Source organism: Zootoca vivipara, chromosome 2 (assembly GCF_965207765.1).
Source record: "Zootoca vivipara chromosome 2, rZooViv2.hap1.1, whole genome shotgun sequence".
Classification (NCBI taxonomy): domain Eukaryota; kingdom Metazoa; phylum Chordata; class Lepidosauria; order Squamata; family Lacertidae; genus Zootoca; species Zootoca vivipara.
Genome location: NC_142584.1, coordinates 34,905,667 through 35,027,562, shown reverse-complemented (window position 1 = coordinate 35,027,562; position 121,896 = coordinate 34,905,667). Strand labels below are relative to the sequence as shown.

Below are 121,896 nucleotides of genomic sequence, written 5' to 3'. Positions count from 1 at the left end.
TCAGACACAATTCTGTCAAGCAAAAAATGTAGAAGCCTACACTAGAGGCTCCCCCTTTATTTCTGACTATTCATTCTCTTCCTTCTTTCCTCATGACCTTCCTGGCCAGATGTTTTGCAAGAGGTATTGCACAGAAAGCCCGTATTGGTAGGGTCTGGTGCTGAGAGACAGGGAGCAGCTAGTAAACTTCAGCCAAGTGTCTCCATAGACATACACAGAACAGGGCTGTCCCTCGAGCAAAAGTACTTTAAGCCCACTTTTAGTAAAAGCCTAAGCAGAAAAGCTCTGAAGAAGACTTCCCAAGTTCCTCTAACCTATCAATAAAATGTTAAAGCTATATAAGAAGATACTGCTAGAGTGGCTTTGGCTTTTGACTCAGAGTAGATTTTGTGTGTGAGAGTGCAAGAGAGGCATGGAAATGGAAGCCTGTAGTGAGAGTCATGTCGTGGACGAGAATGTTTTCCTACTCAACAATTTTTTCAAAGCACCCTTCACCTCCTTGTTTCGAAGGCTGTAGATGAGAGGATTCATCATGGGTGTTACCACAGTGTAGAAAACAGACACTGCCTTATCCTGGCCTGTGGCTGAGCTGACAGAACTGGGCCTCATGTAAGCAAAGAGAGCTGTGCCATAGAAAAGGCTCACCACCACAAGATGTGAGGCGCAGGTTGAAGCAGCCCGGCGCCGGCCCTCAGCCGAACGAATGCACAAAATGGCCACTCCGATGCGGGCATAAGAGGCGGCAATGAGGACGAAGGGCAGGAGGAGCAGGAGGGAGCCAAAGACAAACACAACCACCTCTGCTTCTGTGTAGTCGGCAGATGCCAACTTGATGACCGCAGGCACCTCACAGAAGAACTGGTTGATACGGTTTTGCCCGCGGTAAGGCAGACGCAGAGCAAAGGCATTGACTATCAGGGAGTTGATGAAGCCGCTAGCCCAGGCAGCCCCTGCCGTCCAGCTGCAGAATTGCCAGCTCATGATGGAGGTGTAGTGCAAAGGGTGGCAGATGGCCATGTAGCGGTCATAGGCCATGATGCCCAACAGCACACACTCTGCCATGCCGAAAACCAGGAAGATGTACATCTGAAAGGCACATCGGGCAAAGGGCATGGCCTTCTGCCTGGAGAGGAGGTGGGCCAACATCTGTGGGACAGTGACTGAAGAGTAGCACAGGTCCAGCAGAGACAAATGGAGAAGGAAGAAGTACATGGGGGTGTGCAGGCGAGGCTCAGTTGCGATCAGCACGACCATCATGCAGTTCCCCACCAGGGTCACCAAGTAAGTGGCCAAGAAGAGAACAAAAAGTGCAGTTTCTGCCTGCACCCCCTCTGCAAGGCCCAGGAGGATAAACTCAGCCACTGAGCTCTGGTTCCACTGCTCCATCCAACATGCTAGCCAGGCGGCACCTGTAGCACTAAGGGAGGGAGGGCGGGTGAATGGACATGATAAGAGGTTGGCAATATCAATGCTCACAGAGGCAACGGTAGCTTTCTACAATTAAATGTCATTTCACTCTGACAGTATTGTTCTCAATAACTTTAGAGGGCCATCTGTATATTATTGAATACATTATCTGGTTATTTTTGGAAATGGCAACCATCCAAATAAAGATGCATGAAATGAAATAGGGAAATAGGGAAACATCTTCTCATGGGCAATAAAAAGCTAGGGATGCTTCTGAAATGCTCTTACGTTCAAATTCCCCTTGGATTTCAGATTTCTTAATTGCCTGATCTTGTTTCTGAAGTTGGTCCTGTAAGCTTAAATATTATAATTGTTGGGGGGACAATAAACAATTCACGTTATTGTTGTTGTTGTTGTTGTTACAATCTACTACATGTGCATTCTGCTGTATTCTATATTCTATACTTCAGCACAGCAGCTTGCAACAGTCTGAATGCTGAAAGAAATTTGCTGAGAGACATTTGGATGAACTCCCACTGAACTGTGAACTGAATGTGAAGCTAACTGGCTCAATCTGTAAATGGATGAATGTGCCTTTTGGACGTGTTGAGCTTGAGCTAGAACATGTTCCCTTTAAAAATGAATTTTCAAGCTCTGGACCATAGCTATGATAGTTATTATTTGGTGATTTACCAATACAGATGAGCACAGAAACAATATTGATGTGATCATACATATAACGCTCCCATTGTGAAAAGCAGGCATTAAGTTTGTAGCAGGGCGTCACTCTGATCAGCAACAAGACAGGAGCAAAAGGTTAATGTTCCACTCCCCTATGTAGAGTCCCAGTCCAGCTCAGCGTCACCTTCCCTAACCTATTTATTTTTTAAAATTGTGCATATCATGTCCAAAGATGGGAATGATTACACATCCACTCAGGTACTTGAGCACTCAGTCATAATGGCCCTCTCTTTAGCCCTTGTGCTATTGTCTGCCTTCTTGACCATTGGCCTTCTTGACCATTGGCCTTGTCTGTTCAATCCACTGGAGCCTGTCTTTGCATGCAGGAGAAGTCCCTAATTCACTGAGGGCTTGAGAGCCATCGGCTACCCTCACCTGGTTTAGCCGGCCAGTCAACACTGTTTCCAGGGTTTGGCCACTGTTGCATGCTGACAGCTTCTAGGAGCCACAGATGAGAACTGAGTTCAGGGTAGGGACCAAAGGTGGACAAACTACCCCAGAAGCAACAAGACATGTCCCCCACCAAAGGTATCGCCCTCCCCTAACACTCCATACCCCACAAGTTAACATGTAGATTTTTAAGTACATGAGAGGATGGGTGATATTATATTTTATTATAAAATAAAATAAGCCTAAGGCTTTCCCAGAAATTTCAACCATTAAGAACACTTCCTTCCTTTTGGAGAGTGATTGACCAGAACAGTCGTTGCTTATAATTCTTTTATGGTAAATCTCCTTATTGCACTGACTGAGGGCAAATGCTACCATTGGGGGAAAGTAGTGAACCAACCTTTCTCCACATCTGGGGGCACTTCATCACCATGAACTTCCTAAAATTTTCAAACTACCCCAACGGAGTCAGGAATAGCACAATGGCAGCTCCCTCTGCCTTGGGTATGCCACCTTTTTGCTTGGTCATCCTGTAGCAGAGAAGCCTGTGGACTGGACTGCTTGTGGCTTATTGATTTCTGTCACTACCTGAGTAACAAGGTTGTTTACTTAAGGAAACAGCTGCAGGCAGGCAAAACAACCCCTTCCAGAACTGAAGCTTAGCTGACAGTTTGGCACAGAAGAATGTACATGGAGAGACATCTAAAGGTGTGTCAATGTACTGCAATGTATTGCAAAAAAACAAGTACTGTATTGGTGATTTTAAATTTTCATCCAAGGGAATGCAAGAACCTGCAGCTGCATTGTTTGTTGCACTAATGGTCAATGGGAAAGATGCACAGTATATTCTGATTTCTGCATGGCCTTAATTAAATGTAGTATGTGCTTGCCAAGAATTGGAAGACACAGGAAATACCAACTATAGATGAATGGCAGATGAAAATGATGGACTTTATGGAACTTGCCGAATTGACTGGGGGGAATCCGCGACCAAGAGGAGGAGACGGTGGAGGAAGATTGGAAGAAATTTAAACTATATTTGAAAAAACACTGTAATATTTAGAAATTTATATTCCTTAGGGAAGTAGAAATAGGCTTTCAGTATAGAATTAGGATTTAGGTATATCATGTATTTTCATTGATTCAGATGGGGGAGGGACTGGGGGAAGTCACCCAATGATGTCAAGAAAAGTTAAGTCTCTATAAGTAGTATTTCTGTTTTGTTTGTTTATATGTCTGTTCGTTTGTTTATGTTTTCTTATTATAAAATGAATAAAAATTATTATAAAAAATAAAAATAAATGTAGTATGCGCATACAGATACATATGTGAGATAGGTCTAGATGACTGTAATGCTATGACCACATTGGAGTTTGTTGCATTAGTCCCCATAGTTCATCAGTGCTGTTAGCTTAGGTTGTACTAGGCCATATTGTTCCGGATTCCCAGGGCACATGGACCAGTCATTTTGCTTGCCCCTTTCTATAGCTTCTTTAGGTCTGCCATAGATTTTTTTGAGATGGGGTGCCCCAAATAGTGAGAAGTATATTTCGAAGGCAGATGCACTATAGCAGGCATGTCCAGCAGGTAGATCGTGATCTACTGGTAGATCACTGGACATCTGTGGTAGATCACTGGTAGATCACTGGCTCTCCCCAAAGCAGCTCAGCAACTTTGGCTCCCCTAAAAAACCTCTACATCTTTGTCCCGAAGCCCCCAAAACAGGGCTTTCCTTCCTAAAAAAACACTCAACTTTAACCCGAACCCGCCAAAACATGGATGGCTTTCCTTCCTAAAAAAAAGCTCAACAACCTCAACCTGAACCCCCCAAAAGGGGTGCCAGTTTTTAACTCTGTGAGTAGATCACAGTCTCTTGGAAGTTGGCCACCCCTGCACTATAGCTTCATATAAAGATGTGGTGATATTTTCCATGATATTTGCAACCCCATTCCTAGTAATTCCTAGAATGCTAAACTAGCTGAGTGTCGTCTTGTCATTATTGCTATGCTCCTATTAACTGCCTAGGGGGTGGGGGAACTAAAATTATGCCTGTACATTTCTTCCTTCTGTGATTTATAAAAGCTACTTCAGGGGGTGATTTGAGTCAGGGATTTAATGGTGGAGGAGGAAAAGCTTAGACTCCCTATCCTGTCATGTAGCCCTGATCCAAATTGCCCATCCCTCATTTTTAAGAGGGAGGCGAACAGTTGAATGAATTCCAATGAAAAAAGGAATTTTTGACCCATAACCTGTACCACTTTAGCCCTTATCTGTGTGTAAACAGAGATATAGTTGTGGCCAGAATAATTTCTTTTTAGATGCATTGAAATTAGGATTGTTGAGGTCCCAATCCATCTCATTTCTGGATCTATTGAGTAGCCTTGGTAAGCGAATATATGTGATCCAAAGTTCTGTGGGTGCTCCAATATGGACAAGCAGATATATACAAGCAGATGCCCCACATTCATCTCAAAGTCAGAGCAGCTGAGATGGAGATTTACATATGGAGCTGAACCGGCTATGAACAGAGATGCTGTTAATGGTAGCAGAGAATGCCTGATTTTGAACAAGGAATTCTCAGGCAGCCCAGTTCAGTTCAGCCTGACTAGTAGGGAAAGAAGGATCTGACCATTTTTGTTTTTTGTTTTTCATTTTGTCGTGCTTCACATTCTGCATCAATTTTGGGATTTATTCATTTGTAATCCTCATGAAAATTCTTCAGAATCTTCTTTTTTTTGCAAACCTTTCCTAATTAGAACCTTTTCGTATGCAGATTTTACTAATGTACTCATTTTTTGCAAGCATTTTCACTAGTATATGCATTCTATGCACACTTTCCCCTAATATATGCATTCTTGTAAACATTGTTTGCTTGGAAAACTGCATTGCAGGTAAGGGTGAACTTTGAAGGAAGTCTGTCTTCCGGTTCTCATATTGCTTTGGAAAATGAGAGTTTGATAGATTGGGCTTTATATGTGAACTGAATTTTGTCCCCACCCCCACCCCGCTGATAAGCTTTGTCTGTGACAGTAGGCTTAGGCCAGAAAATGATAATCCTTTCTATTCCAATAATAGGGTTTTCCCCACCACCACCCAAGTATCTCCCTTCCATTTAATAGATGCAATGGAGCACTGCACACGATTGATCATTGGTAAATTCAACACATGGGCAACTAACTGTACACCCAATCTATGCTCTGCATTTCTCAGGAGTTTAATCCATGCATTTACTTTTAAATTCACCATGTGTACAATTGTTCACACAAACATCTGTACATGTATACAAACTCCTTGTACCTGTGTGCAGCATCACATGTGAACAGCCCTCACAACTCCCTGGCATCCCTTATTTTTCAAATATTACCAACATAACCAGTATATACAGAATGAAAGGAGAAACATTAACAGAGCAAAGGGTGTCCTCCATAAACAAAAACAACTGTTGTTTACCTGCTGTTTTGTCACCTTCCGGGTGCACTGCCTTGCTGAAACCAAATGATTTTCCTGTCAAAGAAGTTTAATCTGCCGTGCATTAAAAGCGGATGGAGTGGCAAAGGCTTCCATGTAGCAGGGAGTCTCCCAATGTCAGGCGTAGCCTGTTAAAAGCTAAAGTGCTAAGCAGGAGGTCCCAAAGCGCAGTGAAAGGAAGGGCTGACAAATCTCTAGGGAGCCGTAGACACAAACAACTTTTGAATTTTGTCCTGCCGGGGAGGCAACAAAAGCTAAAGAGGGATTTGCATCTATTTTGAACTCAATAACAGGAAAGTGTGATTGGTGTATATGGACTTTGGGACTGTGGTGCAGGTGCTAATGGAAACATGTGCAGAACTTTTGTGGGCTATTCCCATTTCCTGGAGATGTATATACTGTAGTGGGAAAGAGAGACTGCTGCTGTTGGCAACTGACCATTTCCTTGATGGAATCATTCCGCATGACTTCTGGGGAAGGATTCCACTCCATTGTTTTGTCGTAACCTCCTTTCATGTTGATGCACACAAATGGTGGGACTGTTTGCTTGCAGACAACTTGCAACCACGAAAATAAGCAATTTAAAGCAAATCAATTACGTAACCAGCAAAACACCAAGACAAGTCGGAGCACCATGCTGTCACTACTGCACATAAAAATAGTTTTCACCTGGAACCTAGATGATAATAGTGCAGGTGCCAAAGAGGCATATCTGGGGAGGGTGTTACAAAGATGGAGTCCACCACAGAAAAAAAAACCCTTTCCTCAGTTGTCACCATCCTAGTCTCTGAAGGTGAGGTGCCTTGGACAGGTTCTAAGAAGTTCAAAGAATTTATTGTAGTAAATTTCTATCCTGTCTTTCTTCCATAATAGAACTCAGGGCAGTGCATATAGGTTTTCTGGGTGATCTTCCCTCCAGGCATCAACCATAGATAACTACTCCAGGAACAAACGGAAAGCTGTTTCAGGACTGGTGATATGCATTTGTTGGGTGGCTCCCTTTTAGCAACCTGACTGCTGAATTAGTTGAAGGTTTTGAATGAACTTCAATGACAGTCTCACATATAATGTGTTACACAGTCCCTGGAAGCAAAGCATGGAAGTAACAGAAATGACAAGTCAGGAGAGGTAGCAAAACATCGTCCTCTAGCGGTGTTTATACTGTTACTGCAGCTAAAAAAAGCTTCCTTGTGTGTTTGATGACCCTATATAATGTTGTATATATGTGACTCTAAAGCTTGGGTTCAATTTTATATCTGCTTACAGTGACTTCAAAAGTGGTCACACACCCAAAATTCTGGGGGGAGGGGGGAGCCCTGCATATAAGAATAAAGCACATACACAGTAGCTGGTAAATTGTAACTGAAATCATACCAGTATTTTTAAAAGAAACAATCTTATCACATATAGAAATGCTATTGACCATTTAGACTGCATTTCCATCACTAAGGCTGCAATCCTGTATCCACACTTATCTGAGAATCATGTTCAACTTATTGAAACTTCTGAGCAGAGCTGCAAGGGTCGCTCTCTTGGTGACTGCAGAAGTCGCTACACATTGGGAAAAAGAAACAGATCAATTCAATCTTGTAACATCTAGAGCATTTTCAGAGCAAAGTGAGCTGTTACCTACATTTACCCATAAAAAATTAAAAAAATGAGCAATGTCTCTTTATCACTGAGTTTGTCCACTCATGCGGGCAGTAGAAGGACTTTGAAGCCCTGTGAAACTAAATAGGTCAGGTATGTGGCTGGGGCCATGGATACTATATTTACTTTTAAAAACTCTGTCATGCAGCTGAGCTCTATACATAGCTGCCTTTGCTCAAGGCAAAAGGCTTCGGCGGATGGAGTGCTTTTTCCTTTCCAAAAATGCCTATGAGTTTAATTAAACTTCAAGTATAAACCAGCTGGCAGGCGATACCACCTTATCAACTTGTTGACGGCTTGCAATTCCAAGTAAGTTATTGTCTTTATTACAGAACTTCTGTTGGGTGTTAAATCGGCACTATTTCCTCAGAAGCTTTGCTTTAGTCTCTTTCCTTTCAAAAAGAAATATGTCACGGGTCATTCCCCCCCCCTTTCTTCTTCTTCTTCTTCTTCTTCTTCTTCTTCTTCTTCTTCTTCTTCTTCTTCTTCTTCTTCTTCTTCTTCTTCTTGCATCAGGGAAATAGAATTGACTGTTGCAAACATTGGTGTGGAACAGCACTGCCCACAAATTTGTCCATAATATCTAACAGTCAGTAAAGAAATGAACCCCCCAAACAATTCTTAATGGGTTTTGTCATATTATGTTTGATTTTGCAATTCAAAATTGCTTTGTGTGGAGTTATTTAAAAGCAGAAAAATGCTTTGTGTGCACTTTGGTAAATCTCTCTGTGCATTGACAGATGCTGAATAAATAATAATATAATTCAAATAATGGCTGGGAACACCTTACATGCTACAAGTTCTGCTTGATTGCATTTTGTTAATGGAGGGGGACCTTTGATCATGTTTGCTGCAAAACAATCTCCTCTGTTGCCTAAATTTGTTCTCCTTCCTGCCAGGTGAAGATGGGTGTCCTAGCTGTGCTAATTCTCCCATTGCTGGTGGTTGGAATCAGCGGGATTGTGTATATTTATCGGACAGTTACTCATCTGATGTCAAAATCTACCGTGCGGAGCAAAGTTGTAGTGATCACTGATGCTCTCTCCGGTGTGGGCAAGGGTAAGCAGGTGCCGGTGTGGGCAAGGGTAAGCAGGTCAGCAAATGACTAAGGGCCTTTTGTGTCACACACACACACACACACACACACACACACAAAGACAGAACTCTGGGTTGCTGTGATTGCATTGTGCCATCCAGTTCTCTGGCACATGCACCTTGAGGAACATTTGGAGTCTTAAAGAATCCAGCTGCCATTAAAAAGAAGCATAATTTCTAGACCTTGTGCTTGTCAATGAAAGCTTGAAAATATGGCAAGCAATTGGTTCAGAAACCAATTGGACAAGAGTCAGGGCTTCAGCACTGCGAGAGACATAAAATTTATGTGTATTTGAACAGAATGGAACCTCTCAGTGGTGATATTAATGGAGGGAATTCTTCAAATGGCCCAGTTCATTCCCATCATGGATGTTTTAGCTGAGATTCCTGCATTGTTGGACTAGATGACCCTTAGGGCACCTTCCAACTCTACAACTCTACAATTCTATTATTCTATGATCCATCTGTGTCCACATTCTTTCCTAAACTGCATGATCCATTTTCTGCTGCCTTAGATAAAGCAATAGTCTCTGTAGTCTTTGCATTCTTTCCCCTCCATTGCACCCTGAAACAAATTCAAAATTCTGCAGAAATCAAAACGTTGCAATTGAACCAATTTAGCAAAGCTAAGTAAGAGAGCTAATTTTGTGATTGTCTGCATTGTACTAACCCTTGTGGTGTGGAGCAGGGCAAAAAAGTGCACAAATGATAGGTATTGATAGGTAGATCATCACCACATTTTGCCTAATTGGTTCTGCAACAGAAACTGGGTCTTTTTTCCTTGCAAAACTTAGGTTTGCTTTTGGTGCCGACCTCTGGAATCCCCAGCTGATGGCTTTATATACACCAAAATGAATTAGCAATAAAAGCAGCTGCCCTGTATTTATTTAGGGAATCAATGTCCACACAGCATCCTCAGCATAATACTAGAGAAATGTGGGCTAGGAAGAATGACAGTCAGGTGGATCCAGAATTAGTTGAAAAGCTGCTTTCCCACAAACACTAAGTCTTAGATGAAATAAATGGGTCTATTTATAGCCGGGTGGCTGTGCTGTTGCAGTGAGATCTAATTGCACATACAGTAACTATCAGGTGGCAGCAGGGTGGTATAAATAGATTATTTCTATAATCCATAAGTTATGCACCAGTGCTGAGCTTTAAGGTTTGAGACCAGTAAGAAGGCATGCAGAATGGCTCTCTTGAAGTGAAATTGCTTACAGGCCTTGGGGCCTTGAGCAGGCAGCCACCACAGCAGCCGTCCAGTTAATGGATGGGCTCATAGCAAAAGAAGGTATAAGAGGGCTGGAAAGTGATCCATTTCAGCTGCATGGGGTTCTCTGATAGGCTTGCTGCTCTGCTGCCTGCCAGGCTGTGGAAACAGGATATGTCAGTTGAGAAATCATCAGGGGCTCATGTGCACCATTTGGCAGATGCACTTGGGGAAGTTCACAAAGATGTTGCTGGAGTCTGGACTCTTAACTCCCATCATCTCTGACCATTAGCCATGTTAGCAGGGGCTGCTCAGCTCTATCTGGAAGGCCACAGCTTCTCGATCCTTGTTTAAGATGGTGCATAGGTGAATTCTCTCACCTGGCAGTTTGTTCCATAGCATGCATCCAGTGTGTCCATTTCTGTCTGACATTAACAGCTTCTACTGCAGTGGGAGATGGAGGGTTTGCTAATTGAAACACCATGATTTTCTTACATCTTCAGAACAGCTTCACCACTGGTGAGACTGCATTGGCTGACCAGTTCATTTTTATAAGAAAACTTGGGTGCATTTCTGTCTGTTTGCACAGTTTATGGGTTTCAGACAATATACATGGTGCAATTTCTCAACTCTCTGAAAATCCAGTATTTAAAATACAGTATAACCAATGCCCTGTGTATGTGTGTGCTGCAGTGTTAAGAGAACATCTCCCTCTTGTTTATTTCAAATTAACAAGAATACAGGTACATGGTTTATATATGCTTTAAGCCAGGCATAGGAAAACTTGGCCCACCAGATGTCTTGGGACTACAACTCCCATCATCCCTAGCTAACAGAACCAATGGTCAGGGATGATGGGAGTTGTAATCCCAAAACATCTGGAGGGCCGAGTTTGCTTATGCCTGCTTTAAGCCACCCAGAGTGGCTGGGGAAACCCAGCCAGGTGGCCAGGGTATAAATAAATTATTATTATTATTATTATCATCATCATCATCATCATCTAACCTGCATTATTCACTGGTTTATCTTTCAGAATGCTCACGAGTATTTCACTCAGGTGGAGCAAGGCTAGTTCTGTGTGGTAAACACCTGGATAAGTTGGAAGCTCTCTATGATGCTTTAAACAGTGTGGCTGATCCTACAGCAGTAAGTACCCTGTAAGGGACTGTGTAACGACAGCAGGATTTTTCCCTATGAAACAAGAGAAGCAGAATATATAAGCTTGTACCCTTTTCTCATTACTTTTGAATTAGGCATTGCTGTCTGCTATGCAGGGCCAAGGTGAAGCAATGATCTCAGGTGGTGGATTAGCTTCTGTAAATGCAATTGTGCAGCAAAATTGGCTACACCTAGCAGGAAGTTGAGGAATCTAGCTCACTTTGAGATGACACATGTAATTCCCATTAAGAAACTGATTACTGAAGACTTGTAGATGAGAAGAAGAGGTATTATGGTCAACAAGGCAAACCCACCACACTGAAGGCAGCAGCGAGCCTACCCTGCCCCCCAAATAAAACCCATATGTAAACAAATATATTTAAATAGAGCTTATTACCTTTCAGGTCATACGGTGTGCCATAAGCAGAAAGCATGCATGAGATCAAAGGTGCGACTAGAAAAGCATTAGCTTCAGTTGAACGATCCTTGGTGGTTAAAGCATGTTGATGTACTATACATTATGGAGCAGAGGGTTAAGCAATGTTTGGTATGGCTATCACATTGCAATTGAAAACAAGTTTTCTATGACAACAGTGTACATATGTTCTCCCCCACTGTCTTCTAATGGGCCCATTTTGACCATGCAAGCAATCCCAGTCATCTGGGTATCAGCTCAGGTAGATATACAAAGTGGCTACTGGACAATCAGCCAGTAGCAATACCAACAACCTCTGAAGTGGATAAAGCTCCACTTTGAATGAATTGCTACTAATTATATTCATAATTCCTTGACTCATCCAGTAGCATCCACAGGAGTGAATCCCTCAGTTTGGGGGTCAGTTTCCACAGCAATAATCTTCAGTTTGCTTTGCATTCATATCATCTGGTGAACTCTACTTCTTCGGTTGTGTATAAGGATATCAAACTGGATGCTGCTATCTGTTTCCCTAAATGATCTGTGAACTAATCCTACCATCTAAAGCTTATGGAAGTTGTCCCATATTTCTATATTTAAAAAATGCCCTTCAAGAAAGGGCAGTAACAATCGTTTGCTTCTTTTCAGACATTTACACCGAAGCTTGTCCTCCTAGATCTTTCTGATGTAAACTGCATCCAAGACGTAGCTAAAGAAATCCTGGATTGCTATGGATGTGTGGATATACTTATCAACAACGCTAGCACAAAGGTGAAGGGAACAGTGCAGAACATATCACTGGAAATTGACAAAAAGGTTATGGATGCCAACTATTTTGGGCCTATAACACTCACCAAAGGTATTTGGAACTGTGCCTCCTTACGACCCTTGTATCTCCCTTTAGAGGTGGGGCATCGGGTGGGACACACTTTGGAAGCATTTCTCTTCTTGGAGAGGCTGATCACACTCATGACATCTCCACATTACAAACTTGCATCAGTTTTGTGCTGCCTTCAAAGCACCCGGGAACTTGATGATACTGTGGAATATTACCTGTTCAAGAGCTGTAGCCTCCTTGAACACTACCATTCCCAAGATTCCCTGGGGAAAGCTAATGATATCTGTAGTGCAATACTGTATAACCTTAATGTCTAATGACTCCCACTAGTATCCCTGGACATGATCTGACCAAATGTAAGCACATATAATCCCATTCGTGCACATATACTTACCTCTCGCTGAAATGCTTAATATTTCCTGTACTCGTTCATACTAAGCTGTCTTAAAAGTTACAACAGTCCGCTACCCACTGTATAGACACAATTGCAACTAACATGATCATCCCAGTAGATGAATAAGGTTGCATTCACAGAGCACAATGACATCTGAGTTTGATGTTGGTGACTACTAGTTCTCCATATATGGGCTCACTTGTGGAATGATGATGTTGACTACAGTTCCCATTGTACTCGGCCAATGTCACACTAGCTGGGGCTGATGGGATCCGGAGTCCAAAAATACTGGGAGAGCACCATGTTGGCTACCTGTACTGCAGGGCATGGGAACTAGGTGGCTGCGCCTTAGTTGTGCCATTTAAGAGCTTTATTTTTTTAAGAGATTGGGAACGAGCAGCAGGAATTTTCTCTTTCTATATTGGCTGCCAAGAGTAGGAACTGTTCATGGTGTTGGGATATCGTTCTTTGAACTTGTTTTTCACTGATTCATAAAGCCTTAACTGTTACACAGGCAAGGAAAAGAAATGTTGGGTATGTGTTTAGATAAGGATCACTCCCCTGGTAATTGCATTTCTCTAAAATCATTCATTTTCTGCCATCTTTTCACCCTTGCAGCCCTTATTCCCAACATGATCTCCAGAAGAACTGGGCAAGTCGTGCTAGTCAATAACATCCAGGGGAAAGTAGGAGTCCCTTTTCGTGGAGCCTGTAAGTTTACAGATTGAGAAAATAACCATTTGTTGCAATGGTGCTGAATCACTGCCCTGCAGGCCTGATCCAGCAAGTTGAGCATCTCCAAGTGGCCCATCAGTTCCTAACCTAATTTTCTGATGGCAGCAGCAGCAGCACTGTCCGTGGGGGAGGAATAAGTTCAGAACACCATCAGAGACTGAACAGTTTTAATCCTCATCATAGTGCTGGGCTAGACAGAGATATTTCAAGCTCTCTGTCCAGCCCAGTACCATGATGAAGAATCAAATTACCCATTCTTTGCTCATCAGATAATTGATCTGATGAACAGAAAGGGGCAATTTTAAGAGAGGTTTCAAGCTCTCCACTCAGCCCACCACTGTGCAAATTGCTCACTGACCACACATCAGTTCAATTAACAGGGATGAACAGGGATTTTAATTCTTATTGCATGGACTGTTAAATATGTTACTATCAAGCTTCCAGCTGACCACTAACCCCGAGAGTTTTTAACGCATTGAGAAAAAGCAGGTGTCAAATTTGCCCGGTGCCATTCCATTTCTCCATATTCTACAGAAGTAAGAAACTGACCTGAGGATCCCACCCATAAGCCCAACGACAACTCTGAGTATTTCAGCAAAAACTGTCCTTTCAGCCAACACAATTTGCTTCTTCTTTGGGTTTCTGGAAGAGTTGAAAAGCCAATATTTAAAATAAAAGGCCCGCTGAGAAACTGGATCTGTGCTATTGGTTTGGTGCTGAAATGATCAGGATCTGGGCTTCTAGGAACCCAAGTTTCTGTATATTAGAACTGAGACGATAATATACTGTGGGGATTGGGGTTAGATAGTTTATTTGTTTCTTATATGAGGTCATCTCTTTTTCCCTCCTAGATGCTGCTTCCAAGCATGCTGCTCTGGGCTTCTTTGATTGCCTGAGGGCAGAACTGCAGGAATTTGGTGTTTGTGTCAGTACTGTGACTCCAAGTTTCATACGTGCATCCCATGTTCAAGCACAGGCTAGCAACTGGGAAGCCTCCGTGTGGAAATGTAAGATTAACCTAAATTGGGGTGGGGATGGGAGAGCCGGAATAAAAGGTGGAAGAAGAGAATAGTGGAGCAGGCCAGTGTGGTGGGAACCTGAAATGAGATGCAATATGAATTGCATACTAGTAGTGGGTGAAATGGGGCATGGAGGGAGTTTAGACAAATTTAGGGGAATACATATATATCCACATTTCAGCAAAGGGGACTGAGGCATGCATCTTCTTGCTGTCAACATTTTTTAAACACTCGCTTTCTAGGAAGAGCAAGAGATTGAGGAGGAGTATTCCAGTAGGAATCTTGAACTTGTTTAAGCATTCTGTATCATCTAACTGTGATGTGACAGTGGTATGAGATGGTTTGTGGTCTGAATCTAGGAAATCATTTCTGAGCCCACCTACCAGATGCTTACAGGATCTGCTGGCCCTGATCTGAAATAATATGCGGGCTAGACAATGCTACCATTCAGTGGATTTGTAACTGGCTTACTGACCGAACCCAAATGGCTCCTCTTCATCCTGGAGAGTAGTGACTAGTGGGGTGCCACAGAGTTCTGTCTTGGGCCCAGTCTTATTCAACATCTTTATCAATGACTTGGATGATGGTGATGCAGCAGCTAAAAAAGCCAATGCAATTCTGGGCTGCATCAATAGGAGTATAGCATCTAGATCAAGGGAAGTAATAGTACCACTGTATTCTGCTATGGTCAGACCTCACCTGGAGTACTGTGTCCAGTTCTGGGCACCACAGTTCAAGAAGGATACTGACAAGCTGGAACGTGTCCAGAGGAGGGCAACCAAAATGGTCAAAGGCCTGGAAACGATGCCTTATGAGGAATGGCTTAGGGAGCTGGGTATGTTTAGCCTGGAGAAGAGAAGGTTAAGGGGTGATATGATAGCCATGTTCAAATATATAAAAGGATGCCATATAGAGGAGGGAGAAAGGTTGTTTTCTGCTGCTCCAGATAAGTGGACATGGAGCAATGGAATCAAACCACAAGAAGATTCCACCTAAAGATTAGGAAGAACTTCCTGACAGTAAGAGCTGTTCGGCAGTGGAATTTGCTGCCAAGGAGTGTGGTGGAGTCTCCTTCTTTGGAGGTCTTTAAGCAGAGGCTTGACAGGCATATGTCAAGAATGCTTTGATGGTATTTCCTGCTTTTGGCAGGGGGTTGGACTCGATGGCCCTTGTGGTCTCTTCCAACTCTATGATTCTATGGTTCTAATAGGTAAATGATTTCAGAGCAGAGTGTGTCTCGTTTTGCCACTTGAAGAGAAACATTGTTTCCCTCTTTCAGTCTTTTTCAGAAAACTGGCCAATGGTGTCCACCCCGTGGAAGTAGCGGATGAAATTCTCCGGACAGTGAGCAGGAAGAAGCAAGAAGTGTTCATGGCAAATCCCCTTGCAAAGGCAGCTGTTTACATTCGCACGTTCTTCCCAGACTTGTTTTTTGCTGTTGTGGCCGCTGGAGTGAAAGAAAAACAGAAAATAGAAGATGAAAAATGATTTGTATCCTGCTCATCTAAGTTGGCCGTAGGGTTGCCAGAAGCTCTCTATTATATGGGCTGATCCATTGGGAAGCTAAAAGCAGGGATGTTAGCAGAAGATCATACAACTCAAAAATGAAACAATGCAATGTTTCTGGTTTGAGGATTTGGAGGCAGTGGAGTTGGGAATGGTAGTCTTTTCAACTACTACCAGTATTAAAGGTGCACTCCTGGGCTCTGGAACTACAATCCCCAGGGTGCTTTGTGAGCCATCGGAAACACCTGTGCTTTGTCTCCTGGGAATTGCAGTTACACAAGAAAGTTAATAAAATGGAGGAAGAGGCTATGCTCTGCATGTTGGCTCTTGTACTCAGAGAGGAGTTGTGGAAGTAGGGAGACCTAAATAAACACAAAGAGAGAAAATGAGGATGTTCAGGCACCAGGGATAACCAGAGAAATAGTTGGGGCGAGTTTATGTGTTTGTTAACAAAGTGTTGAGCTGGTAGGAAGCAAACTTGATTTAGTGAAGAGGAAATCCTCAGGAAGCAAAAGTGAAGTGCCTTGCCAATATTTGCACCAGAATTTTCCCTCTTCCAACTTAAAAACCCAAAGATTATTTCGATAGCTTCAAGTAGGGTTGATTCTGATAACTTGTAACTGTAAAGAATTATGGAAATACTGGGTAAGCAGGGGAGCATTCTTTGTTTCAAAATATAGAAATCTGTACATCTCCAGGTTTTAGGGCAAGCAGATGATTTTTGAAGCCCAAAATAGGGATGAGGGAGAAATTCAATTTTGTTTGCAATTTAACGAGAAACTACCTAATTTGTAAAGGATAAAATGGGAAGGGGGGGGAACCATTTACACAACCTTGAGCTCTTTGGAGGAAAGGTGGGATACTAATGTAATAATAACTTTAATGGATAGTAAATATTTTAAAATGAGCATAGGGAGGCCAAAAACACGTTAGGTTATGTTTTGTGTTAGCCTGTGATGCATTTGAAAAGATGAGACTTTTTGTAAAGTTCAGCTGAAGCAGAGCTGGGGTAATTATTAGAGGACAATGTTGGAAGGAAAAACGAGAGGCGGTCAGTTACAAGCATGGTAGCACTAGAACTAATTTTGGGCTTAGGTCTGTATATGCAATATCTCCTGCAGTACATGCACTTGTGCTACATCCTGGCCCTAGCCCTGCCTGCCCTGCAGGAAAGCATGTTTGCAATGCCGGCAGAGCAAACACTATCTGTATACAGTAGTTGCAAGAGCAATGTCTGGAACAGGGGGGATAATATCATTGCATTTGTATTGGTTGTAGCGGGAGCGTGTGGAGGTTTTTAGATTGTTTGAGCAACAGGCATGCCTCACGTACTGCTTGAAGGAAACTGAGGTGAATGCATCCATTCTGAAAACATAGTGTGTGCATGTGAACGAGGGGAGGGGGCCGAAGTGAAAAATGGCTGCTGTTAGGCTTGCATTTGCTGTAGAACTTTCAGCTGTTGGGGCCCAAACAGTGCACATAATGAAGGTGTGCTTGTCTCCTTTTCCCTGTCCCAGTGTAGGGATGGGAGGCAAGCCCTGCAAGGTCTTCCCTGACTCCACTGCCTCTTCCTTTATTTCTTCTTGGCCCACCAGCTTAAATTTATAGCACATGTGCTCCCTTCAAAAAGAGAATCCACTTCCTCGAAACACCTTCGTAGGTGTACAAAATAGGAAAAGCATATGACGAATACAATTAGGAATATTTGAAAAGGATATGTACCAGTATTTGCATTTCCCAAATTTCTAGGTTTCAGATCAAGCAACCCTACCCAGAAGTGATATAAATAAAGTCCTTGTTTCAACTTTGTTCATGGATTTCTTGTTTACCTTTTGCTAATGGTTGGAAATAATGATTACTAAGGAAAGAAAAAGCTATAGCAATGACAAAATATTAGGATTAAATTCCAAAATGGAACCATCCTTTCATGAGATTTGCATTCCAGTGCTACACCATCAGAGGGAGAAGTTGCCAGCATGAGACCCAGGTGAAACAAAGACAAAAGGGGAGCTTGCTGGGGTGTGGTGCTGCCCAGTGGTCCATTGCTCAATTGCTGTTACTGCTTTCCTCCTAACTGCAGGGTGAAATATGTTTGGGCCTTTCCAATCGGTCATTTGAATCCTTCCTCTTTTTTTGTGACCTAGCATGCTGACATCCTTTAGGAAATGAACAAGAAACTTCAGAGTGGATAAGAAAGGCCCTGGAGCAGTAGGAGGCCCTATGGTTTAAGCAGACGAGGTGGCTGAGTGGTGAAGGCGATGGATTAGAAATCCATTGTGCTCTGCATGTGCGGGGTTCAAATCCCACCCTCGTCGGCCTTTTGGCCTCCGATAGAAGATTCCAGGAGAACATAGCTGGCATAATACAGAGGCGTCAGATCCTACTCCATGCTCTACTCCATGCAAATTCCATCCATCATCATTTGTTTTGACTTGCTGTGTGGTGCCATGCTTGGGGGGGTGGGAATTACTGACATGGGGTCCAGATGAAATAGATGAAGAGAGCAGGGGCCTGGAAGAAACCTGGTAAAATGGGTCTTGGCTATAGTTGCTGCCCATTTTCCTCCTCATTGTGAGGTGAAATGTCCTTGGGTAGCTTCCCATTTAAACTCTCCCAAGAGGGCTGGTTGTTGTGTGGAGTTCAGTGACAAAAAGGATGAAAATGGAATGAAATGGAGATTAGCATGGCCCCTGCTGAAGGATGATACTGAACTTTGTGAAGTGTTCCATTTACACACATTTTATCTTTCCATGAAGCTGTTTTGCCACGTGAGACAAAGCTGTTGGGTGAAGGGGAGCTGAGAAAGCTGCTTCATGGTTTCTGCCTAAGCTGCCTATTAGGTGGTCATGGGGTCTGGAGTTTGTCTCTCCTGGAGCTCCATGGTGCTAGGGAAAGGTGACCCTTTAGAAATTCCATAAACTTTTGGGGGAGAAAATGTTCTGCAATTTGGCCTATCCTATCACAAGGCTTGTGATGCAGAACACAACCACTCTATCATCCTTCAGGTAATGAACAAGCAGGTGCTGACTGGAATATGAATGCCCTATAAGAGTGACAGGTCCTGCCATTATTACAGGTGAGGTGGCCGAGTGGTGATGGCTATGGACTAGAAATCCATTATGTTCTGTACGTGTGGGTTCAAATCCTATCCTTATTGGCCTTTTGGCCTCACACAGCAGAGTCCTGGGGAAGAACATGGCTGGCCCATTAGAAAGGCCTAGTCCCTGGCCTCAGAATCAGAGGCTGGAGAAGAGGCAGTTATGGGGACCGAAGTTCCCCAGTTCCCTAAGTCTGTTCTTCCCCTGGAAGGAGGGTCACTGAAGGCACAACTCCCTGTTGACATTAGTTGTGCTTCTGGCCCAAGGGAAACCACTAATAGTGCTCTCCCTGATTATCTCATTGATCACCTTGTGGTGTACAGGGCATACAATATTAGGGTGGTTCCTGTGCAAGGATGACAAAGAATATCCATATTTCTTTGAAGTCTCATTACAATGCATGATGAGGTGGCCGAGAGGTGAAGGCGATGGACTTGAAATCCATTGTGCTCTGCACGCGTGGGTTCAAATCCCACCCTCATCGGTCTTTTGGCTCTATAGAATAGAATCGGGGGGAGGACTTAGCCATCGGAGCACTGACACCTCCACTGCTGCTCTGTGCAGTGCACCTCTCCCCCATCATCCTTTGCTGTAACTTGTATTCCAATGTTATACTATCAAAGGAAGGAATTACTGGCATGTGGGCCAAATGAAACAAAGGCAATGGAAGAAGGGGTCTAACAGGAGCCTAGAGATGGGCCCTATCCATAGTTGCAATCTACTTTCTTTTTGTTAGATGAAATACCCTCGAGTAATCTCTCATTTATGCCCTTCCTAGAGGGCTGGTTTTTGTGTTCACTTTGGTAATATACAGGAGTTGGAATGATACAGAGATTAACATGGCCTTGCGCAAGGATAATCCGTGAAATGTACCATATATATGCATGTGCATGTATAACCATTCTTTGAAATCTCACTGCGGGGTTGGACAAACCTGCTGAGCAAATAGGAGCTTGTAAACCTTTTTTCATGGCTGCTGTCATGAAGTGTTGGTCTGCTGTGTTGGATTTGAGTCCCCTGGGGCTCCTCACTGCCAGAGGATAGTGGATCTACGCATCTTTAGAATTTTCCTCAATCTGAATTTTTTTTTTAAAAAAAAAACTTTCTCAAGAAAAGACCAGAAAGGAGTAAGAGGACTTGCTGCTATGGTCACCTGTTGTCTAAGGTGGCCAAATGGTGAACGCAATCAACTAGAAATCCTTTGCACTCTCTCTGATTGCATAGGTTCAAATTCCACCCTCATGGTGTTTTGCTGCCGGCGAGAGAGGGCTGGTAGTCTGCATGTCTGGGACTCCTAGTCCAGCATGGCCTATTTGGAAATAATGAAAAGCATGGACGAAGTGGCTGAAAGGTGAAGGCGATGGACTTGAAATCCATTGTGCTGTGCATGTGTGGGTTCGAATCCCACCCTTCTTGGTCTTTTGGCATCACACAGTAGGTTTTTGTTGGCTATGTGTGGGGAAGGGGAGGGAGAGATTTGGGAGAGGTCAGGTTGTTGTTCCCTTTCCTCATCACAAGGTGAAATTTCTTTGGGTGATTGCCCTACCCAAGAAGGCTTGTTCTTGGGCAGACTTCAGTGATGCATAAAACTGAAAGAACACTCACAAAATGAGCATGGTCCCTGCAAAAGTACAGAGAAAGTTGCACACCACTCCATCTGCTGCTCCCCATTTCTGCAAGTCCTAGCCCAAAACGTCCTATTTGAAACTCATGAAAAGCTGCTGGTGTGGATGAGATGTCCAAGAGGTAAAGGTGATGGACTAGAAATTCTTTGTGCTCTGCATGCATGGGTTTGAATCCCCCCCCATCAGACTTTTGGTCTTATATAACAGATTCCTAAGGGGCAGCTCCTGAACCCCTTCACTGCTGCAGAGAGGTCCTGCCATTGGGCAGACAGTTAGAGGTGGCTGTGAGGTGAATGCCAAGGACTAGAAATCCATTATGCTCGGAGCAAGTTGGTTCAAATTCCAACCTTGTGTTTTTACTGGCAAGGAGGAAGGACTAATTGTCTGTTCTTTCTGGAAGCCCCTGCCCAACGTGGCCTATTGGGGAGTTGTGAAAGGCCACCAGTGTGGACAAGGTGGCTGAGAGGTGAAGGCGATGGACTCGAAATCCATTGTGCTGTGCACGCATGGGTTCGAATCCCATCCTTGTCGACCTTTTGGTTTCACATAAGAGATTCCCGGGTGAGAACTTGACTGGCACATCATGGAGGCCTTGTCCGTGGTCCTGCACTGTACTCTTCTGTGCTGTGCAGCCCCCCCCCCCTCCATCATCCATCAGAGAAAGAATTACAAGTGCAGGGCCCAGATGAAATAAAGATGCAGTCAGGAGCCTAGTGTGAGACAGGGGCAGTCCCCCTCCACAGTTCCTATTTCCCATTCCTTCTCACTGAAAGGGGGAAATATTTGGGTAGCTGCTTATTTAAATTCTTCCAAGGAGCCTTGTTTCTTATATTAGATGAGACACAAATTTGTGAAGCGTTTTATATGTTGAAAAACCTATTTTGCTGCTTTGCTGCTAAGTGGGAAACAACAGCTGAGGGGTAAAGAGCTTATTCAGAGAACTTATTTGTGCCTGGAACCTCTCTGTTGTGTCTCAGGTCTGGAACAGATTCCTCTAGGGCTCCTTGCTGCCAGAGAGCAGGATGTTGTTCCTTAAAATCTGTCCTGTTCTGGGAAAGTGTTTCACAAATCGATCTATCACTGATAGACCACACACTGTCCTGCTTTGTTATGTGCTCCAAAATCCATTAGGAAACACAACACCACCACAGGTAATGGGCTCAATTCGATCCTAATATCGTGGCTGACTGTGGTTATGATGTAGATGAGCAATGAAGGCAAGCGATTTGAAATACTGTACAATGGACTCTGCACAGTGGGTTCCAGTTTCACCCTTGTTTGTGTTTTTGCTGCTGAGAAGGCACTACGAGCCATCTACTGCTCCACATGTCTGGAACTCCTGTCCAGCATGGACTGTTTGGGAAACATGAAAAGCTGCTCTTGGGGTGGCCAAGAGAAGAATGCAATGGAACTGAAATCCGTTGTGCATGTGTGGGTTTGAATCCCACCCGTTGCCTTTTTGGCTTCATATGAGAGTTGTGGGGAGGAACTTGGCCTGCACAGCACAGAGGCTTCTACTCATCAGAGTGGCCATCTTTTGTGGTACCTTTGCTAGGGATTTGTATTCTGATACCATGTAATCATGAGGCCCACATGAAGCAACTGGTGCCCTATCCATGGTTGCTATTTGCCTTTCTTCTCATCATAATGGAAATATCTTTGGTCACCCACCCATATAAACCTTCCTGAGAGCTTCATTTTGTGTCTGTGTATGCCGAAACAGGAGCGTGCCAATGGGGGGGGGAGGAACACAATTCCCCTCCCCATGGTTGAAATAAATCACAGGAAGGGTTGCTGCGTGGAAGGACTGTGACCTCAGGGATACTCAAAGCAAATTCCTGTCCTTAGCACCTGCTCAGAGGACACCCTGTTCTTTAGTTTTAAGTGTTTGCACCTAGATCCAGATGGTGGCTCTTGGGGGTTCCAGGAAAATGCAACTCAGGTCCTGCGATCCTGAAGCCTGCCCTCCCCTGCCCTGTTCGGTTTTCCTGTTTTGCAAAGGAGGGTGGGATTTGTCTTCTGGAATTCTTTGAAACTCCCCTCTATTATGACATGGAGTAGTCTTCCTTGTAAATAAGGTTTGAAAAAAAGGTACAGGACCCCTGGACAGTTAAGTCCAGTCAAAGGCGACTATGGGGTTGCGGTGCTCATCTCACTTTGCAGGCCGAGGGAGTCAGCGTTTGTCCACAGACAGCTTTCCGGGTCATGTGGCCAGCATGACTAAGCTGCTTCTGGAGCAACGTGACAGAAGCCAGGGTGCACGGAAACGCCATCCCCCCCCCCCCGGCAGCAGTACCTATTTACCGTATTTTCCCGTGTATAAGACTATATTTCCCCCTAAATTTTTGAAGTTTACAATAAGGGGTCATCTTATACACAGATAGTGCATAGTGCATTTTCTTAATTTTGGGGTTTTTGGTTTTTTTTAAAGGGGGTCGTCTTATACATGGGGGCATCTTATATACGAAAAAATACCATACTTGCACTTGTGTGCTTTCCAACTGCTAGGTAGGCAGGAGCTGGGAGAGCAACCATAGCAGGGATTCGAACCACAGACCTTCTAACCAGCAAGCTCAGAAACAGGCTGGAGTCCAGTGCTTCTCAGAGGCACAATGGGCTACCACCCTCCCTCCCGATGGGCGTTAATGGAGGCTGGCATATAATTAAGAAGGCCTCGGTGCAGGAAGAGCTTTTGCAGTACTAAATATGTAATGTCGAGAGTCTTTCTCATGCAAGGAGGCTGCTAATCATCATCATCATCATTATTGTTGTTGTTGTTGCAGCAAACAAAGGGGAGGGAGAGAAAGCCTCTCTCTCTCTCTCTCTCGCTGGATGTGTTCCCCCTCCTTTCTATATAGTCTTTTCCTTTATAATCTGCGATTGCTCGATGTGGCCCATTTAGGAATTGAAGCCTGCCAGTCCCGTTTGGGCGGGAAGATGCCTCTGGCTCCTCCCTCAGCGCGAGGTCTCCTTCGCCTCAAGATGGCCGCCGCTCTAATACCGTAAGCTCGTTTCAAAGACGGCGGCGTCCGCTACTGCTCCTGCTCCCTGACGGAGCTCCGGGCTTAGAAGGTTGCTTCAAAGGTCGCCCCTTTCGGGCAAAACGCAAATTTCAAAGAAGTTTTTCCTCTCTCCCAGCGAAACGAGGCGCTCCTCTTGTTTTACACCCCGCCTCCCCTTATCCAAATAACGGCGCCTTTTTCTGCCCAACTGCAGGACGGTCTTCGTAAACGCGAAGGATCTGTCAGCCGAGCGCTCCCTCCAGCGCCCAACCTTTGTATTTATTCTTTCTCTCTCCATACTCTATATATAACGATAAGGGGCTACACAGAATCGATATACAGTACCGGTATGTATCTCGATTCTGTGTAGCCCCTTATCTGGGCAGAAAGCCCCGTGGAAACACCGCGAGGAGGCTGACTTCTGAGGAGACGGTGGATTAAGTGGATAAGAGATAAATGGACGCTAATCGGCTAACATGGTTTTTTCTCGGGGGGGGGGCACAAATCAAGACTATTCGCCGCCGCCGCGGGTTTAAAATGACCGAAGTTATTCTGATACTGGAGCTTTGTTGCTCCCCCCCCCCCTCCTTACAGTAAGACTTATTCCTTCAAATCTTTTCGAAAGAGCAAAACCACTCCGTTGGTTAAGGGAGGGTCTTGGTGTGAATAAGTATTGAACGAGCGCCAATTCGGGACGAATGGTTCCATGGTGTAATGGTTAGCACTCTGGACTCTGAATCCAGCGATCCGAGTTCAAATCTCGGTGGAACCTGCGGATCTCCTAGTTTTTTGTATTTTTGCGGCGGTGATGGGTGGAAGAGACTCAAAGGTTTCTTAAATAAAAAAATATGGAAAACATTTTGGGGGGGGAGGGGGAACGAGGAAGAAAGGAGAATGCGCCATTATTTTCTCTTTATGTTGAGGTTTATGCTTTTACATAATGGTAACGTTTTGCTGGGGGTGAGGGGCTTAAAACGTCTATAATTTCAGAATGTATGATTATCCATTATATACATACATACAGTACCGGTACTGTATATATATGTATATATATGGCTAATCGGAAGCTTGTCGGTCTGACAAAAGGGCATTTAAGAGCTATCTGATGGCAGTTTTACAGCCACTACGGGCGGCTTCCAACAAAATATTAAAATACAGTGGTCTGTTAAACATTGAAAGCGTCCCTAAACATATACAGTACTGTATATGTATAATTATGAAGAGGAAATCAGTACGCATGAATGTGAACCTAAAAGAACCTTGGGAACGTGCTAGTAGAGAACTTTTCAGCCAGCAGGGCTGCCGTGTGGTTCTATGGTGTAATGGTTAGCACTCTGGACTTTGAATCCAGCGATCCGAGTTCAAATCTCGGTAGAACCTGTGTGTGTGTGTCCTAGGTGACATTTTAGAGGCGCTTAGCTTTTTCTTATACTGCACTGTATGTATATTTAAAATCCCCCCTTTTTGCTTCTCTATTGAAATTTTGTTTTGGGAGTGGTTGAAAGGTGCAGTTTGTTTTGAGGAGTGGGGCTGTGGGGAACCACGTTGTTCTTGTAGGATTTAAAAGAGCTGGTCACCGGTTTTGATTAAATGCGCTTTCATTTGTCTTGAGTAAAAATAAAATATACAAAAATCTAAGCTGTCAGACAGAAAATGGGTGTCTCAAAGGAGCAAACTGCCTGCCCCGTATTTCCTCAGGAGTGCATGGATGGGTAGAAGCAGACAGATGGACTCCAAAGGGAAAACAAAATTAATGCCTGTGCGAAACCATTCCTCTTCTTTGCTTCCTGCCCAATCAATCCGACATGGCGTAGTTTCCTTTCACAGGACGCTTCTCTGCAGTGTAGAAGGGGAAATACCCGTCTTGCTGATTCCAAATCCTTTCAGTTTCATATTTATTTCTTCACCTCAAAGGCCACATGGTGAAATGGGACGAGCAAAAGCTATGCAGGAGTCTCTTTCTCTGTTTAATAATCCGAATTATCGGCCTAATAATCCTCAAATGGGGAAGACCATAGAGTTGTAGAGTTGGAAGGAACCTTAAGCATCATCTAGTCCAACCCCCTCTGAGTGTCTCACTTGTATTCAAAAGTTATAAGAATTGTCCCCAAAGGAGGTGGCAACATTAGTACCAGCCCAATTGGCCCGACTGGTGTCTTTTAGTACAATTTAGCCCTTTCAAATGAGTTAGCTGTGGTGCCCTCCAGAAAATGTTGGACTACAGTTCCCATCATCCTTGATCATTGGCTATAGTGGCTGGGGCTGATGGGAGTTTGAGTCCAACGTTTTCTGGTGGGCACTCTGCTACCATCCTACTCCTAGGATGGAATCCTAGACACATTTGCTGAATTTAATGGTACTGCCAGGTCCAGAATTTAATAGTACTGCCAGGTCCAGAGTTGGAGCCTTAGTACCTTTGCAAGTGAAAGAAGAAGAAGAAAAAAAGAGTTTGGATTTGATATCCTGCTTTATCACTATCTGAAGGAGTCTCAAAGCAGCTAAAATTCTCCTTTCCCTTCCTCTCCCACAACAAACACTCTGTGAGGTGAGTGGGGCTGAGAGACTTCAAAGAAGCCCAAGGTCACCCAGCAGCTGCATGTGGAGGAGCGGAGACGCAAACCCGGTCCCCCAGGTTAGGAGTCTACCGCTCTTAACCACTACACCACACTGGCTCTTAAGTGAGGAGGAGCTGAGGAATGAGGCAGCCTAGATGTAACAAGCGATGGGTTGGTCCCACCATTAGTAGCCTTGCACAGGCAGCAAATTTGAGGGCACCATGAAAGTCAGTCATGGGTGCTGAAAGAAGCCTGACTGAAAACACTAGAACTTACTTTTGAATAACTGTTAGGATCAGACTATTTGTTATAGAAGAACGTCTGTCTCTGGTATTCAACAATAAATATTGCCTCACCTACCACTGTGTTCTGCAGGAGAGAGTCTCCTGCAGAAAGCACCTCATCAGGAGGGGCATTAGTTCATTCCATGTAGGAATCTAGCGTTTAGTGTGCCAGCATTTACTCTTTGGGACTACCTTCTGTTACCCATCAGACGCAGGCTACCTCTGGTCTTTTTAGCATCTCATTGGTCACCTTCCTCCTTCAACAAGCTTTTCAGGTGGAGGGTGTTTTTTAATCACAGTTTGTATTTGCACAGGATTTGAAATTGTTTTTATATATGAAATAGCTTTGATTTTAAATATGATTCTACATAAGTTTTTATTGTTGAAGTTTTACTGTTAAATTGTTTCAATATGTTTCACAGGAAGCAACTCACAAAGGGAAACAAACAAACAAATATAATAAGGATACTTAATATAAAATACTGTTGCATTTCATTTTATTTCAGCCATTCAAATTCATACTATATTATATAATTGAATATTGTCCAGGTACAATCATGTTGAAAAGGCAGCGATCAATGCAAACATCTTATGTTAAATTTTTACAATATCCTTTGGCTCAGAGGTCCTATCAGAAAATTTCTGTAACATTTATTGTTCACCTTTTAAAGACCCCAAGCGGATAAATACACAGTCTGGATATTCTCCATACTAAACTTCTAGAATAGGATGCTTGTACCATCATTCGGAGCATATTATTCACTTTATACCAGGCCTCATTCCTAACCTTGTAATAAATTCCTGTAAATCCTGTTGATTTTTATGGATGCATATTTCCCATGAAGTAAATCCCATTAAGTTCAGGGAGATATACCTTGTAACAGCCCTGCAGTCAACACCCATCATACTGGGCAGACACCTTACCTGCTCATTCCACTACCCATTGTTATTGTTATTTGACCTCCCGCTTGGTACACAGGAAGCTGCCTTACACAGAGTCAGATCATTGGGTCATCTAGCTGAAGTCTGTCTACACTGACTGGTAGCAGCTCTCCAGGATTTCTGACAGGGGTCTCTGCATGCAAAGTTGACCACTGAGCTATTGCTGTAGCCACTGCTCTACCACTGGGCTACAGCTGTGGCACTGCTCTGGTGCCATGCTTGTGGCTTACCCAGTGATAATGGGGCAGCAGTAATGTAGCCCCATGCCTGAAGGAGAAGCTGGCAGTTTCTCTACCCTCCTGGGCTTACACAGCAGTGGTGTTACAATGGGCTGGGGAGCTGAGTGGCCCACTTGCCTAATGCACAAGGGAGATTCTGCAGTCCTGCTGTTATCAGGGGGTCAAAGTGGAGTGGGACCATGGACAGACTGAGCAAGGTCCCCCTAAATCTGGAATGGGTTTGTCAAGTGAGCATGCCTAGGATTGGCGTTTACATTACAGCATATTTTAGGGCATCATAGACACCAAAACATCTAGACAGAGTTTTAATCTCTTTGATTTCTAAGAAAACCTCTTTTCTTTAAAAGCTCATGTACACGAGTCCATAAACATACTCTTCACATTCTGTGTGTCCAGAAAGGAACTGTACCAAAACAACATTCAAATGAGAAGCAAATCACTATGGCTGGATTTCCACAATGGCTGTAACAGGATGCGAAACAGCAAGCAGTAGCTACAAGATGAGAAGCGCATTAAGTTACTACAATCACAGGACAACTACTTTCCAAAAAAACCCAGCAGATTATACCTACTTGTGACTGTTGAGCATTCAGCACTTCCATAAACACCCTGTCACATTGAATTGCATCCGTAGCTGGCAAGTGGGAGCCTTCTGCAGTACATTGCAATCACGTAATCAAGTACCTGGTGGTACTATAATGACCACAAAGGGAGCTACTTTCAAGTAAGTGGCTTGGGTCTCACATGGGCCCACCTTCAGATGAGAGTGTGCTTCCCATGCCTCTAACCTAGATGGAGCCTAAGGTTATTCAGGGCTTCAGTCCTTGACAGTCTTCCCCCCGCCCATCTTTTTCATGAGTGCTGATGCCACAAGACACATGGGTCTGTGCAGAATTTGGAGTGTGCCATTGCAAATTTGTTACGTTCTGCAGCTTCATTATTAATATACCCCAAAATGAGGTGTGTATGTGTGTGTGTAATGGAAAAGCTCTTTTTCAGCTCCATGAGACTGTAGATAAGTGAAACTAGTGGCATGGTCCTTCTACATTTAGGTCACCCCCACAGTGTGTGGAGAGAAGGCCAACTAGAGCTTCTACTATCTGCAGAGGGGCTGTCAAATTAGAGTTTCGAGCCTGAAGTTCCTGAAGGATCCTTCTCATTGTTTGGTCTCCAAACAGGGCCATGTTCTGTGTTACCAGCACAAAGGCCACACCAAATGGTTTAAATGGTGAGAAGTGACAAAGTGTGTTAAAAAAAAACTTATCCAATTGTGTTCCACTGTAAGAGTAGAAGAGTGCATTTTTGTAAATTATAATCTTTTACCACCTTGTTCCTGTGACTATTGATCAGCATGGGGACCACTGCCAGAGTGCAGAGTTTTAACCAGTTGCAACAGGTTGCTTGGGAACATAGGTGGAACATTCCTCTAACCACTACATACACACTTGGAAGCTTCCATTTTGGCACAGAAAATTCGCTTCTTTCCTAAAGGGGAGGCAACACAGGGCTTGTAAAAGTAAATTCAAAACCTATACCAAGTAGCACAATATTTCTCAAGGTTTATCACTTATACACATTGCTCACAAACAACTTAAAACCTATATACAAAACTGCCGGGAAAAGAATTTTTTTTTTAAAAAAAAAAGATAAAGGATTTTAACACAAGATATCCTCCATGTGTATCTACAAATAAAAACTATACAGTGGACTTGTAAGGCTCAACACTTGCGCTCAACACATTTTGAGGGCATCCTAATGAATGGAGCAAAATTAAAATAAATTACATTGTCAGCATAACTTGAAGACACTGAAGGCTGTGCTTATGCCTCACTACAGGAATCTGGACATCCACAGGGAAGCTTCTCTTGCTTCTTTTCAGCATGGCAGACCACAACTGGGTATGTAGACAATATCCCAGGAAAGACCACTATCTATCCCCCTCCAGTATACCCTTGTGATGAAACTGGAAGCTAGTTGAGCATCCTGCATGCCCACCCTGATATCACAATAGGCAGAAATTGTGTGTGTGTGTGTGTAGAGCAGGGAACCCCAAACTAAGCCCCAGGGGCCGGATGCGGTCCAATCGCCTTCTAAATCCGGCCCGTGGATGGTCCGGGAATCAGCATGTTTTTACATGAGTAGAATGTATCCTTTTATTTAAAATGCACCTCTGGGTTGTTTGTGGGGTCTGCCTGGTGTTTTTACGTGAGTAGAATGTGTCCTTTTATTTAAAATGCTTCTCTGGGTTATCTGTGGGGCATAGGAATTCATTCATTTCTCCCCCAAAAAATATAGTCCGGCCCCCAACAAGGTCTGAAGGACAGTGGACCGGCCCCCTGCTGAAAAAGTTTGCTGACCTCTGGTGTAGATACTGAAGGGAACAAACTGCAATAAGGCATCTGATGCCCTGAGAATGTGCCATGTAGACGCATCTTTTCTATTTTAATGCAGTAGCATTCCCGGGATCCCTCAGCCATTCTGAGCGTCTTTCTTAGCACAGAGGTAGGTTTCAAGAAGTGTTTAACTTCTGCACCAGTTTTAAGCTTCATTTTATTCTTTTTATACAGACGCAACTATAAGATGATTGAGACATATACAATCTTATTTTATGTACGTATTCAAATCCATGCACACGGAACACAGACTACACTTCTTCTATGCTGCAAAAGGAGATGCGACCCAAATGTCCAAATCATAGGACTGCCCCATGTCAAATATTGAGTCCATTTATTGTGACAACATTATCTCACACCTCTCTACTAGTCAGCTTCTCCCAGGCTCAAGGATTTCATTGCCTTTCCTGGGAGGCAGGCTGAGAATTCAGACACTTTGAGAGGAGTGAAGCACCAATGTCCTCTAATCAGAGGTTTATATTTTTACCATGCACAGATCAGAGCCTTAAGGTCTCATCTTGCTTGTGTGGGTTTTTTGCATGATGGTCATTAAAGATTTGCATTTCTCAGTAAAGATTACAACAAAGCATACCCGTATTTTTGTGTGTTAGGATTGGAAAACTAAACAAAGGAGGAGCTATGGAAGAAGCCAAAGCTATAGCAAAAACCTTTAAAGAGACAGGTGGGGGTATGATCAGTGTCGAGATATTTGATAAAATAAAAGAAATAATGGAAGTACAGACAAAGACCTCATCTTTTGTTTTGTTTTTGAACATTGCAACCAAGTAGGATAATATTGCAGGAAGAGAGGAAATTGTATCCCAGAGCAGGATAAGGATACTGTTTAGAACTACAGTTTTGTGGCATGATCCATCAAGTACTGCTGGTGTACAGCCTCCATATATTTCAGTGATCATGCATTGGTCTCCCCCATTTATTCAGACAAAGGCTGTACATTGGCAGTCCTTGGTAGCTCTGTAGTTACTTACAGCACAGTTCTGTGCACGTCTACTAGGAAGTAAGTCACACTGAGTTCAATGAGAATCCCGAATAAGGGCAGCCTTAGTCACTCATCAAGAAATCTCATGGGTGTAATCCGATTAGTCTTGACAGATATCAGGGTCTAACCGAAGCAGAATCTGCTGTTAAGATTAGGGCCTACCTAGCAAACCCCAGTAAAGTCTAAAACCCAACGAGTGGGTTTAATACCAGTGTAAGAAGTTGCTGAAACATCCTTGCCTTAGGTGTCACATAGGACTTTGCTATTAGGCAGGCTTGAGTGCCAAAAAGTGTATTAACTTCCTGGACTGGACTTGGCTGCCTTTGTGTCTGAAAAACCTAATCTCTAGTTCCACTGGATTAGACTTGCTCACCTCTGCAACTTTGGCCCAGTGATCCTATATGAACCTGCTGCCTTACCTTTCAGCCACCCATGTGCCTTGCTCTTTCTAGATGACCGGGATCCCCATTTTATCTCCAGAGCAGACCAGAAATATCCACAGAATCAAGGCAATTAAACGAGAGAACAGGAAGCAGTTTCTACTTTTTCAAAGGAATCACACAAGATGACATTAAAGCTGATAAAAAGGAAATTAATTGCTGGTAGGGGGCAAAGTTTCTTTCTTTGTACCACCCAATCTGACTAGCATCAAAGTAGTAAATGTGAATAGCGGTGATGCTGTAAGAAATGGCATCACTGGTTAGTTTGTTTTGTCATATTTTGGTAGCATATGATGTTTGGTAATGATAAAAAGCCTTAGATGAACTGTAAACCTAACACAGCACCTTTCTGAGAGCAGTAAAATCCATGGCACTGGATTCCTGGCATAAAGATTTGCGTACTAAGAGTCAGGATCAAAGCACATTGCAACATTCCCTGATTCTGGTAAATTTATTCTATACTGATGTACCTCTGTTGGGAGTTTAGAGACTCGCTGTGCCTCTTAAATGTCCTCAGATAAACACACAGACAGTATCAGGCTTCGATTAAATAAAGACGTTCCTAATATACACAGACTCAAGCAACAATTGAACTCTACACAATTCCAGTGGAGAACAAAGGCAGTTCCAGTTCTTTGTAATGTTCACATATTTAAGCAGTACCTCCGTCTCCAGTTGCATAGAATAGTTGCTGGCGCTCTATGTACAACAAACCTACTGTGAGTCTCGTCTTTTGACTGGTCACCATTTGATATCCAAATTGTTGGCAGCTGGCTTTTCTGTGCTGTATTTTGTATGTAATGATTCCTGGACCTTCATGGAGTCCATCCCATCCAGCCATTCCTGGTAGAGCTTCTGCACCTGCCTATTGGTTTCAGGAAGTCGGACAGGAACTGCAGCGTAGACATCTTCCATCTGCCTGAGCAGGGCTTTGTCTGGTTTTCCATCTTCAGTCTGAGCCTGACCCTTTCCATTTAAGCACCCTAATAATGGAAGGCCAAAGCCGGGAGAGAGGATTGGTTTGTTTAGGTAGAGAAACACATAGGCCAGGATCAGACAACAGCCTTCTCTGGTCTGGCATGGTGGGGAGAAAGAGGGTGCCTTTCTTGGCCAAGCATTAGGTGTACCTGGACTTCTGACATGCCTGGATGTCCACATGAGGGTGTCATGTTCAAAGGGGGTTTGCTCACAAGATCCAATGCGCAGTCTCAGATTGTGCTGCCTAGCCCAAATAAAATTCAGGAATCGATCATACGATCCGAGCCCATGTATATTGGACTTTATGCACATAGGCCTTCATTTGAACATGACACCCTTGGGTGGGTGTCTAATGATGTTGCAGGCAAGGCAGATGTAGTAGGTGGATGCGGAAGGAAGGCAGGGTCTCACTTCCCATCATGTCTACAGACCAGCAACAGACATTGTTCATTCCAGCCTTTTATACCTTTAGCACACTTTTTGGAGAAACTAGGCTTTACTAATTTTGTAATGGCAATGGTGAGGTTCCCCTAAAGCAGTTTCCCTCTTCTCTTTTCCACCTCTTCCCATTTACCGTATTTACTTGAATCTAATGCGCACCTCAGTTTTCAGAACCTTGAAACCAAAAAAGTATTTGCTGGCGAATGTAAATGTGCCATTGAATCTAATGTGCACCTTAATTTTCGCAATGTAATTTGGCCAAAAAAGGTGAGCATTAGATTCAAGTAAATACGGTATTTATTATAAATTTATTTATTTATTCAATACATTTCTGTACCACTCTTCACAATAAATAACCGTCAGGACTGTTCACACACTTAAACTTATTATTATAATGATAAAATCCTACAAAGCACAATGTAAGAAGTCCAGTATTAAAATCATGCCAAACCAGCCACAGCAAGTCATCTCCCATTATAAATGGGGAGCACCGATCAACCACCTTTCTACATTTTCCAACACCAAAACCCAGTGGAAATTTAGCATTGGAGTATATCAGACCCTGTTCTTTTATTGCTTTGCCATAAATGAGGCCACCACACAATGCTGTTTCCACTGAGTGACACTGCGCACAGCAGCCCAAACGCTGAGTAAAATAGAATTCCAGGTATTTTTTAAAAAATGAACATGTAGCAAAGGAATTATACGTGAATAGCAAAATCTGGTCCTCAGTTAAGACTGCTCTATAGCCAAACCAGGGCTACTGAGAAATGCCCAAAAATATTTAGAGGGGAGGAAACCCTAAGGGTGCAAAAAAAAAAAAAGCTGCAAAGCATTCAATCAGGACTGAGCATGCTCAGTGACTATAGAATATTAAGAATTGGAGAGGGGGACATTGGAGTATCTTGAGAAAGGGTTCAGCTGGCTGGCTGGACAGGAACACTCCACCATACTCAACACTTTGTTACAGGTCCCAACTGAAGATACAATGCAGCATTTTGACTTTGAGCAGGGTCTTTGAAAAACCTGCAAGCCATCCAAAACCATCAAAGGACAGAAGCTAGAACCTTAACCTGTCTCTTGTACACCTGCCGGGATGGGGGTGGCGGTAATCTCTTAAGATTTGTTGTTACCTCCAGGACACGCCAAAACTTCTATGAAGTGGTAGGAGCACTTTCCCTTTTTCAACTTCAGGACCATATTCTGAATGTTTCGAAAGCCATACGCAGCTGCAAAGCGTAGCACCGTCTCGCCATCCTTTTCCAATGTGACCTCCTGGAAGTCTTTGTTTCTGAAAAGGCACACAGAGAAGATGTTCAATGCTACTGTCTACAGCATCAGTTTGGGGGACAATTCTGGGCTGGGTCTTCTACACAGAGAGGGGGGTTGCCGCAGGTACGTGGATGAAAAGGTTAGACTTCGCCTAGCTGTGTCTGGCCCTGATGGTCAGGAATACCTTTTATCTGGGGGGAAAGGCCCCCTTTTTCCAGCCTGGAGCATAGCCACGATTGGACTGCAGTGCCCTTGATAACAGGGTTGCCCACTGATGGCTGACCCCATTGATGGTTCAACAGTATATTTAAATGTTAAGTACTATATGTGCATGTATATATCTATATATCATCAGCATTTAAAACGCCTGGGTTAAATAGGAAGGTCTTCACTGACATGTGATACACCCTTAGTGGTCCACGCACCAGGACAGGCCATCATTTTCTGCCGTGTGTAAAAGTGGTAAAAAAAACTACCTTTGCTGCAATGCAATGTGAAGCGGCCAAATGTACCAATTTTCTGAATCAGCTTTTCTGATAAACTTTATTCAGATGTGCAACTTACTTTAACACTTTGTATACGACATCCTTCACTTCAGTATCGAAGAGCTCCTTGGCAGCATATTTAAATATGTGCTCCAGGTAACCATCAGACTTCCTTCCATCGTGACAGATTAACTCGGCCTCCTTTACCCCATCAAACCTCATGAAATAAGGGAGGAAAGCAAGAAGGTGAAGAGCAGGCTCACCTCGAAGAAATGGAGATCCCACAACAGAGCTGAATGGGTGTATATCTGTGCTCTAGTGGATATCAGACAATAACTAAAACCATGTAAGTATATTAGTAAACCACAGAGAGGGAATAGAATTGCTGCAGCACTGTAGGTGGGAAGCCCAAATGACAGGGGATGGTTGGCAGTGGGAGACAGAGTCACCCAAATCAACGTGACCAGGGCCACAAAAAAACCTGGAGCTGGCTCTGCGGATACACAGCCTTTTTACAATAACAGGCTGAAGAAAACCACTTTGCCATTTGTCTTTCTTCCAAGATCACAAAATTATAGCCTGTCAAAAGATGTGATAAGTGGTCATGATTTTATATATGCACATATATATATATTTAACCTAATGTAAAGATGTTTTCAGCAAAACAAAAGCATCTCACAAATGCTACTTACAGGGTATCAAAGGCCACCTCAGCTATTTCTCTCAAAGATACTTTGCTCTGCTCCATTATCTGGAAGACTTCACCTGTAGGGGGGAAAGTAAGTTGATGCTGAAGCCCACAGAGATGCAACCAGGAGTGTGGGGGAGAATCAGTTTTCTAGAGGCAGTACCGGTAAATGTGACACTCCAGACATTCTAGATCTGCTCTGATATATTAGCTGAGGACATAAGAAGAACTCAACTGGATCTGACCAAAAGCCCATCTAGTCCAGCGTCTTGTTTTCGACAAAGACCTACCACATTTTTTCCACAACAGGGGTATTCCTCCCCATACTTCCCCTGGTCCCTCTCAGCTCCCCCCCCCCAAAACACCCTGCTCCAGCTATGGAGGTGGCCCTGTTGCTATGTTTGGTTTTAATTTCATTGTCTGTGTGAAAAAAGAGAAGGGAAAAAACGAATAAAATAGTAACAGGAGCATGTTGGATGGAAGATGCCTACCTGACGTCAAAACACAATCAACATCTTGAGAATTGTACAGAGGGGTGTGGAAATCTTCTCGCAAGGCTTCTAGCTTTTTGTCGTAGCAAGGTGCCACAATTATGTGGAAAATTTTATCAGGGGACAGATTCTGATGGATGAAGAAAACAAACATATTGAAAGAAAAGCAAAAAGCATTTGGGGACACACTAGATTAAAAACTCCTTTCCAGGATGCTTTTCACACAGCTTGGAGATATTAGATTGGAACATTGTGTGCCTTCCCAGAGTACTGTTTCCTCATACAGCTGCATACCACAACTGTCTTTTCTCTCAACCAGCATATCTGTTGTGGAGAAATCACATGTTCCCATTAATAAAACAATTTATCAGTGGGAAAATGCACTAACTTATCTGAGACTCTTGTCATAGAAGAAGACGAAGAAGAAGAGTTTGGATTTGATATCCCGCTTTATCACTACCCGAAGGAGTCTCAAAGCGGCTAACATTCTCCTTTCCCTTCCTCCCCCACAACAAACACTCTGTGAGGTGAGTGGGGCTGAGAGACTTCAAAGAAGTGTGACTAGCCCAAGGTCACCCAGCAGCTGCATGTGGAGGAGCGGAGACGTGAACCCGGTTCACCAGATTACGAGTCTACTGCTCTTAACCACTACACCACACTGGCTCTGCCATAGCCATGTTTCAACTGGCTAAGGGGGTATTCAAAGTGATGGTGCTGACCTTTAATGCCCTAAATGGCCTCGGCCCAGTATACCTCCACCCCATTGTTCTGCCCGGACATTGAGGTCCAGTGCCAAGGGCCTTCTGGCAGTTCCCTCATTATGAGAAGCGAAGTCACAGGGAACCAGGCAGAGGGCCTTCTCAATAGTGGTGCCCACCCTGTGGAATGCTCTCCCATCAGATGTCAGGAAAAAACAACTATCTGAAGGCAGCCCTATTTAGAGAAGTTTTGAATGATTGGGTGTTTTAATGTATTTTAAATCTTTTGTTGGAAGCCACCCAAAGTGGCTGGGGAAACCCAGGCAGATGGGTGGGGTATAAATAATATATTATTATTATTATTATTATTATTATTATTATTATTATTATTCACAGGCACCTGTAGCAGGGCTGTGTGAATATACAGTCGTATGTCACAAGTTGATTGCTGACTTCTTAGTACAAAATTTGGACCACCGTGGTATAGATATTTGGTTTTTGTATCTGTGGCCTCAATGATATAACTGATGAGGATTATTAACACACTCTCCTTTTCCTTATTTTGTAGGTTAACCAAAGGTTATTCTAGATTTTTCTTTATAGTGCAACGTTGCCTTTAAAAAAAGCAGAATCAAGCAAATATCCCATGCATTTCACAGATTAGCACTTCAGAGCACAACTTCCTCAAACTGGATTTTTTAAATAAAAAGCCTGCTTTTGATAGCGGAAGTGAAACTGACAAAACTCTGTATCAAAGCACCTCTAGAAAAGTCAGCTTTTGCCTAAGGTTAGTCATAGGACACTTATAACCCAGTTTTATCTCAGCTCCTTTGCTTTTCCAGTTAGTTTGCAGGCTAAATCCAAGGTGCTGGTTTTGACCTTGAAGGCCGCACATGGTCTGGGATGCCTGAGGGAACACCTTCTCCTATAAGGTTCTCACCTGCTCAACAACAGAGGTCTAGTTCAGAGAACATAGTGTAGGTGCCACAACCAGAGGTGCCAGGAGGCCCCCCCAAGATTGAGGGGGCCTGGAATACGTTGCACAGTTTGGAGGAGGCAAAGCACTCTGGAGGAGCCAGCTGCTGAAGCTGTGACACCCGTCGCATAACACATGCAATGCCACACCTATCAGTCCAGAGAATACCAGGAATAGTTAAGTTACCTGCTGCCTGGCAAAATAACCTTTGACAAGGGAGCCCATAATCTGCTGTGGTGACTTTGCAGTACAAATGTGTGGCGTCACTAGACTGGAGAGGACTCTCTCGGCATACTGGATCCAGCCTAGAATTAAGGGAGCAGAACCAAAAGAAGGAAAGGTTGAGAATCATAGCAGAAACTTCATCATTCAAAGCAGGATAAAGAATGAAAAATGGAGGAATTAGCTCCCTTATTGACTAAACATTCAGTCAGTGCTCTAGAACATTCCTCACTTGACTCACTTTATTATGCTTACCTGATAATGAGGCTCGTGGAATGTAATCTTTTTGCTTTCCATAACTGTTTTATCTCCAGCGTCATTACATAGCCTTGTTCACTTTTAAGAAGGACTTCAAATCTCAACTCTCCACCCACCCCATGATAGAACCTCAGTATATAAAAACATGTACAAATGTCAGCGTTTGAAGTACAGTGTTAAGTGCATCCGGTTTGCACAATTTGAACCTTGGGGACAAAAAACAAAAGTGCAAAGGCAGAAGTGCTTTCCTACATAAGCAAGATGTCCCTGGATCTCAGCCTTTGCTCATATTTTGTGAGGGCTATTGTGGGGGGAAATGAAGTATGCATCCTACCCCCCAAATCAATTGTGGATGCTTATTGAGGTACTTTGTTCTGGAGGTCCGTTCTTAAGCTGAAACCGTTCTTATCCTGAGGCGCGCTTTTGCTAATGGGGCCTCCGGCGCGCGATTTCCGTTCGCATCCTAGGGCAAAGTTTGCAACCAGGAGCAGCTACTTCTGGGTTAGTGGAGCTTGTAACCTGAAGCGTTTGTAACCAGAGGTACCACTGTACATTACTGGGGTGAAGTGTGGACTGTACCAGCTATTCTTGGAGTACATCCCAAGCAAAAGAGCTGCTTTGTTTTGCTCTACCATTGGACAAAGTGAGCCAAAAGCAGATACTGGGGGACAGCGGCAGCAGTCCTCTGGTTCCTCCTCTTAAGCGCCCCAGCCATTGTCCCTGTACCCAACCTGCTTCTGGAGGATGTGTAAACTACATGGTCTTTCCTGGCCCCCAATGGTCCTTTGTCCTCAATGGCCACAGAGTGACAGGATTAGGGCTGTGTTGAATTTTATCTGCAAACACTTTGGAGTGAAAAATTTGTTTACAAGAGGAGTAGCAAGTCCCCCAGAAATGCGATCTGTCACATTCCCCCCCCCATGCCTGTTTATAGATTTGATCCACTGCTCCTTTGGTACCAATTCTTAGGGCCTCTTCTTCCTTCACTGCAAGATCCCACATAATCAGGGACCACATAGTGAACATGATGCAACATAGCCAATCAGATCTTTCCTGTGTTTCCTGCTTGGCAGGGGGTTGGACTGGATGGCCCTTGTGGTCTCTTCCACCTCTATGATTCTATGATCTGTGTTGCTCTCCATCTGAATAGTGGGTAGAAAGCATTTGTCCCTATTACACAAGAGCCAGGCTAACATTCTCCTATCTTGTCTCTCTGCAGTCTGGTGCTACCATTGCCGCAGGACACCATGATGGAACAGGTTTGGTTGTCTCATTAATGGCGACATCTCCTATTCCCAGAACACAGCAAAGTAGGGTCAGGCAGATGATGGGGCTCCAGTGCCCCAGAAGGACCCACCATGATAACTGCCCAGGGTCTACTTTAAAAAACAAATAAACAATTTTGTACCATTAAAAAGTGGCGCTCAAGCGCCGAGTGGTTGCAGCCACCTTCCAACCATCTCCAGAATGGCTTAACTTCTGGGCCACTCATGGCAAGGCTAAAACGGCAGCTGGAACCTGTTCACTGCTGGATTGTTGAACATTAACATGTTATGAAAGGGAGAATCTATCCACCAATGGAGCCATCCCTCTCATGTGACAGCACTGGCTGGATCTGATGGGAGCTGAAATCCAGAACATCAGGTCGGAGGTGGCTGTTGTGAAAGCTACGATTAACAGCCAGCAGCAGCTTATCTGAGCACCACACTCTGCTTTCCTTATCCCTCATCCTAGTCCTTTTTGGCTGCAGCCTGCCATATCTACAGGCAAATGAATTCCTTGACCTCTGACATGTCCGGATATATAGCTGTGTGTTACGATGCACAGAAACCCCTGAACAAGGGTGAGATGAATTCAGACAATCGTTTGTTATGATCTAACAAACCTTGGTGGAGTTTAATGAGCAAAGCTAAGCGTTCCTGTTTATAGCATGAGTCATTTCATAGGTTGGTTGACCTCCAAGTATCTATTTTTTTCAGGAAGAAAAACAGACAGAGTTCAGTCAATTAACTCCAGCCTCGCAGTCTGCCTTAGTCATTGTTCAGATATGCAAATAGACTTGGAGCATGAGCCACGGGGGCCCCAGGAGGCTTTTATCTGCTCCCCACACAAACGCCTAGGCCCTTTCTGCACAGTCATTGATTAAAGGGCTGAACTTGAAAAAATCCAGTTGCAGGGAAGCTGGAGTACAGAGGATTTGCTAGAACCAGAGCCCTCTTGCTTTTGCCCACAGCCCCACACTGCTGCTCTAGGCACAGTCACACGCAGACAAACTGGGAGTGAAAGAGGAGAAGGGAGATTCAACATGGAGGCCACAATCCATTCATTCAAAGCACTGTTATAACAGTCATGGCTTTGCCCAAAGATTCCTGGGAACTGCAGTTTCTTAAGGGTGCTGGGAAATACAGCTCTGTAGAGGTCTCTGAACAACTATCAGCATCCTCAACAAAGTACAGTTTCCAGGATTCTTTGGGGGAAGCCATGACTGCTGGAATGGCATAGAAGCATTCTGCATGGTGATGCTGAGATATATATTGCACCATAAGCAAAGTGGAGCAGCAGCACAAGACTTTCCATCAGTCACGAGTTTGGGGCTGCACATCACCTGGCTGCAGAAGTGAAACTAACCCCATGCTTCGTAATGGAAAGGCAGGGGATTTTCCTGGCCACAGTATAATCCAGGGACCCAGAACACAGAAGGCATTGATTCAAAAAACCAGAAACAAAGCTTCAAGACCTCAGTGTCTTCAGCATGCCTAAATGAGCCAAGCAACATCCATCTGAACTGTGACCCCTTGAAAAAGAGCTCAGCCCTACCCTATAGCCCCATGTTGATTACTGGAGGTGGGCACAAGTTAACATGGAGATTCAGCCAGTGGGCTCTGCCATAGTGGAGACCCCAGGAGCGTTCTGCATGGCAGGATGCTACCAATGGCTGGCTGAGCACCTGGCTGGAGGACAGGTTGGAGTATCAGACTAGGATCTGGGAGAGCAGGGTTCAAAACCCCACTCATCCATGAAACTCACTGGGTGACCTTGGGCCAGTCACTTACACTCAGCCTAACCTACCTCGCAAGTTTGTTGTGAAGATGAAATGGGAATGTGAACTAGGCTGGGATTCAAATGTCAATGAAAGTAATAGTGGTGGTGTTTTTCAGGCCAGCAGCAGCAAGCAAAAAGGCCTCAAATGAGTTATTCTGGAGGTGGAGCAGCTGCATAGTGAAAAAGAAGGAAGAACTCTCACCCTGTCCAACAAACAAGCCCCTCTTCTGCTCTGGCCAGTTCAACCTGACAGGGTTAGGGACAGATGGTGGATTCACTGCTCTGTAACACTTAACAATGTGGCTAAGACTGCCTTTCTCACCTGGGCAAGCTGAAGCAAACATGGGTATGGCATGCTCTTCTTGGTTCTGATGGCGGTACCGTTGCACAAACTCCTTCTGGCTCTCCAGAATACTAAAATCAGCAGCTATTGTAGTGTCAAAGACATAATGCACTCCTAGAGGAAAACGGGTAAGAAAGGCAAACAATAAAACATCACCAGGTTAATTTTCAGAACATGTTACTATTTTTAAAAAAACCAGTAATTTTGAAATAGATATGTTGTTTCCTTGCATAAATTCTATACGTTCTCCAGCCTTTTTATCATATTTAAAATTAAAGAGTTATAGCTCTTTCCCATTATTTGTGGTCTGAGAAACTTTTCAACCAGAGATGCAAGGCACTGAACCTTGGTAGATGGTAGATGTTTTGCATTGCACACAGAAAGTCCCAGATTTAGTCCTTGGCATCGCCAGGCATGACTGGCAATGTCTCCTGTCTGGAACCCTTTAGAACTGCAGCCAAATACTGAATTAGATGGACCAATGGTCTGTCCCAATATAAGGCGGCTTCCTGTGTTCTTGAATATAAATCCCTGCACTAGTTGATGATCTGCACAGGGATCTTGTGAGGATTTTAAATTCCACACTAGAGATAGCTTCCTTCCACATCCCTCACTCAGTTGCAGCATAGCAGACTTTTACATCCCCTGTTTATAAGCAATACCCACAAAAAACTTGCTATGTTCTGTTCTCACCCTTTCCTCACTCTCCTAAGTGCCCTGTTGTATCGCAATGGGTCACACACCCATCCATAAATCCCTTGCTCAATTGTTTCATAATCCTATATTTTACCAAGCTGACACATGCTGTAAAAGTTTGCCAGGGAAGCAAAACGCAAAAATAAATGAAAAACGCTGCATTCGGCTTTTGTTTGTTTTTTCCTCACCATAACAAACTTACCAAGACTTTTGAGGAAACCACAAAGCCTCTGGGCTGCTTCGGTAACAGTGAGGCTGAATTTTGCAGCAAAATAAGGCAAGGACTGAGGACATATAGACACTGCCAACACTTTGTGTTTTGAGGTATCACATTTCTGGAAAACAATACACAACAAAACATACAGGTGCATTACAGCAGCAGTTCAGAATATAGTTTTTGCATCAGATGACTTCCTCGCATTGTATTAGTTGCTCTCTGACACAGGCTAATCCAGCTTTCCAATAAAGCTTTCAAGGAAGTGGGCAACTTTCCATCTCACGTCTCCCTCTCCCTCTCCTGTCCTCACCCTGCTTTGTGGGAAATAGAGTAATGTGCCAAAGAAGCACTGCACTGCTTTCGCCCACCTCCAATATTAAGGAAAGGGAAGAAAAGAGGAAGAACACCATAACTGGCAATTACTAAAATACAGTGGTACCTCGACTTCCGAATGCCTCGACTTACAAAGTCGGCAAACCCGGAAGTATTTTCACTGCGCGTGCGTTCTGCGCCTGCGCAAAGTGCAAAATCGCTTCGACATCCGAAGGTTTTGACTTACAAAGAGCGCTGCGGAACGGATCGCCTTCGTAAGACGAGGTACCACTGTATAGCAAATTGTTTCTTCACACAGGGAAACAGAGCAAATGTTACCATAGCAACTGGTGTCCTTTCTATCTCTCTCCCAACCTGCTGGTGGTAGCAGTGAGTGGCCTTTTTCATTTCCCATAATGCCCCTAATAGAATGTTGCTTTGGGGCACTGTGTGAGAGTCAAATGGCGGATCCCCACTGTGGGCTGATATTTTGATTTCCCATGGTGCCCCTGGAGCACTGCTATATTGGAGACACTGTAGGTAAATTCAAATGGCCAGTTACCACCAGGTAAGCCTCACCGTTGCATATCCTCCAACATTTCTCCGATGAAAATAGGGACGTCCCATTCCATAATGATAATTTTACTATTTATACTCTGCACATTTTATCGGGTTGCCCCAGCAGCTTCAAACATACAGTATATAAAAACATTTATATAAACAACATCATCATGCAGATGCTGAGAAAACCTTGCAGGTGTAAGCAGCACTAATCCCATAATAAACACCTGTCTGGAAGCACCCTCTGTCTTCTGACCTTAAGAGAGCTAAAGGCAAACAGCTAGACAGAGCTGTGAGTTTTGTGATTGGAAAGTTGCATTGTACTTCCTCCAACCACAACTCGTTAGGAAATGAAATCACACTAAAATAAAGAGGACTATTGCTGCAGCCAGAGAACAGAAGTCACAAGTGCTGTCTCAGGAATCTATTAAAAAATTGCTGCCCTCTTACATAGAATAGAGCTTTTAATAAGGGGAAGGATATAATCTGTCATATCTTAACTGAAGAAGAAAATCTCTTGAAGTTTGCAGTCTGCTCAAAATATATAGGGCATTTAATTGTTCATTATTATTATCATTTTTAAAATGATGGCACTTTTTAGGTACATTTAATTGAGAGGCGCAGTCAATACTCCACCTGTATGACACCTGCGCCTGCAAAATGTGTTGGTTGTGTCTGCATAGTTCATATATTTTCAAGTACTGTATACACATTTGTTATTTTTAGGTATAGACTTAGAGTATCTGAAGCGTACACCTACAAAGCCTAAGGTATGAATCAATCCCTGCCACAGACTTTCATTTAAGGACAAGAAACAATAGGAGATTGTGGAGAGAAAAGGAGAAAAGGAAGATCAAGCAGAGAAGAAGGAGAATAGGCCTTTTTAAAAATGATAACCAAGGGAGAGCTGTCTGGATGTCAGAAAAGAACAAGAACCAAAGTTAAAAGAGCAGTCAAAGCAAAAATGCAAGGAGTGGAGGTGGTGTTGGTGGTGAATATCGGGCAATATCTAATACACTTGTTCCGTAATCAATTAGCGCAAGTATTTCTACTTTCCCTGCATGCACCCTCACCAAATCTGCTCCAAAGGGTTGAGGGAACATCTAGAACAGATGTAGGGGATGTAGTGGGGTGGGGGTGGGGGTAGGGACAGGGCAAGGAGAGGGAAGACAAGTTCCACTATGCAGCCCAAAGTCCTTGCACTGACACAAGAAGGGCACTTGGTTTCAAAAGAAGGTTAGTGCCAGAAGAATGAAGAGGATGAGAAGGTGCAGAGAAAGAAAGAGAAGAGGTAAGGCAGAGCCAGGACATTTTTTTCAGCTAGAACTCACAGGAACTCAGTTCTGGCACCTCTCAGGTGGGTGCTATTGCCATTCTAAGAGAATGAGGAAGGTGTTCATGGTGAGTTCTGGCGCCATTTTTTCTAGGAAAAAAAGCTCTGGGCGGAGCAATTAATATAAGTATCTGGATATGAAGCTTTCTGCAATCGGATGCCAGAAGAGAGAGGGAATCAGCATCAAGACCTGAAGAAAGGAGAAGGAAGTGAACAATAAAAACCAGAAAGGCACCCGAATTTATGATGGAAGCCAAAGATTTTAGATGAGAGATGGTTGAGACCAATAATCCCAATAATGTCCCAATAATCCAGATGAGAAAAGAGAATTAACAAGAACTGTAGTAGTCAGATAAAAAGGTGGGTGTTGGGATGGTTAAAAAATGGATGCCAATGAGACTGAGCAACAAGCTGGATCTGTGGTAGGAAAAAGGAGAGAAGAATGAAAAATGCCACCCAGACCGTGTGCCTGGGGAAAGGAAGGGATTATACGATTTCTGAGGCTTAAAAAGGAAGTCGGTGATCTAGTTGGGAGCAACACTTTTTTTTAAAGGACTAAAACAGGAGAAGACAGGCAGGAGATGTTTTGTAAATAGGTAAAAGGAGAGGCTGTTAAGTAGAGAAGACATGAGAAGAGCTTTAAAATTGGGAATAAAGAACACAGAGGATTAAAATGTCTGGAAATAAAGGAACTAGGCAGAAGACGTGGAGCGAGAGAACTTGGGAATAGGAAGGGGGGGAATCATGGGAACAAGCGGTTGACCACAGAGCTTAGGGCTTGCTGATCAGAAGGTCGGCGGTTCGAATCCCCGCGACGGGGTGAGCTCCCGTTGTTCAGTCCCAGCTTCTGCCCACCTAGCAGTTTGAAAGCACGTTGAAGTGCAAGTAGATAAATAGGTACCACTCCGGCGGGAAGATAAACGGCATTTCTGTGCACTGCTCTGGTTCGCCAGAAGCAGCTTAGTCATGCTGGCCACATGACCCGGAAGCTGTACGCCGGCTCCCTCGGTCAGTAAAGCGAGATGAGCGCCACAACCCCAGAGTTGTCTGCGACTGGACCTAACGGTCAGGGGCCCCTTTACCTTTACCTGCAAGCACCATTCCTTTTACCTTATTGAGGTTCAGTACATGGAAGAGCTCTTTCTGATTCTGCTGGAACACTCGGACTGCTTCATCGGATGTTATGCAGTTGTCACAAGCTAAGCAATCGCTAAGGAATATTTTAGCGTTAGCCAACTTATGGAATTCACTTTTCTGAAAAGGAAAAACAGCAGCAAGTCAAAGACAGAGCTAGCTGAATTATTCTCAAAATCCCTGGGGTTCAGCTGGCCCTCAAGAATACAGCAGAAGTGAGGCACCTCTGGAATTAAGGATAGTTTATAACCCTGTGGTGATAAGAATAGCAGCTCTTTTATGTAACAGATTGTTTTGTACATAGAGAAATGTTTCAATGATTTGTTTTTTTTAATGGCAAGGACTGTTGTCAATGAAACTCTCCAAATTAATTTAGTGTGAGGAGCTGAGGAAATGACATCTTAAATGATTTAGGTGAGCCTTTGCCATCTGGTGCCATCCAGATGTTTTGGACTACAACTCCCTTCAACCCGAACTAGCATCAGTGTTATTCAGGGAACTCAAAATGTGGAACCTTAATTGTAAATCCTCTAAACATTTTGGAATATGCATTTGCCTTATTGATCATCTCATCATTGGGATGTTAACAGTTGCCACATTTCAACTATGTAAAGCACACTCTAATAAACACGCAATCTAACAAAAACAAAAAAAACAACGCACAATGTTTACCAGAAACCAGCAGTGTGCAAGGAAAGAGGGGGCACCCACAATGGCTCCAAGACAACAAAACTCATCATGGCTAAGTTTAAGAGGATTGGGAACAACATGATATTGGATGTAACCCTATCCTCACACACCTGAGAGTGAGGCCCATTGAACCGAAGGATGCTCACTTCTGAATAGACATGTACTGTACACATAGATTACGGTATATTGTTAGAAATTAAACCAAAGAGTGTTACCTCTTCATTTTCATCATTTGAGTTGAGAACATCAGCTGGTGTATTTTGCCGGTCTTCATTCCTCTGTTTATTACTACATTCCTGAAACAAATCATAGACTTTAGTTGGGAATGAACAAACAAAATCACTGATTAAAGCAGCTGCCCAGAACAAGAATGGATGGGACATTTCTCCACCTACCCTCATTTTGTGGGAGCTATATTTTCCCAGTACAGCGAGCGGAACCTCAGTTTTTGAGCATCTCAGAAGCCAAACGTTTTGGTTTTCAAACTCCAAAGACCCGGAAATAATTGCTTCCATTTTCAAACACGCCTTGGAGGTGAAATGGCTTCCATGGCATGTTTTTTCAATTTTCACCATTGAAACTGACATTCTCCCTTTGCGCCTCAGTTGTCAAACATTTCAAAAGTTGAACAGTCTTTCGGAACAGATTACGTTCAACAACCAAGGTTCCACTGTATAACAGACCAAATGGCAGGCAGAAGGTGACATGTCTGATTATTTTGTTATGGTTATTTAGGGTGCTTTACATAAGTAAAAGAAAGAAAGAAAGAAAGAAAGAAAGAAAGAAAGAAAGAAAGAAAGAAAGAAAGAAAGAAAGAAAGAAAGAGAAAGAAAGAAAGAAAGAAAGAAAGAAAGAAAGAAAGAAAGAAAGAAAGAAAGAACGGCCTGTGCCCCTAATCTCAACATAGAGGGTGTCAAGTGGATGGGGGCGGGGAGGGAAGGGAGAAAAGACAGAGGAAAAGAGATCCATCTAGTTAGAAGTCTAGGTGCAAGTCAAAGTGGAAATGAGTGAAAACGGTGAAGCAGAAAACTCAGACATCCATGGTTGACAGTCCTGAATAATAATAGTAACAAATTCTGTGTTGAAAAAGAAAAGACTCTTGGCGTACATTAAAGCTTGAAAAATTATTATTATGACAATCTTCTCCAGACCATAATAAATGCAAATCTTCAATGTGCCTTTTTGTTTGTTTTGCTGCAACAAACCAATATAGTTACCCCCTCTGCAAAGTATAAGTTACTATTCCTGGGTGATAAAAACACTCTAAACACTTAAGACATAGCTTTCCAAAAAGAGGTATTTGTCCTCCTTAGGTGGCTTGACAAGCTGGGGAAGCTTCTGCCTGCACAGTACATATTTTCAAAGTTAAGCCATACATACACAGAAGTACTGTTTGTGAGCAAGTTTGGTCCTCAAGAGGCCCCGGGGCAAAATGCAAAGCCACAAAATGCAAAGCCAGCACATAAGTGTATATCTAGGAATCTGAGCACTCAGCCCTGTCAAAGCTAACTGATAATAAAGTAACTAAGAAGGCAATTTGGAAAGAATCAGCAAAATGGCTACAAAAGAAGTAACGAAATAGCCTAAAAGACTGTTCAAAACTTGTTATAATACAGCATGGCTGGCTGCTAAGATAGTGCAGGGCTGATACTGGAAGTGCATTTTCTCCTGCAGATAAGAGGGTGATTGCTTAAAATTCTGAAATGGACAGACTAACTGATGTATTTCATTGAAATTGTGAGGCAAGCAACTTGATTGAAAAATGGACTCTATTTCTTACTAGAACATGTCAACTGTAACAATATATACCTGTTTCTGTATTTTCAATAGTACTGATACTTTAAAAAATAATAATACTGTGACTTTCCCAACTCCCTTTGTATGTAGAAGGACTGCCTTAATTTAGAAGGGAATCTTAATCTATTTGAGTGTTGGGACAGGTGACGTGATAGTACTCATCATCGCAGCCTAGTAATGAGGTTCTGCTTTTTAGATAAAGCGAAAGGTGAGGAATCCAAAACAAAACCCTTACATCCAAGTAGTCTGTGTAACTTGCTGGAATCCTTGGAATGCACACTTGGAAATATGTCTCGCTAGGTTCTGTGGGGCTTTCCCCAAGTTAAGGGTACACAGGGTTGCAACTGCGAAGTCCAGCACTAGGCATGTTTACTCAGGAATAAGTCACACACAGTTCAATAGCACCTACTTCTCCACACATGTGCAACCTTAGAATTATATAAGGAAATGGCCGACTCACCTTTTTGGTGCAATTTTCACACTTCATTTGTAGGTCTCTTTGTGTCAATTTTCTTTGGTGTGTGGTTTATACGCTGCTAAGCCGAGCCTCACGCCAAATGTTGCTGGATCGCTTTCTTATATTTGCATCCAAGAGATGTAGAAGTGGAAGCAGATACCTCTGCTTTTCACCTGCCTGAAACAGGAAAATGCACGAGAAGAAGAGAGGTGGCGGTTACCTTTTACTTTACAGTGCCTTCCAGCCCTCATATAAACAATCCTTCGTTTTGAACAAGGCTTCCTGGAACCAATGAGAAACCAAGAAAGAGGGACGGCTTGACTGCTCAGCTGACAGCCCTACTACCTCTTTCGCTTTTGGGGGAGTTTTTGATCCTTCAGTACTGCAGAACTGACTAAAGGGCACTAAGTGCCGCCAGTCAACTTATCTGACATGGAAAAGGCGATCACAATGCAATATGTTTCGTGTCCTATCAGTGATTAGCTCCAGCGTGGCATGTTTTTATTGTACGATATAGACAACGGCAACAATGTGCTTCTCTTGCCATGAAACCAAGACAAATATTTAATCTGATAGCCGTAATATGTCTCTCTGGAGCTGTGTGTGTGTGTGTGTGTGTGTGTGTGAGAGAGAGAGAGAGAGAGAGAGAGAGAGAGAGAGAGAGAGAGAAGGGAGATGGTTTTCAGACATCGTGGCAGGAGCACTGCATAGATGAGACATGGGATGGCACAGGTGAGTCAGTAAGATGCACAAGTGTGTGTGTGTGTGTGTGTGCGTGTGCGCACCACCTCAAATATATACAACTTTGCCTTGCTCAGTGACTATAAGGAACTTGGCAAATCCTCTCCCATATGGATAGCACAGTTTCCTTTTGAAATGTAGGATGTGAAAAATGCAGATCAAGAAGCACATCTCTGGGAGTTCTCTAAATGCCCGCCACTCAGTTTGACATGTTTTTACAACAGCTGCTTTCTCTCCCAAGGGCTCAGAGCACCAGGTTAGCAGTTGCCGTTCACTTCTGCCTTTAAAAGCGTTCTCTGTTATGTGCATTTCTAGCTGATGCTACCAATGGCTACAATTCCCAGGTATCCCTTCTGCCACAGAAAATGTCTGATGCCCTTAATTTCTGAAGCTCACGTTCTCCCCCACCCTTACAAAGGGGGAAGATCTAGTACATACAGTTCTGCAGTCTCCATCATTTCGGAATGTTGGTTGGTGGTAAGAGTCATTTATGACAACTTATTGCTTGCCGGCATTTATTTAGCATGTGGGAGGTAACTAAGTGAAGAATGATCCCCCCCCCCACTGGAATATAAACGTTCCCCTAGGGCTGCCTGTTTGCTACAACCAATATCATCTCCCGTTCCCTGGCCAAGTCTCTTTTACCTCTGGCCAGAATATTCTGGAGCAGAATAGCCAAGGTTAAGAGATGCCTGGACCAACGGAGCGGTAGATGCAATGGATACCTCTGGGGTAAACCCATCCGTAATGCAAACATAATTTGGTGCACAAGCTCATCATTCATGCGGAAATATGGAGCAGAACGACCTGCCCTGGTTTTCTTAATAAGGAGGGTAATTTATGTCACATGTCCTCGCGGGAACCAGCGGGGTTTGCCCACATGCATGCATAAGACACGTCAGTCTGTCTGCACGACAAAGCAACCCTGCCTTCAGCAGCCCAACCCTAAACACGTCTACCTGCAAGTAAAGAGCCCTTAAACCATGCTTTGCATTCCAGCTTAACTGGCCTCTGCCTCCCATGATCAAACCAGAAGCAGCTCTCCTGCGTTCTGTGGGGTCTCCTTTTCGGTTTAAGCATTTAATAGCTGCCTCCAAACAACAGCCAAGCCTGGTGAACAGTTTATCTCAGGGATTACATAACGAGACTGCCTGCGTGTGTGGCAGTTTGTGGGAGTCCCGGGTTCTGATCCTCCTTAATGGAGACTGGCACAAATTCAGAGCAATCTACTTCTTATCATTACTATCATTATCGTCATCATAGCAAATTCCGCATAAAAACCAGCAATTATAACATCTTAAGCAGACAGCAGACAGACACTGCTTCTGCCCGCTGCAGATGCAGAAGAAGAACCGGAGGGAAAAAACCCTTAAAACATGAGCAGGAGCCACGCTCCGCTGCAACAGCAGGACGACCACCATGCAAAGGAATGAGGGGAGAGGGGAGGGAGGGAGAAAAGCAGAGGCACCGTACCTTGTTGCAAAACTCACTTAAGTCACAAATGGCATCCCTAGGAGAAAGGGAACCTCGCCAAGGCAAAAGGCTGGTGCATGAGGCTAGGACAAGAGAGGAAGCGGGGAAGCGCCCCAGGACACAAGCGCGGGGTCCTGAATGGTTCCTAAGTAAGGTGCAGAGAGCTCTTCTTTTTTCCTCCTGTTTTTGGGATAGTCCTGTTTGTCCTCCTCCCTCCCCCGCCGTTTGCAAGCGTTCATTGTAGACTTGAGAGCTGTCACGTAGTCCCAAGCATTTGGGTGGAAACGCGGGGGGCAGCGCCCCCGCGCGGCAGAAAGGTGCATTTCAATATGTCCTCATGCACCGTGCTATGTTTTTTTTATTTCTCCCTAGCGGGCAACGCCAGGAGGGTGGTCCATCCGAGGATTACGGTATGATGATGCCAACAACAATAACTGGGTCTCAGGCCCGGCTTTGATCTCTCTCTCTCCCTCCCTCCCTCCCTCTCTCCCTCCCCTCCCCCCTCCATTAAATTCCGTTCTGGCATTCTGCTGTCGGCTTCTCCTGTGCTTTTTTTTAAAATCAATCTAATCTATTTTAGACTGCTAGCCGCCAAGGATGCTTCAGGTACAGAATATTCCTATCTGCTGAGCTCAAGAAATTTGCCCAGATGGCTTTGCCCAGGGGTACCAACTTGAATAAAATATTGGGGGGGGGCAGACATGCCCCACTCTGCATAATCGATCACAAGACGTGACACAGGCATACCATTTGAATGGCAATGCCCATCAACTTTTTTGGGGGGGCTATTTTATTGGGGAGGGCAAAGGGACCTTGCCCCCCTAGGAGTCTGTTCCTATGGCAATGCCAGAGACTTGAAAGCTTTAGTTTCTCAATTTCTTCTGGAGACAATCCAGGTCAGGATGTGATCCAGACTACCCACCCACCCCCAGTGTCCTTACCTTTTAGCCTAACATTTGAGCTTCAACGCTGTTGTGCTCTTTAGAAAGGCTCCTTTCTCTAAAGGTATTATTTCTTATTGGCACCTATCTGATGCAGGTCCAGGTGTTCATTGTGGAAGAAATTACTTGCAAATATGCATGTCCCCCATGCATACATTTTAGATGTTTTTATCACAAGAACACACAAAAGTCCTGCTAGATCAGGCCAAAGGCCCACATAGACCAGTATCCTGTTTTCACAATGGCTGACCAGATGCCTATGGGAAGACTGCATGAAGGATCTGAGCATAATAGCACTCTCCCCACAAGTGCGTTTCCAGCAACTGATATTCTGATGACAGCGGTGATAGAACATAGCCTTCAAAGAATCAAAATACAGTTGAAACATGCAAACAACAGTACTTAGAAGTGGTAAAACAGCAGCCTAAACCAAGTTCTGCTGATCCTCATCTTTACATGTGTAGTTGAAATTTAATGAATTTAATGAATCAGGAAGATTGATGCCATTAGAAAAATCCACCTATGCATCATTTAATTGTCATCCTGCCCTTGCTTAATGCTGTTTCCCAACACAGAACTGGGCAGAGGAACTTCTGTGTTCCTTGGAATTGGGTTCATGAGTACTGTATTTGATAAAATAAAATAAAGTAAAGTAAAGTAAAACAAAACAAAACAAGACAAGACAAGACTGATAGGAAAGCAGATTGAAAATTTGACTTTGGATTTTGTTTGTCAGTAATGATACAACTTTTGTAAACTGTCTGGAGGTATTTTGTTTCATTTTTACAAACAAGCGGTAGATAAATCTTGATAAATAAATAAATAAATAAAATGTAAGTGTGCACATTTGTTCTTCATAGCATTGAGTCAAAACATCGTTTTCGGTAAACCTATTGAGAACTACTGTTTTGAGATTTCATGTTTTAAATTCATAATGTGATCAGTAGGTGTTAATGGGCATTTGCCATCCCACATATACACAGAGATGTTTTGCATTTCTTTACTTGCCTTCCAGGACTTCATTTCCTTTGGTTATATGACCAGTGACCCTGAGATAACCTTTTCATCTAGAGCATGTTGTACTTTATTACATGGGTAATAATTTAATCAGAGGCTCAAGTAAGTTGAAAGTAAGGAAGGTAACTATCTCTTGAGGTATCCTATAAAATATTATACAGTATAGGGATTGAGGAATTTTCTGCAAGAACACAACCATCCAAGGAGTGCAGAGGAGCTGGACAAGGGAGAGTAGCTAAAACATCCTGGATTTCCAAGTGTAAACAAGAGTTGTTGGCTTAGGTAGGATAGCAACCCCAGATCAATAGCTTCTGAACAACCTTGAGCTGCTCTGACATGGAGAGGTTAAGTTGAGGCTGATATAAAACATCAAAAATAGGAATGTTTATTATTTCTGTCTCATCAATAGGGACACTTAGGGAAATTAAAGTGGAATTGCTTGTTCATTGTGCATAATTGTAGAGCTATTAGATGAGCTGGTGAAACCCTGTACAGTACAATGTTATAACAACCCTCTTATGTTCTAATCAGCTGTATGTGAAGAAGCCCTTCTGAGATGCTATATAAAGTTCATTTTTGCATCAAGCTCTCCATTAGAGTAGTTGTGATCGAATTTAAGAAATGCTGGGGGGGGGAATCACTTTCTCCAAGTTAGATTTGTTGGTGATCTTTCTTTCTTTCTTTCTTTCTTTCTTTCTTTCTTTCTTTCTTTCTTTCTTTCTTTCTTTCTTTCTTTCTTTCTTTCTTTCCTGATGTCTCCTGGTTCACTTGTTTAAATGGGTTGGGAGTGTTGTTAAATGTAACCTTTGCTCAACAGGCACTTATAGGCAGGTGCACCTTGGACTCACATGTTCTCTGGCTGCCTTATGGCATGCTGCATAACAGTCTGGTTTGTCACATGCCAATGTTTCCATTGTACATATACTTCTTTCTGTAAGGAATGTGTGGCTGTGGCCTGTAGAATGTTGGGCCCAGGCAGCACCAGCCAGCCCTGCCATTCCTAGATTGCATGCAGATTGCGGAAAGGAGCATCCGCTTTAAAGGCAATGAATGTTTACTTTAAAGCAGGGGTGTCAAACTCAAATTCATCGGGGGCCGCATCAGCAGTTTGGTCACCCTCAAAGGGCCGGTTGTGTCTGTAGGACTATGTGTCCACTCTTTATTATCATAAATTATTGTCACTGCATTCAATTATTACTGTTTTTTGCAATAATGTAAGCTCATTCCCGCCCCCACGCGGATCACATTCCTGCGTCATGGCGCGTGTGTGGGAGGGGATGTAAACGAGGGAAATTTGAGCAAAAGGTGGGGATCGACAGCTTCCGGGGGGGGGGGGGCTCAACTAAACCTTCAGCAGGAAGGAGAAAGCCACTGCTGGGATTAAAAACCTGCAGATGGAAAGAGGGCTTCCCTCTCCCGCCCTGCGCACACCCAAACCCCGCTAGGCAGGATGCCACACGCTGCAACCCACCCCGTGCTTTGGAGAGGGGCAGCAACATGCGGTGCAGCGCCAACTCCCTGCTTTGCTTTTGCATCCTCCCTCCTCAGCGCCAGAGTCCCTTCCCCTCGCGCTGAGGGAGGGCAGCGGATTTCCCGAGGAGGAAGGCGGCGGCAGCCCCAGCAGACGTGCATCTTCGCCTCAGAGCTGCTCTTCCCCCCACCCGCGCTGTTGTCATCTTCGCCGCCGCCTCTCCCTACCGGGACTGCAGGCAGAGGAGGCTTGAAAACCTCCCCCCCAAAAAAATCCCCTCCCACCTACTCAAACCGCGAGGCGACTCCATCTGGAGCCCTACATCACGAGGGGCTGAGAGGAGGCGGCGGCAGAGCGGGAAGAGCAGGAACCTGTGCCGTTGTCACCGCCTCCCTCCCGGCCGCCCCCCGGGGAGCAGCTCCGCCGGAACTGAGAAGCCAAAGGGCGGCCCGGGGGTGGGGGGCAGAGCAAAAGCCAGGCACCCTCCCGAGTGTCTATGAGGAGAAAATGGGGGAAGAGGGAAGAGAAACCCGGCTCCATCAAAAGAGCGACTGTTGCGCTTCGCCTACTTCCCCCTCAGGCTCACTCCGCATCCCTTTCGCCCGCTCGCTCGCCCACCTCCCGGCACCAACTTTGCCGGCGGCGCCTGTAGGGCTTTCCTACCTCCTCGGCGGGCTTCCTCCTCCTCCTCCTGCATCTCACTTCCCCGTCTGGCCGCTGTGCCACCGCCTCCCTCAGCCTCATTCGAAATTGAAATTCCCTGGCCAAGGCCATCAGCGCGGCTCCAGCGCCCCGGCCTCCGCCTGCAGCCCTGCCCCCGGTTTTGACCCTCGGCCAATCGCAGGCTCCAGAACTACTGTCAGCGGCTATTGTCGGCGGCGGCTATGCGGGCCACATGACGAGGTCTGGCGGGCCGGATTAGGCCCCCGGGCCTTGTGTTTGACACCCGTGCTTTAAAGGAACAATTTTGGTCTCAAGACAGCACTACTTAATTTTGGTCTCAAGACAGCAGACCTTAATGGGTAGGAGGGTGTAAATGGAAAAGCAATGCCAGTCCAAGGAACTTTACTACCTGAAATGGATTTCAGTGCCCTCACTTGCTACAAGGCAACACTTTTAAAACTGTTGCTGCACCATTTAGAAGCCTTCATCTCTTCCCCCATCAAGTGTTATCAGAAGCAGCCCACTTCACCCTCTGCTATGGAGGAAAGATGCTCCTTAAGATAATCTGGACCAAGCTGTTGAAGTTTACTGCCAAGAGTATAACTAATGAGCGGTATGATAAGACCCTGGTTCAAATTTCACCACAGTCATTAACCTTGTCGGGTGCAAGGCACTCTCTGTTCAGCCTTAGCGCATGCTGGGGGAACAGATGATGGGTTAACTGGTTTCCAAATTGTACAGCAACAGTGTTAAATGAGGGAAGGCTATTGGAATACAAGGATGATAATGCTGGCTTATCTCAGGCATGCAAATGAAATTAAAACACTTCCATTGTATTCCTGCAGTAATTAGTACAGCATCCCTGTAAGGGGCTAGACTTGTCTGTTGACCTGTGGCAAGTAAGTATCCGCTTTAGGAGGCCAAGTAAGATCCATGGCAGCCTGAACAACTTTAGTAGCTTGCCTGCCTAGCTATCCCTGTGAATTTGTAATTTGCGGATCATGACACAATTTGCTTTACTGTAGTAAAGTTTTGAAATCTAGCTTAGATCCCCCCTTACTGTTACCTATGTTTGACTCATTATTCTCTCTCTGGAAAGGGCTATAATACTACATGATTACAGAATGGGGTGAACCACTGCGCATTTCTGGTTTCCAGTACTTGATGTTAGAAATCCCCTAAATAAAAGGATAAAAGCATTATGCCTTGGCTGATTTTATAAATTGATGCCTCTTATTCCATGCAATGGTTTGAACTCAAGTGTGCTGCTTGAGTATTTTTCTTCATATTGCCTCCTGGAAATGCATGCTATAAGGTAATTATGTACTTTGTTCTGTCAGTCTGAGAATTCAAATTTAATTGAAACAAAAACCCTTCAGTACGGAAACTACCGGATGATGATGATTTTTTAATACTGTATTTATGCCCAACTTCAATTGGACTAACCCACGAGGATTCAAGGGGGAAACGACTCCTCAAGACGAGCAAGGAGCTATCTCAGAGCCGCCTCCGTAGTTTTCTCTTGGGAGGGTTCTCGTGTGGGACAAGGAGACATAGGAGCCAATGCAAAAACCTCATATGCAACAACAGTGAGGTTGGGGGGGCACAGGCTGCTTTTCATTGCGGTGCTTCGAAACAATCGCATATCTACCCTAAAAAGAGGAAGATTCTCCTCCGTGAGAGCTTTCTATAGATATAGATCTATGGTGTTCAAGGGATACGCTCTTTCTCTCTCTTTCCTTGCCCTCTCTATGGTCGACTGTGTAGGACTCTCTGGTTTACGTCTATGGTTCTGGAGCGTTTCCCGCCCGAGAAGAAATTGGGAAGCGACGACTTAGGTGAGCCAGAGAGGAGGGTGGAGGCGGCTGCGCGGTGGGAGCATCGGGAGTGGGGCGGGGGGCGGAAAAGGAGAGGGCCGAAGATTGAAAGGGGGTGGCAGTTAGTGGGAGCGAGAGGGCGAGATGGGGGCCGGGAGGGCAGGAGCGGAGACCGCAAACGGGCTTGTTAACGGGGAGAGAGAGGGGGGCGTCTCCTCCTGCATAGGAGAAGGAGGCTGGGCAGAGGGATACCTGGTGCGGTCCAGTTCCCAGAACTGTTTTCTGACTGCATAGCACACACACACACACAAAATGGTCAATGGAGGGGGAAAATGTCTACGCACACTTCGCTTTTTGTCCCTTCCACTTTTGAAATCATGTGCGCGCTGCTCAGTAGTGATACTCGCAGCGATGCAATTGTGCACAAGGCAGAAAGTAAATTTTAGATCTCTTAGGTGCTTTGGTGGGGTGGGTTTTTGTAAAATAAATAAATAAAAAATCACAAAGTGCTTTTGCATTTAATGAAGTTGACGAAACTGGAAAACTCTCTTTCTTGACTCTTGCTTGTGTTAAAAGTAGAAGGTGTGGCTGCCAAGTCGCAATTTGCCTCTGTTTTATAATATTGCCGTACATTTCCTGTTTTTGCCACAGTGTGATCTTCCATTGGTTCTGGTGGATGTGTTTTTGTTTTGGGGGTATTATAGATGGTAAAGATGGATGACTAGTTGCTTCCTTTACCCACCCACCCACTTCGTTGGTGATATTACAGTACATGCCGTAGTGTTCTCTGAATATAGACCTGGCAAACTAGTGTGTGGTAGACCTGCTCCTAACTCCACATGTAAGAATAACTATTCACTTGTTCGGCTTTCTTAGGGCTTGGATATTGAGATAGGTATAAAACAAAAGTTTAAACTTCGGTTTTAAAAGTTGGAAAATTGAATGTAGATTCTGTTTGTTAAAGTTAAAGCATATGAGTGAAAAAGCTACCACAGACTTCACATATTCAGATGTTGGGAGTGCACATTCTGCTTTAAAGTAGACAAATTTGATTGGCCTATTACTAGGTGTATGGCTTTGTACTTTTCTCAGAATTTCTGCGCTTGATAATAAAACACCACATAAATTTAACGTGGGACTGAGGTATGCCTCAAAGTATGAAGGGCAAGATAGATATGGCAAGGGTCTGTAAACAGAGTCTTTTATTCCCTGTCATTTTATTCCCTGTCATTCTGTAGGCGGCTTCTGTGAGTATTCAGGAGCTCTGCAGATTTGCCCCCACTTCTCAAGATGTATATGTTGGTTGAAGACCACTCAAACTCTGTTCTTCATTTGACGAGATCACCTGGTATCAGATCTTGGTCTCTCCTTGTAGGTAAGTCTTCAGTTTTGTATAGGTTGATGCTTCCATTTTTAAAAATGATTTAAAACAAATGTGTACAAAAACAAATCCAAATTAAAAGCTTGCTGGACAGCAATAGTTTCCGGTGTGGTGACATAGGTGGGACATTGCTGCCCTCCTGGCTTCCAAACAAAGTGTGTTGCGGGTACTTACTGAAGGGGGAGGTGTCAGGAACTAGGCACAGTGTGCTGCAGCATGGTGAAGCCAATTCGCCACCAACCATTACTAGTTAGGACAGTAAGCACTTGTGATGTGATGTGTTTGGAAGCCGGGAGAATAGCAGTGCCCCTACTTCGCCGCTGCACTGGCCACTACTGCTGGAGAGGACATTTTACTTCTGTCTTTATGGCCCCTTGGGTCAGGGAAATCCGTAGTGAATATAGAGAGGGAGGCTTGGATTTCATCTGATGGGCAGGAACTTGGACAGGTGGGTTTAGATTTTACATATCGATGGTTGCAGGCCAATATTCCATAATGTAAAGGGGATCCCAGGCTCAGTAACCTAAGGTTGTATCCATCCAAGCTTTATTCAGAGTAGAACCAATGAAAATTAATGACCATGGCTATCTTGGGCCCTTGGATTCCACTGGGTCTACCCTGAAGAAACGTCACTTGAATACAACCCAATTCCCTCCCCCCCCAACAATATTTTTCTGCTCCACTTCCACCAACAGTAATTGCAATTGATTCTGGAAACCCTCAATAGCCAGCAAGATAATGCAGTTGTTGCAGATGAACACATTTGATTTGCTATTTGCATCACACTTTCCATGTTACACATTATAATCTTTGAGAAAGTCCTCTAAGCTCAATGAAGACAGATTGCAATGGTCTTCCAAAAGACCACAGGCTGATCAGACATACAACAAGTTGAAATACACAACTGGAAAAACTCTGAAGGCATTCTGAAACTTTCATGATGATATAACAGACTTAGAGTCATTAGTGATGTCACACAACTGGCCTACCGGTAATTTGATATCTGGCTCCTTATTTGGATTTTAAGAAATATTTTATTCTCACTTGCCTAAATGGATCATTGTTATAGCATTCAGTGGAATAGTTAACTCAAATTTATTATTATTATTATTAACAAAAAAAACACTGAAATTTAAAAGGCCTGTCAGCACATGCATAAAACTTGTTTTTCTAAGAGCAAAGTACTAAGAATATTTAAGTAGCTGAAAGTAAATTCTAAATTCATATATCTCCTTTCTCTTTCTAGGGATCTCCTCTGTAGGTCTGGCTGCTGCTTACTATAGTGAAGGTAAGGCTTAATAATTTTGCTAGAAGCTTATGGTTGGATCTTACTTAATTAACTGAGGAAAACAATGAAAACAGCTGAACAGTAAAAACCCAAGCAACGTGATTAAACCCAGCAGTAGCTAATAAAAATAATCGTAGTTAAAAGAACAGTTTAGATGTCATATTGGAAAATAAAGTTGGTTAAATAAAGTTTTTACCTGGGGCTGAAAGGACATCTACTTCAGTGCTGGGTGAGCCTCATAGGGAGGGTCTTCTGTTGTGGAGGGGCGGGAGGGGGCAGGAATGGATCACACCTGAAAAAGGCTCTGTCTCTTCTCACCTTGCTTCAGAGCACCCAACATTAAGGTTTCAAAAGCCTGTAAAAATAGGATCTGGCTTAAAAGGAGGATATCTGCATTTGCTGCAAAGCTGTAGCTGACAGAAAGCTGAATGCCTCTCCGTGGCACAGTGTGTGTAACGTACTGAAATAATTGCTTCATTACCAAACGGGTGACTTCTTCAGTTTACAAAATGTGTTTGGTTTTACTATTCTTGAGTTTCCTTTATGAGTCTGTTCCTATGGAGGTGTCACAAAGCAATTTACAAAATAGTAAAAATATGTGTACAAATATATATACAACAACAGTTAGAACAATTGCATATATACAACAATTAAAAACAATGATATACAGTCGTACCTTGGTTGTCAAATGCATTGGCACTCGTATGTTTTGGCTCCTGAATGATAGAAACCTGGAAGTGAGTGAACGTTTTGAACGTTTTTTGGGAAGCCGAACGTCTGATGGGGCTTCCGTGGCTTCCGACTGGCTGCAGGAACAGTTGGTTTCCGCACTTTGGTTTACAACGTTTTGGAAGTCGAGTGGACTGTAGTTTAAAACAATAGCACATGCATATTCAATACAGGTACCAGCTGAGATAAAGATCTCAATTCAGAAGGATTGTTGAAATAAGATACTAGTTCTAAGGGTGGGTGTGGTTTAGATGTTTGCAACTAATTTGAAATATTTTCTGTTCAGACAGCTTGGGATGGAAACTCTTTTATCTTGCTGGCTGTCTCTTCGTAGCTGTGCAAAATCTGGAGGAGTGGGAGGTAAGCAGTGTGCTAGGAATAGGAGCCTTGGTTGCCTTAGCCAAATGCTTGCTCAGATTGCTTTGTCCAAACTGCTTTGTTAATGTTGCTTGTCAGTATCTCGGAGAAGGGCCAAAGCGAGTTCTCAGTTAATCTACCAGAGTATATGCAGTGAGAGAAAGCAAAAGCATCTTAAGACTTCCTGTGAAAACTGTGAGATTTGGTAGGTTTCACTTTGGGAGAAGGACCTGGGAACAAGCTTATTTGGTGTAATCCAATAATGAGACAGCAATGATCCTCTGTTATTATATATTTACATAACTGCTACAATAATTGACGTGGGGTACTTACCCTTAGCCCTTATCTTTGCCTTTCGAAAAAGCAATTATTTTCCCACACTCCCACAGTTGATTCTATGCTGTGATATGGTGGTTGGTTTTTTTTCTTTCCCCTGCATAGGAAGCTATATTTCAAAAGAATTCGGGAAAAGTTTTCCTAAAGACATTCAACCTTTACAAGAAGCTGCTGACCCTGTCAAGGGCAGGTCACGAACAAGGTAAAGCCACAAATGTAGCAGTATGACACATTTGTTGTGCAGCAACCAAATATATACTGTCTCGAGTCCAGGACTGTGTGTACACTGTACTAAAGAAAACCTGTTAGTTATGGGGAAGGGTGAAGAGTTTATCCTGGACAATAAAGAAGACAGCACCAGGATGTTGGGAATCTAAGCTCAGTGTTTCGTTCAGTTTCTCAAGCACAACCCTTTCAAGACATCGTCGTGGAGTCAATCTTTCAGTGTCACAGCACATACATATGCTTTAGAACAGCCTATTAATGTTAGGCAGGCACCCTGACTAGATCATTTTAGACTCGTGATAAAAATATTTCAGCGAGTCTATCCAGATTAATAATTGAGTTTTACACACTTGTTTTTAATATTTGCTGCTTTTAACTTTGTATCACTGGTGAGTGTTTTATATTGTTTTATGCACATTGTGTAGAGGGTTTTTTTAATTAATGGTTTATATATATATTATTCTAAACAAACAATTTTGACTGCCATAAGGGTTAAACATTGGGTTTATTGTTTTTAATGGATGTTGAGACTGAGGTTGTCAGAAAAAAACATTCTGTGCCACTAATTACTGGTGAAGGATTTGGAAAACCTAACTTACCATTGCCTCAGTTGCATTTTCATTTAGTTCTGTTGGTCCTTAAAATAATTATAGGCAGTTGTCAGCAGCATGAAAGGAAGGCTGGACTGTTTTTTTACTAAGTGTAGGATATGGGAGTGTAATGTTTCAAAAACACAGCAAGTGTTGCTTGGAATCACAGTGCTAACAATAATCTGATCCTTTGTCAAATAGTGGTGGTTCCATTGAATGAAATTCGGGCTGTGAATGTGGAAGAGGAGAAAGTACGCTACTTTGGGAAGGGCTACCTAGTTGTCCTGAGATTTGTCACTGGGTTTTCACACCCTTTGACACAGAGTGCAGTGATGGGCTGCAGAAGGTACAGTATGAATTTTCTCTTCTGTGATTCTTCAGGATTTGTGAGGAAGCATCACTGAACCTTAGGCAGACAATATGACTTTCAATAATCTAGTTGACCTTGTGCCACTTACAGTTCTTGAGTTGTGGGATGTGGGTGGTGCTGTGGTCTAAACCACCGAGCCTTTTGGGCTTGCCGATCAGAAGGTTGGCGGTTCGAATACCCATGGCGGGGTGAGCTCCCGTTGCTCTGTCCCAGCTGCTGCCAACCTAGCAGTTCGAAAGCACGCCAGTGCAAGTAGATAAATAGGTACCACTGCAGCAGGAAGATAAACGGCATTTCTGTGTGCTCTGGCTTCTGTCACAGTGTTCTGTTGTGTTGGAAGTGGTTTAGCCATGCTTGCCATATGACCTGGAAAGCTGTCTGTGGACAAAAGCTGTCTGTGGCCTGAAAGTGAGATGCACACCGCACCCCATAGTCACCTCGACTGAACTTAACTGTCCAGGGGTCCTTTACTTTTACCTTTTCTTGAGTTGTGTATGATGGCTTCAGTTGAAGCTGGGGCAGGCAACTTCTTCTGCACCAATTGCTCATGGTGGAAATACGCCACAAAGCTACTAAATTGTATATTTTGGTTGGTATTTAACAAGCTGGGGTATATTTTCATGATTGTAGTACATTCTAATCTAAACTGCAGCTGATGAACATGTTGCATGCATATTGTTCTGGCACTATGAACCCTAGGTGCGGATAACACTGAAGTTGACATGTAAAAACATAAATTGAGACAGTTCTTCAAAATCTGAGTTTAAAAAAGAAAACTTAAAGAGTCCTGCTGAATCAGGCCCAGTGATAGGAAGCCTGCAATAGCCCTTGATAGCTTTATCCTTCTTGAATTTGTCCGAATCCATTTTAAAGCCATCTAGGTAGTGAATTCCATAGTTCAACTGTGTGCTGTTTGAACAAGTATTTCCTTCTGTCCTAAATCTTCTAACATCAAAAATAATTTGGATGTTTATTATGTTGTCTTGTTACTGAACTTTGTATACAACTACAAGGACAAGATTCTCTCTGAATAGAAGTTATCATTTTAAGAGCTATGGAGCCACATAATTAGCTTCCATTGAGAGCACCATACATATTAAACACCTTTTAAACCTTGTACACCCTCGGAGAGCTCCTTCACTGCTCTCTTAGTATGAGCTAAGAAATGAGGCAGGGTGACTATAACATCCAAACTAGGAAAGCATGCTTATGGCTTCCAAACAAGACAGGATAAGAAGCCATGTCTTAATGTTGGCTTAATATACTGGCTTGTTTGAAAGCCATTAATCATAATTTGCTGGTTCAAACATAACAGGGAAACTAACTGAGACTTCCCGGCTTGTTTGGTTGCTTGTGTGAAGGGAGGAGTGAAGCAGGTGTGTGGGGGGGAACAAGGCATGCTCCTGTCTTCGCGGCATGCAGCCACTATGTCAGGCATCCCCAAACTGCGGCCCAGGACCAGTGGTCGGGGAAGATGGGAATTGTAGTCCAAAACATCTAGAGGGCCGAGGTTTGGGGATGCCTGCACTATGTGATTAGAAGACAAAAGCCTTGCATATTTTGAGTACCCACCCCAGTCTGAGAGCTTAATAAAAACCATCAGGACCACCGCCATCATCTCCAGGGGAGTAATGAAGCTAATGGGGAACACAGTGTGAATTGCCCTGGGCCCAGCATCTCTGCTGCTCTGTGGTCGGCCCTGAGTGGAAGGGATACTTAAGGAGTACTTTTATTTTTGCTGCCTCCACCAACCGGTGATATTTTGTATATTTTGTGCACTTTTGTGACCACCTCAAGTGGGCACATGAATTGCTAACTCTTGCTTGTGTCTTTTCAACAGTGATGTAGAAGCTGTGGCCAAGCTCATTACTGGCTTTCTGGAGCTGAACAAAGTTCCACCAAACAAGTATATTCCACCAAACAAGTATATTGAGAACAGCAGTGAAACAGATGTCAGTGATGAAGAGGTATCCTTCCCAGAAATCTACGGTAGCAGCTGTTTAGAGGGACCAGACGAACCTGATTTTTAAAGCCTTCCTTTCATCCCCAGTGAAGTGAATCTTTTATAAGAATTTCCTTAAATGTGGTTTTAGAGAAACAAAACTGAGCAAAGCTATTGGCCTGGTTTAGATGATCACCTAGGACAGCCTTGAATTTGAGCACTTCCACTTTACCTCTGTGTGCGAGAGAGGAGTGAAAGCTTTTGTTTCCATGTTGGAACAAACCAAAGTTTTGTATTACATTGGGGATTGTGACTTGTTCTGAAACTATGGTTTGAGCCGGATTGTTTTTTTATTTTTTTTAAGAACAAAGCACTGTTCATAAATAATGTTGACCTGTGGTTTTAAGTGTAAGCTTTTGCTCTCCTCTTGTGTTGTGAAGGAGAAGAGGGACAAGGGGAGCCCAAGGCACGCCGCAGTTAGTTCCTGATAATTTAAACCATGGTTTAGATGACCTCCCGAACCCAGACCTTTATGTTGCCTTCAGAAGACTTGTTAGCTCATTGGTGAGAGACTAGTATCTTCATTTTTATATTTTGCCATGAGTTTGGTGACAGCAGATGAACTTTCTATTACTGCTGTAGAAGTATGGTTTCTACGTGTCAACATTTAATTTTTTTTTTTTATATTCTATTCTTCAAAGGAAATTTCCAGTGTAGTAATAGATATACGAACTATGGATTTTTTTATTTAAAAAACCCACACAACAGTGGAAGATATTTTTGCATGTTGGGGCTGTAGGTACGAGTCCAACCTTTCAAGATGTTACTTTAAAAAAAAAAGGAAGATGGGAAATTTCAAAGTGATTTAGCCAGTAAGTTTTATTTTTTTATTATAAAAAAGTATTAAGATCTATGTCAGGGTGGATTCTGTGCCCCTCTGAATCTTCCAGGACTCCAGGTCCAATGAACCTTTGCCAGCAAGGCCATGCTTGCTGGGGTTGTTAGGAGCTAGGAGTCCAGGAACATTCAGAGGGCTGTGGATTCCCTGATCTGCCTTTGGTTTTGAGTTTTTTTCAAAAAATATATACCTCATTTTCTAAGAGCTTTTAAATGTCTTGATTTACATGTATCCTTTTGTTTTCCTATTCATGGTCGATACTTTATGAACAGCTAAGGGTAGAAGATTGTAAATGCTTGCCAAGCAGAAATTTTACTTCTGATCACTCCTGCTACTCTTAAGTATTCTTCAGGTGTCAATTGCAACAGTAAAAATGTTTTATAAAGTGGCGTTTCAGCCTTTATACAATTTTTTGTAAAGGTCCCTGTACTGTTTGGATATCCAGTGTTAATATTTCTTATCGGATCCTTGATTCTTATGGAACTTTCTTCTTTTATGTTTCCTTTTAACTATAACATGTATACAAGTATGTATATTTGGTTTTTAAAAGTACTATTAACAAATTTTGTAAGAAGCTAAAAAAAAAAAGCTTCCCGCAGGTACTTGTACATTTCAAATAGGGCACAATGAATGGTGAAAAAGAATGCATCATTTAAGTACACGAAACTTGTAACTCTTAAGATAATACGTGTAATTGTAAGTATTCTATAAAATTTGAGAGGCTATATTCAGTTGTATTGTAATTTTATCATTACAGTAGATAGAAGGAATTTTAATTTAAATCAGGTTATAATGAGGTCATGTTTCACTATTAAGTGGTGTCTCCCCAAACACTTGAGATTCATGGTCTTTGGATGATCATGGAGCCTCAGTTGCAACTGGAAATTAAGGTTGTAATGGTAGTATCTGGAACAAGCAATTCCACCAATTCTGGTCCTCATCTCTCACCTGAAGGCTCTCCTACTACTAGGTACTCTGTGTAGATATGCACTTCCTTCAGAAGATGCTGCTGGAGGCAACCCAAAGTCTGAGGCTTTGAGTTCTGACATTCCAGCCCTAGGAGTGCAGTTTTAAATAAATAAGCAATCCTATTTGAACCCCCAAGGACCACTTTCTCATAGGAAGCCTTTTACTCTTCACCATGTGCCCGTGTAGAAATAGAAATACGTATGACATTCCAGAGGGAATTGATTTATTTTACCATGCCACCGACCAAAGAAGCAGCATTTACCTGGGAGTAAATTCCACTGAACTGAGTGGGGCATTTACCTGGGAGTAAATTCCACTGAACTGAGTGGGGCTTCCTTCTGATGAGAGGTGCATAGGATTACAGTGCAAATACCTTTGCTGAACTGTGTTTAATGTTCTGGCTTGCAAAGTGCACTGTTTATGATCCATTCCTCTTGATTCTGGCAGCAAGTTTTAAACCATTATTTATAGACCAATGAATGTTTTGGTAGCATGTAAAATATTAAATGTGAGGGATTAGGTGTTTCATTTGATGAAATCTGAGATTGTTTCTTAGCAGCAAAAATATGCTTTTATCTAGCTCCAGGCTACTTTTAGACAAGAGCTTTGATGTCCTCTTGTGGTTTCGCTCATGTTCCCACCTTCTTACACTGGGTACCTGTGGAATCATTAGTTTAAGTGTGCAAAACCACCATCCAGCAAGCAGGGGCTATGCAAGGCCAGCACTGCACCTGCAGCCCAGCTTTCATGGCGGCAGCAGCAGCAGGTGTTGGGGCCAAAATGAAGAAACTCAGAACATTTTCTTCTGATCTGCTTTGGGCAACTTATTCCTTCTTCCTTCTTGAGAAATCTGTTTGTTTCGGGGCATAATGAGGCTTCCCCAACACACCATTGGAGATGTTCAAAGCATACTAATAAATGGATTGTGCAACTTTTTTTGATTTATTTAAAGTGTCTTATGCACAGGTTTTTAAATTGTAAAAGTCTGGAATCAATCTTAACAAATCCATGAGAAATCTTGGAGCCTGCTCTCACTTCTATGCACACAGTGTGATTGCTGGTACATTTTCAGAAGAAAGGGAAAGACCTGAGACAGTCTGTATGTCTTCAAAATTTCTTCTTAAGATGAATTCCAAGACTGTTAGCACAACACCTGAAGATTATCTCCCCGGCTTACACATGCTAATCTAGCTGCATGATGCTCGCTGTACCATGCTGGGCTTCAAATCTGCAAAGCTGTCTGTAAGAGTACTAGGATAATGCCTGTATTGCTCTGTCCAGATCATCTATTGTTCCCTGAAGTCTTTGCATGCTGGGTTGGACATTCTCCTCCATCCATTCTTCTGCAGCAGATATAAAGAATGTCTTTTCCATTGCTGTTTGGAGCTCCTGGGTCACAGTAGTCCACTTGGTCAAAAGCCTAAGGAGAAATTGGCAGCAGAATTTAATATGATGTGTGTGATGTAGACCTAACTAAACCAAAGAGGTTGATTCTTAAGAGATGTTAAAAGTTACTAAAGGCTACATTTAAAGCTTCTACATCTTGTGGGAAGAGGGAGCCTTTCACAATACTGCAGAGAGCTAGTGGGTAGAGAGCTAGTGGGTAAAATCCAGTTTGAATACATATATGTATGTGTGTGTGTGTGTGTGTGTGTGTGTATACACACACACAATTTGAGACACGTATAATAAGATCCTACTATTGCCCATAGTTGCTGTATTTATTTTTTATTTTTTTGCAAATACAAAAATCTCTACAGCCAAATTAGCCAAAGTCGCCAGCAGCTAAAATCATAGCACCTTTTGTGATCATAAAATCAGGTTAATTTTATGGTCTAGATCAGGCATCCCCAAACTTCGGCCCTCCAGATGTTTTGGACTACAATTCCCATCTTCCCCGACCACTGGTCCTGTTAGCTAGGGATCATGGGAGTTGTAGGCCAAAACATCTGGAGGGCCGCAGTTTGGGGATGCCTGGTCTAGATGCAACACACCAGCAGTATAGATGAGCAATGGAGTAGCTTATGCTAATATAGCTCATTTCACTATTGTATTTTGTAAAGTGGGGCGAGGGATTGGATGAGATAATCACTACTTGTAGAATGCGGGGTAAAAAGTGAAGTAGCCTATTCACCATGACTGTTGAAAGGTTTCTCTAGTTTCAGGACTTCTTGCTATACCCCTACAGCTCTTAAATGTTTGATTTTGCGGGGTGGGGTGGGGGGGTGGAAGCTGCACTAGAACTAGAATTAACACAATTCATGGCAATACAAGAGAATAATCTCTACCTATAGCAAGTCTTCATTGCTGGTTACATAATGTTTATAATAGCTGTCTGAGGGTAGGGGTGATGTTTGTTAACCAGCCAAAAATGCTACTTTCCCCCTTCCACCATGTATTCTTAAATATGTTTAACAAAGAAGCATTTTCACTAGTTTCTAGGGGAGTGGTAGCTTTTTTAGTACTGCTACGAGCCTTTGGCCTTAGTAACTCAAATATTTGTGAATAGTCCATTACTTCACAGCAGTTCAGCCAATGGCTGGAGTGGCAGGAAAACAATAAGGTTTTAGAGCTATGCCCTTGCTTTGGTGCTGTTGGTGTTCTAACAAAGTAACGATTGAATACTTGACCATTTGTGAAACAAAAACTTTGCAAGGAATCAGAGATTTTAGTTACCTTAGCGCATCTGGCTGAAAGTGATGAATCATTATAGGATGAATCTTCTTCCTCTTTCTGTGGTAGGGGCTGAACCAGCCTGTGACGTACCTAAAAGTGATAATCCATAAATATACGTGGGAGGGGGAGTATTGGTTTGTTTTCATCTTTATTACGTATCTTGTGTTCTCGTTTTGTATTTTTTTAATGTTGTGAACTGCCCTGTGATATTCAGATGAAGGGAGGTATACAGATTTAATAAATAATACAGAAATAATTAAAGAACATATGGGTGCGAATGGAACTGAAAAGCTACAGGGCAGACTGAGAGAAATCACATACTTGTAGTTCCAACTGTAAGATTTAACATTTATAGGAGTAGTAACTCTTTAACATCATGTAAGCGTCTAGTAACAAGTGCAGTTAGGATGGTTAAAATGATATGGTGGAATTCCCCCCCCCCCCAGTTCTTGCTTATGCAAGGAAAAATAACTTTAAGTACTTAAGTCAATACACAGTAAAAAGGTAAAATATTTTATGTGGCAATAAGTTCGATTATAGCTCTACAGGACGGAGTGTCAGCTCCTTCTCCTTGTTCCCCACCTGTTGTTTTCCAGAAGTTCATCCACTGAGGACTTGAGGTAGAATGTAATTTGGGTCACCAGCGAGAGAATTTCACTTCCCGGGAAAGTCCCTGAGATGTCACTGTTCAAGAAGAGAATTGGGCAAGAGTGAACTTTGTCCCTAACCCATTGGGCCTGATACCCATTGGGTCTGAAAGTGAAGAGCTTGCACATTCCCCATTCCCCATGATATTGCTGCCAGAAATGCCGTTGCAATCTAGAAGTTGGGGCCATTACCTCATATAAGTGTCTATTTCCAAACTGGAGATCCCCAGGGATTTTTCTACATCTTCTTTCACCTTTTCTGAATAGCCACCTTGGGAGGACCAAAGAGAAAGGAGTTGCTGCTTTTGTTTTAAGTGTAAAACTACTTAAATGGGACACAAAACTGGCCTAGTGATCCAGGGAGTTGTTACCATGAGAAGGTAAAGGGTGGACAGGAATGTAGAAGTACTCTTTTCAAAACTTAAGCTTGGTGCACTTCACACGTGGCCTAATCAACCTCGACTTGCCAGTTGTGTGTGCGTTCCTGCATGTGTAAAACCCACCGATGTTAAAGGATGAAATTATGACCCTAGATCACCCAAGTTTTAAAAAAAACAGTGCGATTCCTAGCGGTCTTAGAAGGATTTGTATCATGAAGGGTGGGATAGAAATCATTGTAATAGGTTTCATAAGTTAATGATGGCTCAGAACCCGGCCGGCCATTTAGAACAGAGAAAAAGCAGCCTAGTTTTATATAGATAGGTGGGTTTTGATTTTAGGGTGTGATCCTGAGCATATCTTTTTTGAAATCAAGTTGCAATAAAGCTCATGGAACTGGGGAACACAAAGCTTATGCCCAGCATCACATCCTTTGGCATGTACTATCTGATGTTGCCACCTTGTGGCAACTCACTCAGAGCCTAGTGCTCATGACTCAAAAAGTTTTCTCAGAGGAAAATCCTGACAAGTTAGTCTGCAAGCCTGGTATTTCCTACCTCTGCCTTAGGTGAACCAGCCATGTTCTTTGGAATCTCTAATAGAGAGATTATAGCTCACAGAGGCAGGGGGGAACGAACGCAAATATAAGGAACTGTTGTAACTATTTAATACTGTTATGTATGGGCATTAGTCATGAAGTATGCTTGACTGGTCTTAGCAACTATGATCATCTAGTAACTAGTACTGATTTCAGATGTGAAAGGCTGAAGGTCATGAAGAGTCCTGGACTCTTGCAACTGAGAAAAGAATACCTCACATGTTCTTGTTACGGTAATCACTACATGAGACAATGCATGAAGTAAAGGAACTTGACTACCCATTCTAGAGTACAGCTCTAATATATTCCTGGGCAACGGGGGGGGGGGGGAGAGAAAATGAATTTAAGTTAAGCAGCTATTCCAAAGGAATGTACAAATTCTGATGCTAATAATCTTGCAGTGTTTTCAAGGTCCTGTGCACATGGCTTAGATCTGACTGAGGAGAGAGTAATTCTATACCGTTCTTTAGTGCCTGGAGACATACGGCTAATGATGGGATTCCTACAGGCAGAAGCTCGCACAGAACAGAGAAGTGGTCATACCTAGAGAAGAAAATGCAGAGCAATTCAGTGAGAGGCAATATAAGCAAGGGACTGAAGCGGTGCAGGCATCTGCAGTTGCCCCAGAGACTTTAATAGCTTTATTAAGACCAATCTATGGAGCCCACAGAATGAAAGGACTATAGCTGCAAGTGCTTTTTCATCATGATGCATCTGTGACAGAAAATGGAAAGTTCAGCAGTTTGGGTAAATGCTGCGCCTGGATATAAACTGAATTTGAGTCATATGATCTGTTCCTCTTGCAGAACCGTTCATTCTTTTAGGATGAAATGATGAAATGAAAAAGAACGTCTGGGACTTTGGTTAATTGGAAGAAGGTGGGGAAGGAGTTGGGGGGAGAAAAACATAGAAAAGAAAATGTAAGGCAGGATCCACAATGGGGTGGGAAGCAGAAGCAGCAGAGGCCAATGGTGAGAGGAAAAGTTCCTGCACAAGCTGATGAGTCGTCTCCTGTTTCTGAAATTTCTGCATTTTAAAGGTTTCTCCTCAAAATTTATATGGTCTCAAAAAAAGTGTGTGCTGTCCAAATTCAACTCTTGGCTTCAGAATGCTTCTTAAGAGGAGAGATTCTGTAGCGTCCAATGTATTCATAATACTATGGCTCTCTTAATCCCCTTGTGTAAAGTTTCATTACCTTTGCCAACCGGTCAGGATGATTCCTTGGATGATACCGGCAGGACTGCTTTCAGCCACTTTCAACCACTGCTCATGGTTTTTAAGGTGGTGCCCAATGAGGGTCAGGCACTGGTTGACTCCTGTGGCCCCTTTAAAAGCACTAGCAAACCACAGCTTTGAGAAGTCACACTTCTGGTACTTTTTTATGAGAGTTGCTGGAAGAAAAGGGAGAGACAGGAAAGTCCACAGTTCAATGGCAGTGTATAAACAATCTCCTGCTGCTACAGGACTGGGTCTAACTTGTACGAAGTGGAAAGAAGAGACTGGCAGACTCGTGATAAAAAAAGACAATGTTCCTAAATGCAGCTACATTTGCTAGTAAGACTCACAGATCTATAAGGATTTTGTATGTTTCGTAGGGTCAGCCTCTTCATTAGCTAGAAAATATAAAACTACTCACAACCACACTTATTGCGAGGCAATGCTGAACCAGTCTCAGATTTCACTTACAATGAAGAAAGTAATACATCCACACATAACTTTATCTGGTATGCTCAGGTTTAAAACAGATAAATCAAAAGACCTAAATTAAAAATGTCCTATGCTATAGTCTTAATGGGACAATTCTGCTTTGTTATTCTCTCCCCTCCCCGCTTCCTTCTTTGGGCACTGAAGAATATCTACTAGCACTGTCTAAGCTCCTCCATCTTCAGGATAAGAAATAAGACAGTGAGGAGGAATGCCAAACATCACTTGGCTGGATGTTAAAATTGTGCCTTTGGAATATGAATAAAAATAGCTTGTGATAAGTACATTCCATGTGACCATACTGGAGTGGTGACTTCATGCCACATCACTGCCATTTTTTCAAGGCACCCATAAGAATGTCCAATCAACATTCCTTGCTCCCCCCCCAAGTGCCCCAACTTTGATATGGTCTTGACATTTAAATCAAGGTGGCTGCTCCTCAAATAAGAGGACGGGTTCACTCTCATTCCTTGACAATTTACTAAAAAACTAAACATTGCTTATTTCCTGTTTCCAGTGTCTGCTGTTACGTTTTCCTAAACTTTGCCACTAGCCACATTAGTTATATTCTACCTCCACTGTCAAAGGTCATATGCTTCTGTATACCAGTTGCTGCGAATCGCAAGTGGGGAGACCGCTTGATTCTGTTCTGGTTCTGCTTGCAGACTTGCCATAGGCATCTAGCTGGTCATTCAGAAAAGAGGAGTTATTCTATACTTCAGACAGTGACTGAATGCATTTCCCTTTTTCAAGCAAAGTCACAAAGCAATGCAAACCTTTACTATCCACATCAAGGTCCGGGGAGTAGTCCCAGATCATCAGCTCTGTAAGCTGTGCTATCCCAGACTCTGGAAAGAAACAGAAACATGACTGATTGTATTTCTCGGTTGTATAGAGATTTGTATAAAGGAAATTGGTCAGTGATAATTTCAAACACCACCCAAAGACTTAAGAAAAATATGTATTGAATTCCCAGTCCCTCCTAATGTAGTGGGCCAATGATAGAGAAAGCCCAGAACAAGCAGTACACTAATAAGACCATAAGTGAGGTCCAATCCCACAGTTCATTATTAAACTGGCACATAACTTTCCCTATGATTCAACACATAAACTAGAAATATTGGTACATTTACGGTATATCTTATTCAGATATATTTAATTAGGCTATGCTAAGCTTCTATTGTAATTTTTCCTGTTCTTCCTTGCCATTTTAAACAGGAGTACTTATATATATATATATATGAAAAATAATTAATTAACATCAACATCAAACAATCTTTCCATTGCTGGTTTACATCCTATAATTTTAATGCAAATAAGTTCTATATCTTTTTTAATTTTTCATTTCCCCCCAAATACAGCACAGTTCCATGTGGACATACTGGGTGAGGATACTGCAGCAAGTATATCCTTGCTGAGCACCCACCCAAAGTTGTTGAGCTTTGAAATTTTAGGGGAGCACTCACCTTCTCTTCTTCACTCCCACTGCACAGCCCCAACCTCAAGGGCTGCTGGTATGCACCAAAGAGGTGCCGTAACTCAGTTCTGGTGAGTTCCAGCTGAAGAAAAGCCCTGGTTATAGGGTATTTTATTTTAAATGCTCAGAGTGCTTCTTTGTGGCATTTGAAAGTATCCGCACCCTCCAATACATCTGAAGCTAACTCTGAAACCACAATGAATTCTGACCTGCCAGAAATGAATTATGTTGCTCAATTTTTCTGTGAGACTCCCTTTCTGGTGACAACATACCTCTCAGTGTTTTTTCACTCATTCCCCTCAGCATGTCATCCCACACAATAGGTTTCACTGTAGGGTAGGCTGAGACTACATGGCTGGCCACGGCTTTCATGTGGGACAGGCACAGTTTTTCTATCGTATTTCCTTCTTCCTGCAGCCACTGTTTGGACTCTTCTCCTTCACCCAGATAATACACCTGGAGACACCAACCAATACATTCTTCGTTTACTGCTATTCTGATATGCGCCATTTAGCAATTCATTTATTTTTCAGCACCAACAACATACTAGTTACTGGCATGGTTCACGTGTTGCATTAAGCAATATTTTAAAACAAACTATGACCTCTCCCATTTCCAGCTCCTGCTATGCCATGGAGGAAGCAAGCAGGAGTCTGACTTGTCATGTTGTCCGAACCTGAGCTTGTGGTTTGTTTCCCTCAAACCACACACATAGAGCCATGGTGACCACTTGTGGTTTGTTTGGAGAGAAACAAACCATGAGCCTCGGTGGGGACGTCACGACGAGCCAGACTCTGGCTTGTTTCCTGGTGGCACAGTAAAATAAAGAGCAGGGTACTGTATACAGTTTAAGTATGCTTTGGTTTGAGTACTTTCAGTTTAAGTACTCCGCGGACCCGTCTGGAATGGATTAATCCACTTTCCATTACTTTCAATGGGAAAGTTCGCTTCAGGTTAAATACGCTTCAGTTTAAGGACTCCGTGGACCGTCTGGAACGGATTAATCCACTTTCCATTACTTTCAATGGGAAAGTTCGCTTCAGGTTAAATACGCCTCAGTTTAATTACTCCGCGGACCGTCTGGAATGGCTTAATCCACTTTCCATCACTTTCAATGGGAAAGTTCGCTTCAGGTTAAATACGCTTCAGTTTAAGTACTCCACGGACCGTCTTGAACAGATTAATCCACTTTCCATTACTTTCAATGGGAAAGTTCGCTTCAGGTTAAATACGCTTCAGTTTAAGTACTCCGCGGACCATCTGGAACAGATTAATCCACTTTCCATTACTTTCAATGGGAAAGTTCGCTTCAGGTTAAATACGCTTCAGTTTAAGTACTCCGCAGACCCGTCTGGAACAGATTAATCCACTTTCCATTACTTTCAATGGGAAAGTTCGCTTCAGGTTAAATACGCTTCAGTTTAAGTACTCCGCGGACCCGTCTGGAACAGATTAATCCACTTTCCATTACTTTCAATGGGAAAGTTCACTTCAGGTTAAGTACAGACTTCCGGAACCAACTGTGTACTTAAACCGAGGTAACACTGTATTGAGCACTGTACAACAATATGAACCACCACACTGCTTGTTTGCAGTTTGTTTTGATCTATGGCTTAATATGATGCAGAAATACAGGCAGTTCTCTCACAAGGATATTCCTTCACCATTGATGACTATCACAGACTTTGGGCTGGAGCACGCAATGCGGTTACTAAAGTTATGCCAATGAAAACAGTTTTTCCTTGACAACGGATCACTGCCCACCATTACTATTTAGAAGCACTTACTGGGCATTCAGCCATCCCTGCTGAGACACTTCATGCCTGCTAGGCAAGTGGAACGTGGGCTATGTGCTATCTATCACCCCAGGGGAGCCATTTTGAGTTGTATTCCCATAGCGATTGTATGCCTTTTCTCCATACAACAGAAAGGAAAGGGGAGATATCACTGAGAGAAATTAATGGGCGGTGTTTGAGAGTCAAGAGGCAGAGGAGGAAAGAGCACAGTAAACTCTCCCTCTGCCTTTTCCAGTTAGCCTTTTGTGAACATTTTTTTGGAGCTAACACAGGCATAAAGGAGCAATAGCGCTCCTGGTGACTTTTACAAGCTGGTTTGGTTGGTGCACACAGTAACTTAGAGAACTTTTTGGGATGCTGGCCTTGCAACCTGTGGCAAGATTATAATGCACTGCTATGCCCAAGATAACAGCTTTTGGCATGCCACTGCAAACACCACCTTTTCAGCATCTACAGTGATGTAACAAAAATGGAACATACATATTATTGGGTGGCTGTCTCCTATGTGATAAGCACAAACACAAACCCGAGATAATTCACTAGTGGACATTCATTTCAGCAAGTCCACCACATCTACCACAGATTTCAATAGGCCCCAATAAAACGCAATATAAAAGGACCAGCTTCTGAAGCCAAATTATTCCAACCTGGTTTATTCCACTGCATGATTTATTCCAAATTATAATGTGTTGCTTCGACAATATAAAATAACTTCCCAAAGCTAGCAAGTACAAATGAACTAAAAGCAGATCATGAATCCAAATATTCACTCATTGCTCTAGTCAGCCAAATTCTCCTGTCCTTTCAGTGGCTCAGTGATGGCTGAGGGAGGCATAGAGGAGCCCTTGTAAGAGATCTGTGTTTATTTCCCTATCATTAAAACATCAGGAAGCAGTCACACAAGTAGAAAGGTTACCCTATAACTATAGTAATTATTTTAAAAAATGTTCAGTATGCAAAGCTATAAAGGCCTGATACATTAAAAACTCATAGTAAAGATTTAAACACACACACACACACACACACACACACACTTAAGAACTAAGGAATTTCAACCTCTGTGCACCTGAACAAGCCAGTGTGGATCATGCTATGATGATGCTTATCTTGTGATTAAGAGAATTTGACAGCCCAGCATGCCCAGGGTCAAGGAAGACATCACGATTGCCATGGAAATGATTCCAACCCCAGGTCTCACACTATACCTCATCACAGCCGATGTGAAACCATCGAAGATCATCATGCAGTGCTACAACTTGCTCTATCATTGTGCTGACCAGCTTCAGGGATTCCTCTTTATGGGGATTCACAGTATTGGGGAACATTGCCACTTCCCGTAGGTGACAGAATTCTTTGTGCTTTAGGACAAACTGCAGGAGAAGCAAGAAGTAATGGGTGTGGTCACCAAACTGAAGCAAAAAGGGTGACCAAAGACATAAGCAAAGGACTTCTGCAAGATGCCCCAGTTGAATAAGCTAGGGCCAAGTAGGGTGCATTATAAAAGCCCTTTACTGTACCGTCACACGACCTGAAGTCGGATTGTGTCCCACAACTCTGCTCCACTACATTGGTTGCTACTGCACTACAGGTAGCAAAGCAAACAGCTCTCCCCCTTACCCAAAGCAACCCCCCCTCAAATTCAAGTGTGTGTAATCCTGGCATTTACCTCCATATGTCCAAAGGTCTGGATCAGAGGGACAACCTCTAGCTCATGTAACTTTGCCAGCTTTAAAATCTCATTAATCTCAGAGGAACTAGAAAACAATAGAAAACAACTTTGTTATCAATGGTATATTTCAACATGTTAAAAATTTCACTATTTATATACACAGGCCTGCTTGTGTTGCGTTCTGGGTCATTGTGCACATAAGCCCATTCCGCCCAGTTCCATGGCAAAAAATGACGCATGTGTCAGAGGCTGCACATCAATCTGCTGTGTGCAAAATAGTCGCCACCTGCACAAACACACATACTGTATTGGATGTGCACTAACCACAAGATCCAGTTAAGATCCCAATTTGGCACTTTGGAACACAGCCCAACTTGGTCCAACTGGCTGATGAGGTTTTGCATATTGAAATCTGCTTTGTTATCACCACCCCAAAATTGGGAATTTAAAAAATGGCTATGGATTAAGGGAGGTATGGATAAAATTTACAGGCACAGTAGCAGTCCCAGTGCAAGTTAAACATGCCAAATTACAGGCAAATACGTCCAGGGGTTTATGTGCAGGGCAGTTTTTATTCTGGCAAGCCAACTGCAATTAGAAAACCTTACTGTCTACCTTACCTGTATGCATCATTTGCTTGAAGTGGTTTCAGTTCCCCATCATAGGGGAACATATCCTCATATTCAAGGAGAAGGCCATTTGCACCCAGGGCATGGAACAATGGGAAGATCTGTTGGTTGCACAAAACATGTGAAATATCCAGCTAGTGTGGAATTTAGTTTTGTAAAACATTAACACATCTTAGGGAATGCTTATATTGTTATTTCTTGCGGTCGTGCGTGAGAGATAGCCCTGCTCCAAGCGTATTCCTCTGCTCCAATCCCCCTTTCCCCCTGTCATGTCTTTTAGATTACAGGCCTGAGGGCAGGGACTGCTTTGGCACTGACATTTGTAAGCCATTCTTGGAAACAGTTTTTGGCTGCAGTAAAAATGAGTTTGACCAAACTGCGGGAGGCAGTGGAAGACAGGAGTGCCTGGCGTGCTATGGTCCATGGGGTCACGAAGAGTCGGACATGACTAAAGGACTAAACAACAACAACAAAAAATGCTTCAATAAATGCAATCCTTTTGCTGTATTTGAAACACTGGAATCTGTATGACATAGAACAGAGCCCTTTTTTGTATGCCTCCTTAGGGTACTCCACTAAAGCCTGTTACTGCTGATCTTTAGATTTTTTTAAAAAAAATCTTTTCTTTAAATTATGCAGTAAGACACCTTAGTTTTCACGGCAGAAGAAACACAACAGGCTTTATCAGGAAGTGGCAATTTTAAATACCCCTGCTTTAGGGGGTGATGCAAATGAATCTTTTCATGCTAGGAGAACAAGACGGAAATGCAATTAAACCAACAACTCAGACTACATGGCGTAAGGCAGTGGAAAAACTAAACTCACAGGATGCAACTAAATTAAACCAAATCAACACCAGGAGAGGTTCAACTCTCTGATTTACATAGACCAACATTGTGTTACCTGTGCCAGGTATGAGACCTTTGGTGGGGCTCCCTTGAGATCCAAGTGCACCAGGCGCAGTTCAAATGGAGAAGAAACCATCACTCTGTTTTCTTCCATGTTCCAGATGTGAGTAGCAAATCCAAGTGCTTATACCTGGAAAAGGAGGAAAATTGTGAAGAGACTCATTTACTCACTTAACTGAACAATATATATAAAAAAGGAAGCCTCCCATGGAATAACTGGAATCAAGATGAAAATCTAGTTCCTTATAAATTGCATATTCTTTATTTTCATATAGGCAATAATCACTACTGTGATATATACACACAGTTATTCATTACATGTATACTGCACCTTTCTTCTAATGAGTTGAAGGCAGTGCACATGGCTTCCACACCATTTTATCCTTCCCTATTCACTCTAATGGATGTTGTTCAGTTCCATGAAAGAGGTGCATTTGCACTTTCTCATACTCAAAATAATCTGAGCTGCAAACTGACATTTTAGGAAGGAAGAAAGGTCCCATAGCTTATCACGTGACCCTCCCTCCTCTCCTGCCCAGACGTGGCCCAGCAGCCACGAGATACCGTAAGTCGTGGGAAACGGCAACCACAGCAATCTGGGGCAGGTCGCTCAGGCCTCAGCATCCTTCGGCTCGGGCTCCCTCCCCCCCCGGGGGAGCTGCCCCTCTTTGCCGCGCGCGCCCACCTTCTTCTACAACAACAACTCCGCTCCTTCTCACCTCCGCTCCTTAGCACTCCATTCCTCCTGCAGCCTCGATTAAGCTTCCCTGCCCTTCCGCGCTGCTCTCGCTTTCCGTCATCGGCTGCTCCTGCCTGCACATTCTTCCTTCTGTAGCTTCCGCTCCGGGAAAGGAGAATGCCGATTGGTCGCCACCTTTCCTCGGTATCTGGCTCTCCCCCCCCCCGCCTTCTGCTCCCGGGTGCTTGGAGTGGAAGCTCTAAGGCTGACACATCCTCCCGCCCCGTGCGCAGCTGCTCAGTTCCCGCGCGATGGCTCCGCAGCGGCGAGCGGGTTCCCGCACTCCGGAGAGCGGCGGGGCTGGCGCAGGGGCTCGGGCGGAGGAGCGCCGTCGTCTCAGCAGGTAGAGGTATCTCCTTTTGTCCGGGAAGAGCGAGCGAGCGCCGCGTGGCCACGGCGGGAGGGGAGTTGCAAGCGGAGTCAGGAGGGTGCGCGCGTCTTTTGCATAGCTGCCAAGTTTTCCCTTTTCTCGCGAGGAAGCCTATTCAGCATAATGGAAAATCCCTGAAAAAAAGGGATAACTTGGCAGCTATGGTCTTTTGTCGTCCTCTCCATCCAGGGGCTGCACTCCCGGGAGAGCGCCCACAAACCTTGCCCCCCCTAATGCTAAACGCGTGGTCCTCATCAATGCCAGCATCCTGCCCGTATATCAATAATCTGATGCATAGCTGCCAAGTTATCCCTTTTTTACAGGGATTTCCCCTTATGCTGAATAGGCTTCCTCGCGAGAAAAGCGAAAACTTGGCAGCTATGCTGATGTGGTGGTAGGGAGACATTTTTTTCCAATTGGTTTGGCTTCGGAGTGTGTGACTGCGATCCTAGCGTGCTAATCTAGGAGCAATCTTCTGATGAATTCGGTGGGACTGCTTTTCAAGTAACCCTGTGTGGGGTTGGGGTTGCGCTGCGTGTCGGCGCAGGGAAATCCATCCTAAGTGTGGTCCCAAGCCCAGGCTGGGGACAGTAAGTAGGAAATACGGCTTCTACTACGTTGTAGTCCTATATGAGCGCCGCAACCCCATAGTCACCTTTGATTGGACTTAACTGTCCAGGGGTCCTTTACCTTTTTTTTTTTTAACCAATGAAACTCACTGGAGGACGATCCGTTGAGCTCGGTGGAGCTTGCTTATTCCTTGCTGCATGCGGTCAGGAATGTTGGCTTTCCCCCCAGTTGATGCCTGAATCTTGGAAGGCATGGCTTTCAATTGCCTGCCACATGTGGAAAACACTACACAGGGCCGTACATATGTTCATATGTAATGTTCAATGAGTGTAGGATCTGTGTATAGAGCAGTAAAAACCAACAAATGTACAGGTACACACTTTCACACAAGCACTTGTAGTGAAATGATACTTTGTACTTCTGTTCAGTGTGAGGGATGAAGATTACAGATGGATACAAAGGGGGAAAGTACAGTGTGTAACTAGCAGTACACTGAATGTGATTTTTCTATAGAACAGCCTTTTTGCTGAGTGTTAATTATTTAAGTACTTTCCTGGGCTTGACACCCCTGTAGCGAGCCTACTAGCCTTGACTCATTACATTACTTTAGGGCAGTGTTGACCAAACTTGGCCTTCCAGCTGTTTTGGGACTACAGTTCCCATCACCCCTAGCTAACAGGACCAGTGGTCAGGGGTGATGGGAATTGTAGTCCCAAAACAGCTGGAAGGCCAAGTTTGGCCATCACTGCTTTAGGATCATGATGCTCCTTTTCTTTAACACACACTCACTTATTGCCTAGTAGCAGCGGCTGCAGTGTTGGCTTTAGACCAAGGGAGAAGCCCGAAGCTCACTGGGTGATTGTGGACCTAATCTGCCTTGCAAGTTGTTGTGAGGAAAGAAGAGAAGACCATAGGATGCATCCAACTAAGTTCTATTCAGAATAGACCCATTGCAATTAAAGGACACAAATTAGGCATGTCCATCTATTTCAGTGGGTCTGCTGAAATAACATTGGATTCAACCCAATATTCAAGGGGAAGGGCAGCACAATAACGCATTGAGGTTATGCAGCATTTTATATAAAAACACCCTTTCCGTCTCCACTACTGATTATGTTGATTCAGAGAGAACAGTTGGCGCACAGGTGTTCAGAGTCTCTATGGAATTCAGAGGAGCAGATATTTATAGTAAAGCATGTCTTATTAATGAAGAGTGAATTGTACGGGATGAATTTTTCAGCAGCTTCAGGCTGTTTTTCCTCACAGCTGAGATTGGATGATGGATTTGGAGCTCCATCTGAACAAGGCCTTTGAATCAAAGGTATACTTTGATAGGCTTGTGCTGGAGTTCACATGTCCTTGGCCCATGCTATCTGGTTCCTTCTGTGCCCATGTGTGTTTAGAACAAGTGTGGGGAGGTGGCAGTGGTCAGCCAGAGGGGGGCAGATCCTAACAGGTCACCCTCCTGTCAATCACCTGATGTCCAGTGACCAACTTTAGCACATGCAATTTGAAACCAAAGTTTGACTGTCAGTGTTTGCAAAGCCAGGTGCACAGCACACCACAAAACTTGTCCAATCAGCTAATGGTTGGAGAGCAGGGTATAGAGTGGCTTGCACAGGTCTTTGCACTTGCAGGTACCGTTCATCAGCTCTTTTGGCCTAGCTGCATCTTTACCTGCCCTACACCTGACATCATATATGGCATGAGATGTACGTTAGGTGAGTGTAGCTTGCCTGAAATAACTGCATGGGCCAAGTGGTGAGGCATGGCAGGCCTAATAAGGTAGGGTTACCAGACGTCCCCGGATTTGCAAATCTGTCCCCGGACAAATTCCGTCCCCAGATTTGCAAATCTCCCTGGGAAACGTGGCAGCGGCAGCCTGGAACCAGCCTTGGTAGCGCAGTTGGCTCTGGCTGGCTTCAGGAGCTGCTCGCTGCCGTGGCGCCCACCATTTTTCCTCACTGGAAGTCCCCATATGATGTGTCTTGTGCGCAACAAATAATATGGGGACTTCCTCAAGGAAAAATGGCAGGCGCCACGGCAGCGAGCAGCTCCTGAAGCCAGCCAGAGCCAACTGCGCTACCAGGTGCTGACTGCCGCTGCCACTGCTGAAGGGGAACTGGGGGTGTCCGGAGGTACAGATCTCCTTCCCCCTTCCCCCTCGGGAGTTGCGGGTGGGCAGCCGTTGCCCAGTTTTTTAAAAACTCTGCGCATTTATGTTTCACAGGGTGCGGAAGAAGGGCTTTGCACCTTTATACAATATGCATGTGTGCTTGGGCCCAGGGTCTTTTGCCTCAAGATGGAAAGGTGTCCCTCCTCTCCCCCATCATGCACTGTTCTGGGGTTTCTTCTCATCCTCCATAGTGGATTTGGGGAAGGCCATGTCTGCATGGGGAGAAAGAACCCCCATTACACTAGCAAGAGTCTTGCACTGGCTTCTGCTAGGCCCTGAGTTAGTCGAATCTAGCCCTCTGCCTACACTCTTAAGTCAGATCACTGGCGTATTCCTCTTGCTAGTGCCCATTTCACTTGCTCCAATAGCCCCCAATTCTGCAGGTGAGGATTAAGCATGGACTTGCTCCCCAAATAATACATCTCTATTAAAATGCAGCACCGTGGTTGGAGTTTCTGTTCTCTTACAAGGGGGTTTTGTTTCTTTTTTTTAATTTTCAGTGGCATGAAAGGCAGTGTCCAGAAAGACTCACGCCGGAAGTGGCTGAAAGTGGCATTCCTCCTGTCATCTGCTATGCTTGGCTACCTCCTGAGTGGCAGCTACTTGCTTGGTGAAGATGGAGTTACCGAAGTGCTGGCCCATCAAGGTGAAAGCCTACAATACAAATTCATCGAAGTACCCTGCTCAGAGGACTATGACAGCCACAAACGTTTTGAAGGTATTTGTGCATCATGACTTGTGCTAGTGCAGTGCTGAAGAAGGCTTGCCCAAAAGCAGCAAAGTGTACCTCTAAACTGTCACAGGTTTCCTGTAACCTCAGAAGCAATAGGTGCCACAGGCTCTTTGCTATAATATCACTATACATCTGCCCCCCTTCTCCTTGAGCAATGAAGGAAAGACACAATTCTGGATAAATCTAATGCTCTCTTCTCCTGCCTGCATTGATGTCCCCTGAATCGGACTAGATTTTGCCTCTTTTTCTGAGGTTTCTATTGCACATGAGGAGATGGTCAGAGAGAGATCATGATTAAGAATGTCAAAACAGAACCGACCAGAGGGGAGGCAAACCCTGGACGTAATCCCAAGTGACACATAAGATCTGGCAGTGTTGTTGCGTCAATGAGAGATGGGTGGCCATTGTACTATCAAATTCAACATGTTTCTAAGTGGACAGTTGCCATGGAAATCCAAACTGATCGCGTTTGGTTTCAAAGGAGGAAACATCCTAAAAATGAGGGGCTGGTAAAAAGGCAACTGAAAGGGAAAGTCAATATGGTGAAAAAAACTGCATACAGTGGTACCTCGATTTACAAACACAATTGGTTCCGGAAGTCTGTACTTAACCTGAAGCGTACTTAACCTGAAGCGAACTTTCCCATTGAAAGTAATGGAAAGTAGATTAATCCGTTCCAGACGGTCCGTGGAGTACTTAAACTGAAGCGTACTTAACCTGAAGCGAACTTTCCCATTGAAAGTACAGTGGTGCCTCGCTAGACGAATTTAATTCGTCAAGCGAATCCCATAGGAATGCATTGAATTTTTTTGAACTTTTGCCCATAGGAACGCATTAATTGAATTTCAATGCATTCCTATGGGAAACTGCGATTCGCTAGACGAATTTTTCGTAAAACGAATTCGTCTAGCGAGGCAACCTCCGCTAGAAAAAAACCTTTCGTTAAGTGGAAATTTCGTTAAGCAGGGCATTCGTTAAGCGAGGCACCACTGTAATGGAAAGTGGATTAATCTGTTCCAGACGGGTCCGTGGAGTACTCAACCTGAAGCGTACTTAACCCAAAGTATGAGTATAATTGGTTCCGGAAGTCCGTACTTAACCTGAAGCGTACTTAACCTGAAGTGAACTTTCCCATTGAAAGTAATGGAAAGTGGATTAATCTGTTCCAGACAGGTCCGTGGAGTACTTAAACTGAAAATAATCAAACTGAGGCGTACTTAAACTGAGGTATGACTGTAATGCTTTGGTGTTGCTCAAAACCATAGAAATGGATTCTCAGCTAAAATGTAAACCACGAGTCAGGAAAGCTGCTACCAAATCAAAGAGAATGTCTGCATGGTTCCTGAGTAGAGTCAAGGAAGCCAGAAAATGAAAGCTTTGCACAAATGAATGAGGGAAACAAAAAGTAACACAAACACTAGCAAAGGAAATGAAAGCAGCCAATAATAATTAGAGGGTAGCAATTTTAGGAACATATTCCTAGAAATATTTTTCCCCAATTTTTTTTATACTTCAGAAGCAGGAAATCAGTTTGTGGGTAGGTGGGACTTCTAGACAACAAGGAGGTTGAAACTGCTAAAGGAAAATAAAAAGTTTACAAAGAAGCTCAATGAATTATTTGCATCCATTTTCACTTGTAAGATGTAAGGTGGATGGATGCTTTTGCCAGTAGATTACCTGTGCTTGAACAGCGATTTCCAAGAAGGGGTTAGGAGTGTTGAGGCAAATAGTGAGATGAGATTAAATTCCAAATTAAAAAATTAACAAATTAAAAAATTAACAAATTCAGGTGGTTCAAACAGTTCAGGTGATTCATGAAGGACTGAAATGGGAGATTGCTGGTGTTGTAACATATACTCAACCTTCACAGTTGGCCTCCATACTTGAGGACTGGAAATTGACCAGGTTTTTTTAAAGGGACCAGTGGAAATCCATGAAATTATGGGCGGGTCTAATTTACATCTCTGGGTATAGTGGTGGAAAGCATTGTTAAAGGCAAGATTATCTGGCATATAGAATGGTGGGAGATTTAGGACATGCAAACAGAAGTGCTACTTCACACAGCACATAGAGAGAATTCCATAGTTTGAAGCCATTTGGACGGTTTTAAAAGGGGATGAGACAGATTCATGGAGGATAAGACTTACCATTGACTACTAAGTTATATGGCATATATCTTGGAGGTACTGTTGTATGTAGATCAATTGCACCATTCCTTTGAATTGGTGTCGCTGGGGAATGACAGCAGGAGAGTGTCCTCATCTTCTGCATATGGGATTCCCAGAGTCATCTGGTTGACCACTGTAGGAAATGAGAGGCTGGACTAAGTAGGCTTTCAGTTTGATCCAGCAGGACTCTTCTGTCTTTGCGCTTCATTTCTGCTGTCTTTCTCTGTCCTATGTTACCAAGTTCCCACATGAGGGCACTCTCGAGATGCTTATGATGTTCTATTCTGTATGTATCCTGCTCTTGAAGTGAGAGCTTTCTGCACTTTCAGGAAGCTTCTGATTATCTCTCTAGATAAAATGTTTTTTGTGTCCAACTTGGTGATTGCCCAGATCTAATCAAGTTTGGTGTTCTTGAGGAGAGGCAGTTGTAGCTTATATCCTCCCTGTTTCAGAGTTGATCCATTGCTGTAATTGTTGGATCAGTGCTGCTTCCTATCTCTTGCCTGGTGTCTCAGTGTAGTCGTGTCTCTAGTGCAGCTGTTTGATGAGATTACCACACTGGTACAAGCTGGTTAGCACACTATTTTGAGATTATTCATTGATTTGGACATGACTAAAATCCAAATCAAGGTGGCTTAGAAATTAAAAACACAAGTCACCATGAAATTTTAAATGAACCTCTCAATAAAATAAAAGATACACGGAGAAGAAAAAACAGCACTATATGGACCATATCATCATTTTATTTGGCTAGAAAATGCCTGCTGGAATCATAGAGTCTTATAGGCTTGATTAAAGGTGGCCAAAGGTGAAGGGACAGACAAACAGCTATTGGGAGGCTATTTCACATTTTATGGCAAGAAATATACATATCCCTGTCACCTTAATGGTATCATGGTGCCAACTTAAGAAGCAGAAAAGGATTCCTTCTTTCTCCCCCAATATTTTAGCAGTTGGCACCTTTCTTTTCCCCATTTCTCCCCCCCCCAACCATTCCCCCCAAATTCACATCAGAATGTACCTTTTGCCCAATCATAAACATAACTTTAATAAGAGAAGAAGAGTTTGGATTTCGATTTGATACCCCGCTTTATCACTACCCGAAGGAGTCTCAAAGCGGCTAACATTCTCCTTTCCCTTCCTCCCCCACAACAAACACTCTGTGAGGTGAGTGAGGCTGAGAGACTTCAGAGAAGTGTGACTAGCCCTAGGTCACCCAGCAGCTGCATGTGGAGGAGCGGAGATGCGAACCCGGTTCCCCAGATTACGAGTCTACTGCTCTTAACCACTACACCACACTGGCTCTAAATAAGACCTCTGAGAATTTTTTTTAAAAATATAATCTTTATTGGTTTTCCAAACTTCATACTTCATATACATATTATATTACAGAGGGTCAACCGCTTCACATGCACCCAGAAAAAGCTCCCTCCCTCAATGTGAAGGAGAGAAGTCACTTCTAACTCTTGCCTAATGTACTGGTTTGAATGCTAATAAATGGTCCTACAAAGTTAAGAGTCACTTTTTACTTAAAATAGAACTCTTACGGTTTTCTGTATTAATAGTATATTCCTTTTTATTTTTTCCTTCTGTCATTCTTACCGGTACACTCAACTTTTTCCTCAGCCTGAAGGTTCCTTAATTCTCAGAGGTCTTGGATAAAGACAATGAGAAAAATTAAGAATTGACATTAAAAAAAACAGAAGAAAGAAGGAGAGTCAGCTTCTAGGAGCAAACGACAAATGTAAAATGTAATATAATATGTATATGAAGTATGAAGTTTGGAAAACCAATAAAGACTATTTTTAAAAAAAAAAAATCTCAGATGTCTTATTTATTCCCAAATATCAACCTCATAGCTCAGTATTTGTTGCTTACTTGATTTGAAGTTTAATCAATGTTTATTCCCCTGCTCCTGTCTGAAATGTTGAGATGGTGTTGTAGATGTCAAAGATGTAAAAATAAGTAGGCAGAACAGATTACTAATATGAGCTGTTTGCAGTACTTGCGCAGAATAAGAAAACTTGTTATGTTAAAGATGATTGTCTTGATTGTTCAGTTGATTGGAATATTTAACACAGGGTACTTATGTACATATCTGGTAATGTTGAGATCTACTGTGGATTTCTGGGTGTTTCACACATTTAATTTATCCAGGACTGAGGGAAAGATTAAAGATGGGTAAATTGGTTTCAAACCGACTTTATCATTTTCAAAGTCAGTTATGGGCAAGAACCTCCGATCTGCTAGAGGTCTAAGTAACCCAAAATTCTTCCAGAGATACTGTATGCCGTCAGAACATGAGCCAAGCTACAGAAGAGGCAAACATCTGTAGCAAGCTGCACATTCCCCCAAGTGTATCAAGTCTATTTCTTTTGATGGATTAGATAATAGATTTCTCTCTCTCTCTCTCTCTCTCTCTCTCTCTCTCTCTCTCTCTCTCTCTCTCTCTCTCTCTATATATATATATATATATCTGTAAGAATTCGCATGCTTGCTTTTGAAACTTAATCATTTCAAAGTGTACAGGCTTCCCTGTAGTATGTCTGATGAGAACAGAGATGGGGAGCCTGTTGCCCCCCAAAAGCTGTTGGGACACAACTTCCATCTGCCCCAGTCAGGATAGCCAAGGATCGAAGATGGGAGTTGGAATCCAACACCATCTGCAAGGCCATTCTTTCTCCAACCGTGGACTTAGAATGCCACAGTCTCTTGCTTATGTATAACACCCAGAAGACAATAAAGCAACTCAAAAAAAGAAGTAATATTGTTTTCTATGACATGTAAGAACCACTGGGCGAATTAAGTGAATGTATTAACTGTAATGACATGGGTGGGTGTCAGAAGTTTCATATTGAAACTTTTTCATCAACCATAAATTCACCATTTGCAATCATGTAACGTTCACTTCCAGTTTGTTTGTTTGTTTGTTTGTCTGGGTAAAGTTCTTTGTTGAAAGAAGGGAAGGAGAGGAAACAGAGAACATATCATTAACAATGCATCAGTTATAGGGAAACGTGAATTCAGGATTATGGTGATGTGGAGAATTATAGAATGCAAAAGTCCCATAATAGTGGCTCAGGTTTGTGGGTCATTTCCAGTGGCTTGGTTCACGTTTTCCTCTCCAGCCATGAGGATTAGAAACATGTTTATCATTGGTAGCTGAAATCCTTGATGTTCTGCAAACCACAGCAGATCCCATGCTTTGCACTACAATCTTAGCAAATTTCTTGAGAGAGTAGAAGTTGTTGTTGTTGTTCATGTGAAAGCAGATGAAGTAGGTGATGGACGTTTGAACTTTCTTTTCTATCTCTCTCCTTATGTGTCTGTTCTAGGCTGCACTCCTCGGAAGTGTGGAAGAGGGATAACAGATGCCATAATCAGCAGGGAGGAAGCTGAGAGAATCCGTAGGTAAATTTTCTTTTCAGAAATCGTCTTAAAGGCTTTAGGATAATTCTTTTGTTTTCCTTTTTGAAAGTTGACACCATTGTTGCTATTTTTGTGCCTTTCAGATGGGAACAAAGGATGGGTGTGTATATCCCGGCAGGGACCTTTTCTTTTCTCTGCCATATTATACTTCAGGGGTTCACAACCAGTGTGGACACTGCTTCTGTGCAGGATAACGGTTAGGGGTGCCTGTATACAGTAGGTGAAAGTCGCCTGAGTCAGGCTCAAACTAAATTTAGGGGCAAACTCCCATCCCACTTGGAACTTGATCCAAGCTGAAGGATAATGTCATCCACCTCTGCCATTTGGCTCTGTGGTTCCTTGCAGTCCCCATAGAAATTAGTGAAATAGTTTCCAGTGGAGGTGGGAAGTAGAAAGAGGCTGCAGCATCAAATTTAGGGGGTGGGGAATTGCAGAGTTGGAAGGGACCTGAAGAGACATCTGGTCCAACCCCCTACAATTCAGGGATCATCGGAGTCTAGTCTCCAACACAAAGGAACCTCAGCTCCCTTCCTGCCCTCGTGGTTTTTGACCTGCAGCCTTTTCCTACCTTTTACCCACATACTGTACAGTATGATCTTTGCTTTGCTCCATTAGGTTGTGAGGTGGCAAAGATGCTGCAAGGAGGGCAGGTGGGGAAAGGTACATTTTTAAGGCCTTACATTGGTTTGGAGTTACCTAGGTTTCCCCCATTTTTTTCAGGGGTAAGAAACTTCCGGTAATATCTCAGTTAATCTGAGGCAAGTTTCCTACAGTTCATGCATCTCTTAATTATTATAGTGAACACTTCTGTAGAGCTTTTTAATAGGAAAGATGCGTCATGCTTTTTTTGTGTGCGTTTGCATTCAATGTCATTGTGAGAGGGGTCATTGTTGCCATTTATAAATTGGGAGCTGAGGGCGAGGGAACAAGCTGATCAAGGTTAACTAAGGAGTCCATGGAACATTTGCAAATCGGGACTCTTGCAGATGTAAGGCTCCCAGTTGCCTAATCACGGCAATTTATGTGTGGGCCATGGAATTAACGCTTGCTTTTGGACTGTGAATTCTTACCAATTGCCTTAATTACAGTTAAGTGGTATGTTGGCAGCAGCATTATGAGTGGTTAAGTCTACTCAGAGTTTTAAACCAAGATTCCAAATATTGCATCCCACTCCCAAATGCTAAGCAATTGAGAGCCTGGAACCCAGGTCTCTAGAAGCCTGTTTTCCACCAAAATATGCATTTGCTTTACAAGTGTTTACTGCAAATATACAGGCTAGAAAGCTTCTGTGTGGTGTTGTGCTTGCCTTCACTCTAGGCCAAGTATTTGCCATGACCAAGAATAGCCGTTTAGTATGTTCTCTCACCCCTTCTGCTCACATCCAACCTTGACATAGTGATTTGATTAGCTAAAGCTATTGTTACCTGCTATTCCTGAAATTCCTTAAGTGTTAGTTTACTTACCATGATGTTAAGCTATGTGTAAACTGCGATTTTAAGATTCTGGTTAGTAAACTGACATTAAATCACAGCGCCTAATTTTAAACACAGTGGGGACCAGAAGTTTAAGCGAACAGACTGGCATGCTGTGGAGGCAAGTGGGGTGGGGTGGGGGGAACAGACTGTAAAAGTGATTGTTCTTGGCTGCTAAACTATGATTTAGAAAGCTGGGGAATGTGCATCTGAACCTGGGCATTGTGTAAATACCCTGCAGTTAGCAATAGGAAGAAGTGGGGTTACTTTAATTCACTGTGTTCCCACTCTGCGGCAGTTTCTGCAGTAAGGTGGGGAATCTTCTTTCACCTCAACTGAATCATTAAACTCTTTCATTCTGCATGCAGGGTTTTGCATCCTGTCAGAGCAGTATTTCATTGCTACAGGAGTAAATGGTCTTAACTTTGGTCATTTGTCATTAGCAAAAATTTCCAGACTTCTGGACTAAGAAAAATAGCATTTGCTTTCGCTTCTTCCCAATGCCTGGAAATGATTGGAATAAATTTGGGCTTTGTATTGTCTGGGTTCTTATCACGCCCTGGCACTGAGGCAGCTAATGTTTTAAGGGCACAGGGCTGCACTGAGCAATGGTCAACCCACCAGAAAGTGTCAAAGTGGATGTAGCATTTTTTAAATTACAAATTTGAGGGCCCACAAAAATCTGAGGGAACCAGATTTAGCCCACGGACTACAGGTCAGCCACCCCTGCTTTGCAATATGACTACTTTTTCTGCTAGGAAATGCTCTGCCTCTGGGTTTTTTCCTAGCTGGGTTCTATGTGTGAAGAATTCTGATTTGCCCACTGTTGTGCCAATCTAAGTTGACCTTTTTGTTCCTCCTGTGTCAACTGTGACAGGTATGGTTTGACAAGTGGCATTAAACGGTAAAAGGCTGTGCTGCAGTTCTGATTTGAAATTGTTGTGTCGTCCACAGAATAGCAGAGAAGGGACTCTCCCTTGGAGGATCAGACGGAGGGGTGAGCAGTGTCCTGTTACCTTTTACATTCTTCTGGTATCCAGGCAAGATTCTTTAGATTTTTGTTTTTTAATGGGTTTTGGGGAGGAGTGTCAGGAGTGGGAAAGAAATGTAGGACTCTGCCCTCATCCCTGTGTGGAGAAATAAATATTTTGCTTGTCTGTAGTAAAAGCAGTGTTACAGATTATATGCCATCTCTGTTGTGTCATCCCTTAATCCTAAATACATTTGCTTGGGGGGGAAATCACTCTTGCTTTCTATGGCACTTTCAAGTAAAGGGGTTTGAGACCAAGGTCTCAATAACCTTAAATGTAAATGCTCCAGCTTCAGTGTTTCTTCAGCTGCAGCATACCCAACCAGAAATCATTTAATGAGGGTGCCCTGTTGTACTTGCAGTGCCCCAGGACCTCTCAGTGCTGTGTGTCCCAGTGAACACTCTTTCAAACACTCCCACAGCCACCATAGTTGCGAACTCCCTGAGCCCTGGGTGCCCGAGCACCCACAAAATTCCCCATGAAGAGGCCGGGCACCCACAAATTTCGGTGCCAGGGCCATGCATGCTGCATGGCACCCACGGCCCTAGGCACCCACGGTCACGGGGCCAAGTTGGCACTCTTGCAGCCCACCAATACAAAGTGAGCTACCTTTCCATTCTGCCCACAGAGACACAATAAAAGACTGTTCAATAGAAGGACGCTCATTTTACCATTCCTGTATTTCATTGCATTCTGTAGCCTACTGAGAGCTGAAGCAGCTCTGTTGTTCAATATGGAATGTAATTGCTTTGAGTGCAATCCAATCAGCTCGATTGACAGGTGTCTCTGCAATTGGCCACGGACTGTTCATGACGTAAATCATGTTGCTGTCTTGGGGCCATTTGCCAGAGGCAGAGAAATCAAAAGTCGATTTAAAATGCTAGTCTGTTGAAGAACTGAAGTTTTGGTTTGCAAAGGTGCAATGAAAATGACATCCCAAAATTTAGCCCCCAAATGCAACAGACCAGCTTTGAAATCATAAATGCTCGTAATTGCAGTTAGCCTTTGAATGCAAGTTTTCCAATTTTCCGTTCAGTTTCTATCCTTTTATCTCGCTTTACTTTTTGTAATATAAGGAGCTAAAATTCCATTTACCTTCTGAGTAAGTACAGGCGGTAAAATAATTATGCACCAAGGATCCATTGAAAAGTTTGTTTCTAAAGCTCCTCCTTCCATGATGGTAGAGCCAAAATTGGGAAGGTATGGAGTTTCTGATTGGGGCTAACAGGAGGGGAGCTTATTTCAATTCAGTTGAATCTTGTGAGTGTTGGAAGTGCAACAGCAGAAATCATTCTGCCTGCTATTTAAGGGTTGTGTTACTGGTGCTAGTCAATGGCCCAAGGGGCTGCTGGTGGTATTACTTAGCAACCAGTCAGAATGGCATGAACTTTCCTGAGGTAGCATGTGCTCTGATTGGCTGTGCTGTGGGAGTTGTTCTTCTGCATGTTTGGTTGAGGGTCTCCCTGCTTTGTACAAGGCCTGAACTAAGAGACAAAGTCCCTGCGTATTTCTGTTCAGAATATACACTGTTTTGCACAGTTTCCTCAGTAAAGTGTTATCAGAACTTTTCTCTCTGGACTCTGTCTACATTATCTTACTGACTTTGCTAACAGTGAGTGTACTTTTGGAGCATGAGAAGAAAGTGAATGGCATTGCTACAAACCTGCTACCCGTGAAGCTGTTTTAAAATGGATCTCCAGCCAGTAATCTGACGGTTGTAGTTTGGACCACTTGAAGTTTCTGAGTCATCTTCAAGGGCAGTCCCATGTAGAGTACATTGTAATACTTCAATCTGGGAGTTACCAGAGCATGGAGAACTGTGGCCCAAGTCATCTCTATCCAAAAGGGGCCGCAGCTGGCAAACCTTAGGGAGCTGGGTATGTTTATGAGGAACGGCTTAGGGAGCTGGGTATGTTTATGAGGAACGGCTTAGGGAGCTGGGTATGTTTATGAGGAACGGCTTAGGGAGCTGGGTATGTTTAGCCTGGAGAAGAGAAGGTTAAGGGGTGATATGATAACCATGTTCAAATATATAAAAGGATGTCATATAGAGGAGGGAGAAAGGTTGTTTTCTGCTGCTCCAGAGAAGCGGACACGGAGCAACGGATTCAAACTACAAGAAAGAAAATTCCACCTAAACATTAGGAAGAACTTCCTGACAGTAAGAGCTGTTCGGCAGTGGAATTTGCTGCCAAGGAGTGTGGTGGAGTCTCCTTCTTTGGAGGTCTTTAAGCAGAGGCTTGACAGCCATCTGTCAGGAATGCTTTGATGGTGTTTCCTGCTTGGCAGGGGGTTGGACTGGATGGCCCTTGTGGTCTCTTCCAACTCTATGATTCTATGATTCTATGGATTCTGAACCTGGCAGAGCTGGAAACAGACAGTTGTAGCCATTGTCGCCACCTGATGGCTCCAGTGACAATGTTGGATCCAGGGGCACCCCCAAACTACAGACCTGCTCATTCCATGGAAGTGCAACTCTGTCCAGAGTTGGCTGTCTTCCCAGCTCCTGGACTTAAGAACTTGGGACACATGTGAAGTCATTCAATACAGGGCTTGTCTGCCATTTCCCCCAGCTCTTTCATATGCAAATTGTGTTCTTTCCATATTGATGCTATCTAGCATGATCCTACTTATGAGAGGTATAAGGGCTGAGTGAATGTGGTTTCTGACCTTTGTATTGTTTCTTGCTGCTCATGTTCCCTCTGCTATGAGCCACTTGTACTTTGTTTCTGCAGAGTCTAAGAGTTTCGCTTTAATGGAATCACAGGTAGTTTATTCTCAACTGGCTGTCTCGCCTGTGACTTTCAAAATTAACCTTAGCAACTACCTAAACGGCACCTGTATATTTTGATCAGGATGATGATGATGGAGGATGCCCCTCCTCCTAATAGTACTTCAAGAAATCAAATGAATGAGGCTTTTGTTGTCTGTTTCCTTGTCATTGTACATCTGCATTCTGAATAATTCATTAAGGACTTCATTGCAGCGAGCAATGACGGGTAGGAGTCAAAACAAGATAACGGGTCCTTGATTCTCTGCACTTGATTCAGATGCAAATATGCCTTGACTAAATCTGACAGCAAGCAATTTGTCAAGGCTATGCATTCTTCAGTCTGTTTCAAAATCTCCTCTTGCTGCAACATTGGGCCACCATGGGGGATTATCGTGACTTAAATTTGGGGGTTCATTCAACACAGGTAGGTTCCTTCCACCATAATAAAGAGAGGCAAATGATTTTCGGAGACAGTTTCACAATCTATCTTAATGTAGATTTTTTGCCTCAAAGAAATTTACAGAGCTCACACAGATTATTTGCTGGGGTGATTTCAAGAGACATTGGAATACAAATGGTCATGGCTGCAATTTTCCAAGTAGTGAATCATGTGTTGCCTTTGGGAAACCAATGGGCTATAGAATATAAGTGTAGGATTTGTGGCTTGTAATGTGCAGTGAACAGAGCTAAGGAAATAATCTTGACAATTTCAGCTTTATAGAAAAAAGTTAGGATTAAGCCCTTAGGTTTAAGTTGACAGTAACTGTAACTGACAGGCTCAAAAGTCAGAAGGCAAACATTTATTTATTACAATGGCTTAGGTCCCACCTTTCAGGATACTAATATTGACAAGTAACTTCAATGTGCATTTAAATATGAACATAATAAGGAATATCAACATGTAGCAAGTCAACAGGAACCTTCCTACAGGGTAGCTCACAACAGATGGCTGGAACAGGTGCCTGCCCCGCTTTCTTGGGAGTCCTTCCAATGGACAGTTAGTGGTAGTTAGTGCTGGAAAGAGGAAAGTTCACCTGCAGCAGTCTAGGGTGACTTTTCCCCCTTCCTCATTCTCGAAAGTACAGCACAGTCATAGCCTTGCTTTCTCATCTAACTTTACACATTGTGAAAATGATTCTAAAACAGCCCGTTTTGGGATTATTCAAATGTTATTTAAAGAGAAATGCTCACAGTCAAAGGCAGGAGCATACAGAAACATGCAATCACTCCCCCTGCAGACCAGTTTCAGAAACTGGTTTGCAAACCATAGTTTGTCCTAAAACTGGAATCCAACTATGCACATAATGCTAAACCATAGTTTACTGTTGCATCTGAATAATCCCATGGTGATGAAATCCAGGGATGGGGGGTTTCTCTCTCTTCATCCAAGGGCTTTCTTTCCAAGTGAATAGCTGTGGCTTCCCCAATATTTTGGGAGGCCACCTGGGAGCATCTTTACCCAAATCTAGGTCTAAAGCTATCTCCAGTTAAAGATACTTGAGGTCATTAAAGCAGAAGTTGCAGGGAAAACCATAACATGCAGAAGGTATGAAATACTGCTCTCTTGACCAGGCAGAGCAGAAGACCAGTGCCCTAGTGTTTGACCAGAATAATCCAAAACAGAAATTCCCCCACCCCCAGTTGTTGCTGGATTCCAGCTCTCATCCATCCCATCCAACATGGCCAATTGTCAGGAGTTATGATCTCCATCCCTGATGTAGAGCTACCAATTACAAGGGTCAAGGATGCACATTTCTGTTTTGTGGTGCTGAATTTCATGCAATCTACAAAGGTCCAGTTTGGGTAGCTGCTAGCCTCACTGGACATACTTTTATAAAAGACTTTAGTGTCAAGAACTCTAAGCAGTTGTGACAGTTCGCAAATCCTGATTCGAAAATTGAGGTTTTTTGTGAATTTGTCATCCTTTGATCCACATTACCAAGGAATAGAACATGGACCCAAAAATATCTGCTGTGAGATTATTATTTTTTGCAAAAGCAACTGCTGTTGATTTCTTTTCAGCATAGCCGTTTAGCAAATACAGTCTCTTGTTACTGTGGTCCACTCAGCACCTGACATTAAATTATTTCCCCTATTCTGAAGTTGAACCTCTCCTTTCCCAGCACATTTAAATCTTAAACATTTACCCTTTAGGCCTACATTATTAAAGAGATTTTCTTCCTGTCTGTGTGGTTTTGCTGCTGTTGTTGTGGTTGGTTTTTTTTTTTTTTTTAAACAAGTTCCTGAAAGTCCCATTAATGCCCTTTCAGTATAATTGCCTTAATTATTTTCTTTCCCCTGCAGTGCTCCAAACTTGTGCTGCTTCAGAAAGCAGAAAGGTCACTTCTTTAGCTGCTAAAACAGTGGAAATGTGGGACTGGCCAAGTCACAGGATAGTGTGAAGTGTATAGCCTTCTGTAATAACTGCGGTTTAAAAAGGCCAGCAGTTTTTCTGCAGGTCAAGAGAAGAACCTTGAAAATGAGTTCTTGGTCATGCCTGAGCATAAAAGCTTCATCTTCCCCTCCCCTCCCAGCCTTAGTGGTAAATTGAATTGCTTTAGTACTATATAGGAATCAATGCAGGAAAAACATGTTATGGATAATATTTGAATACTTGCTTGCCATGTCCTAAAACATGAATATACACCACTGAATTCTAGGGGAAGGTATAGCTGAAGATGGAAAGTTAACACTAGATAAATTTTTGTGCCTTGATTTCTGACTTGGGAGTCATATATCTATATAATTAGCCAGGGCCTTCTTAAGCACATCCAGCGCTGTGGTGCAAAGGTCCCTCCGGCGCCTCCTCCCTTTCCCAAAATTTAGCCTGGGGCAGAGGGCGCCGTTGGGGCTGCCTGACTACACCCTGCTGCCGAGGCTTTTGCTGCTGCCCAGCGGCCGCGAGGAGTTGGGCTGGCCAGCGAATTGCTCAAGAGAGGTACACGACGCAGACGCTGCCACGAGGAAGGCATAATTAAAAAATTAGTTTTTTAATTATGTAGAATAAGGTTGTATATGTTTAATTTTTTGGTAAATAAATTCCATTAATCCATTCACAATGTCCTGCTCTTCCAGAGGTTTTTGTAAGATTATCGGGCAGTTTCTCTGCCTACAAGATATTATCACAGGTGCTTGGTTTACTTTTGCAGTTCTCAAAACTGAATTTGACTCAGCAGAGATCACATGCCTCTTCTTCACAGCAAAAATGTTATAACATGAGCAGAGTTGAGAAAAAGACCTTAATCCTATTGCTCTACAAACCTATGAATACAGAATCAACCCCTTCAGTGCTAAGTTTCAAGAAGTTCAGTGAATAGAATAGAAACAATATTTTTCTGATTGTTAGGAGTGGACAGTATTTAAGTTTTTCATGTGTAGGCTGGGCTGACAGTCTAAGTTTCTTAAAATATATACGGTATATATTGTTTTTGTTTAGCCAAATTAGTTAACAAACATGGATGTTTGTTTAAGCAAATAACATGCTGTAATGTTATTGTTTCAGTTGAATAAATCTATTTAAATTGTTATTATTAAGGAAATGATAATTTTTCTCCTTCCTAAGTACAACAGAAAAGTTGTCCAAATATGAATGATTAACGTATTAAACTGGGGATAAAACAACTAATATGAAAAGTTGTTATTCTAAAAATCTTCATCTACTAGCATATTAAAGTTATACCAGCAAGAATTAGTCTTTATGTAGAAAACTATGATTTAAATCAAGCCTTACTGACTAGTGATTTAAATCGTGATTTAAATCAAATCCACCCTGCGTCCCATCAATGCTGGGGCGCCCCTGAGAGGCCGGCGCCCTGGTGCAACAAGCCACTAGCCCCTATGGGAAGGACGTCTCTGTAACTAGCACAACTTTAAACCGAGAATGCTGTATCTCCTGTCCCCACCTGCATGCCCTTAAAAACGGCTCCGGGAGGTTGGGGGACCCCCTGGAGCAGATTTTGGGAGTACAGGGTGGGACAAGGAAACAGAAGTCCTGTTGCACCAGCCAAACAGTTTGTGTGGAGCATTGGATACAACCCACCATCTGAAATGGCACAGAACAGAGACCTAGTCTCTGAATAGTTTTCTCTCTCTCCTTTTAATAGTCTTCCTTTTGCTGATTTGTTTCTTCTTGTTTGGATTCCCTCCCCCCTCCCCCCCCAGGCTTCAATTCTGGACTTGCACTCTGGAGCTCTTTCTTTGGGGAAGCATTTTGTTAACATGTACAGGTAATGTAGAGTTGCACCTTGGCATTCAGTGCCTTGGATACAGGTGATTTTAGTGCTCTTAGCTTCTCAGCATGGATTAGAGATTTGGGTGGGGGAAGAGACATAGCTCTGATGCTGCAGGTAATGGGTGGGTTCTTCAGCAGTTTGCTGGCCTTTGCAAAAAGCTGTAATACTAAGTGTTGTTAGCAAGTGGTGTTAAGCTGGGCCTGTAGGAGAGATATAAATATTTGCTGTCTCAGTAGATGCTGGATGTAAGAGTTTCTCCCACCACAGTTTAGATTTGTAATGTAATGCAGAAAGCAAAATAATTTGTTCCCTCCAGTGGTGATCAGTTTTCCTGCAGAATTAATAGTTTTCCTATCACCATGGCATCCTTTAAGTCATTGGAGTGCTTCTTGTTTACTAATCTTTAATAACTGCTTGGGATAAAGTTGGTTTGAGTAAAATAATTTGCAAAGAAAACTTAAGCACTGGCTGCTGCAGGGATTTAACTTGCACTTTGTATTATTTATTACAGTCTTTGAATTGTCTTCCCCCACAGATACTTCAGTAATAAAGTCCATGATACCTTTACAGAAGAAGATTTTCAGTTATATCGGTAAGGAAAAACCCCCATTAAGGGTTCCAAACTGCTGTCAAATACAGTGGTATCTCGGGTTACAAACACTTTGGGTTACAGACTCTGCTAACCCGGAAATAGTACCTCGGGTCAAGAACTTTACCTCAGGATGAAAATAGAAATTGCACGGCGGCGTGAGCCCCTATTAGCAAAAGTGGTACCTCGGGTTAAGAACGGTTTCAGGTTAAGAACGGACCTTCGGAACGAATTAAGTTCGTAACCAGAGGTACCACTGTACAACTTTAATTGTGTGGATGAGGACAATTTGTAATGTGTCTCTTAGAAGAGGTGTGTCTAAATGCAGCATGATACTTGAACTGCTGGTGAGATATATTGCTTATTACGTAGGTAATAAGTCAAACATACCCTTTAATAGTGTAGGAAAAAGAGACGTGGCATTGGCTGCATTTCATAGGTAGCTCAGCCTTTATTAAATCAAAGGTTAAGCTCCCATTAACCTATGCAATCCAGATCACACTGTGCCACAAGCAGGGACCAGGTGCGCTGCAAATGAATGAAAGAGCAAGCTGCAGAGGAAGGCAAAATACCACCGAAGTTCCTGTCCATACAACCTTGGGGCAGGGGTATATTTTTAAAACTCCCATCCCACCCTGTGACAACCACTCAGATATTGTGTGAGCACAACCTATTTGTCAAGTTACCCCAAGGAACTTTAATGGATCAATCTCCGCATTGCCTAACATCCTAGAATCCTAGAATCATAGAGTTGGAAGAGACCATAAGGGCCATCCAGTCCAACCCCCTGCCAAGCAGGAAACACCATCAAAGCATTCTTGACATATGGCTGTCAAGCCTCCGCTTAAAGACCTCCAAAGAAGGATACTCCACCACACTTCTTGGCAGCAAATTCCACTGTCGAACAGCTCTTACTGTCAGGAAGTTCTTCCTAATGTTTAGGTGGAAACTTCTTTCTTGTAGTTTGAATCCATTGCTCCGTGTCTGCTTCTCTGGAGCAGCAGAAAACAATCTTTCTCCCTCCTCTATATGACATCCTTTTATATATTTGAACATGGCTATCATATCACCCCTTAACCTTCTCTTCTCCAGGAGAATTAAGTGGTCATAATTAAGGGTTCAGCAAAGCAGTTGTACAGTATTCTTCATATACAGTGGTACCTCGCAAGACGAATGCCCTGCAAGACGAATTTTTCGCAAGATGAATGCATCTTGCGATCTGATGGTGACTCGCAAGACGAATTCGTTTTGCAAAAAAATCATCTTGAGAATCGTGGTTTCCCATAGGAATGAATCTAAATTTAATTAATGCATTCCTATGGGCAAAAAAAGAAATTTCAGTGCATTCCTATGGGAAACTGCGATTTGCAAGACGAATTTTTCACAAAACGAATTGACTCACGGAACGAATTAAATTCGTCTTGCGAGGCACCACTGTACTTGTTCAACCAGCCTAGTAAGGTTCTTGTAAGGTTCTTTACCTCCCCCCCCCAACTATTGTTCCATTGGACATCTCTAAGATTTAGGCACTTTCTTCTATTTCCTAACCAAAATCATGTTAATATATTGTCATATTTTACCCATAGCTGCCTTTTATCTTGCCTCCCTCATTTGTGGTACCGCTTCTAAAACAAGTTGAAAGGCCCCAACTTTCTTAAGAGCTCTGCTCGCAATAAAAATAGTTCCACTCCTTTCATCAGTCTAGTTCTTCATTCTACATGCATGACCTTGAATTAATCCTTCTCAGGCATATGTGACCCAAAATAGGATGCTTTATTCTAAATGTGAGCTCACCAGAATGCCTTCTGCATTGTACAACGGTATCTGCACTTCTCTATCCTATCATATTAGTTCTGTGCATTGACAAAAGATGGAGACCATTCAACCACTCTGACATCTACAGGGTGCCATTAAAAAAAAGCTAGCTTTATTGTGGATTTGTACAATGGATTTAAGAATTTAGAATAAAAAAATCAGGAGTGAGGGTCAGCACTATTCATGATCTTTCATACTGAAGTGGGAGCGTGGCAGTTTTATTCCTGAGAGAGGGGGGGGGTGAGGGCGGATGACATAGCAGAGGTTTCCTAGGCTAGTTCCCAGTTAAATTGCTGTGGTTAGCAGGAAGCCAGAAACCTATCTTCACCAGACCTCCCTGTTTACTGTAGACAGCCACTGTCTCTTCTCATTCTAGTTATCCTGCTTGGATCTCTGCCTTTGTGTTTCATGGCACTTGTGTATTTTGTGGTGGTGGTGTGGTACTTAACAGAAGCAAAGCTACCATTCTTGACCACTGGTCCTGTTAGCTAGGGATGGTGGGAGTTGTAGTCCCAAAACATCTGGAGGGCCGAGTTTGCCTATGCCTGATCTAGACTGTGTAGCAGGGAAAATGTTTGTCTGCCAGAGAAAACCTGCAGGCTTTCTCTGCTGAATCTTCTTTTCCCAATGGCAACACTTTTCTCCCAGTGTCTCGCATACCTTAAAGTTTATGCTAAGCATACCCTTCATCATGGCTTACTTGTGTTAAGCTATGAAGGACTTTGAGAGAAAAAAATCACAAAAATAACACCTTGTAGAGGGCTCATTAAGAAGCAGCACTGCTGAGCATTCCGGACATTCTTTGGCAGTGAAGTGGTGCTGTCATTCTGAACTAGTGATTGTGTATTTTAAACTCTGTTAAAAGAGTATCTGCTTGTGGTGATGAAATATAGCTAGACTTCTCTCTTGGTGGGTAATGCTTGGACTGGTTATGGTACTGGGCAGCTTCACGTAAGTAGGAGGGATGCTTTTGGTTTAAAACCAACCACTTTAATGAATTCAATGTAATTATTAGGGTGTTACTCAGCTAAGTTTTATTCAGAGTAGATCCATTGAAATAAATGAACACAATGCTATTAGATACCTTAATTTTAATGAGACTACTCTGAGTAAAATGTTGTTGAATACCACCTTTGCTTGCAGCACATGCTTTTTTCTTTTTACATTATCAGAAGCTACATTTTAGTATATCTGATGCAATAAAAGGTTTATACTTTGAATAGCCGGAAAAATCATAACAACAGAATCGTGGGTTGGTGTTAAATACATTTTTATCATATCAGATGAAAATGGTTTGCATTAAGGAGTGCCATTTCATTAAAGATATAATGAGAAGTATTCTTGCATAGAGCACAGGATAAATTCTTAAAGGAGTTCTCAATACAATACAGCTGGTGGATGGGTCTGCAGAATGACAGCTCAAAGGAACAGCAGCAGAAGAGGCTTATTGTCTACTTGAATGGCTGGATTGATTTTTCAGAGATAGACAGTGTGCACGGAAGCTGGCGTCACCCAGCAAGATTTCAAAATGAGCTGCAACACTTATTGAAATAAAAGACCTGAGACTTAAAAAAAACTGATTTGCTTGGGTGTAAAAATAGCTTTCCTTCTGAATGAACTTCCATTTTCCTTGGCTGGTAGACCTAAGAAATAGGAAAGTGGCATTTTGGTGACAGATGGAAACCGTATTACTATAATAACTCATGTGCAGCTTGGAAGCTGGCCATAGTTCCTGCTGGGTCCTGTTATTCCCACCAGGTATGCTGGCCCAAAATATCTTCTAGAAGTCTTTCTGTCTTGCTCCAAAAAAATATGCAAGCCAAGCAGTACCAGCATAAGCCAGCTCGATAAGACGAGCCTTAAACTTTTCTGAAGGTCATTACGTCAGGGTACCTGTACAGCAGGTATAGCAAGCTGTGCATGTGCAAATATGTGGGTCTACTGCACTAGCTGTTTGCTTCTAAACTTCTCACTGATGGAAATTTAGGACAGTCAGAAGCAGCATTTTTGCTTATCTTTTTTTCCAGTGAAGAGGCAGCTCGCCAGATAACCAGGTTCAGAGCCTTGCTGGGCTTAAGTCTATTAAAAGTCAGTATATTCTTCATCTTCCCTTTGATCTGCTGAATCTAATGTTATCCCAGTAATAGGCATTAGGAAGCGGTATCCTTTCTGCATCCTGAGCTCTCTAATATAGAGCAACCTCTCTACCTATTTTGAATGAATCTCTTATCCAGTGCAGAATGAATAAATGTAGGCACACAGATGAACTGGCACACTTGCAATCAGGTCGGAAAGGCCAGAGAATATTTCCAAAGGTGGCCGAGCAAGTGACAATGCAGCTGGAAAAGCAGCTTAGTCTATTCCTGAGTGATGAGTTGCTCAGTCAGAGGATCTCAGCCAGAGTCTGCCACTTTGTTAGGGCCAGATGGGAGCCTGTTGGTTCCTTGTGTCACCTGATGCTGGGTGGGCTGGAATTTGTAGTATCACTGTTTGGTCATAGAGTGGTGGTTCTGTAGCATAGCTGAGAGCAGGTCAGCAATCACTGTGGAGCGCCCTTCCATCAGAAGTCAGGGAGATAAGTAAATATACAACCTTTAGAAGACATCTGAAGGCAGCCGTGTATAGGGAAGTTTTTAATGTTTAATGTTTTATTATGTTTTTGTATGTGTTGGAACCTGCCCAGAGTGGCTGGGGCAACCTAGTCAGATAGTAGTGAGGATACACTGCAATATCTTGTTGCAGGACTCAGCTTCACTTTTCTCAGGAGTCCTCATAAGTCAGTATAGACAACGATGTCGTTTGATGGCTGAGTACTGATCAGGAAAGAGTTCCTGACAGTAAGAGCTGTTCGACAGTGGAATTTGCTACCAAGGAGTGTGGTGGAGTCTCCTTCTTTGGAGGTCTTTAAGCAGAGGCTTGACAGGCATATGTCAAGAATGCTTTGATGGTGTTTCCTGCTCGGCAGGGTGTTGGACTGGATGGCCCTTGTGGTCTCTTCCAACTCTACGTTTCTATGATTCTATGATTCTAGGAAGTCCGATTCTGATCTTGCCTCTGCTGAGGACTCACTAGGTGACTTTATGCAGGCCACACACTCTCAGCTCACCATTTGCAATACATAATATTAGTGGACTGCATCACACAGGTTTTTTTTTAAATGATTCTATGATTCTAGGAAGTCCGATTCTGATCTTGCCTCTGCTGAGGACTCACTAGGTGACTTTATGCAGGCCACACACTCTCAGCTCACCATTTGCAATACATAATATTAGTGGACTGCATCACACAGGTTTTTTTTTTAAAGGATTCCTGAGAATATGTACGTGAAGCACTTTGAAAACACTGTATAAATGCTTAAGCATTATTATAGAGAGAAAATACTGTTTGGTCCTGTGCCATCGTACAGCATCCTAGTCACTTAAGAGGCTGTTTTCTCCTTTGCAGTGATGTGAGGCAGAGAATCCAACAAAAAATAGCTCTCACTTTTGGTATCAGCTCCTCTTCCATGTATTTGACGAAGCCAACCTTCTTCTCTAGAATAAACAACTCAGAAGCAAAAACATCTCATGATGAATACTGGCACCCACATATTGATAAGGTAAGTGGGGTTTTCCCCTTCTTCTGCTCCCAACAACCCTTCATATCTGTTCTTTAATTATAGTGTGCAATTGTCTTAGTAAATGTAGACACTAGAACAGTAATTACTGTATTACTACAGCAAGTTATTGTGATTAATGCTTCAGTTTCAAGTATGTTTACATAGAAATAACTCTCACTGAGTTTAACTCCCGAATAAATGTGTATAGGATCACATTGTTAATTCCATTTTCCAGTTGATAAATTTAGCAAATTAATTCTTTATCAGAGATTTGAACCCAAGTGTTCCTTGTCCCAATCAGATTCCTGCCCTCATTGGTCTTGCTTGTCTGGTTTGTTTCATACATTCTGCTGTATTTTCATAATCCTTCCAAATGAGAATCTACTAGATAGACTCAGATTGCTGTATCACATGGATTCCAACATTTTAAACTCTTTGTCCTCCATTAGCAGTAAGATTGAAAAAAAAACTTTTTAGCTTTTTACATTTCTGTATGGTGGGGACTGTAAATTTGTGTAATGCATGAGCACTTAAGGCTTACCATACTTGGTCGTCTGTGGCTGTAGTTGTAAAAACAAGCAAGCAAAAGGGCCAAAACAGAAACTGAAAGATAACAGGCCAACAGTCAAACTGTTTTGTACTTATGTAAGAACTTCCAGGAAAATAAATTACAGCTACAAGAAATCTCGAAACTTAGGCATGTACGCTTGTGTACAGAACATGCACCCGGATTTAGTATTTGCAAAATGCCACTCCTTCTTTGAATAACACCAGTGTTTATAAACGTCCTTGTCTTTAAAGTGATTTTATTGGGTTTATATTTTACAACTGCGTAAAAGTAGCTTTCTAAGCAGTGTTAAATCCTTAGAAAAGTTAACTGTTTCTACAGGTACTGGGTTTTCTCTCCTGAATCCCCCCCCCCCGATTCATGTTGTGAAAAATTAATCAGGGTGCATCACTTTAACACAGTGATGGTGAACCTGTGGCCCTCTGGATGGTTTTGGGACAATGACTTCCATTATCCCTAGCGGCTGGCCAAATTTGCTGGGACTGATGTGTGTTGGAGCCAAACAACCTTTGGGGAGCCAAGAGTTCCCCATTCCTGCTTTATTTAACACAATAGTTGTGTTGGACAGTCTAGCAGCAGAAATTTAGTGACTGAAGGATCTCTGTTGTTTTTTCTTTTGAACGATGTATTCACTGCGTGTTGTTGAGTCACTTTTCCATCTGTTGGAGCCCTAGACAGACAGAAAATGTGTCTCCTGCTTTTCCTGTTTTTCCTCCCCACACTGTCTGTCCCTTTGCTCCACCAAATAAATAACATAGTAGAGTAATCCCAAAAAGCATATGCTGGTTCATGGAATGCGCCCCCCCCCCAATGAATTTTCAAGTTAGACTTTCAAATCTCCCTTGATTTTCACCTGAGGAACTTATTTCTTCTGTGTTTCCCTCCCAGAATTGTGTGGTGGTACAGTCATACCTCGGTTTAAGTACGCTTCGGTTTGAGTACTTTCAGTTTAAGTACTCCGTGGACCTGTCTGGAACGGATTAATCCACTTTCCATTACTTTCAATGCGAAAGTTCGCTTCAGGTTAAGTACGCTTCAGGTTAAGTACAGACTTCCGGAACCAATTGTGTACTTAAAGCGAGGTGCCACTGTATCTTGGCAATGCTAAATATATTTCCTGGTATTTGTTTTTTAAGGTTAGGGTTGGGACTCAGGGAATTTGGGGTTTTGGTATAGAATTGCAAATCCTGACATGAATGAAAGTTCTTGTTTATTTCGTAGGCACAGGCATAGGCAAACTCAGCCCTCCAGATGTTTTGAGACTACAATTCCCACCATCCCTGATCACTGGTCCTGTTAGCTAGGGATGATGGGAGTTGTAGTCCCAAAACATCTAGAGGGCCGAGTTTGCCTATGCCTGCTCTAGCAAATTAACAAAACATTATTTTACATTGCATCAGTCACGTTCAAAAGGTCCTCTCATATCTGAAATATGAAACTGTGACCTATGCAGAAGTAAAAATCAATTTCTAAGGGAAACATTCTGTTGTTTGCTCAGAAATCCATTTGAAGATAACATTGAATAATACAGCATTTTATAAGAGGTTGCCAACCATGACCTATAGGGAAAGTGTTGCAGTGGATTTGAAAGGCGCCGTTTCAGATGGCACAATGAATGGATTTTTTTCTCTAGGACGATTTCAAGCTTGCTTTAACAGTAATTGTAAATACAGTTCGCCCACTCTGTTGCAGTTAGTAAATGCTTGTCAAATAGGGAAAGTGTTTATCAGATCTAAAGAATAATCAGCAATGTTGAAAAGATAAAGTAGTAAAAGGATAGGAATGCACAAATTCTTTGTGGGGACCAGGGGAATCAAGAGTGTTGCTGATATCCCAATACTTGTAAAAGGAATGTCACAAAATGAAACTTTCTGGTTTTAAATATTGGAAAAAGGAAGTAAAAATTAGGTACCTTTTGAATCTATATCTGCTATACGAAGGTACATTTCCTAGTTGCGTTTATTTTAGTTCTGTTTGGCTGAGGTGTTGACATGAGGCCAGCATGATGCAGAAAATTCCACATAGCATAAGTGATTGGGCTAGATCTGAGACCCTACTATATAGCTGCTCAGTTCTAAGATTCTAGATATGTCTCCACAGGGGTGTGAGAGCTATACGTCGTATCCATTTCTTCTGAGAGATGCAATCCAACAGAGTTGGACAAGATTGGTTCTCAAGAAACAGATATTTACAAATATTTATTTATTTACAAATACAATTACAAACCAGTTTGAGATGTTCTCCGCCTTAAGTTGTTGTTTAAGTATAATATCCCTAGAAGAACTTTTGTCTGTTTTGCAAGGGTTTTAGTCTTGTTTTAAATTGATTTGTGTGGGTTCCCCCCCCCCTCAATTTAAACACTTTTAATAAGAGTAGATTGCCTGCTTGTTAAAAGGCAATCAGTAAATCAGTGGTGGTGATGGTAACTCCCAAGATCATCAAACTTGCACAGAGAAACCCCTATGGGACTGGATACTTTTATTTGGTGGTTTTTCTTCCTAGGTGACCTACGGCTCTTTTGACTACACATCATTGCTTTACCTCTCAGACTACACAGAAGACTTTGGAGGCGGACGGTTTGTCTTTATGGATGAAGGGGCAAATAGGACTGTAGAACCCCGAGCAGGTTAGAGTTATCTTCACTGTATAACTACCAGTAGTTCATACTTGAATCTTACATATGTTACACTCACATAACCTATATATCTGGTTGTTTCCTCTCTGAGCTGATTATCCAAGGATGTCACCAGCAATATCTGTTGAGCATCTGTTTTCTACTGTTTTCACTGGTGCCTTTGATTATTGTTCACTCTTTAGAAATAGAGTGGTACCTCGGGTTACAGGCGCTACAGGTTACAGACTCCACTAACCCAGAAATAATACCTTGGGTTAAGAACTTTGCTTCAGGATGAGAACAGAAATCGGGTGGTGGCGGCGCGGCAGCAGCGGGAGGCCCCATTAGCTAAAGTGGTACCTCAGATTAAGAACAGTTCAGGTTAAGAACGGACCTCCAGAACGAATTAAGTTCTTAACCCGAGGTACCACTGTATGGCGATAATTTGGTGATAGGAGGCTCAAGTCCTTATCTTTCATCTTTGCAAGGGTAGATGTGGGGCGGTTATCTCATCCATCGCTACATTTTACTACGGTATGTGAATTGCTACTTTTAGTAAAACGCCATTGAGGGTGGTAGTGGAGGAGAAGCAGTCTACGGAAAATTTATGAAGATGGTATTCCAAGAAATATTGCACATCAAGTGCATAGCTGCCAAGTCTCCCGTTTTTCACGGGAAACCCCCGGATTTTAATCCGTTTCCCATTGTTATCCCGAATAGAAAAAAATCCTGTAAATCCCCCGATTTCCTACCTGCCAGGGAGGCTCCTTCTGTGCATGTCTGGACATGTGCAGAACCGATTTCGGGTGCCGCTCTGCCCATGTCTGGGCACCGGAAATCGGGCAGTGCCGGCACAGGAAGTTGCTTCTATGCATGTGCAGACATGTTCTGGTGCCGCGCCGCTGCTGATCCCGGATTTTTCAACGGAAGACTTGGCAGCTATGCAAGTGTGATTGCTGAATGTGCAGCTGTGGAGGAGAATGTTGACTCTCCTTCCCAGCTGTTAAACCCCTCAAAAAACCTTGTCTAATGCCAGTGAAGGGTGTTGTGTACAGGCAGGGTGTGGGTGTGGGTGTGGTGAGGTGGGAATGGATGGAACTCTGCAGGCACATGCATGCTTCCAGGGTTGTGTTGGCGATCCCATGAGCTGGCCAAACTATCTTGTGAAAGCTGTTGCCTACCGTAAGTACAGACAAGGTCTTTCCAAAGAATAATGCTGTTCCTTCTAGTCCCCTGGAAACAATACTCACAGCCTTCAAGAGCACCAGCTTTTGTGTCCTGCTCATCCCATTGATGACTCATGTTTATGTAGCACATTTTTCTTTATCGGAGGTTATCTGTAAGTGTTCTTGTATAAACAGACATTAACACTAATCTTTTATCTGCACATTTTGCTATTCATTCCAACAGCAAAGCTTCTGTCCTTGGTGAGTTTAATCGCTTTTGTAACCTGAATGCTTCTGCTCATTCACTTCATTTTGACTTTTTAGTCTACATGTTAAAATAGTTATTCAAACTTACAGAAATAACAAGTTATTCTCTGCTGTTGAAAGGAAAACATGGAAAAGGCTATGTCAACATGCAAAAACTGGTGCATTGACTGCTGGTTAAAGCTTGGTGCCGAAAGTGCCAAGGTTGCAGGTTTGATCCCCGTATGGGACAGCTGCCTATTCCTGCATTGCAGGGGGTTGGACTAGATGATCCTCAGGGTTCCTTCCATCTCTACAATTCTGTGATTCTATATAGCTAAGAAAGTCCCAACATCACATATTTTGTGTAGTCCTTTGAAAGGTACTATAGAAATGGAAAATAGAAAAGTAAATTGAACCATCTTCTGTCTTGATTAAAATAGCAGTTGAACAAAATGAGATTTGTTTTTTAAGCACTTTCTATCATTTTAAAGCAAATTCTTTTTTATGGTTTAGCAATATGTCTATGCTTTGCAGGCTACACCCCCCACTTCCCCCCTTGTTTTGACAGCTTGGGGGAGGCTTGGGAGTCGCCGGTGGGCGGCACACCGAATGTCCGCCCTGGGCAGCTTGCTCCGCCCCCGTGAGTGGCTCACTCCGCCCCCAGCTGCAGGATGCACGTGCCACTCTGGGCACCTGAGCTGCTATCCCGCGCCTGGGAGGGCACCTTCTGTGCCACGCCCCCCTCGGGAGCGTGCCCGCCCTGGGCAGTGCGGAGTGCAAAAGAAGGTTACTGGCAGTCCACTTCTTTTAAGGAACAAGGGGCACTTGCCTGCAGTGAGCTGGCAATGGAACTGTGGACCTCCGGGCTTAAACACTGTGTTAATTACGGCCAATATCTCTTGAAATCCCTAACCCAGTGATTCATTGGTGTCACTTAACCGCTACCTAAGAACTGCACATTTTTGTTTTGAGTATATTCTACTGCTCCGCATAACTTGTCCCTTCAGCATGAATGTTGTAATCATTTTTATAGTTTGTTCCAATGGCTGTACTCTCAAATTAATTTTCTGCAATGCATTTCAAGGGAGAGATACCTGAATGTATCGAAGAGCTCAGCCATGCATACTTAGGTTAATAGCACTGCGGAGGCTGCCCATTGAGGGCAGTAGAATAAGCCTGCAACTAGGATGAGGTTGTTATCTGAAGTGGGGGAAATGAAATGGAAAGAGGAGGCTGCAAGGAGGGAGACGAGGTGGAGGACAATTTTTTTCCCTGCAGCATGGGAGTGAAGAGACTTTGGGTAATTAGTCTGATCTTTTGACACCCTGACCTTTGCTGGATACAACTACTTCTGTCAGTGATTATGGTTCCTATAGAAATAGAAACTTGTTTCTGATTAATTAGGTCTTTAGATTCAGAACAGTTTTTTAAACGATGTAAATACTTCTTTCACTGCTTTTCCACCAGGATAACATGCCAATGTGGGAGTTGAGTAAAATCACAATGGTGCTTCCCTAATGACCGTCAGCCTTTGTTCCATTTCTTCAGGAGGAATAACAAAATAGGATTACTGAAATGCCAATTAGTCAAAAGAGATTCTTGTGGCAAGGTGATCTACTGAAATAATGGGTTTTTGCTCCCCAGGAGCAGTTTTGTCAGGTGCAGCCATTTAAACTAGGGCATAAACTAAGAAATTTTCTCTGGTTTGAATTTTAATCCAAGCTGGAGCAGACTTCAGCGGTTTTCAGTGCTCCTTTCAGCTGAGCACTTCTGAACCCATGGAGCTAATTTCTGGGTCTGAATCCATCTTCAACCTTCTAAAGTTCAGTGACTGTGACCTCTTGTTGTTATTGGGTTCTCTATAGACATTTTAAAATTAGTTTAAGAACACAGAAGTAGAGTTAGATTCATTGCCTTATGTGATGCAAGATTTATTGAATTATTTTTTCAGGAACAGAAAGTACTTATGCAAATATAATTGAATTAATTAAACTCATCCTGCATAGTACATATTGGATATGTTTCAATACTCTTTCTCCTAGTAGTGTGAATAATACGGTAGTTTTGAGTTACAGGTAGATAGCCGTGTTAGTCTGAGTCGAAACAAAATAAAAAAATTCCTTCAGTAGCACCTTAAAGACCAACTAAGTTTTTCTTTTGATATGAGCTTTCGTGTGCATGCACACTTCTTCAGTAGTTTTGAGTTACCGTATTTTTCTGTCTATAAGACGCCCCCTTGTATAAGACACCCCCTATTTTGGGGGTCTCAGAATTTGGAAATAAGGGGATTGAGTTTTGGGGGAGGATTATTTGGGGGAAATGCTGAAAATCACTCACCCGCCAGAACGCAGCACACAACTGCTCACGCCGCTTACAATCTTGGGCTTGGGTGAACGATTTTTGGCATCTCCCCCCCCCCAAACAATCAAGCGGCCATTTGCCGCTTTAAAAACTCAGCCTCGCACTTCGTTCTGGTGGGTGAGCGATTTTCACCATTGGCCGCTTAATTTTTTGGGGAGGGGGGAAATCCCGAAAATCACTCACCCATACAGAACGTAGCACACAGTCGTTCACGCTGCAGCTGCCTGATCACCGCCATTAATCACGCTGGTGGCAATCGGGGAGCTGATAGGTGGTTTCTGCGATGCAAGCGGAACCAAAAGGTTGTGGGGGGGAGATGCCCCCCTCAGCACTACCCGTGTATAAGACAAGCCTAAAATTTGAACCTCTTTTTTGGGTCAAAAAAGCTCATCTGATACATGGAAAAATACGGTAGCTTGTGGCTTATGAAGAAGTATCTATAAATACACATAGGTTTATCTGCTTTGAATTTCTAGGATACTTACATATCCACTGTTTATATCTGCTGTATTACTGTTGATGAAATCAGTAGGCTTCCTTCTGATAGACATCAGTGCTATTTCTGACTGACATGTTTTTGAGAGTGAACTATATACATTTTTTCAAATACTGTATAGAACTTTACCTGTTTGTTGTAATAATAGGCTGTATCCAATAAATCCATCCTGTTAGCAGAAGAACTTGCATCTGCGCAATGCGACTTCCTCTCCCTGTGCCTCGCCAAACAGTTCTGGGGTTCCCCCAACCATCTGAAGCTGATGGGTGGGATGCAGGGAGAGATGGGAAAGAAAGGTTTTTTTGCACAAATGGAAGTCTTTTTGCAGATAGGATTACTTTGGTGGATGACTTTACAAACAAAAAGGCAAAGGATTTCCTTAGTAGATACATTGGAGTGGTTGCAAAATAACTACCATGATACATATTTGTGGCTTAAAAAAACCCCAAACTAACCATTGTGGAATGTAGTTCTTGGGAAGTTGGTAATATTTTTTTGAAACCTGCTTGACCCTAATATACAGGGCTTGGAGCTAGGTGGAAATTTGTGAAATTGTGGTTCATTGTCTTGATAATTTTTCAGTTCAGTTGTGATTGATTCATTAGAAGGTTAAAAACATGTTTTAGAATAATTATAGACAATAAAAGAACCACGCAAATTAAAAACTAATTATTTTGAATAATACAACTGATTTAGTTCTTTTATGGGCATTAGCAGTATTCGTGTGGATGACACATTTATTAAACTTTTAAGAGCTCTCTAATTAAAATACATTGAAATTAGGACAATGTAAAAGTTACTTAAAAGCCCAGCTCTAGGAATATTATAAGAGAACCTGGTGGAATGAAGATGTACTTCGCATATTGAATATTCACATATTCCTATTAAAGGAAGCTCTCCTGGTGCCCACTTTGTTGTTTTTAATTATTTTAAGTTGCTGTGAGTTAATTAGATACTTATACTATGCTATTTTGCGGTTTCTGTTAATAGGTTTTATAGTATTTGTACTTTTAACTACTTCATAATTGACTGGTGAAGGGCAGGAGTAAGCAAGCACATGCAAAATTTGGGAAGTGATGAATTGAGGAGCCTTGGATTAATCAGTGATTTTAGATATTAGACATCAGCACCAAGTCCACTTGCATGTGATGTGGACAATTAGGAGTGTTGCAAAAACCTGGATATTTGTATATTGTAGAGATTGTTTACAGAACGGTGTGTATGTTTTTGTTTGTGAACTGCTTCATAAGCTTTCTTAATTTTTGATACTTTCCTTGGGTGTAGGATTTGCATGTTTTGTTACAAAGACAGGTGTCTAGTTCAGAATAATACACAACGTATTCTTACTTCACTGTTCTCTCAAGCAATCTGCTGTTGCTACACTTTCTTCTCCAGACATTTCTGCTGTTGTATTCATGTGGTTTGTATTCATGTCCTCTAAAATACCCAGTGAATTTAAAATTGAAAGAACTGGGGGCTGCTTGTTAACCTGAATGTGATGTTTGGAGTTTATCAGCTCAAAAGATTCTGGTGAATACTCCAAAATGGATATACGTGAACTAATATGAACCCTGAATGTGTCTATACAGTATTTTGTTAGACACATTTTCCTGTATTCTGTTTCTCGAAAGCAAAAATACACATTTTTTAAAATGAAAAGCAGGTACTATTGTGTCAAAGTGGAATGGCCAGGAATTGTTTTTAAAGATTTGGCAATATGGGAAAGAACGCAATAATGGCCTCTCTCTCAGAGCGGTGTTTGGAAGGGTTTTGTAGCATCACTGGACTCAATCTGATTAAAGGTAGTCATGCTTTATAGAACTAAAGTTTGTTGCTACTAATTTGACCCATTGATTTCATTGGGATTTATGTGCAACTAACTTTAGTTAATTACCATGGATAAGCATTAGTGTTGCTTTTTGTCGGTTCTTTGGCACCGTTGACAGTTAGCCTACAGCTTGCAAGGGCAGTCAAGTGAGGAACTTGTAAGCCTTTGTATCAATCTGCTAAAAGCTATTCTGCACTTGTACAATACTTCACACTGGCCTGTTGCTGGTACCAATACAAGAAGCACTTTTACCACTTTGAAATTCAGTTTGCCAGAAAGGTAGCTGCATGTTTTACTACCAGCTGCGGTGCCACAGATGCCTAGGAAACCGGTTTTGTTTCCCTAACAGTGCCAGCCTTATTGAATCCAGCATCTTTTACAAAACTTTAGTCACTAGAAGGGAGTAGAATATTACAAACCATACCAGCATGTTTAGAGAAGTCCAATGTGTATTTGACCACAGATACCGTAGCATGCTGTGAAGTGTCTACACACTGTAGTCCTAAACTAGTTTTACAGTCATCCTTCTCAGCAGGGCATTGTAGTTTTGTAAGATGATAGACATTACTTATTATCAGCACTTGATCAAATAAGACATTTCCCATGGTTATGGAGAAGCTATGGCTGTTACAGTGTGTGTGTATGTGCTAAAGTTATCATTATAGTTGAATTAGATGTTGTTATCCTAGGAGGAAGAACTGTGAACAGATCTGACCAAGTGGCCTTCCTCCAGCTGTTCAGTTTCCCTTCTTTAATGTTTGTGGTTTCAAAGCACCGACTGATCATTCTCCTTAGGATGCAGGATGTTTGATAATAAAGCAGCATTTTTTCCTTTCAAGCTCTTTGCAAAGCCACATCTTAGCACTGCTTCATGCAAAATCCATTAAGTTCTATTATAGGTAAACTCATAATAATAACCAACAGTATATCTTACCCTTTTCAAGTTTGTAGCTTTGTTGTGCTTTGAAGCAGCCCCGTATTACAATGAATTCTCCAGAGTGATAATGATCTAGTAGCTTTCTTGGTGAATATTTATCAGCCAGAAGTGACAAGAAGACCTTCAGCTTGTTTTGATATTATTATTATTATTATTAGTAGTAGTAGTAGTAGTAGTAGTACTGCCTGTATAATCCTTTGCAGCTACAGGCAAAAATGAAACTGATGGCTGCAGAATCTAGTTTTGCACTCTGTCATTTCTGTTTGCGACCACCCAGTTATGACCAGATGCATGATAATCGTTGGATATTTTATTAAATTTGATTAGCTTTGGAATTTTGGTCTTTAAAAAAACCAAACCTTTGATTGCTTCATTACGGAGGATCTTCTTTTACTTCCAAGTATGCTATCAAAATATCTGAAATTCAACTCCATGTATAAGGGAGGCCCTTGGGCCTTTTAATAGGGATGTAGTAGAGGCACTGTTAGTGGGTGTGCTTCCTCCTGCCATTACTGTGGAGTGATAGGAAAGCTTGCTTTTGTAATGAAGAATGGGTAAGGAGAACATCTGGGGTAGGGAGCCTTCATCTTCCCACCCATCAGCTGACTGGGGCTGATGGAAGCTGGAGCCCAAGACCATGAGTTATCTGAATATTGGAATGCACAAATTGATTATCTGCCTCATTAATCAAAGAATAACCAAGGCTTACAAGCTGAAACATCAGTGTCCAAGATTCAAAATAAGCTGCATGCTTAGAGGTGGGGAGCTTACTAATTCCATTTGCAACAACAAATTGCATCCTGGTAATTTCAAAATATCTAGATGAGAGTATAGATCTGGAGTCCCCAGTGTGCCATCAGATACCTACCCATAGTGCCCATCAGGGACCACTGCTTTCCCCAATATTTAAAACACTTTTTTAAAAAATAGAGGATTTTATTGTGCTAGAGGCAGGACAGACTTTGGGGGGTTCTTTGGAGGTTGCCTGCTTATTATTTGTTTTGGTGTATGTGCATTCTTACTGGTACCTGTCTAGAGACAGGGTGATAGTGGTTCTGAGCATCACCAGCATGTTCTTTTTTGTTTTGTTAAAATGGGTTATTTGTGTTGTCTATGGCAATTCTCCAAATCCGGCCCTGAGGTCCAAAAAAGGTTGGGGACCTCTGCTATAATAAATGGCGTGTGGGAGTCAGAGAGAAAGCAAACCTCACTGCTAATTGTGTTTGCAATTACGGTATGTTTTAAGGAGCTACAGGAGTCCTGTAGGGTTTCTGTATCAGCTACCAAGTTTGAAGCTGAATTGCCTTTTCTTATGCATTAGCAACACACTTCTGTCCTCAAGCAATCATTCAGTTCCTATAGTGATTGTAAATATGCATTTTGGCCTGCCTGAGGTGTTGGGGGATCATCCTTTCGTTTCTGACCCTGCAAAAATGGGATCCGAGCCATTTGCTGAAAATCTTCCAAACTTTAATGTACCGTATCTTAAAGTATGAATTAGCAGAAAGTAATGCTGCTTGCTCGTCACACCTTCCCCCAAAGACAAGGAACATTCATAAACCATTTGTGGGTTTATATTCTGATTTTATTGTGTGAACCGCCCCGAGACCTATGGGTATAGGGCAGTATATAAATTTAAATAGTAATAGTAATAATAGCAGCTCATGTTCCATACAAAAGCCGCTGTCCTTGAATAAACACCGTAGCTCCATATTGCACTGAAATCTTGCTTAGTATAATATAGGCAATATACTTTGTGTGTTAGTAAGCATATTATAGTTAGGGAATTGTTATTTTGGAATGTGAAGAAGTCCTCAAGAGTGTAGTTAATAAAGCCCTGGCATAAACTGTTTTGAAGCAATGAAAGAATAGCTGGACATTTTACAAGTAGCATGGCAGAGAGCACCAGATGTTCCTGCTACAATCATGCAACTTCAGCCATAGGAGAGTTCTCCCAGCCATTTGTTGCCTAGGAAAGAGATTTTTCTTGCTTAAGCAGCTCCAGACGCTTGCCCTTATTCTAACAGTCAGTAAAAAGCTGGCCACTACTCAGTACAGTCAAACCTTGGTTTGTGACCGCTTCGGTTTCCGACCACCCCAGACCCGGAAGTGTTTACATCCGGGTTCCGCGGCGCTCAGATGCGCAGAAGTGATATGCGCAGCGCGCACACGTGCAGAAGCGATCTGTACATCAGCGCTCTATCGGTGCTTTGCGCACGCGCAGAAGCATACCTTCGGGGAGCGACCGATTCGGGGAGCGACCGCCTCCGCGGAACGGATTGCAGTCGCAAACCAAGGTACCACTGTACAACATTCGTTTGGGCAAATGCTTATGCCATTCTAAGTACCTGGAAAGTCCAGTGTTCCTTGTGTGGCACCTACCTCACCCATATGGTCCTCCTTCCCAGTTGGCAATGTTTGTATCCATTGGTGAAGAAAGTAAACTAACAGATGATTTAGAAACCTGTAATTCTTCTGAAATCACAAATTCTGTCGCCGTTCAGGCATTTGTTTCTTGTGGGTTGATTGTCTGAAACCAAAAACGGCAACAACATCCTGAGTTCAAACATGCCAGCTCTTTATTTTTTGTGGTTGCTGGGTTTTTTTCAAATAGTAGATGGAACTAAAATCCTCGAATGTGCATTCAAAATTTCACTGTACTAGCAACAACATGTTGTACAGAAAGATTTGGCCCTACTGACTCTGAACAGTTTTGCTTGAACAGCCAGGTATGAAATCCACTTTCAGGTGTTGGACATACACTTCTGCAATTTTTTTTATAGGAAACTCATACATTGTGCTCAGATAGTGCATTTTAATCAGGAAAATTGGGCATCGGAGAAGGTTCTGCTACGAAAGTGCATGTGCTCTGTGCTCGCTTGCCTACGTGCAGAAATGTTTTCAGCTCAGGGAGAATTTGGTGTATAAACCTAACTATGGCCTCAGTACTCATGACAGCTTTCCTGTTTATTTATATTTCAGTCTTTAAAAGTGCTGGTGTGTTCAGCGGAGGAGCTAATGGGGGAACTCGTGCAGAGCAAGCTCCTCTGGGTTTTCTCACAATATGTTGTCAGTTCAGTAGCTGGCTTGAGTTGTGGCTGGTGCACCAGTCCTAACAACAGCCTTTATCTTTCTGCTCTTTCCTTTTAGGATGATGTTTGTGCGCTCATGAGATGATACACGAGAGGGGTTAGGGGGCATCCCATAGCAGTGGGGCCATTTGTCTGTCAAGGCATGACTGTGAGCTATGCAGTAGGCTAGGGCAGATTCTTTTACTGGGCCCTTCAATTAAATAAACAAGCTCTTTAGTCATCCCGTATAGTGCACACTTCTGGGTTTTCTTACTGCAAGCTTGGCCCCCCATTTGGTAGAGAGGGATGGTATTCCCTACTGAAACAGCTGTCAAACAGCTTTGGTCTGTAGAACTCAAGAACAGAAGAAAATAGCCAAGCCAAAAATCTCTCTTTCTGACAGCCGGGGTTTGAATGTTACTAGTAATCTGCATAGCAGCAGCTTTCACTAGACCTTGTGCTCCATGGCAGCTGTGTTACTGCAATGCATGTCTCTGCCCTCCAGAACAAAGTATGGTTACATGGAAATAAATAAATCCATTAAATAAAGCAGTCTTTCGTATTGCAGTCTGTCTATGTGCATCTTAAGTAGCATGATCTTGTTCTCTGATGACCAGGTGCCATGCTTTTGGATAGCATTCAGATCTTGAATCTGTAGATGTCCTGGGGTAGGCATGGGATAGCAGTATCCTAAGTGCTGGCCACTGGGCAAACGGTATGCATCCTTTCGCTCTCCTGACTGTACGTTCTTCTCTTTGCAGGCCGAGTTTCCTTCTTTACTTCTGGCTCCGAGAACCTCCATCACGTGGAAAAGGTCCACTGGGGCACTCGTTACGCCATCACCATTTCCTTCACCTGCAATCCTGACCACGGTATCGGGGATCCTGTTTTAACATAATGGGACAGGTGGCTAGATGGATTGACAACAAAAGCTCTGTGCAGAAGGAGGGGGGGAGTTTTAACTTCACATGTAAATTCCCCTCCATAGATCCTTCTAAACTTTATTTAATGTGAGCCATTTTCTCACACTCATCTCCCGCTTAAGTGTTGCAAACAGTGCCTTAGGGATCCCCTTTCTAAGTCTCCTGTAATCATTTTGCTTTTTGCAAGTTAATAAAGTCCTAAACCGCCCCCCTCTCACCCCACACATTTAAGGGCATGCCAGAATTCAGAGACCGCAGAACATACCACATGCACTGTCATTCCTCTAACACCGAAGCTCTCAAAAGCACTACGTTTTTGGGGAGTCCCATGGAATAGTTTGTGGGCAGATAAACACTCAGGAACATGTTGTGAAGGAGGACCTTTCTAATAAACTTGTTGAGCTTTGTTGCCCTCCCTACCTATCCCTCCACTCCTCTTTTCTTCTGTTATATGTAAATTCTGGAAAATAAGTGGGGCATTCAATCTGCAGTCTTGAGCATTCACACATTTATACACACTAGAGTACCACACTTCAAATTCTATGTACATATAACCCAGAACTACAGAATTTTATGGACATTATCCATGTGTCAAGTGTTGTTTTTCTTTAATGTTACTGCAATGTTTCTCCTTGGAAACAAAACGTGCTTTGACTACTGGAATGGACTGTTCTGTGCAAAACTGTATGTGAACTGAGAGATGGCTTCAAATGGTCAGATAGGAGGAGAATACTCGAGTGATCTCAGGATCCATTAAAGTTTGCTTTGTTATGAACTCTTTGCCTTTGTTGTACTAGTTATTCACCTACCAAAGTGAGTCTGAAATCATTTCATAGCTACTCTAGGGCTGTCATCCCTAGCTAGCAAGACCCGTGGTCAGGGATGATAGGAGTTGTTGTCTAATAACAGCTGTTGATCCAAGTTTAAGAAATATTGCAGGGCTTCAAGAATAATGAGCCAAGTTTTCTTTAGGTGAAAGTGAAATTGGCTGAACTTAAGGAAAACTTAAAATCTATCTGGGATAGGCAAAAAAAAAAGGATTCAAGAGTTTTGTACAATTGTGAAAAAGTACTTTAATCAAATTGTGTAAGAAAATGTTACATTGGAAACATCACTGGGTAACCTGTTACTTTGCGTGCCATTTTGTGTGTCGAGGCTTCCCAGAAAATTACCTTAAATAACTCACAACTGACAACAGAATTATGGTTTGGTTTTTGGCAAATAATTTAGGGCCACAACTTTATTAAATACACAATTTTAATCCGAGTGTTGGCTTAGGCTTTTGGTTATTCACTCGTCCTTCCTAAAGAAGGACTATCCCCATCTGTCCATCCAGGACAGGACTCAATCAGCTGTCCCCTTAGGACAGGACTCACCTCATCTGCCCCACGTGGCAGGACTCACATCAGCTGTCACCATTGGACAGGACTCACCTCATCTGCCCACGTGGCAGGACTCACATCAGCTGTCACCATTGGACAGGACTCACCTCATCTGCCCACGTGGCAGGACTCACATCAGCTGTCACCATAGGACAGGACTCACCACTGTCCGCTTGGACAGTTCCTGCTCCGACTTCCGCATGGAAGTCAAGTAAACATACCTGGGAGTGAGGAGGTGGCTGCGCCCAGTCATTCCCTCCTCACCTTCACCAAGAATGTTCCTCAAGGCTCTTGCTCTTAAAATTGGGCCCACCATTCCCGCCAATGGCGGGATGGTAAGGACAAGAGTGTAAGCCCCGAGATTCCTTTAACGGAATACTTCTATATGGAGCAAACGGAGGTGAGGGTAGGCATCCGTGTGCCACCCCCTCTACCAACCGATTAACCAACCAAAAGCCTAACCGCCAACCTAACAAGTTGTGACAATTTGCTAGCGCAGTAGGCGAAAACCAAGAGGCACAGCCAATCAGCCAATTGGAAAAATTCCTACTGACCCCTGAATACAGGCGGCCCCGAAGGCAATAGCAATGTCGTGCTAACCTGCAAGAAAGAAAGGGCGGGTGGGAGGGGTTCAAACGCCAGGCAAAAATGTGACCAGAAAATGGTGGACGCAGCTTTAAGAGGGGCCCCAACAACCAATCAGATCCAAGGAATTTGCATACACACGCCCCCCATTACTCAGCATGAGCTGTGGCCTTACACAAACCAAACCCTAAGCTAAATTTCTTAACAGCCCTACCACAATCCGCTTTATATTATATGATATAAAGCGCTTTAGCACAGAGGACACAAACTTCTTAAATCACACAGATTTCTGCCTTTTTGCATGTACACTGGTTATTCACTCCTGTGTCTTAGAAAGCCACCTTCAGACTATCATCTCAGCCTAATAAGCCATTATATGAAACAAGCGTTTTGTCCATGTGTGTGATGTTTCTACATGAGCTAGTTAACAAATTGGGAAATTTTCATTCCTTAAAAAATCAGGGCACTATAGTTAATAGCTTTAGAAGAAGCCAAGAAAGGCATGGTTTGAAGATGGCTTAATACCCAGCTTGTTCAAAAGCTGTTAGCCAGTTTCCCAGTTCAGACAAAATCACAAACCAAACCAATAGTTAATAGAAGACTTCCTAGTTTGTTTTCTAGTTTGAACAAAGGGGTTGTGGCTGCGGTGAAAAAGGCCTGCTCATATCTCAGCTGATTTAAAACTAAGCATCTGAACTGATCAGGCACACTTTGGATGCAACAGCTTGGGCTTAGCAGATTCATAATGCCTATAACACTGAAAAATATTAGTGTATTTCCTACTATTAGTGGATTTAATACCAACTACCCCACAATTCGCAGGTGGCACTGTGGGTTAAACCACAGAGCCTAGGGCTTGCCAATCAGAAGGTCAGCGGTTCGAATCCCTGCGACGGGGTGAGCTCCCGTTGCTCGGTCCCTGCTCCTGCCCACCTAGCAGTTCGAAAGCACATCAAAGTGCAAGTAGATAAATAGGTACCGCTACAGCGGGAAGGTAAATGGCGTTTCCATGCGCTGCTCTGGTTCGCCAGAAGCGGCTTTGTCATGCTGGCCACATGAACCTGGAAGCTGTACGCCGGCTCCCTCGGCCAATAACGTGAGATGAGTGCCGCAACCCCAGAGTCGGCCACGACTGGACCTGATGGTCAGGGGTCCCTTTACCTTTACCTACCCCACAATTCAGTATATATATGTCACTTTTCCTTCAAGCCTCCCCTGCATAACATAGATGGAAGAGTATTTTGATGACTACCCGTGATCTATGAAAAACTGAAAGAAAATATACAGGAATGCCAAGTAGAAACTCTTGGCTTTGCTGGAAAAAAAGGGAACAATTGTTAACCTGAAGTAATGAAGTGGCAAGCCCTAGCGGGCTACATTCCATTCATCTTCTGCAAGATGGATTAAAAAAGGGAGCAGTATAAACCAACTCTGTGCTCAGCCAGAAATAACAGCACATAAAGCACCTGACCTAAGTGTTGAAGAGAAGATGTTCTAACAGACCTGAAATCACAACTGCCTCCTTGGATAAGCACAAGGCTTCCATCTAAAAGAACAACTACTGGGGTAAATAAAAGAGATGGGGGAAGCTGTTTTTAGGTCCACTGGCTTGGAATGACCCATCTCCTGTCCAGCCTGG

General features: G+C 42.9%; 6 protein-coding genes and 6 non-coding genes across 18 annotated transcripts; 9 read left to right on the top strand and 3 right to left on the bottom strand.

Moving 5' to 3' along the window:
• Positions 1–312: 312 nt before the first annotated feature.
• LOC118076415 (olfactory receptor 2D2-like) lies at positions 313–6,094 on the bottom strand. The gene is made up of 2 exons (XM_035099166.3): positions 5,989–6,094; positions 313–1,417 (listed from the first exon to the last, which is right to left on the bottom strand). The coding sequence occupies exon 2, from the start codon at positions 1,384–1,386 to the stop codon at positions 439–441; it is 948 nt and encodes a 315-aa protein (XP_034955057.3). The 5' UTR covers positions 1,387–1,417; positions 5,989–6,094; the 3' UTR covers positions 313–438.
• Positions 6,095–7,812: 1,718 nt separating this feature from the next.
• Positions 7,813–17,835, top strand: DHRS7C (dehydrogenase/reductase 7C). The gene is made up of 7 exons (XM_035104605.3): positions 7,813–7,965; positions 8,556–8,715; positions 10,995–11,107; positions 12,183–12,393; positions 13,385–13,477; positions 14,353–14,508; positions 15,800–17,835. The coding sequence occupies exons 2-7, from the start codon at positions 8,562–8,564 to the stop codon at positions 16,006–16,008; spliced, it is 936 nt and encodes a 311-aa protein (XP_034960496.1). The 5' UTR covers positions 7,813–7,965; positions 8,556–8,561; the 3' UTR covers positions 16,009–17,835.
• Positions 17,836–18,258: 423 nt separating this feature from the next.
• TRNAS-AGA (transfer RNA serine (anticodon AGA)) lies at positions 18,259–18,341 on the top strand. Its single transcript has one exon. It is a non-coding gene; the product is annotated as a tRNA-Ser (tRNA).
• Positions 18,342–18,655: 314 nt separating this feature from the next.
• Positions 18,656–18,761, top strand: LOC118081629 (U6 spliceosomal RNA). Its single transcript, XR_004692097.1, has one exon. It is a non-coding gene; the product is annotated as a U6 spliceosomal RNA (small nuclear RNA).
• A 765-nt stretch (positions 18,762–19,526) lies between these two features.
• TRNAS-UGA (transfer RNA serine (anticodon UGA)) lies at positions 19,527–19,608 on the top strand. The gene has a single exon. It is a non-coding gene; the product is annotated as a tRNA-Ser (tRNA).
• A 1,590-nt stretch (positions 19,609–21,198) lies between these two features.
• On the top strand, positions 21,199–21,280 carry TRNAS-CGA (transfer RNA serine (anticodon CGA)). The gene has a single exon. It is a non-coding gene; the product is annotated as a tRNA-Ser (tRNA).
• Positions 21,281–24,451: 3,171 nt separating this feature from the next.
• On the top strand, positions 24,452–24,523 carry TRNAQ-CUG (transfer RNA glutamine (anticodon CUG)). The gene has a single exon. It is a non-coding gene; the product is annotated as a tRNA-Gln (tRNA).
• Positions 24,524–25,059: 536 nt separating this feature from the next.
• Positions 25,060–25,131, top strand: TRNAQ-UUG (transfer RNA glutamine (anticodon UUG)). Its single transcript has one exon. It is a non-coding gene; the product is annotated as a tRNA-Gln (tRNA).
• A 1,939-nt stretch (positions 25,132–27,070) lies between these two features.
• On the bottom strand, positions 27,071–51,179 carry NARF (nuclear prelamin A recognition factor). Of its 2 annotated transcripts, XM_088661628.1 has the most exons (13): positions 50,910–51,179; positions 48,816–48,872; positions 48,699–48,761; positions 46,657–46,737; positions 45,728–45,871; positions 42,397–42,529; positions 41,478–41,612; positions 37,820–37,938; positions 35,960–36,089; positions 35,473–35,545; positions 34,860–34,997; positions 34,157–34,314; positions 27,071–32,587 (listed from the first exon to the last, which is right to left on the bottom strand). In XM_088661628.1, the coding sequence occupies exons 3-13, from the start codon at positions 48,723–48,725 to the stop codon at positions 32,346–32,348; spliced, it is 1,380 nt and encodes a 459-aa protein (XP_088517754.1). In that variant the 5' UTR covers positions 48,726–48,761; positions 48,816–48,872; positions 50,910–51,179; the 3' UTR covers positions 27,071–32,345. The 2 variants fall into 2 exon arrangements, with proteins under 2 accessions (XP_088517754.1, XP_034960492.1); XM_035104601.3 differs by having other exon boundaries at positions 48,699–48,872; positions 50,927–51,178.
• Positions 51,180–56,811: 5,632 nt separating this feature from the next.
• Positions 56,812–65,661, top strand: CYBC1 (cytochrome b-245 chaperone 1). 3 transcript variants are annotated; one of them, XM_035104598.3, is made up of 7 exons: positions 56,812–56,839; positions 58,057–58,193; positions 59,446–59,487; positions 60,503–60,576; positions 61,015–61,111; positions 61,926–62,070; positions 63,935–65,661. In XM_035104598.3, exons 2-7 carry the CDS (start codon positions 58,109–58,111, stop codon positions 64,122–64,124), a joined length of 633 nt encoding a protein of 210 aa, XP_034960489.1. In that variant the 5' UTR covers positions 56,812–56,839; positions 58,057–58,108; the 3' UTR covers positions 64,125–65,661. The 3 variants fall into 3 exon arrangements, with proteins under 3 accessions (XP_034960489.1, XP_088517752.1, XP_034960490.1); XM_088661626.1 differs by having other exon boundaries at positions 56,812–56,873; XM_035104599.3 differs by having other exon boundaries at positions 56,812–57,659.
• Positions 65,662–66,824: 1,163 nt separating this feature from the next.
• HEXD (hexosaminidase D) lies at positions 66,825–79,307 on the bottom strand. Of its 3 annotated transcripts, none has more exons than XM_035104596.3 (13): positions 79,105–79,307; positions 78,381–78,515; positions 77,469–77,578; positions 76,846–76,933; positions 76,385–76,549; positions 73,656–73,839; positions 72,683–72,754; positions 71,398–71,593; positions 70,663–70,745; positions 69,419–69,497; positions 69,162–69,263; positions 68,580–68,669; positions 66,825–67,323 (listed from the first exon to the last, which is right to left on the bottom strand). In XM_035104596.3, exons 2-13 carry the CDS (start codon positions 78,477–78,479, stop codon positions 67,155–67,157), a joined length of 1,437 nt encoding a protein of 478 aa, XP_034960487.1. In that variant the 5' UTR covers positions 78,480–78,515; positions 79,105–79,307; the 3' UTR covers positions 66,825–67,154. The 3 variants fall into 3 exon arrangements, with proteins under 3 accessions (XP_034960487.1, XP_088517749.1, XP_088517750.1); XM_088661623.1 differs by having other exon boundaries at positions 79,071–79,175; XM_088661624.1 differs by having other exon boundaries at positions 78,717–79,122.
• Positions 79,308–79,333: 26 nt separating this feature from the next.
• Positions 79,334–119,065, top strand: OGFOD3 (2-oxoglutarate and iron dependent oxygenase domain containing 3). Of its 2 annotated transcripts, XM_035104597.3 has the most exons (9): positions 79,334–79,467; positions 82,741–82,958; positions 88,477–88,552; positions 90,997–91,039; positions 98,008–98,072; positions 98,614–98,670; positions 103,927–104,080; positions 107,151–107,274; positions 118,129–119,065. In XM_035104597.3, exons 1-9 carry the CDS (start codon positions 79,376–79,378, stop codon positions 118,263–118,265), a joined length of 966 nt encoding a protein of 321 aa, XP_034960488.1. In that variant the 5' UTR covers positions 79,334–79,375; the 3' UTR covers positions 118,266–119,065. The 2 variants fall into 2 exon arrangements, with proteins under 2 accessions (XP_034960488.1, XP_088517751.1); XM_088661625.1 differs by lacking the exon at positions 107,151–107,274.
• Positions 119,066–121,896: the final 2,831 nt, after the last annotated feature.

Bases quoted from the DNA above. Each gene is read 5' to 3' on its own strand.
- OGFOD3 (XM_035104597.3), top strand. From the start codon at position 79,376: ATGGCTCCGCAGCGGCGAGCGGGTTCCCGCACTCCGGAGAGCGGCGGG. The intron at 82,959-88,476 runs GTATTTGTGCAT...TGTCTGTTCTAG, and splicing joins CAGCCACAAACGTTTTGAAG to GCTGCACTCCTCGGAAGTGT. The intron at 98,073-98,613 runs GTAATGTAGAGT...CTTCCCCCACAG, and splicing joins CATTTTGTTAACATGTACAG to ATACTTCAGTAATAAAGTCC.
- LOC118076415 (XM_035099166.3), bottom strand. From the start codon at position 1,386: ATGGAGCAGTGGAACCAGAGCTCAGTGGCTGAGTTTATCCTCCTGGGC.
- NARF (XM_088661628.1), bottom strand. From the start codon at position 48,725: ATGAAGTGTGAAAATTGCACCAAAAAG. The intron at 35,546-35,959 runs GTAGGCATCTTC...TCCCCCCTACAG, and splicing joins TGATTGTGTTTTGACGTCAG to GTGAAGTCTTCCAGATAATG. The intron at 32,588-34,156 runs GTAACAACAAAT...TTCCATTATTAG, and splicing joins AGTTTTGGCGTGTCCTGGAG to GGTGCTTAAATGGAAAGGGT.
- DHRS7C (XM_035104605.3), top strand. From the start codon at position 8,562: ATGGGTGTCCTAGCTGTGCTAATTCTCCCATTGCTGGTGGTTGGAATC. The intron at 8,716-10,994 runs GTAAGCAGGTGC...TTTATCTTTCAG, and splicing joins TCTCTCCGGTGTGGGCAAGG to AATGCTCACGAGTATTTCAC. The intron at 12,394-13,384 runs GTATTTGGAACT...TCACCCTTGCAG, and splicing joins GCCTATAACACTCACCAAAG to CCCTTATTCCCAACATGATC.
- CYBC1 (XM_035104598.3), top strand. From the start codon at position 58,109: ATGTATATGTTGGTTGAAGACCACTCAAACTCTGTTCTTCATTTGACG. The intron at 58,194-59,445 runs GTAAGTCTTCAG...TTCTCTTTCTAG, and splicing joins ATCTTGGTCTCTCCTTGTAG to GGATCTCCTCTGTAGGTCTG. The intron at 59,488-60,502 runs GTAAGGCTTAAT...TTTTCTGTTCAG, and splicing joins TGCTGCTTACTATAGTGAAG to ACAGCTTGGGATGGAAACTC.
- HEXD (XM_035104596.3), bottom strand. From the start codon at position 78,479: ATGGAAGAAAACAGAGTGATGGTTTCTTCTCCATTTGAACTGCGCCTG. The intron at 77,579-78,380 runs GTAACACAATGT...TGCAACCAACAG, and splicing joins AGGTCTCATACCTGGCACAG to ATCTTCCCATTGTTCCATGC. The intron at 67,324-68,579 runs GTAACTAAAATC...ATTTCTCCTTAG, and splicing joins TTTCAGCCAGATGCGCTAAG to GCTTTTGACCAAGTGGACTA.